This window comes from Gymnogyps californianus, chromosome Z, assembly GCF_018139145.2.
Source record: "Gymnogyps californianus isolate 813 chromosome Z, ASM1813914v2, whole genome shotgun sequence".
In the NCBI taxonomy this organism is placed as follows: Eukaryota; Metazoa; Chordata; class Aves; order Accipitriformes; family Cathartidae; genus Gymnogyps; species Gymnogyps californianus.
In genome coordinates, this window is record NC_059500.1 from 80635133 (window position 1) to 80779311 (window position 144179).

Consider the following 144179-nt stretch of genomic DNA (forward strand, 5'->3'; position numbering starts at 1 on the left):
AGCAATAGGGAGAAGCTTCGTTCCTGCTTATCTGCTGGTGCTGGACACTTTTGTAGGGGCACAATATTGAAGTAGACGCTGTTTCTTTGCTTTCCGTATCTTAACGAAGTCGCTTGGCATATCGAAATCCAAGGAAGGGCTGTCTTCATGATTGCCGTTGTCCATGATGCTTTCTCCTGTGAGCCGTGAGGCTGGCTGGCTGCCGCAGCCCTGCCAGCACTGGTCCAAAATGATGGTTACTGGAGTTGGCGCCTATAGCTGTGCTTTGGGGTATAATAACGCCGGAGAGGTGCTGAGAGATGTACGCTGCCAACTCCTCTCCCATGCAAAAGCATCTCTGATAACAGGACGGGAGAAAACTCAGTGCTCACAAGGCACTGCTGAGGCCACGAGGATTTTGGCGCGGGAGGGGAAGGCAGGTTGGAAGGGGGGTTCGCTGCTTTTCGGAGGGGCTGGGTTGTGACCCTGCCTCAAAGCACATGCACCCACACCTACGTGCATTTGTATACACGTTTCAGGCCGTATCCATACGGAGAATGGAGTGGTTATTAAAACGAAACTTAATTGCATTAACACTCAAAACAAAATTAGGGGTTCGTCCCTGAAGGAGAGAGCTGTTGTGATCCAAGCTCCCCCTGAAATAAAGACCTCAGCACGCCAACTGCAGCGACCAAGCTGAAAACCTTCCGGAGAACCAACATTCACAACCAAAACCCTTTTTTCTATTTTTTTTTTTTAAATCCTTTCTTTTTTTTTTTTTTTTTTTTTGCATACTAGGGGAGCAAAAGAGAGATGCAAAGGAGCAAGGGGAATTAGTCAGGAACATTATATATTGAAAATGCTGATGTGGTGGGAATGATTTCTGGCTCCCCTGAGCATCTGTTTCGCTGGAGCCAAGCGATGCTCTCCAAGTAGAAACAATCATAAATTACTGTCTGAGAGATCGTGGGATTCCCGTGAGCTGAAATTGGGAAACACCAACCTCAGAGGCACCCCAGAGAATTTTTTTTTCACAGCTGGAGAGGGGAGGGAAAGAGGGGAGCCCCACGGGTGCAAGGATGCAGGAGCCCCTCTCTTGCTGTGCCCATGCAGGTGGGAGGGAGTGGAGGGGGACACATGGCGCATATAAGGAAGACACAAGGAAGAAATTCTTTACGATGAGGGTGGTGAAACACTGGCACAGGTTGCCCAGAGAGGTGGTAGATGCCCCATCCCTGGCAACATTCCAGGGCAGGTTGGACGGGGCTCTGAGCAACCTGATCTAGTGGAAGATGTCCCTGCTCATGGCAGGGGGGTTGGACTAGATGACCTTTAAAGGTCCCTTCCAACCCAAACCATTCTATGATTCTATGATTTTATGATATATGATGTATTTGCCACCCAGCGCAAGCGATGGCTTCTTGGGGGATGTGGCGGTCCCAGCCCTGATGTCCATGGGTCAAGGAGTGGTCTATCAATACCATCAATACCTTGCTCCAGCAGCAGCAGATTGAAGCAGCATTGAAAATAATACTAATATTCCTAATAATGTGGACAAGCAAAGCAAGGCTTTGCTGGTGAAATACACTGTAAGCCGGTCTGGTCTGTCCAGGCGTGAGCTGGGGGCAAAGCAGGGGGAGGAACGGGGCGATTGGGACCCTGGCCAGGCAGGGAGGGAATGAGGAGCGCTTCCGAACCGCGCGTTTTCTTAAAGCCTATGCGAAAGTATTACTATTTGCCTAATGAACAAGCACAGTTTTTAAAAAAAAAAAACAACAAAAAAAAAACCTTTTGGTGAAGAAAAGCACCAAACTCCCGTGGTCTCGTGTGAGTGACTGATCCCAAGGTGCGTGCGAATTTACAGCGTCTGGAGTTGCATCTGTGTCAGGTTCCTTTGCGTTTAAATAATTTGTACGAGTAGGTTGCGATAACAGGATGAGTTTAAAAACAGAACGAAACAAACAACAAAAAATCTCTAGGAACAAAACATTGATAGTTTACAGGGTTTTGTGAGTTTAAATGCCTTATATTTAACAATCATAATTTATGACTAACTTGTAGATATTGTGGGTTCTTATTTAATTATTTTTATAGTTGTTTTTTGCATTTTTAATTATAATTTATTTATTTAGAAATTAATACTAATTTTTTTTATTACTCCTATTACCTCATTTTTGCATTGTTTCTGGGAATGGAATGCTTTGCATGCATCGGTACTTTAAAAAAAAAAATTAAACATGGGATGTGGGGGGTAATGCTTATCTTGTCAAAAAAAAAAAAGAGAAAAAAATCAGGGTGTGTGATTACAAACTGTATTACTGTGGTGCTGTTACCTTGGATACATTCCATAAAAATGCAAACCTTTGATTCTGTATGCTGTGACATAGTGGAAAACTGCAATATAGTGACTGTGTTTAGCACATATATATGAATATTATTTGCACTCATAATCAAACTCTGGTGATCCTTTCACTTGTGTCCTCGCGCATTGAAGGTGGTTAACGGCGCTCTGCAAAACCAAAACGTTTTGGTCGATTCTTGCTACCGCCCTGTCACTGACGCCGCTGGTGATGCTACTGCTCTTGCTGCATGTGTTACCCTGCAATAACACCCGGCAGGCCCCTGCTGCAAGGCTGTGCTTGGGCCAACGCATGCATTTAGTGCAAGACTCTGCAAATTGCTTCAAAAGCTGAGGAAGGAAGCCTAGGCGTGGTGGCTCTGTCCAATTTTTGGTGCCTATCGGTGCTCGGTCTGGCTCTTTTCACCCTCTGCGCACGCACCCAGCTGGGCGCTGTGGGGAGGATGAAGGAGGCAATCGATTGAGCCTGAGCTTGGAGGCAACAAAACTGAGGGATTCGTTGCAATTTTTAAGGGTTGACCCGCGGTCTAGCTGAGAGGGGCTGGGATGGACGTGGGAGTGATTTGGCATCCCTTTGTAACGCCTGGCCACAAGCATTTGCTATAACCCAGCTCTGAAACATGCATGGAGCCGAAGCCCTCAGCGCTGATCTTCTTGATCAGTCGGTTTCATCCCCCCTGTTAAGGGGGAAACCTCAACTTGGAGATTTTTAATCCACTGTAGAGCTGAGACCTGCACCGGAGCCCTCCTGTCCCCAAGCAGGGGGTCAGCCCCAGGCTGACGTCCCGCTCCCGCAGCGGTGGCCAAGCGTCCCGCTCCCATCCCCAGCCACGGCCGCGCCGCCCTCGCAACGCACTGCCCTTTCCCAAAAGGCTCCTGAATATCAAGTGCTCGAGCCTCGCAAGAGGGTTAGAGCACCTTTGATAATATTTTAAGCTTTAAGCCATAACCACTCTTGGTCAGCGCGGATGCTCGGCCATGTATGGACAGAAGTGGGGTTCGATGCATGTGCTCAGCCAGTAGCCATCCCTCCCAAAAGGCTTTGGATGCAATTCTCTTTTGGGTTAGAAAGGCACAAAATGACTGTACCTTAATTTTTTTCTCTCTGTCCCTTCAGGGTGCTGCTCTGCTTTGTTGACTTTGCCTTACCCTGGGTTTAAAACCTGTCTGTGTTTTTTTCCTTGCTGCTCTGTAACACTCCTCCCCTGTAGCCTGGAGCTCCGATTTTGAGCTGTGTGGGGACAGGGGCTCAGTTGTTCCCACCCTCAAAGACACTGTAAAAGGGGTAAGTAAAACAAGGAGCGAGCGAACAAAAATCCTCTCCTTTAATGACCCGGGCTGGTGAAAGGATCACCCACATTTTTGTACTCCTACTGCTGTTCTGTTGTGCTGTGCAACATTTTGCTACATAGACTATTTTATAGAAGAAAGCTAGAAAAATATTTATTATTAATATTAAAGCAATAGTGCATTGAAGAAATGAAAAGACATTAGAAATTGTGTAAATGCTTAGATTCACTTTTGGTGGATTTTTTGTACTTTATTTATAACTAATAAAACAAACTGCATTGCTAACTATAAACCTGTGCCACACAGAAGTCACCTGGCAGGGCGATTGCTTGGTCTTTATTTACCCGCTCGTTTCTTGTTTCTTTGGGTCGGAGTCAATTCTTCGTTCACTGCTTATGCCTTTGGACTTTGATGTGCAAATAGATGCTGCTGGGGTATAAAATACTCTGCCCAGCTGGTTTGCAGAGGCTGTTGGTGCTTGAGCTCCGTGGCAGAGGCGAGGTGAGGCTCTCCACGCCGGGCCCACCACCGTACGTGATGTCCTGTGGCACCAATTTTGTGATTAGGTACCAAAATCACTTTCTAGAACCAGGCTGGAAATTGCCTGTTAAAGAGAGATTTCTCCTCTAAACACATCCTGTGATGCTTGTGGGATATCTCTAGCAAGTCCTGCAGAGATACCAACAGGTCCTCCATCCCTCCCGGTGGAGAAGCATCTCCCTCCCTGTGGGTCTCCTGTTTAATAACTGAGGAAAGAGAAACTTATTGGAAGGAAAAAAAAAATCCTCCAAACTAATACAGATATATTTGAGGGTATTTCCAATCCTTTTCTTACCTGTTGGAGAATCAACTGGACCATACACCCAACTTTGCATCCTGCACAGCTCATTTCATAGGTCCTCTTGCACTTTTATTTTTTCCCACAATGAATGGTGCCAGTCTCTGCTCCTACCCACTCTCGATTCGGCTGTTCCTCCTCATGCATTTCATGTAGAAAGGCTGAGGCCAGTCCACAGCTTCACCTATGTGATTAGACTAAATAAACCTTGGAGACAGGCAGATGCTGATTGTAGAGATTTGGTTCCCGTAGCCGAAAGGAATTGCCGGCTCCTCCAGCGTCCAGCAAAGGCTGCATAAGGGATGCACCATACTCAGGCAATACGAAGCTCCCATTATAGGAAGCTTTTACACATCCAGAAAACAGAAAACAGGTTAAAAATGACCTGCTGGTCCAGCTGGGGAAAATCTCAGTTGCTCGCTGAGATCTTGCTGATGTCCTTCGAAAGGGTAACGGTGCTGAGAGAGTTGCTTGAGATGGCAATCGGTTTTGCTTCAAAGCTGCCACAGCAAATACGCCGCTGCGATCTGATAAAAACCCTGCCGAGCACGGTGAGCAGTAACCAGTGGCTGCGCCGGGGAGGGAGAGGGGTTGTGCCCATTAAGGTATAACAGCACGGGCCAAGATACAACGTCTTTATTCACTGCGAGCATCTGCTCTCACAGCAGCTGCCCGGGGTCGGGAAGCTTAGCCCTTATTTATGTTTTGTAGTATCTGAATCCTCAGCTGGCCCCCAGGTTCCAGCTCAGAGCGGTACAACCCCATCAGTAAATATCTTATTTTGCTGTTTTTTTTTAAAATGAGCTTTTTTCTATGTCAAAATGGACCTCTACACATAATGATGGGGCAGGGGAGATTATAAGATAGATACTTCACAGCCCTCAGTTATTCTGCCTTCGTGCACATAAGGTTGGTGTAGGTAGATGGTTCTATCAAAAACGTTTCACAACACTTTCACAGAGATTTCAAATAATTCTCTGCGTCCTGCAGCAAGAGACAACCAGTCCCTTTTAGCATCCAACACTGCAAAGGACTCCTTGATTATATTTGTTTTCACTGGCAGCACCCAAGTGCTTTTGTAAACACAGCACTTCACCGGCCTCCCAAAACGATGGGGACCACAGAGACGATGGGATAGTCTGGTTTTGCAGACTCCCGCTGAGTGCCGCCGTCCTTGTCCTTTGCTCTTGCTTCTCACCTACATTAACAGTTTTGGATGAAGGCATGTGTGTTGAACCCCCACGAATTAAGAAATAAAGAGCAAAAAAAAAGGTAGAGGGTGGCACGGGGAGCAGGAGCTGTGCATCTGCCCAACATACAGCTTTGGGATGCTCTGCCCCAGCAGGCAGGGATTGCCTGAGCCCTGCAAAAGGCACAGCGCTCGGACAAGTTTGGCTTTTCTCCTCCCCAGTTCTCCACTTGGCCAAGAACATGTTGGTTTTAGCAGCTTAATGCAAATCCAGCCCTTGGAAAAACTCCACTCTTGCCTTTATTACTTTTGTAGCATTAGTTGTTGTAGCAACAGAACGACTCCCCAGAGCCAGGGTGGAGCTGAGTTTTGCACAAACAAGGGGCATTTCTGAAGCCTTTAGAAGAAAAAAGCGGAGTTTTTTCATGCTTTGCCAAGGTTGCCTCCCTGGGAGGCAGTGAGGCCGCTGACCCCGTATCAGCAAACTCCCCTTCAGCCCTTTTCAGGGCAGCATTGCCTGGAGGTCAGCACAGCTTTTGTGTTAAACATGCCCGTCCAGGGATGGCGGGTGGTTTTGATGGCAACCCAGGTATCTGCAATCCCGTCTCTCACCTCCGCAGTGATTTGGTGACCCCGAAGATGTTCATTCCTGCTTCAACAGGACCTCGATCCATGGCTGTAGCTACGTGCTACATGTGATTACTCCCAGATGTGAGCAAGATAAGGATTTCTCTTTCCTCCTTGCTCCATGCAGGGATGGTGTGTGGATCAGGAGCTGCCTCACTGCTCCCAAGGGCTGGAAGCACGGAGCAGTACAGGTCCCACGTGCGTCACAGTGAATTTGCTCGGGGGCTGGCAGGAGTTAAACTGCTGCGACGCAGCGATGTTGTAAAACCAGCATCTCTGGCATCTCCGCACCAAGTGGGTGCTGACTGGAGCCAACTGGAAACGCTGGAACTACAGCATTTTAATGGGAAAAACTCCTATTTCACCGCAGCGCACATTTGTCTAAAAATGGGACACATCTATTGACAGGGAGGGTTTTTTCATAGCCCTGGTAGACTGGGGTGGGAGGGAAAGCAGAGAGATCAAAAGCCTGACCCTTTTTTTGTTTCAAAACACCCACTGGGGAACCGCTGCTTTGCAACGACACTGCACAAGCGCAGCAAAAGCAAATGCTCCGGACCCTGCCCGTGGGACCCCCTCACTGTCCGGGGACCCTGAGCCCCATCCCAGCAAGGTTCTAGGGATGCAACACGCCCGCTGAGCCCAGCACCCGACTTCAGCCCTCCTGAGGTCTATTCTGGTCCTCCTGTGAGCTCCCAGCCCCCGGCTCGGTCCTTGCTCAGAGCTTGGTAGCGCCAGTCTGCAGTGAGGAGGGAGAATACAGCCAGTAAAGGCTGCTATTATTATTCCCTTCAGTGAGTAGTTGATCATTGATGAGGTTGATTACTGGGCTCATTTAAGCAACTTGCTCTGCTCTAAAACCATCAGTTACCATAAAGGTTTCTAAAATGAATTAGTCTGAGCTATTATTTGTGAGCTGGCACAGACAGCCCTGAATAAGCTCGAGTCTCTTCAGTGGTGACTGCTGCGGAAAATAAAATGCAGTACTTCCCTAGCGGGGCTTTGGTGGGATGCAGCAGCTTTTAAATATCCAGGAGCAATTGACAGCACCTGCAATACGCCCCTAACTCCTGTCTCAGCATCACCAGCCTTTGCTGGGGCCTCCTTTGCCCATGACCAGGCAGGGATTCAGCAGTGGGCCAGTCCTGCCTTGTGGCCAGGCACATCCAGGTCACATCCAGAAGCATCGTCCCCAACATAGGGACTGACGGGGTGGGTGAGCTCAGCAGGTTTAACCCACTCTTGACCCATTTGATCCCTGTTTGCACAAAGTGCTTGTTTAAAACCAGCTTGTAGGAGGGCGAACGACCTCTCCTAGGACACGGGTGGGCCAGGAGGAAGGTCTTCTTCTCATGGTGGCTCAGACACCCCCCTTTCTCCTCCAAAGGATGTGTCCTGCTGCTTTGCTCCCTGGGGAGGGAGGCAGGGCTCCAGAAGTAATGGTTTGTAAACAGCTTTTCTTCTTGGTGCTTGTAGAGATGCGAGTAGCTGGGAAGAGCTCATCTACAGGAGCACTGGCCCTTATTGTAGCCGGGAAATCTCTTCTCCACCACAGAAAAAATCAAAACAGCAATCCTTATTAAAAGAAAAAAAATTAAAATGAATGGCAGCTGCTCTGAAATGGAGTTGGTATTCAGGCCATATAGGGTAAGATTATCCTCAGACAGCTTTGAATATAGTTAGCACAGCTTTCTTGCAGTGGAATTGATTATCATCTGGTAGGTCTTTTGCTCTGGCTGCTGTAACTGTAGATCTCAGCTCTGGGCAGACCCAGACGAATTCTGTCCAAGAGCTGGGTCTGGCTTGTTGGGGAAAGACCACAGGTGGAAAACACCACCCAGATGCCACCCCTTGAGACCTGACTGGGTGGATAACGGGTCCTTCCTTCCCAACCTCCCTGCAGAAATCCCTGCTGTGCCCACTGCTTTCAATACGGTGCCTTCTGGAGGTGTGCATGTGTGTGTACGGACATGCAGTGTTCGCAGCTGCCAGAAGTGGGAAAAACTGGGATCTCCAAGCTCAGTTTTCTTAAATATATTGGCTCAATTCTCTTATCCTCTTTACTCATCTAAAAGGGGAGCTCATCAGTGGTGGAGGCCAGTGGGCTTTCCCAGCCCTGGCAAGGCAAAGCACTGAAAGCAGAAGATGGCATCTGAGCTGTTAAAGGATAGTTTATGGCTCTGCTAGTTGTGGCTTTTAATCATAAATAAGCGAGAAATGTATTTATTTCATTCACATTTTTATATGCGTCTTAAAAAAAAGCAGTATTACTTTTACAAAATGTTAACCCAGGAAGCACATCTTGCTACTAAAAATCTCTCAATATAAAAGGCAGCATTTTAAAAAGTAAAATGAAATATAAAACAGTATAATGATAAAAATGCGCATGCAGAAGGGACCGAAACCCTTCTGCAGCCCTGCCCTCCTCAGTACCTAGGAAAAAGCTCCCTCCAGATTAACCCATCGCCCCGGTTTTCATCCAGCCACTTCCCGCAGGGAAATATGGTGGTCACGCCAGTTGCCGAGTTGGTGATCTCCACTCGCTCCACCAGCCAGCCCGATGCCAGGCCGCTGTTGTCGTGTTCAATCCGGACTTTTTTTAGCTCCCCCATGTCCAGCGTTTCCAGGTAAAACCTGTTGGTTTTGCCCCGCTCAAAGAGGTTCCTGAACTTCTGCTTCAGCGCCCGCTTTCCCGAGTCCCCGTTCAACCCGAAGATGGTGATGAACACGTTGGCATCGGTCCCCGCGCCCTTTTCAAAGCCTGTGACCACGATGGTCTCGTATTTGACTGGCACCAAGCTCCGGGCTTTGCTGGCAAAGCTCTCGGTGACCTTGGCACACTCAAAGACTTTGTAGTCCCGTCTCTTGTAACGCAGAGGGATTTTCACATTGCACCTGAAAAAGTATCTGCCGAAGGAAAATTGGCAACACGTTAATGGTATGGAAGGCCACTTTATTGGGCAAATGTTATGGACTGAGCATGCTACTAAATTGCCCAATATTAATGCTGTTTCAATACTTTTCTATATATGTGTTAGCACTAGAGTTTCTCTCTAGAAAGACAGCCATGATTGAGCATTGCAACTGCAACTGGGAAGCCCAACAGCTCCCTAGACAGCCACAGGCACCCTGCATATGGGAGGGCTGGTGTGGGGCACTTGTCACCTCTTTTGCCTGTGCAATGGCATGTCCATTTAAAGACCCACCGAGGCAGGACAAGCGATCAGCCCCGCAGCTAACGCAGCCCAGCGCTGCTGAGTATAACTGGTCTGAGAGCAGGGAGATCAGCAGTTATCCTCACTCATGGTATGGTTGGACTAGGAACTAGGAAAAAGGGAATGGGAAGGATGGGAGGAGGAGGTTTAAATCCACCCCCCCTTTCCTCATCTAGATCACTCAGCTCATCCTTAGCAGGCAAAAAAAAAGCATTGAGCACAGAAATGATAGGTACCAGATGCCGAAAGCCCTTGGCTCTGCAGTGCTGCCTCTGGTGATGTGCAGGGAGGACATAGCACATCCATAAATTACCGCGTACCTGGCACCCGGCCAGAGGCTGGAGCACTCGGCTTTTAATGATGTATTTCATTTCCAATGATGCAGATCATTTCCAAATGAGTTTTTCCCCCTCCCTTGCCTTCACCAAACTGCAGCAGGTCCTGCTGGAAGGAGTGTAGCTGGATTGCAGTGCGTGTGTGTAAAATAAACACCTGGAGGAAGGGTTACTGCCATTCCAGCAGTACTGTGTTTCTTAAGCACTTCCAACACTTTTGACATTTTCCGCAGCCAAAGTAAAGCACTCCTTTCTCTGGAAAGAAGCTTTGTAAATGAGAAATTCTGGTGGGAGCAAAATTTTAGGCTCAGGGACAGAAAAACTGCCTGAGAGTGGGGTGGAGGGGTTGCCTGGTGCTGCAGTTTTATTTCCTGGGCTATGTAATATCTCATGGTCTGGAGTTATAATGGAGCATGCCAGTCTTCATGAGGGGCAAGAAGAAAAAAGATGACCTTTCTAGCCCTGAGGTTTGCAAGAAAAAGCTTCTAAATATAGCCCTTTCACATACTAAGATCTACTACTAAAAGGCAAAAGTCCCAGTATAATTCAAAACTATTGCTGCAGCATTCTCATAACTCTTTTAATTTGGTCTTTGGCATGACTGAGTGAGGTTTTTTGGATGCTTGGGACTGGGAATACCTGAAGCGAGAGCTGACTCTCACGGTGCAATCTACTCCAGTTGATCGTTTGCAGATCAAACACCGCAGGGAAGTGCTGCATCTGCAGAGCTGGAGCCCTGCTTCAGTGCAATGGCAGGCTGCAGGCTTTACCGGTATCTCCTGGCTGCCCTCTTTAATTTAAAACAACTTTAAAAAAACTGGGGCTTTATGAGAAGATCTTTGGCCCTTTCAAAACACACTGTTTCAGCAGTTTCAGCATGCTCCCAATGAGTTTAGTGCACAGATCTGATTGCACAGCTGGACTTCAAGGGTTCCAGGTTTTTCCCCACCCGGAGAAAAGAACATGTTTTAGTATGTAATTGACTGAGTTTTCATTCAGCAAATATTATTGTGGCTCTTCTGCTGGCTGATTAATTTGCGAGGAGACACTCTTAGCTTCTAAAAAAACCCAACACTTCAAGGATTTCTTCTTAAACACTCAACTGTCTCAGCTGAGCAAACTCCTTATAGTTAAATTCTTTAGCAGCAATGGAAATATCATGGAGAAGAAAAGAAATCCACAATTAACATTGTGGATATTTTCTCTGAAGAGCAGTTTGTTCTGCAAATGGACATTCTCCTCCAGTTGCTCATAGTCCCTGTGCTATCTGCTCCCTGAGTCATGAACGTCACCCCTTCCAAAGAACGGGGCTCAGACCAAAGCGTGTAGGACCTGACGTGCTCAGGGCTCTTCAGACACGTTCATTTTTCGGCCATGGCAGATTTCAGTCATATTCAAATCAGAGTAGCTGAGCTGCATGACTGCAACCTTTCCAGTGGGCCTTTTGGACTGTACCAGAAGGATCTCTCATCCAAACTGGTCTGAATTGGAGGTTCAGGTTTTGTCTTACTCTCAACTTTTTCCTAGGAGCTCTTTTTACAAGATTTACCTAAAGGCCAGTCTGTGCAGAGCATCCTACAAACCCCTTAAATTTCAGTCAGTCTAAGTATTTTCCACAAGCTGAGACATTAATTTGTCATAGCTGCGAGGTTCACCCAAGCCAACTGGTTTATAAACTTACCTGCACATGCAAATGCCCTCTCCAACAACTCAGAAATTGCACAGGCAAGTCAGGCAGGGACGTTCTGTACCCGACACACCAAACAGCTTGTCCTTCGCTTTCAGAAAGGGATTAAGATTTGGAAAGACTTTCTGCTATTGCTTAAGTCTGAGATGCTTCAGGAGGATGTATGCAGAGCTGCTCAGCCTCCCCGTGCCCTCCTGGAGCAGCTCCTTGCAGATGAGAAGGCACTTACTTGTTGCAAAGCTCCATCTCCGTTATGATAATCTCTTGGACATGCCAGAAGACATCAGCTTTTGCAGACGACTTCTTCCCATCTTTTGGGCAGTGACCAACACAGATGGCTGCAATATCACCGATGTTCTTTGAAGAAAACTGAAATGTGTCTGTTGCTCCCCTACAGGAAACAGGGAGCAGTTTCAGTTAGCGTCTTGAAGGCTGGCAGTGACTTGTCTCATATGGACATTAAGTAATTTGCACATGGCTACGGAAGATGGAAGATAAGCCTTCATTTAAAGTCATTTGATTTAAGCTACAATCATTCAACACAAAGTATAATTTCCATATTTAAATTTAGTATTTTCTCTGATTAGGGGTGACACTTTAAATTGTTGCCACTAGGACTTTCCAGGATAAACTTGAGCTGTTCCACATACAAAATCAATTTGCCTCATTACAGATAAAGCTAAAGAATGACTAATTTCCCCTCCAGTACTTATTCATTCATCCTTGACAGATACTGTATCTGTTACACATCTACCCACCATAGCTGTTTTAAATTTGCTAGTTCAGCCACCCTTCCTGAAGCTCAGCTTGAAAACAGTTTACAGGAACAACAGGTCTCTCTCAAACCCTTGGCTGGCTCCCTGTCATGTTCCCTGCGTACCTGTTAGGTTTATCTCCTTGGAATGATCCTTACTCCAACCTGCCTCCAGGTATGGACTGTGACTAACGCTTTGGAGAGTGGTGTCTTTAACTCCACTGCAGACACCATCAGCTTAAGGTCAGGAGGAAGCTCCTCCCAATCTTTCATGTTTCACATGAAATCTCAGCCATTCATACCAGAGTCCACATCAGCTGTGGACTCATTTACAGAGCGGCAAGAAAAACCTTTCCTCCCTGCAAAGCAACAGAACATCAGCAGTGTCCGTGGCTTTGAAGAGGTTCCTGTCTCCTAAGGGCATGCTGTGTCCTTAAACAAAGTAGAAAAGCCATCTCACATCTGGAGCACTTTGATCCCACATGGGAGAAGGAATCTGCCCCACGTTGCATAGATGCGCCTCCAGCTCGTCTGCGCACGAGGCTGATATTCGGCTTTCCTCACGCAACAGTGATCTTTCAGCCTTACCCCGCCAGATTCATCTGGAAAGTCAAATCTGAGCAGCTCTGACAACATTTAGCCTCCAACTATTTTTACTTTCTCTCTGATTCCCACTGCCAGTGAGATGCTGTAAAAGGAACTAAAAACACCTCCAGCTTCCTTCTGCTCCTCCCAGCTCAAAAATACACAGCCTCCCCGGGGGCTTGCCAGAAGCCCGTTTGTATGCACTAATACAAAAGGACACACACACACACACACACACGCATCATCTACATTTCCTGTTACCAAATGCCTTTTTCTTATCATTTTTAAACCTGCTCTGTGTCTGCCCATCACAAACTAATTTTACATCTTCCTTTTACTCCAGGTGAGAAGCCATTAGGCTTTTTGGGAGGGGGATGAGAAACAGCATGGCACAAACGCAACTCTGTAAACCTTCCTGGAGAGGAGGTGGCATTTGTGGAAGACACAGAGCTGGCGGGGAGTTCCTCTAGCCCACCATCCTGTCCCACTACCTTTCAAATCTCCTTTTCTTGGAGGAGTTTTCCATAAGGAATTCTTTCGAGCGGCCCAGCTTTCCTTCTAAGATGATCCAGATGTTTTCCTTTGTTTCTGCATCCTCTCTGTCGCTTGTTACTGTGACAATCTCATAGGCTTTAAAGCATAATTAACACACACGTTAAACAGAAGAGGAAGAGCAGATGGCCAGAAAGATCTCTTCATTTGGCTGTCTCTTTGCTTAAAAACTCTCTTCCTAATATTTATCACAGCACACAAGAAAGCATTTGCAAAATAAGGATGGAACCACACTGAAATCTGTGGGACTTTTGACTTCTACGTGCTTTGGATTTCATGCAGGGATAGAGTACATGAAAAACGTGAGTACTGCTCGATCAGCTAGCAAGAGTAGATGGAGCTGCTCTTGAACAAGCTGTGTCCAGCTCCCTGCTGTGCTAAGCACTCGCTTTTTAATACAGCCCAAATCCTACAGTTTTTGTGCCACCGGTCCTAACAGGGACAAGTGAGGGCATCCATGTACCCAACAGGATGTGCTCAGATGCTGTGTTGGCATGTAGTGTACCCAAAAGGGCAATCACAAGGCTGATTTTTTGCAGGGGCACAGTGAAATCACACTGAAGTAATGTGATTATTGACTCTCCAGGACTCTCCTGAAGAAGAGCACTGCGGTGCAGGAGTTCTTGAGATGCACTTTGCATATCATCAGTACGATTAAATTACTCTCGCTCGCTCACTCACTCACCACATTACACCAGTGTAATTACCTTGGACTTGGTGGAATTACCCAGAGCAGACCCAGGGCTATGGGGTGTTAAGCTCAGCTGTCGTGTTCAGCTGGGATACTTGAGCTAGTAGCCCAGAACATGTTAAGGAAGAAGCTGGAGCAATGTTACTTACAAAGCTTTGAGGACTGAACTTATTTTCCACCTCAAAGACTCAAGCGCATTATTTCTAATGAGACCATAACCATGTGTCCTTATGGCTTACTGCTGGATTGAACTGCTGCAGGTGGACCCCTCTTAGGTTTCAACCCAGAACAAGATCTTTTTCTTCCTCATAAATCCTGATTTGTTTCTTTCTTATCACAGCATTGCACTTTTGAACTAAAGAGTACCTTAAATAATCCAGCCCTTAAAGCCTGCAAATACAAACGCCTATTTTATGGGAATGTTTAGTGGAGCAGCTTGCAGGAGATGTGGTCCTATGGCCTCTGAGGTCCCTCAGCAAATGCCACAAGTCAACTCTAAACTTACCAGTCCGTTCCTTCAGTTCCAGGATGTCATTATTGGCACAAGCCAGTTCCCTTATGAGCTGCCCATCGTCTTCACCTTTAGCCAGCCAACGATCGCACTGGAAGCGAAATGTCTTGTCCATGGCGGAGTCCTTCACGTCAATATATTCCAAGTGCCAACCTGGTGCGATTCCTAGTAAAACAGCAAAATAAGAAAGATTTGGATATTTTCACATAGCTTGGGTGAGGAGGTGAGATACCTCTCCTTAGTAGCACCCTGCTGGTGCTAGAAATGATTGGTATTTGCTTCAGATAATGTCACCAGTGAACATGATGTTGTTCTGATACCAAAAGCGATGTCAACTTGCTCAAGACCATAATCCGATCTCCCTTCTAGAGTCAGGCCATGCTTTTGAGGGAGTTGCTGGCTTTTGATCAGATATAAGGGTGTTGGAGCATGGTCCTGGGTAAGCTAGATTTCAGGCTCTCTGGGCAAGGGACCATCGCTTGTCCGTGCCCAGCACTTTGCACGAGCCAGGGCTTCTGCAATACCAGTAGCAGCAGCAGTGAGCAGGGAGAGCCGGGGCTGGCATGCCCCCTGTCAACATACCAACACAGGAATCGTCCCAGGAAGAAGTACTGTGCCTTAGGGACAACAAACCCTTACAAAGCCCCAGGGGAATCAGGGCCCTGCAGAACCGTTTGCCAGAGCCAGAAGCATGAAATCTCCTGGAAATCAGAGGATTTGGGGGCAAAAGTTAATGGAGCAGCTTCTGTCACAGAAACCGCTGCTGATTCTTCCTTTCATTTTAAGGGAAACATGAAGCCTTAAAGCCAAAAGAAAGATAGGAGTTCATCTTCCACCTAACCCCCACCCCTCCACCACACATGCCTGTAGCTATTAAAAAAGACATAGCAGTGTGTGCATGGTTTGTGGTGGTCCCTTCACGTTTTGGGAGTGCTAGTTGGCCGCAAGCTGTAGGGTTGAGTGTCTTTCTCTACGGCCTCTATTACCCCCAAACCCTTCATACTTGGATTTGAAGGTCAGAAGGTAAATTACAACTTGCTCCTTTGACCCTGCCAGCTAGCACATGCAAGGAAATTACCCACGCTCTCCTGACTTTGCCAAGCAACCAGGGTGAATTCACTAATGCCGTGACTGGACATGAACATAGGACAGACTAAAGTGATGGATGATCTAGCAGGGACCATCAAATCACCTAACTTTTGCCTTGGGGCCTTCTGAGGAGTCATAGCTCCGTTTTAGCTTTCTACTTCTTTTTTTTTCTTTTTCCCCCAGTGGAAAAGCAACTTGAAAATGAAGAAAAGGGCATTTGGGAACATTTTCCTTATTTCTTTGTTGAAATAGAAGAAGCCCTTGTTGAGCTTGGGGGGACGGGAGGTTCTGACAGTTCTACTTACAAGTCCTGTTATTAGTCAGACAAAGAAAGGTTATGTTCATGACGAGAGATCTCTGGTGACTTATTATTTACATCCCAGAGACATTAAACAACTCTTGCTCTTCCAAGAACTCACTGCCATGTGCCTGCTTCCTTAGTTTGCAAATATTAATCTTCTTTAGCCCTGAAAAGAAAAGGATGGCACCATTTTGAGTTATGTCAACTAGCCACCCTGCTCCTGTGGACTGCAATCCCTCCACACCATGTGTTGGCAGTTCTCTACCAGCCTCACAGCCATTCCTGTTTTGTACTTCAGCTTCCTGAACCTTCTTCAAGCTGGAAAATTGTGCGCTACAAAGCACAGGCCTTGACCAAAGACACCACTTGCCCCTTAAATTTCAGGGGCACAGAACTGCAGAATCATTGTGGCTGGAAGGGACTTCTGCAGAACATCTAGTCCAATCCCCTGCTTAGATAAGCTCAGCTAAAACAGGTTGCTCAGGGCTGTGTCCAGTCAGATTTTGAATATCTCCAAGGATGGAGACTCCACAACCTCTCTGGGCAACCTGTGCCAGTGTTTGATTACCCATGCAGAGAAAAAAGCTTTTTTCTTATGTTTAAATGGAATTTCCTGTGTTTCAGTTTGTGCCCATTGCCTCTTGTCCTGTCACCGGGCACTGGTGAGAAGAGTCTGGCTCCATCTTCTTTACTCCCCCCATCAGATACTTGTACACATGGATAAAATCCCCCTGAGCCTTGTCTTCTCCAAGTTGAACAGTCCCAGCTCTCTCAGCCTCTCCTCATGCAACAGATGCTCTAATTCCTGAATCATCTTTGTGGCCCTTCACTGGACTCTCTCCAGTACGTCCTTGTCTCTCTTGAACTGGGAGGACAGTGCCATGTGCCAATGACAAGACCCGTGCAAATACCACGGGTGCAGCACCCAGGCAGGGGAGTTGGATGCACCACCCAAACACGCAGGCTCCAGCAGCAGGACAAAGGTACTAAGCAGGGCTTTGGGGGTGAGCTGGCAGGCAGTACCCTCGCCGATCCCCATCAGTTTACTGCCTCCTGGCCAGATCTTATCAAGTTCCCCAGGGCTCCCACCTCGCTCTAACTGGAGCAACTTGCTCTTTGGGACTGTTGTTTGGAAATTTATTCTAAACATGTTGGCAGTGTCAGCCGTTAATCTTTTTAGCAGGCTCATTTCCATTTAAGTTCAATGAACATCTCTGCAGCATATTCAGGAGGCTCCTCTGCTTCCATCAAAACTTTAGTTAAAACAGTACAAGATGAAAGAAAGAAAACTCCCCATCCTTCTCCAGTGAGAGAGATCAATGACTGCAGATCGGGATAGAATAAATTGGTGATCTTAGTCCCGCGGCCAGCAGTGAACAGCATGATTGGGACAGGATCAGTGCTAAGCAGTGGTATCAGAAAAGAGGCTGAATGAGATGCATGTACCCTCCTCCCTCTTCCCCAGCCTGGTCCCAGCAGCCGCTCACGAGGAGAGCTGCCACAAAAATGTGCTCTTTTATCACAGGGAGAGATGGGCCAGAGCTGACTTTCCAGCACATGTTGGAGTTGAGGGCAAAGCAAGCACAAAGTGCAGCTTTTCCTGGTGTTCCCTGTAAAAGATGCATTTATCAGCTCTGGGCTATTTAAAGAGCAAGCTCTGGACTCTGTCAGGGGATCGACACTGAAAAGCAAATACCAACAGGGTGTCCCTTACAGCACAAGGGTACCTCAAATCAAGGAGCTGGCTGGTCACTCTTAGAAAAATGGTGCTACTGCCCCAAAGCATCCTCCTGTCTGCTTTAAAGAAAAAATATTTCTCTTCCCTCTCACTAGAATTGGTCTTTCCTTTTTCCTGTTTTCCTTCCTGATGGTTAGCAACTTAAATTAGATTAGGAGACCTGGAAGCTGTAGAATTATCCTATATTGCTTTTCATTTCTCAAGAGAAATTATAGGATCATAGAATGGTTTGGGCTGGAAGGGACCTTAAAGATCATCTAGTTCCAACACCCCTGCCATGGGCAGGGACACCTTCCACTAGACCAGGTTGCTCAAAGCCCCATCCAGCCTGGCCTTGAACACTGCCAGGGAAGGGGCATCCACAACTTCTCTGGGCAACTGTGCCAGTGCCTCACCACCCTCACAGTAAAGAATTTCTTCCTAATATCCAGTCTAAATCTACCCTCTTCCAGTTTAAAACCATTACCCCTTGTCCTATCACTACAAGCCCTTGTAAAAAGTCCCTCTCCAGCTTTCTTATAGGCCCCCTTTAGGTACTGGAAGGCCGCTATAAGGTTTCCCCGGAGCCTTCTCTTCTCCAGACTTAACAACCTCAACTGTCTCAGCCTGTCTTCATAGGAGGGGTGCTCCAGCCCTCTGATCATCTTCATGGCCCTCCTCTGGACTTGCTCCAGCAGGTCCATGTCCTTCTTACACTGAGGGCCCCAGAGCTGAACACAGTACTCCAGGTGGGGTCTCATGAGAGCGGAGTAGAGGGGGAGAATCATCTCCCTCGACCTGCTGGCCACGCTTCTTTTGATGCAGCCCAGGATGAGATTGGCTTTCTGGGCTGCGAGTGCACATTGCTGGCTCATGTCCAGCTTTTCATCCACCAGTACCTCCTTCTCCGCAGGGCTGCTCTCAATCCACTCATCACCCAGCCTGTATTTGTGCTTGGGGTTGCCCCGACCCATGTGCAGGACCCTGCACTTGGCCTTGTTGAAACTTCATGAGGTTCACAAGAGCCCACCTCTCAAGCCTGTCGAGGTCCCTCTGGATGGCATCCCTTCCCTCCAGCGTGTCGACCGCACCACACAGCTTGGTGTCGTTGGCAAACTTGGTGAGGGTGCACTCAATCCCACTGTCCGTGTCACCAACAAAGATGTTAAACAGCGCCGGTCCCAACACCAGCCCCTGAGGAATGCCACTCGTCACTGCTCTCCACTTGCACATCTTGCTGTTGACCACAACTCTGAGTGCGACCATCCAGCATATATATATATATATATTCACCCCAGGTGAATACTATACTGGCTATGTCCAGAGCAGCACATCTTCCCACCCTGTCTATGTCCCCTGGTACCAGGAGTGGTGTCACACAAAGTGACACTTCACTGCCACAGCATTAAACCCCATTTAAAAGCTGATATGGAAATGGAAGGATTGGTTCAGGGCTGAAGAAACTATTCTGCTTTACCAGACAAGGTATTGTTTTTCTCTTGTTTCAGACTGTGAAAAGATACATTTAATTTCCTTTTGCATTGATCTGGAAAAAAATGCAAAGTCCAGCAATGCACAGAGTCTAAATGTGAGACTTTCCCTCTGCTGAGCTGGCTCTCTGTGCTGGGGAGCACATCAGTGGAAGGAGAAGAAACTGTGTTTGCAGAACCACTTTTCAGGTCACGAAATCCTGGTTTCAGGATATTTCCCTGTTTACACCTTCTGTTCCTGTGTGGCTTTTGCAGAGCAATGGGCTCAGAGACATTACAGCACCTAAGAAACAACAGGAAAGGAAACTATATCCCTACAGACGTAACCCCAGAGGCATCAAACCATCAGCACAAGCTGGTTTATGGAGTGGGCATCAATGAAAGAGTGAGGAAGAGGAGCCAGAAAAGTGGTGTGGACGTAGCAGGGTGGAAGGAGTTTCCTAGGTCCTGTCCACTGCTCACACAGCCTGGCCACGCAGGAGAAACTGGAGGATCTCTGCAGCGATGGCTCATCAGCCTTTTCCCTGGACACTGTTGGGTGGTGGATCCTGATCCACCGTGACAGCCACAGCTGCTCCATCACTCAACTTTTGGCGCTTGCAGAAGAGCCGGAGCAGATCTGTTTGCATCCTGTTGGCACCTCGACCAACAGTACCAGGAGAACAAGGGCTCAGGAACAAATCAAGTGCAGGAACGCCTTGGAGAGCATCGTGGGCTTTTCTGCAGTGACCCCAGTACAAACCAGGACCACTACATTTGTCTCCATTACCGCTTTGGGGCAGAAGGGAAGAAATAGCACATATCTGAGCAGTTCCTGCTTGATTATGCAGGTCTCGGTCTTTAAAATAGTTTGGCCACCACTGTGCCTTTGTGGAAGATCCCCTATCACCATAACTAGTGTTCAATGTTTGTAACAAAAAATACTTCACTCCAGGCCTGTTTTGCTCCCATCAAAATCCCCAGAAGCAATCCTGCCCTAATAAAACCCGTGGCTGTGCCACGTAGGCTCCTTAATGGTCCGCAGCTGGAAGTGACATTTTCAATAGCGTGCAAAACATTTCAAATGTAATTAGAGGAGGAGAAGAGCTTTGGGGAAAACAGAATCACTTTGCTTGCTTGACTCTGGCAGTTGTATAATTTAGTGTCATGTAAGGAAACGTATTCTCTTCCCCAAGTATCCTTATCCAAAAAAGCAGTTACTTGTCCCATTTATCCTCCTTTCCAAAAGGGCCCAAGCTGACAACTGGGTGATGCTGAGCAAGGGCCCTCTGTGTACGTCTGCAAGGTCTTCACAGGACCATCTTGCCTTTTTCCCAGGCGATGCTGAAAGTCTGCGCTTTCCTGAGGCTGGACGGACAGGTTGGATCGAAAGCTCCTTGTCATGCATTTCTGCAGTGATTAGTGCAATCAAGTCTGACTTTAGAAGTGGTAGATGTAACACAGACAATGACGTTACCGCTTCATTTAACTAAAACTCTGAGTTGCAGCACCAGAAGTTTCCTTTGCTCCTCTTGGGAACAGCCACCACTTGCCCCAGCCTATATTCACCCTGAAAGCATGAAGCTATTCTGACACAGGCAGAAACATGGGAGGATGGGAGAAAAAGAGTGAGAATGAACCGAGTCTGGTGGGTTCACCACTCACCAGGCACCTGGTCCCTGACCTTGCTTTAGTGAATATTAACTATTCCTTGCAAAGCGAGAGCTGGTGAGATCAAATCTGTGCCGGCAGAACCACATCCAGGCTTGGATACACACATGTCCATGGAAGTTAAACTGTGTCCACTCTTTGCAGCCATGTTCATCGACTTTCCTCTCTATCCCTTGTCTATCTGTGGCAGATCTTCTTTGGTTTGGTTTTGAAAGCAGTTGATGCCCGATCAATGATAATAGTTGTCATTACTGGTGCTTATGTTCCCATAGGAGTACAAGAAAAATCCTGCTTGGGACATTGACTGCTCAGGGGCCAGTGAAGAATTGCTGCTGCCCAGCCATTCACAACCATCAGCCAGCGCTGCTCAGCTCCCTAACTGCATTTTTTTTTTTCCTTTTCACATTTTCTGAAACATAAAGTAATGACCATTGCAAAGACAGTTCATCAGCCTCGTGTCCTCTGATATTATTTATCCCCTGCCTGGTTAGATGACCATCCATTCCTAAACCCCACCGCATGAGACATCACCCAGAAAGTGGTGGGAGTTTTGATAGCAGCATCAGATCGCTAGAAATGGTGTGTTAATTGTGAGGTGTTAAAATCATAGCATCTAGCTTTGCATCAATACATCTGAAAACACTTTAAGAAGGTGAATAATTTTTATCCCTAATTTACATAATTGAAAATGAAGTATGGGGATGTGATTTACGCAAGGTCATTCAGCAAGCCAGTGGCAGAATAAAAATAGATCCATTTTGTATCTCTCTCCTTTAGGATCATGTTAGTTCACACCACAACATTTCTCATCAGAGCAGACAGGCAATGCAAAACCTCTCACAACCTTTGACAAAGCAAAAGCTTAACACTTGGAACAGTTTTAGAAAATAGGTCCCCTGCCCCCCCTCCTCTGTTATCTACTCAACTTGTTCAGTCCAGGATTTGACTCAGGTCAAAACCACCCATAAATTACTCTCAGACAAAAAACCCCCCACATCTTACAGATAAACTACTCCTGTGCAAAAACACTTAACAGCTCAGAGTGAAGATATAACAGTTTCTCAGATGATATTCTTGCAATTGAAGCATATTTTGTGTTTTATTGAGACATACTTGATGCAAAAGCATTTAACAAGGGTGCAGGATAATTTGTCCCCAAGAGGAGCGAAGGAGGCTTGTTGAAAAGAGAAGCTTTTACAGAATTGATAATTCTACAGCTATATCTGGCCTTGTGGGCTCTTTCCACTCTATAGTGAAGGGTTCTGCAGTTACAGGAGATTGGGAAGAAACGAATGACTGTGCAAGGTCAACACTGAAGTCTTCGCCTTCTCTCCAAGTCTGCTGTTTTGTTTGCTTACCTCTTTTTTTTTTCCTACTTTCTGTCAACTCTAGACTGTGAGATCTTTGCAGTGTCTTCTACTTGCACTGTAATGCCTGTAGCACATCTTTGTGATAGGACTGTTGAGTGTAAGGAAAAAACCTACCATTGAAGAGAGAGGAAGGTGCATGGCATGTGAGGAGGGCTCTGCGGGTCGGTGCTGGGGTCTCCTGAGGGTCTGAAGACAGATTTGGGCAATCTGAAGGACTAAGCAGCTACGGCACGGTTGCTGGCATGCTACACAGGTCTGCAGCTTGCATGACCGTTTGTGCCTTGTCTAAGGTGTTGACTTCAATCCATTCAGAAAGATGCAGGAGTTGATGTTGTCTTCCTCTGTACTGAGCCATCAACAAAACAGGGGGGATGATAGACTCTCCTCTCCTTGGGCAGTTTTACACATCTATTTCTCTTCCTCTCGCGTTTTATTTACAGCAGAAACTATGCAACAAATCTGCCCCACGGATCAACAGTTTATGAGGCAACAGTCAAGTGCTAAAAGGGCTTAGAAAAGCCCTTCTCAAGTCTGATAGCTGAGCAAATCCTTCCAAAGGGCTAAAAAGGCAGATCTTTAGGTTTCTTTTAATAATTTATGGCCTACAAGTGCCAAAAAGGCTTGGAATCCTGTCCGTGAATTGCAGAAACATATCTCTGGAACAGCTGTGTGCTGCGAGTTCAAGGCCTAGGCAATTCAAGATCTGATCCAAGATACTGCTCCTTAAAAAGCTAGTTCCTTCAGAGAAAGAAAAGGAAAAACAAGGGTATGCTTATGTTTTTGAATTGGGTCCAGGTCAAGAAAGGGGAATAAGATACTTTCTCCATTGGAAGAGCCACCCAAAAGGAGTCACTGGGGCAGTTAGGCTGTTTAAAACTCAATTAGACAAGGTCATAGCAGTTGGTGTAATGGAGAGAAGGGCCCTGTTAAGGCAAAGAAGTTGTTGGGCTGCACAACCTTGTTATTTACTTCTGTCTTTGCTCCTATAATAAAACAGAGAAGTCTGGTTTATCCATAATTAGACTCTTCCTGGCTCCCCTTGGCTGATGGCAACTGAGATAATCAAGACTCTGAAATTAATGACTTTAGAAAAACTGCTTATCATCTGGGTTCAAATCTACTCAGGCAGATGAGGGAGCTAAATCCAGATTTCCTGTATCTCCTTGTTGCAAGGACAAAAAGGCAACCAAAAAAAAAAGGGGGGAAAAAAAAAGCTTTTTCTAGGTAAATAATTCCATTACTGAGATACTGAGAAACTTTAAGCCATTCTTCCAGAATGGTGATTTAGTACTTAAACCAGAGAAAAAAATTGAGGCCTATATTTAGAAAGCCAGCATTTCTACAGACCTACAGATACTGATCTTGCATAAATGTAGAAGTAAATGAACTGAGATATGAGAAAATACATAGTGCCTATCTGAGATCAGGAGATGGGGAGTCTGGAAACGATTAAATTTGCTCAGGGAGTCTAAATATATGAGGTCGAACATCAGTATCTCAAAGTAAACAGGGGCAAGATAAAAAGCCATGAAGGAAAACTTAAAACTAAATTTCATTCACAGCAATTCATTGTTACCAGATTCTCGCTGGTGAGCTCTAAACATCTAAAAAATCAGGAACAAGTTCCTTGAAATTGCAGTTGTGAAGTCTCTAAACTGCCTGTTTTCAAATGAGCGCCGACTTCCTCCCTAATCAATTTTACTGAAGTCAGAGGAATTAGATGGGGGCTGCATTCCTCCTTTATAACTCATACAGAGATGCCACTCAGCAGTTTTTGTGGGGAAAATGGCATTTAAAAGGATTGAAGTGGGACCATAAAACTCATATGCTTTTCCAGAGGAGGCAAACACAGTGTTTGCGATTTAAAGACGTTCTGACAGTCTTTGCCATTGCAATTACTGTCTCTTCAACTCTGAACACCCCACTGCAGTCAAATTTCAGTGAAAGGATAAACAAAAGTGGGATGTGAACTGGGAGCAAAGCCACTGCAGCAAAACTTCGCTGATGGGGACAGATGCTGAGCTGGACTTCATGGCAAAGTAACCACCTTGGGCAAGCCATTTAAATGTATTTTATCCTGAAATGGGCAGGTTGGTTGACTTCTTGCTGGGACCAGGTGATGTCTGAAGGAAAAAGAAGCCTTGTGATGGTTAGTAGTTCCCTTAACTAGCCCATAGGTGCTGAAGGCACCTAGTGTGACTCAAAACAGGCTGATGCTGTCATTGAGGCTGATGGATTATTAAGAAAATTAGGAAAAGAACATCAACCATGTTCCAAGTATTCAGCATGTGAGGAGCAGTGGGGTAGGCCAGTGTGAGGCTGAGTCTTCCACAGACCATTGGCAGAGAACTGTTTAGTCCAAAAAAGAAATAAAACTAAGGAAAGAATGATCAACATCTGACGCCTCAAAGTAATGGTAAATACAAGCACATTTTTATTTAATACCCAAAGTCCCCCAGCATCTGACAAAAAACATACACGACCCTCGACTCCTGACCCCACTAGTCCTTTCCAAAAAATAGAGCCAGGAATTTCTAACCAGTGGCACAGCCAATTTATATAAATTATATGGAGAGAGCAGGCATATATGCAAAGGATAGCTATAGCCTGGGATCCCAGCAGTAATAAATACTCTACCCACCCAACAAACTGTCATGCTGCATTGTGTGAAGTTTTAGATAGGACATGCCTTTCACATGACTAATGCAAGAACAATGAAGACAACATATGTTATGATTTAAACTACAGTTGTCTTTCTTTCTGGAGGGAAAAACAAGTACATTTTTGCTGAACAAAACCTGAGCATGTTGTTTGTCCAAGGCTTAACCCTGCAGTCAGTTAGATCTGGTAAAAGCCCTATTAACTATTATTTATAAATGGAAGCCAGTGATATGAGGGAAATAAGGAAAGAGAATATGAGGTTGCAATATGTGTTTATATCCCTAAATATGAAGTATTTTTTCAGGTTCTGAACACATGGTTTACTATTTTAGCTGACTTGTGGTGGCTATCTGGGTACATGCTCTTAGCCCACAGCAAATTTAAACTAATTGAGCGTATTTACTGCTTAGCCTAAGGCTAAACTCGGTTACTTCCCTTTGCCACTAACCAAGATAGCAATTACCATAGCTCAGCTGCAATGTGGTGACTCCCCAACCTGTATCAACAACATCATCAGTGGCACGGAGAAGGTGAACCGTGATCACTTATGGAGGAAGGAAAAGGCAGTAAAACCTCCTAAATTAACAGGATTCGCTTGTATTGCAGCAGAGAACAGACCCATGGGACTTGTCGCCATGCGATGCCATGGGTGCTAAATGTCTCCTGGAGAGTCTGGACAAGCACTTGAATGAGAAAATTCACTGAAAGTTACTTAATGGACAAAAATTATATCCATTTCAGGAGACACCCTGAGCTACACACAGTAAGATGTAGAGGATTGGGGAAGGATTACACATGCTCGCTCAGTTCCTCCTCTTTCTCAGGCACCCAATGATGCTGCTGTTGGAAACAGCTGCTGGGCTCGACAGACCCTCGGTCTGACCCAGTTCTCATCTTCCTACATCCCAGCCTGTTCGCGTGCCTGAGCCCTAAGGATCAGCTCTGATCTGGTGGGTGTATTTTATTCTGTTAGCACGACCAGTCACCAGGGAGCCACAATGCCTCTTGAGGAAAATGTTCTTTTTGTAGACATTTTAGCTGGTAATATATCTGAAAACAAATCTGCAAGTCCATGTTGATCTCTTGCTGCTCTCAGAAGGACATCCAAACCACCCTTGCAGCTGCAGAGATGCCTGTTTGCTGAGCTAAAACTCTAGTGGGTATTTTGATAGCACTGTCTATATAACATGATATTACAGAGGTTAATCAACTAAATTGTCCTGTGTTGTGGGAGTGATAAATACAAGCCCAAAGACTGCAGTGGCTGGGAATAAACAATCACGTTAGGTAGATGGTTGTATTTCCCGTATTTCACAACAGACAGAGGCTACAATAAGATTTCTTTTCTTTTTTTTTTTAAATAAAAATGAGGAGGCAAACTTCCAGTGGGACAGTCTGATCCAGAGGTACCGTCTTTTATTCATATTGCACGAGATGCAGCCTTCCCATCTGCCACAAACTGGAGAAGTCAAGAAGATGATGGCCACAACGTGTCCATACTGACACATAACCCCAGCCCAGCCATAAACCAGCTGCCTCAGTACAACCAGGTAACGACGGGGTAGTCCTGCTGCCATTCCTCCCGGGACTTCGATAAATACTACTGCCCAAACCGCCTTGTTAATACTGACCCGGGTGGGTCTATGGGAGCCACCAAGCTTCACCTTTGGGCTGCAGCAAGGGCCTGCCATTAGCGAGCAAGTCATTGTTAATGCAAGATCGTCTCTTTTAGATGAAGATGGGATGGGATGAGATGTCATCACAGCAGTGTGAGTGATGCATTTGTTACAAGATCCTGCTTGGTACCTGAATAACAACACAAATGACTATGACAGTGGTACTGAGTGCTGCTCTGCTGTTTGTGAATCCAGTTAGGGTGTCCAGCAGCAGGGAAATGTCAGAATCTCTCTCGGCAGGGCACTGCACACTCATCGGCTGATGTAGTGATTTTAATAAAGACAGACAGAGATCTTTATTTCTATCTTCTAAAGCTCACTACGTTATGCCAGGCTGCATTACTCCATGTGTCGGTGTCAGGCTGATAGCGTTAAATTGCTAGGAAAGTGCCATACTGGCCTGTGAAAAAGGTATTGCATTAATAGAGTCAGTGTGTTGGGATAACAGGCCGGATGGCTTTGCTTTGGAGGAGCTATCACTACCTGTGCTGCAGCAGTGGCTATAAGCTCAGACTGAAGCTGGGGACCCATTAGAGCAGATACTACACCAGCATGCAGGGAGATGGTCTCCTGCATGAAGGGGGTTTGTCTAGACAGGCAAGCTGGGACACAGGATCCAGGTAAAATCCTGGAGATCACGCAGCCTGCAGCAGAGCTGGGAACAGTGCCCTCAGCCTGCCCCACGTCCACAGAGGAAGATGTGTTTCCTCGAGTGAAAACGTTATCCTGACCTCTCCCACCCCGCCAAGTCACCTCCCTGACCTTTGTTGTCGTGCCAGATCCGCACTTTGCAGAGATCTCCCAGGCTCAGCATGTCCGAGAAGTTGAATTCGTCCATCTGGTTCCTCTCAAACTTGTTAGACTTGTTGGACTCCTTCAGAGCCAGGGTCCCGCTGTCCCCATTCTCCCCAAAGAGGATCAAGGACACGTTGGCATCAGTGCCTGCTCCTGGAAGGAGAGAGCAAGGCACATATTGTCACGAGCTAGCCTGCCATGTAGGGCTGACACCCAGCCCCCAATTGCATGGAAATGGAGGCAACAAATGCGGCTGGAAGAGGCTGCAGTGATGCTCAGGTTTCTCTGGGCACAGCCACTGAGTTTCAGTGAACTTGTGCAGGATCCTGCAAGGAGGACACCCCACGGTAGCTGACAAGCCAGCCCTTCCAGCCCGTCCCCCAAACACAGCTGGAATGCTTCGCCCTTGCATTCAAGGTACGGTGACCGTGATGATAGCTGTACTAACAGGAAGCAGGAGCATCTGCTCCTAATGGGGCACTGCGCATTGTGTCACTTTGCAGAGGATGTCAGTGTCGTGACTCCCATTTTTCCAAGGTGGCTTGGGAAGCAAAAAGTGACTTACCCAGCAACATCCAGCAATCTATGAAAGAGCATTAAAGAACATATTTTAACTTTTCTAGCTAAAAAGTATTAGTACACGTTGTCCTGGGCTTCCCACTGGGCCACAGTCCCTTTTCCACACTCTGGTCTCCTTCTGCAGTCCCACAACCTCCTCCAAGCTGTCCTGTGGCACCCAGGACACTTCAGCTGGGGTCTGTCTCGTACTGCTCTCCCTGTGTTGTATGGCACAGGGATTTGAAAGTAAAGTGCAGATCATCAACCAAACCACTATGGCATCTTGTGGCCCACTTTCCCCTCCCATAGGTCTTCCTTCTATATTCCTGTTTCTCAAAATATTGTGAATGTTGCATTTAACGGTAAAAGTCCCAGTTTCTCATACAACAGTTTGCCCCACCAACTCCCGTCTCTTCTTATGTATATGTTAGGAAAAGAATGATTTTTAAGATGGTCTTTATTACCTGATACTGAATTTCATATGCCCATTACTCTCCATATTTTGCTGCAGAAAACAGCCATGCTGTCACTTTTCCTGACTTTTGGGGAGTTCAAGGCCAAACCATCACCTGCAGTGACCTTACGAACATTTTAGCTGAAAGTGTTACAACATTTTTACCTGGCGCTATTTATAATTTGACCAAAACTATTGCTTTTTATTTTTGATGCCATAATAAAAAAGCAGATTCATAAAAAGAAATTTGGTTCCACATGGGCAGACATTCATTGCTGTGTCAGAACCAAAGCCCTTAAATTTTGGAAAATGAAAATGAGATCATCAAACTCAAATCTGTCTTACAAAGAAACTCAGCGTCTGCTGCCCACGGTTAGATAGCCCAGCTTTGAAAACTCTAACCGCCTGCCAAGCCATTTCTTACACAAGAGTATCGTAAACCCACTTTGGGCCACACGGACAGTATTTCCCACAGCTCCATTCACAATATAATGCGGAGACAAAGTTGGGGGGACTGAAAACTTTTTGAGAAAGCTACCACTTCTTTGGGATAATTAATTGAATACAGAAATCAGGAATAAATCACAACTGTTATAGAAGGACTGAAAAAAATACTAAAAGAAAAAAAAGAGGAGAAAAAGAGTCATACAGAGAAAAGGCAAAGCAACATTTGGTGTCCACGTGAAAAATTGCCTATGTTAAATTGGGGCTAATTTTCAGCAGTTCCCTGGGAAGGACTTAAGAAGGAAGAGAAAGCATCAGGGATTCAGGCAGTTCATCTGGCAGTACCTTTTATGACCCTAAAGCTTGCTGAGGTGAGGAACAAAGCAAACTGAAGTCCATTTCCTTACAAGGAGCAGGCTCCCAATTAATGCAAGGTCTCAAAAAGCACGGAACCAACTGTTTCTTAGCAAAACCTTCCCCGCAGGAAGGAGCTTATGAAGGCCTCATGCCGTGACATTTCCCTCACAAGCAATTAGCAGGAGATGGGAAAGAAAAGAACAGAAATTGCTGAATCAATGTACATTTCACCTATTTGGGTCTCTGATTTTTTTGTTGTTGTTGTTAATTCCAGGAAACTGTCAGGCACATTTAGGAACTGTAACAAATTTGACAAATGAAGAGGTGAAGGTACTGTAGTTGCACAAGCCTTAACTGGCAATGAGTGCAATAGCTCATGGGTCGATACTGCGGTCTGCAGCACTCAACTTCATCATCAACACCCTAAACAATGACAGAGTGCATCCTCAGCAGATTTCTGGATAACATTAAATTTGGGAGAGTGACTGACATGCTGAATGGCAGAATTCCAACCTAGATGGACCTCGACAAACTTGGGAACTGGGCAAGCAGAAATCCCATGAAGTTCAGCAAGAAGAAATGCGAAGTTCTGCGTCTGGGGTGGAATAAACCCTGCATGTGTACATGCTGGGGAGTTGAAGAAGATCCAGAGGTTATAGCAGTAACATTGATATTCAGGCTGAATCTGAGCTAAGAGCAAGTTCTCAGTGTTCAATGCAAACTATGTATTTGGCTACATCAGGAGGAGTATGGCCAGCAGCTGAAGGGAAGCTCTTGTCGCCTTTGCTCAGCACTGAGGAGCCCATACTTAGACCATGGTGCCAGTTTGAGTCCTTGGGTCATGTCAAGACACTGAGGAGGGCTCAGCAGATGGTTGCCAAGATGGAGAGGAGCTGGGGCACACAACTGTGAGGAGAGGCCAAGGGAGATGAGCTGGGGCAGGTGAACAAGGGCCCCTTGACCACGTGGATGGACAGTGATAACAATGACAGGATCATGTGCTGTGGAGATGTCAGACCATACCCCAAGGAGCCGCAGCCACAAATTGCTGAGGAGGTTCGGGTTGGGCATCAGGGAAAAAAAAATATTTCTTAGGAAAATGGTACAGGTCTGGATCAGGTGCCTGGGGAGGTGGTGGCATCACCATCCCTGGCGGTGTCCAAGACTCGGCTGGGCAGAGTGTTAGCTGATTTGACCTAGGGCTGGCAATAGTGCTTTGAGCAGGAAGATGGATGAAATAACCTCCAGAGGCCCCTTGCAACAAAAGTGTCTATGATTTTATGATTCTTATTGAGCAGCTGCATCATTTTTAAACAAACTAGACTTGAGTCACAGCCTTCTGAGGCCAAAGAATGTCATTCTTTTGACTTAACAGAGACTTGGATAAGGCACTAGGAACTGACACCAACTGTCCTAAATTATGTAATTTGTAGGCTGTAACTGAGCTGACAACACACTAATTAATCTTATAACAGCAGAGATAAAAAACTCCTGCTTCGTTAATGCTTGGAAAATGAGAAAGCAGTATTTATTCTTTCTCCATCTTTATTGCATTACCATGTATATGATGCCTGCACATAGAATACAGAAAGTCTGTGTAAATCAAAGTTAACAGGCGAGGACATTTTTGTGCCACAGAAAAAGCCATCAGGTGGTCCAGCTTTATTGCAGCTGTGTCTGGGGGTCATACCGTGGAGAAAATGAGATTGTGAGTTACTTCTCCCATAAGATCAAAAGTAAATAAAGATCTTGGTTTTAACCAAAGATTATCCATCTGACTTGGGATGTGTCTGCCGTAACAACCTCGTCTCCCCTTATCTGTGTGTACTCTGAGAGCTGCCATCTGAGATACTTCTGGTGGCCTCTGGATTAGACCTTTGAAAGAGAGATTTGACCTTTGAAAGAGAGATTTGACCTTTGAAAGAGAGGAGTCTTTCCCTGATGCAGCCTCTGTATGTTACATGATCATCCAAGTTGAATGACTTCTGGAAAGCCAAACTGTAACTTTTTTTCTTTGAGGAAAAAGTAAAACAGGACTGTTGTTAAATATGTGTGTATGGTGGGGAGGAAATGACTGCTGCTTTCTAGTTCACTGCAGGACAGTTTTTGTGGGATTCATTTTCCCTAACTTTAGCCATCTAGCCTAACTTAATTGTGCTGGCTCTGTCTGAATCTGATGAAGGCAGAGTGACAGAGACCCTCCAGAGGATGATCCAGACCACTGATTAAAACTCCTCTCCCAGATGAATTGACCAGAGGCAGTCTAGACTAGAAGGTGTTAAAACCACAAGTATAATTTTTTTGAAAGTACAAATAGGTGAGATGAATCCTACCCTACATTTTCTTTTTTTGTTTGTTTCAATGCCTCTGGTGCACTGGAAAGTTGAAAGCTATTGCAGAGAAAAACTTTATACCTAGAAATAAACATGTCTGATGCTATTCACTGTGGAGAATTGCTGTCCCTAGACAATGTCAGTGTGGCAGGAGATGATATAACATGTTTAAACTAACCATCAAGGATAAAACGTCTTTTTTCCTGAATTGGTCTGACCAGGAATAATTGTGGAATACATAATGATCAAGGGGGGAGATGGTTCATGACTTGTACCCTCTTTAGATAAGCTGGATAAAGTTCAGCATTATGTCAGTGTGCTGTGTGATTTAATCGTAAACAGACTCTCTGAAACCTCTCTGTAATCTGCTCTTTCCTACTGGTTGTCGCCGTTCATAATGAAATAAAATGTTTCATCATTAATACCCGTCATCCTTCATTCAATGGGAAGGGCAGATCTGTCTGCTGTTGCTGTCATCTTCTATTCACCTCTCATTTCTATTTCCATCACCTTTGTGAGTTAGGGCTGGATTTCACAAAAAGGTCACAGAAAGACCTACCATTATACTAGATGGATTGCCAGATACATAAACAAATCTTCCTCTCTCTCTTTTGTTTTTTGTATTTCACTACATGCTTTTCCAGACAAGCAGCAGGCAGAACAGATAGATAAAAAAGGATGAGATGGCATGAAGACACTCTGCCAGGGGAATTTTGATATTCTCAGACCAAACCTCACAAGCTGCATAAATTATCCCTGGTAAATCCAGGGGGGGGAAAAAAAAGAAAAAAAAGAAAAAAAAGAAAGAGAGGTAGACGTCAGGAGGTAATTATGTGCACTGGTGTGGCAGAATCCCCTTTGAGGGTCAACCTTTCAAACAAGGTGTCTGCAAGATAATGTCTAGCTTGCCCCATTTTGGCACGAGGCAGCTTGTATGTGGTTGCAGCTTTCATTCAGCAGCCTGACAGAAGTTCTCATGAAAAGAGGCAGTGATCCCAGGAAATGACATAGAAAACCCATTTCTTGGCTCTTGAAGCTCTGCAGCTTTCTTTATACTCTGTTCCACCTCTTCTATCTGGTGTGCATTTAGGGATGGTTTTTCACGGCCTGAGATAAATGGTCTCGAAACACTTTGAAAAAGAGGGTGAATTATTGCTGTCTTCTTTGGGTAAAGCAGATAGTGCTGACTGAAAACGTGGAGCCCACCAGCTTTGACCGTAGCCTCTTTTTGCATGCTACATGGGCAGACCTGACCTGACCAAAAAGAAAAAGGGGGCTCCTGACCATTGCCACATGGTCTGGCAATAACTTCTGTTAAGGTGTCTTCAGAGGAGTAGCGAGCAGTCAAATCTAGGCCTTGTGTCTAAATATTTTATGCCCAGAGCTCAGATGAGGATGAATCCCACAGAATAACACTGTCATGATGAACAGCCAGCCAAAATGGTGGTGTTCCAGCACAGTAGGGCTAAATTATGCTTTTTTAAACATAATTTCAAATTAAGCAGGAGATGTTTTCCATTGCTAAAAATCAAACTTCATACCAGAAAAGTCATAAAATATCCACCATGGACGTACCTCCAACGTCACTGGTTTTAACCTGAAGAGTGTATGTCGTGTCCTCCATCATCTGCTCATCATTTATGACAGCTGGCATCTCACAAACAAGACTTCCCTTGGCATTTTTCAGCTTTGACAGCCATTCACCATAGGTAAACATGGCCACTTCTTGATTAGTCAGATTCTTCAGGATGATCTGTGAAGAGCCAAAATAAGGGAAAAAACTTCAGCTAAACTTCAGCTACTGTTTGAATGAGGGCAAAGATTAAACTTACAAAGTGCACAGTGTGGTAGGACATGGGTAGAGCTTGGTCATAGCTTCAAAACCTGTAATGAGCTCTTCTGGGATAAACAGAGCTCTCTCCTACGGACAGTATTTGCTGTGGTAACTTGTCCTGAGAAATGGTCTTCATAGTATTGGACCTTTTCACGCATGGGGTGAAGCATAGGAAGAAATCTGCTCCTCCGATGTAAGTTATGGACAAAGGTGATCTCTAAGAGAGTCACACCTTTCCTGGAAGCTAATATGGAATTCACTCCAAAGAAGAAGTAAAGAGAGATATTAAAAACCTCACTACCTCTCCGTGAAGTACACAGTATCTTTCTTTTGCCTGCCTTCTCTGTGCAAACACACAGCAATCATTGTAGAGATATGCAAACCAACCCCAAACAAGTTAAAGCAATGCATAAGATAAAATTAGGCCAGCAAAACTTAATGTTTCACACACTTCTCCCTCTGGGAAAAGGTGACAGAACAAACAGTATGCAACAGATATTAGTCACACTGTCTAATGTGTCACGGGAAGGAGCTCAGATGCTGTGGTGATAAGAACAGAATAGGAACCTATTTAGAACAAGCCAGTGAGCTGCTCCAACAAACGCCTAATAAAATACCCACCTTTATGTGTCGTGTTCAATGTGGGCTCAGTGGAGCATCAGTCCACTGGGAGAAAGGCATTACACTTGCCTACAGCAAAAACCTAGCGGTAAATTCTCACTAAATTGGGGGAGTTGGAAAGAAGGAAGGAGACAGGGCTGCAAATTACCATTTGTGTTACCATCTAACAGAAACAGAGACCATACCTGAGCGTAGCAGTGCATCAGCAAACTGTCTTGCAAGGCCTATCTCTGCAAAGACCATGGAAACATGAGCCCAGACGCATCAGAGAAGGGTGACATGATGTTAGGAAGAAATGAATCATGGAGTCGTGGAAAACGTTAAGTTAAAAGGTACACCTGGTGGTGTCTAGTCCCACCTCCTGCTCCAAGCATGACTAACTGCAAGGCCATGTCCAACTGAGTTTTGAAAATCTTCAAGGGCAGAGATTCCCCCAGCACTCTGCGTGCCATGCCAGGGCTGCACCAACTCTCACTGGGAAGATGCTTTTCCCTTATATCTGATCAGGATTTTCCTTGTTGCAACTTGTGTCCATTGCCTCATGCCTTTTCACTGTTCACCTCTGAGAAGAGACTGGATCGACAGTCTCTGTAACCTCCCTTTAAGCAGCAAAAGGCTGCAATTAGATTCCCCCTCAGCCTTTCCTGCTCAAGGCTTAAAAACTCCATTTACCTCAGCCTTTCCTAGTATGCCATATGCTTCAGCCCCTTGACTATCTTAGTGACCTTCCGCTGCACTCTCATATATCAGCCTAAGAAACTTGTAAAACTTATCTCGAGATAAAATGTGCTCAAATTCTGTCCTCAAACTGCATGTGTCCCAGTCCATGGCCTTCTGTTGACCCCAACCAAGCTTTGCTTTAGCAGTTCAAAAGAAGAACATTGCTTCAGGTTATAAAAAACAATTTTAAGGAGGGCAGTAGCTACACCGAAGCTGAAGCAGTAGCCGTGCTATTTGTGCATTGTACAGTTCCGTGGGTAGGACACTCATCTGGGGTTTTCTCTCTGCCTGATGCTAAACAGGGATCTGTAACACAGCACCTTCATCCCAGAGGTACAGGACATTGTGGGCTGTCCCACTTTTCTAAAAAGCTGCTTATTCACAGCCAGAGACACTATTGCTTTGTGGTCAAAAAACTGCTCTATGAGTCAAGAGGTGGTGGATCAAATCCTTGCTTTGAACCAAGCAGAAATCAGATCTCCACCATCCCAGCTGGTGCCCTCTCTGCTGGGGCACAGACCAGAAGGAAGTCTCCTCTCTCAAAGATGTGTGAACGATGTCTACATTCTCTTAGGAGTCAAGGAACTTTTCTTTGGCTAAAATCTGCAAATTTGAATTGTGAATAATCTCAGGTTGACTGAAAATGCCTTTTTTTTCCCCTTGGTGCATACACTCTTTGCTGGAAAAGGTTCAGCCAGCTCTACCTCTGCCCTGCTCAGGAATGGCAGCGACACTGTCAGTAGCAAAATGTCCTGTGCAAAGCTTGCAGGAAAATGTCAGGAAAGCAGCGGGGGGTAGAAGCAGATTAGAGTTGCTGGCTGGAGTGCACTCGCAGACAGAGAGATCAGACCTCTCACAAATAACCAGCCCATGCCCAACGCTCCAGATGCTGTCTGGGAAAAAACTGTCTGGCTACTAAAACTGCCGGAGAAAAATGCCCTCTCTTTCCATCCCCAGCCCCTTACCCAGGATGAGTGATTTCATCCGTATGCAGCTTCATGTGAGCAGTTAGCGCAGATGGAGAGAGCAGCCTCTGCCATCTCGTTCTGGGATGCTGCTCCAGAGAGGAGCAGACAGGAGAAAGAGATTCATTTTACGAGCTTCGTTTGCTCAGGGGAGATCACAGCAAGTGACATGGAGGCAGCAGGAAACCTGTGGCAGGCTGATTGCTCAGTCACAACGTGGCTACATTGCCTACCTTACCTAGCACGAACCGCCTAAACGCCGGGCATCCAGCCCACGCTCATCCTGTCCGCCCTCCCTACGGTCAGCGGTTGGAGCTGGGTATCGCCAGGGAAGTAAGGCATCCCACCCAAGCTGGGGGCAGGTAATCAGCCTTTCAAGGCATCTCTCCCTCTCTCAGACCTACCTCTCTGCTGACTACAGAGGAGGCCTAAATAGTTTGGTGAAAGAGGCGAAAGCTGAACGTAGCTTTTTCAATAACTAAAACGGCACAAAATGAATCCCATCCTACAAGGAGATGTTTGTGGGTGTTGCACACTCACAGGATGATGCAGGATTTTGATTTGGATCCTGAGGGTCAAGAAAGTCATCTCAGGGAGCTGAGCTGAGGCTATTTTTAGTTTCTGTCTGTTCCTCTCAGAAAAATTAGCTACCGCTTGGCAATGAGACTGCTACTTTACATTGCATCTAAACTATTTTTCAGGATACTTAGAACTTGCTGTGCACACCCTGCATGCTTTTAAGCTCAAACTTTATCACTAATTAGGCATGGATTTTAACTGAGCTGTAGAACACCTATAAACAATGAAAAGAAAACAGGAGCAGTGTGTATGAATAAAATGTCGATAATTTACTTCGTAGCTGAGCAAATATCGTAGCTGACAGGAACTTTAAACCAGCAACTTGAAATTAATTGTGCGCTATATGCTGTAACAGAAAGGTTTGCCATGTCCAATCATTTGATTTACCTCTACCCAGCCTTCTCCCAACTGCAGCGTAAAACATGCTCTGCAGGGACTCACACCCCACTAACACCAAAATATGTAGGTCCTGGAATTCATCTTTAAAGACTCAACCACAGGTTTTTACGGTTCTGTTGCATGTCATTAGTCTTCACTTAAAAACAGGGTCCTCTGACTGCAAAACAAAAAGACTTTGCTCTGTCACAAAGAATAACTGTCAGCTTCAGCTGTATAATGAATTGTCTCAAATTCTCTTAATCTCCTTTATATAAAGGAAAAAGTACTGAATAAAGACCGAGTCCCACATTCAGGATTATTTGTGACGTTTGAATACAATGCAATTAGTGCTTCATTAAGGCAGCTTCTTATCTGCCTGGCTTTGACAGCGCAAAGTAACATTAAAATTCTGAGGGAAGCAACTCTGCAGAATTCAACAGTCTCACAATTCCTGTTATTTCACTCAGCCAGCTTTCATCCCTTCTTATTTCTAGCTTTTCAACTTCGTATCTAAGACACTGGGCAGCAGGTGAAATCATCATGTGGACTGAGGAACCGGCTATCCCAGGAGGAGGTTTGCAAAGCATGCATTTAGATAAGTTTCCTAATTAGAAGTCAGAAATTGTTTACGATGAGGGTGGTGAAACACTGGCACAGGTTGCCCAGAGAGGTGGTAGATGCCCCATCCCTGGCAACATTCCAGATCAGGTTGGACGGGGCTCTGAGCAACCTGATCTAGTGGAAGATGTCCCTGCTCATGGCAGGGGGGTTGGACTAGATGACCTTTAAAGGTCCCTTCCAACCCAAACCATTCTGTGATTCTATGATTCTATTCTCTGATTTTTCAGAAACACAGAGCAGTGTCATGGTAGCCTAATGTAGAAGAACGTGAGATTCAGCATTAGGTCAGAGGAAAATATCCAAACTCTATGCCTCTCCCAGCAGTGGTGAGATCAGAAAGTGTTGCTCAGCTTTGGAGAGTTTTTGGTATGTCTTTCTGTGCATAGCAATAATCAGTAACATCATTGATTCTGGCCCAACACGTCACTAATCAAATTTTGTTCCCTCTAGAGAATTAGGTATCAGCATTTAAAACTTATTGCCACTTTTGGTGCAGTTTGAATCTTTGGCACCGAGTTCATTACTTCGCTGAGATTCTGAATGAAATTTCAATGTATTTTATCTAGACAGGAAAAAAAAAAAAATGACTACTTCCTTGCTTGTAAATTAAATCTTTTGGCTGTGTACATCATCATTGATAATTCATGCATTTTAATTGGTATTTATGCATTTCTATTTCTGGTAAACTAAAAGCAGTATAAATTATGACCAGCAACAGTTTACAAAAAGACCAAAGAGAATTAAAAAGATCATTTATTGTTATTTTAATAGAACAAGAAAACTGAGAATATCCTGTAGATAAATGGAGCAACAAATGGTTAATTATGGGGTTGATGGCTTAATCTAGCTTCTCATTTCACTGTGCTAGTTAGCACTAACTGTGAACCATCTGTCTGAGAGTTTAGCACTACCCCCACAAGTATTTCATTATGCAGTTTTAATATGCACTTTTGACAGAAATGGAAACGGGCTCCGATCAGTTTTCATGTCACACCAGGCTACATAAGTTTTCAAGACTGGAATACAAATCAGAGAACACAAATCCTTCCTCCCCTCTTCCAGAGCACTCCTGTCCTCACCCTCTGCCTGGCAATGCAAATGCTATGTTTACCTTTGCAGGGAAGGTGGGAAAGCAAACTAATAAATAAAGTTCTCTACATATTACTGGAGTCAGAATATCCTCCATGCTCTGTTTCTCTAAGAAAAATAGAAACTACGGGTACAATTTTCAAAAGCTTCTAAAATCCTGGTCTCAAAGAGTTGCACGTGTGGTTTGCCTGTTGCTTCTGTAGAGCTATAAGAGGGCTATAAGCCCATCGGATCCAAATGAGAGTTCTTTTTGCCCATTTTCCTGGGAAAGCCTTGCTTTGGGTGGGACAGTCCAGCAGGCTGGCTGACTGGACAGAGCTGGCAACAGGAAGGTGGGAAGGTGCTACCTGCCACTAAAGATGCTGCCGTCCCTTGCCTTTGAGCTATTGCTAATTCATGACTGCAAGATCTGGAATGTCTCTGGATGAATAAGCTTTATTTGATTTCATTTTATATGAGTATGATTTATAAAACTCAGGGGAAGGTACCAGAGAACTGGCAAAGGGGGTTTGACCAAGATGACTGAATCAAATCAGAGAGCAGATTAAGTTATTCCTCAGGCACAGAGAGAAAAATTGTGTGTCTGTGGCATCTATTTGGAAGATATATGCTGGAGGTCTAATGCTGTGGAGGTCTAACGGCACAAAAGTTGCTGACAAAAAAGTTGGAAGTGGCAATGCTCAAGTAAAGAAGGTACTGCACGACAGAAATGCTTTTTAGCCCATGCTAATGGAGGTGAAGAGCAGTTCATCACTTCACTGGAAACTGGTGGCTACCTAGGACCAGTGTTTAGAAACACATTATTTAGGAGAAAAAGAAGGACAGCTTCCGATTAGTCGAAAAGGATAAAGGACCCAATAAAAAATCATGCACTATTCTTTCTGACCATGGGTTAAGCTATTGGGTCTTAATCTATTCTCATAAAAAAGTCAAGATACGGAAATCCAGCAGGATATCTACTCCAGAAAAAACACGCTAAATAAACATGGCAGAGATGTGTTTCTCCCTTAATGACATCTGATGGTGTGGAATCAGCACATCACTCCATCTCTATCTTAGAAATATAATTATAGGGACCCATAACAAGCAAACTACTTTTAACTGCCCAAATATAAGCGATCTTTACAAGGAGCTGGTGGTTTGGTAGAGAAGATAAAGGCAAGCACTGCACTTTTTTGCAAGATAGAACACTAGGGAAAAATGCAATCAACAGAAGTGGCTGGAGCCATTTTGCGTGCTCTATTCAAAATGTAAGAAGAAAATGACACCTTACTTGTATGAACAAGAAAAGGAAGAAATCTGCCTGTGTGCTAGAGGGGGAAGGGAAGGAGAGAGAGGGGATGCTTCACCTGAAAGGATGGATTATTTGGAAATGTCCCACCCAGCCCAGGCCCACGCTAGCTGTCCCTGCCTGGCAGAGGGGGATCCACTCTCCCACAGGGTCAGAGCAGGGCAGGGGTCTGCAAGAGCTAGGGTACATCCCGGGGACCAGAAAATATTGCAGGTGCCCTGGGTGGCAAGCCAAGGCTTTTTTTGCAGGGAGGGAGAGGGAGATCTAACAGCAGAGACTGTGGTAAAGCTTTACAGCACAGCTTTTGTCTTTGCTCTCTTCTTTTTTGACTCAATTCCTGCAGGAAAAAACCATGAGAAACCACATGGAAAAAAGTAGGAAATGAATGAAAGTGAGTCACTTGCTGCCTTTCTCCTCTTTCGCAAGGGCTGAGAGGCTTCAACACAAGCAGGTTGCAGGGACACGCGATGTGAAGTGCAGTCAGTCTCACCTCTGTGCCCGGCAGGATCATGAAGCGGATCCTCCTGGAAACTATGCTAGGGCACATGGAAAATAAGGAGGTGATTGGTGACAGCCAACAAGGCTTCACTAAGGGCAAAATGTGCCTGACAGATTTGGCAGCCTTCTACGACAGGGTTACAGCATTGGTGGATATGGGAAGAGCAACTGATGTCATCCACCTGGACTTGTGCAAAGCATTTGACACTGTCCTGCACGACATCCTTGTCTCTAAATTGGAGAGACATGGATTTGACGGATGGACTACTCAGTGGATAAGGAATCGGCTGGATGGTCACACTCAAAGAATTGCGGTCAACGGCTCGACATCCAAGTGGAGAGCAGTGACAAGTGGCATTCCTCAGGGGCTGGTGTTGGGACCGGCGCTGTTTAACATCTTTGTCGGCGAGATGGACAGTGGGATTGAGTGCACCCTCACCAAGTTTGCCAACGACACCAAGCTGTGTGGTGCGGTCGACATGCTGGAGGGAAGGGATGCCATCCAGAGGGACCTTGACAGGCTTGAGAGGTGGGCCCTTGTGAACCTCATGAAGTTCAACAAGGCCAAGTGCAAGGTCCTGCACATGGGTCGGGGCAATCCCAAGCACAAATACAGGCTGGGTGATGAGTGGATTGAGAGCAGCCCTGCTGAGAAGGACTTGGGGGTATTAGTGGATGAAAAACTGAATATGAGCCAGAAATGTGCGCTCACAGCCCAGAAAGCCAATCGCATCCTAGGCTGCATCAAAAGAAGCGTGGCCAGCAGGTTGAGGGAGCTGATTCTGCCCCTCTACTCCGCTCTGGTGAGACCCCACCTGGAGTACTGCATCCAGCTCTGGGCCCCTCAGTGTAAGAAGGACATGGACCTGTTGGAGCGGGTCCAGAGGAGGGCCACGAAGATGATCAGAGGGCTGGAGCACCTCCCCTATGAGGACAGGCTGAGAGAGTTGAGGTTGTTTAGCCTGGAGAAGAGAAGGCTCTGGGAAGACCTTATAACAGCCTTGGAGTTCCTAAAGGGGGCCTACAAGAAAGGTGGGGAGGGACTCTTTATCAGGGAGTGTAGTGATAGAACGAGGGGTAACTGTTTTAAACTGAAGAGGGTAGATTTACATTGGATATAAGGAAGAAATTCTTTACTGTGAGGGTGGTGAGGCACTGGCACGGTTGCCCAGAGAAGTTGTGGATGTCCCCTCCCTGGCAGCGTTCAAGGCCAGGCTGGATGGGGCTTTGAGCAAGCTGGTCTAGTGGAAGGTGTCCCTGCCCATGGCAGGGGGGTTGGAACTAGATGGTCTTTAAGGTCCCCTCCAGCCCAAACCATTCTATGATTCTATGATTACCCTTTCCAGGAACCAGTGCGGGCGAGTCCCCTTCCCGTCCGTCCGGATCCTCATCTTCCTGAGGGGTGCGATATCGGCGATCTCCATAATGAAACTGTCCTCTTGGCCTCGCTCAAACCTGGAGGGATTGAAAGACCAAAGAGGTTTCCCGCTGCTTTACAGCATCGTTGCGTCTGAATCCCCTGTCCATGCTGCAACTCACATCTTGCCAACAGCCTCAAATTAAAAGTTTATGAGTGCACTTTATTGGACTTGAACTTTCCTGTCCTGCAATCACCAGCTACTGTGTTTTTGGCAAGACATCTCAGCGCAGGTTTGACACGGATTCCTCCTCCCCTGGAAAATCAAGCCCATACGAGGCACCTGGAGTCGTTCCAGGCAGCCTGTAGCATACATTATCACTCTGTTTGTAACCAGAACAATAGCGACTCACAGTCAGGTTCCTGCACATCGCCTTTCTCCTGGCATCTGCCCACGTGCCTGCCCTTAGCCCATCCCAACTAGAAGGCAAAGCAATTTTGCTTAATCTTCTTTTGCTAAGATGCAGCACGTAACTTTGCATTTGCCGCGGTGATAGACAGTTGCTGCAGCTCAGCTAAATAAGGCGACTGGATTGCAAGTCGGAGCCCAACGCCTAAGTTTAGTAAGCACAGGCAAATTGTGTTAGAAAGGAGCCAAAACTGACCATCCCACACTCCCCTCCGGAATTTGGAGAATTTGGTTTTGCAGACTAGCTCTGTCTTTGGTAAGAACGCGGGTGGGTTTGTGTGAAAAATCTTACCCTGTGCTTGGCTGCTGTATATAGGCACAAGGATGTGTAGGAACTGCTCATCCATAGCAATCAGCAGAAAGCAGGAAAAAGGGAAAAACAGCTAACATGCTTCTTGAAGAAGATATTACACTGGCTAGGACCGCAGCTATCTCACCTCCCTCTTAGCATCAATGATGCTAGGAAGAAAGCCTTGCTCTAGTGAAAGTGCTGCCTCAGGCTCAATATTACTCTGTTAGAGCAAGTGTATCTTCTAGGTTTGCCCCCAAAATACTCTGGCAGACCTGCTGTGGGCTTGGAGATGGAAATTCAACGTTTGCTAGGTAGAAGGGCAGCCAAATCCAGGGGGTCTACCAAGCACCACCATGACCACTCTGCTGTTGAGGTTCCTCCTTCGTGCAAACTTCTCCTTGTGAGATACCTGAGTCCGCTGAGAGGTTTGGAGAGAGCTCTGCAAACTGTGGGCACTACTATAATATAGACAATCCACAACGACAATATCTCATTCCTGGCAATGCACTCAGCCTCCTATAGCTATGCAGTGTCAGGATATGGAGAAAAAACCATTTCTTTACCAACCTCTGCTCAGATTACACCCTGCAGCATGAATGTGATTATCCTCACACCATTATCTGAGCCTGCATAGCTGCAGGTGTTAGCAATAGGGATTGGCTCGAGCCTCTCAGTTTTCATCCAGGCGTTGCTTTCCCTGCACTCCCAGAGGCATTTGGATAGGGGGGTTTGGTCCCAGTCCATGTCTAGTTATTAAGGGTTATGTTTGCTCTTTGAAAAACTCCCCTCTCTTGTTTTTTGTCTTTCTGTGGTACCGGATACTAAGACAGCCTGTCTCACTGTGAGAAAGAGAACGTGCTTTTGTGCCTGCACTGGATTGATTTCCACACCTATTTAAGAAAAAGGTGTGACCCTTCCAGCCTGAATTATCCCATGATCCTATGATCAGTTTTCATTACAATCACTATTACCTGCAAAGCTTCAAAGAAGTCTCTCACTCTGATCCTTTCCAGGCTGAGCGACTCTAAGCTAAACAGTTTGTTAGCAAACTAAACCATTATTTATCTTCAGTAAATGCCTGTTTACAATTTGTAAGGCTGATATTCACCTGCTGCTTCCAAAAGGTCATTGTACTAGAGGGACGCAATTGCTAAAGTGACAAACTGGGTGACCCAAGAGATCTTTTCTATCCCTAATTTATATGGACATGAACATAAGCCTGAAAAAAATTGAAAAAGGAACAAGTATCCAGACAAGCTGACTGCCACTATTCCTTTTCCAGGACACCAAAGCATTTATCTGAGGGATTTCATTAAGCTTTCCTACCCATGCCTGTACTTATAAATATTTCTATTGCCCAGAGATCTTGGCAATAACAGTAATGTAGCTAAAATTGCCTTAAATCTGCGGCAGGTTAGACAAACAGTTCTTCGTAATGCACTAAGCTGCTGTGAGTGAATTGGCGCTGGATGGCCCCAATAAAGATGGAGCGCCTTTTACCATTTGGTTGCAGCAGCTCTCACCCGTTCCTCGCTGCTGGCACAAAGGCTGGCGAGATTTCCACGTGAAACAAGAGCCGGGGAAGCCTAACAACACATCCAGCTGTGTTGTTAACAGCTGGATGAAGACTGGTGGGAGTGGTGTGGAAACAGGCAGTATGTGTATTTGGGGACGTCCATGTCCTCTGCAGAGGGTGCTAACAAGATGATGAGAGCTCTGTACCATTGGAGGTGTGATACGGAGCGCCTCCAGCTAGCAGAGGTGTGCCAGTCCATCCTCAAAGAATAGCACAGCATCCTGGGGATATTAACATATTAATAGCTGTGCTTTACATGTCCTTCTTCTTTATACAGCCCCAATGAGTTTTCAACGCCGTTTGCAGATATTCTACTGGCAGAAGACAACCCACGCAACTAATAACATACAAACTGTGTGGCTCTCCTTTATTGCTTTTTCATATCCTTATATCAGAGATTATCCATCCCACCCATGTAGACAAATGTGATGTTTTTTTATAGGCCACATAGTTTAGGGATATCACTTGCCTGGCCAGGTGGAACAAAACTGCAATCCCTCTCTCGAAGAGCTGGAGATGTCTTGGTCCCTTTTAGAGATTTTTGGTTGATGTACCCTGACGTGAAGTCTGCTTTACTTTTAAGTATAAACAGTCGTGGTCCATTTTCCCACCTACTAGAATTGAATGTCAGGCTTAAAATAGTGGAAGACAGATGAGTGTGGGATTGCCTGAGGTCTCAGAAGGGCGATGTCACCGATAGCCAGACACGCTGGTAACCCAGGTGCATTGCCCCACACGTTGGATGTCTCTCTGCGATGGGGAGCAGGGCGAAGAGCTACGGTTTTCTGCGTGACTCAGCCATGTTTCTCATGGAGATTTTAGTCAGCAGCACCTCTGCTACATTTTTTTCAGAGTAAACAAGGCTCGTGCTTGTAACTAACTAAACACAAGAAGGTTTCAAGCTTAGCTGAACACGCTTGCCCAGACACTCGCTCTGCTATGACAGCTGCAAGTAAAACATCCCCTGAGCAAACGCCTCTATGCAGGGAGCCTTATCTTCAATTATCCAGCCCACACATGATACGCAAAGCTGTGGCGGAGGAACTGCATCGCCAGGAGGCTGGAGGAAGAGTCCAGCATCATCACCTCAGCAAGCTGAGCTCGAACTGTGTGGCCAAATGCTCCAGCCCTCCTGACGCTCTGTAGATGCTTTGCTGAGTAAGATCAGAGGTAGTCAATTAATTAAATTTAAGCCTGATGAAGCCCGTCTCTAAAAGATGGTTAGTGCCATGTTCATTCTTGAGCATGCCAAAACTTTCTGTACCGAGGGAGGTGCCAGAAAGGAAGAGGAAAGCGTTAGGAAATGGATCGGTGGCACGTGGGGTTTTTTGGCTTACAGAAGTGCTGGCGTCAGACTAGGGTTACAGTGTTTGTTAGCTGTTTCTGCTGAAGAAAACATGAGATGTCACCTTTTTAGTAAAATCAGAGAACGCAGTGCAGCACTCCGCGCAGCTCACAGCCTGTTTCCGTCTCTCTGCACCGTAAGGACACATCTGGGCAGACAGATGTCATTGCGTGTCCCTTTCGTGCCAGCTGCAGACAAGCCAGCTCCAGTTCCAAAACCACGCGGTTACATTAGCACGGCACAGAGCCCGAGCTAAGAAGCCCACTTCTCAGCAGGGCCCTCAGCTTACCAGCTCAGGCCCTGGCATCCCTCACGCGGCTTCTGGACCAAGCTGGCTGATGTCTGGCCAGCTCAGCAAACGGGAGGAGCGGACAGAAGAGAGTCAGCACCTTCCCGTCACAGGCACTTCCCAAGGCAGGTATGTGCATGCTGGTTTGTCTTTCATTATGCAGTTACTCATGCATTCCCATCAAATAATGTTCAAATTAAATTACTTATTTTTCCACAAAAGATGCGTTTTGCAGAGATTGCACCTGTGGTTTCATGCAATGTCCACAGTTCCTCTTGGAGCTGATGCAGGACTTCACAATTCATATTTTTGTTCGCAGTGCTTATCCCTAAAGCCACTGAGGAACAGATTAAACAAAACTTCTACAAATGACAAAGGATGCTTTCCCTGGCTACACAGTGCTCACCTTTCCTCTGTTTTGCTAAATACATTACAATAACACCTAGAAGGGGCTCGGTTCTGAATCTATGAAGTCAATGGGAGTTTATCCTTGTGTTTCAGTGGGAACATGATCAAAGCCCCAAGTGCTTCTTGACTTGACACTAGAATCTGTTATTACTCCACTTCTAACCAATAAAAATGACAAAGTTACTGTACCTGTCTCCATTTTTGTCCAGCTGCATCTCCTCGGTGTTCCCATTGGATCCAAAGACAGTCATGAAAATCCTGGCGTCGGTGCCGCCACTTTCGATGTCTCCAGTCACAACCGTGACTTCGTAGAGGATCTGGTGAGGATTTGAAATAATCAGAAAGTCTCATTCGAACAGCTGTCTTTAACCCATGCAAAAGCCTGGGCAAAATGCTAGAGAGGCTTTGCAGGAGATCTGCTTCTTTGCCAGAAATGGTTACAACATGGCTTCTTGGGTGATCTCCACACCATGGTTCTCAGAGGCAAGGTTAGAGATTGCAACTTGCTACAGGACCTTCCTCTTTGCATCATCTATGACTTTTTCTGCAGATTTTCTCAGCCTAGATAGACTCAGAGAGAGACACATTCATTTTGACAACCATATGCCTGGGGAGCGATGAAGACCTGGTAAACTGCTTCTCCACGGGAGTCACAACCCTCACATCAGTTGGTGGGTCTCCAACCTTCTGCTACTGCCGTCTCCTCCCGGCCACCTCCCAGCACTCCAGACTCCGTCCTGCACCAAACTTTCGCCATTTTTAAAAAACAGCTCCCAAAGGCACAATTATTTCTTTCCCTTGACCGCAAAATGTTTCTGCCAAGTGTTCGGTGTTCATCTGGGCAACATTCAGTCCAACATCACTTATAGTTTTGAAGTCTATACATCGAAACCCTCTCTACAGCAGAAAACTGCAGCTACCCTGTTTCCCAGTGGGACGCACACTGCTGCATCGAACGCAGAGTGTTCCCAGATCTCATACATTAAAGGTATGCCAATTTGTGAAAAGATGTTTTGCATCATTTTCACCTTATTAGCCTAACTTTGTTCTTTTCTCCTGACATGTGAATAATAAGATTCAGAATAAAATATTTCAAAAGCATTCAAGTCCCAGTGGCTGTCAGTGGCATTAAGACTTTTGGGCCACTTTTAGATGCTTTCAAGGTCGTACCTATGGTAACAAGACCTTTGGATTTCCAACAAGAGGTGGAAGAATATCAAGAAACAGCCCCAACAAAACATATTTCAAATAGTGCACTGCTAGGCAAGTTTTATTGGCCTGAATTGTGATTGCCACATAAATAAACAGTGCAAAGGAATAATGTAATGGAAAAATTGTTTTTCATGTTTGTTCAATCCTGAGTAACCTGTCCATCACATATTCATCCACACACATTTTAAAACATAGCAAAGCATCATATTTGCAATAGGTAGGAGAAGAAAAACTCTTTTACCAATGCATTAAACGTTTTTAATGACTGTGGTGGACATATTGACTCGTTTCTCTATGTATGGGAAGGCAAATACTGAATTTAAAGCACAAAGAGGGAATATCAAGCCAAGAAGAAAATTAAATTGAAATGGGTACATATGGCTGTGCAAGAGTCAAGCAAAAGCAAAACAAAAAAGCATTAACTTTCCCAAAGACATTAAAAGTATTAGTTGTCTTTGAACTCTAAAAAAAAAAATTAAACTCAGTTTCTAACTACAGCTATTTACGAGGGAACAGTCCCAAATTCCCTCAACTAGGAGACTGATCAGAAAGTCAAATGTGCACTTCTGATTTCATGTCTCAAGCATCTCCCCTGATTTCCTTCAAACCTTTCAGCAAGTTTCTGGCCCAACATCACAGAAAAAAATTTAGTTAGATGTGTCTATTTTTGGCATGCTTATGAAAATAAATATTCAGGATTGGGCTTTTAAAGGAAGACTGAACATAAGTCTTCATTAACATCCACTTCAATCTACAAGCAAGCCATCAGCTCACTGATAGGAGCTTGGAAACCTTATCCAGGAGGTTAAACAACTGATGGGAAGTTTTTAAGAAATTAGGTTTTAACCTTGGTATTCAGTCTGTTTTCAGGGAGGTTTTTTTCCCTCTTAGGACAATTCTACCACTGAAACCTCTGTTGAGTTGTTGAATCCTTCACAGATGCTAAAGATGTTATTACATTTTTATGTGTCTGGGGAACAAGAAAGATTTCAGGAGAATACCTTTAGCTTGGGAATCAAGAGCAGTATGAAGAAAAATAATGTACTATGAAAGTGTAACCTCACTGTAAATAGAAACACATCTACAGAGATTTTAAATTGCCATACAGGTATTAAACACAGTATTATTGTCCCATTCATCCAGACTGTTATTTCTGTTATAAATCTTACATCCAAAATCAGCATAGCTCAGCTTTCCAATTTGTACTTGGTTGAAATATGGCATAGCACACATTACTTCAAATTTCATATATGTGGATGAAAAAACTATATCGTTTTTTTCATTGCTTATTCAACTTTAATCAGTTATTCATTTCAAAGATCAAGTTTATAAATGTCTCCATGTTTCAACAACTTTCAATTATTATTAGTTTCTAACTGAATTCAGTTTCCCTATCCTGTATTAGAAAAGCTGATATGTAGCCAAACTATGCAGAGAATAAAATATCTCCACTACTCTAATTTGATGAGTTAGAAGTATCTCCTCAAACAAAACGCGATGGAGTTAGATTGCACCAAGGTGTTCACCTTGCAGCTGCTCCCACTCTATGGGTACCAGGTGATGCAGTGGGTGCTCCAGGTGTGGTGACAAAATGAGGACATGCTGCTGAACTGTGTCCTACCTGCTCTGCCCTACCATGTCCTTCTGCCTATGCCATGGCTGCATTCAGCCAGCATTATTAAACAGTGCTCTAAGTGTTAATGACGCTAAACCATTCCTAAAGATTTTGCTAAAGAAATAACAACGAAACTCTCTGCAAATAAAAGGCTTAAACCACACACAGAAGTCAAAGTATGAGAACTGCTGATGCACAACCTATATCAGCACAAGTCCATGCAACAGCTAAAGATACAAGATGAGCCTAGAGCCTACCTTGAGGCCAATGTTAACACAGTCCGCATCCAGGATGTTGAGGATTCGTGAGGTGAGTCCATCGCCTTTGTCTCTGGCCAGCCAGCACTTACAGACAAAGTTATACATGACACCTTTGGTGGGCACGATGATGGTGAGCTCTTCCACCAGCCAGCAGCTCTCAGGGGTAGCGCCATCATGCCCCACCTGTGAGAGTCAGTGAGAAAACACCTCCTTGTTAACGGGGAATTCTTCGGAGAAGAGACCCTGATCGGGTGTTTTAACCAGTGATGAAAGACTAAGAGTGTTGACTACATACACCGTCACACAAACCAGTTCCACAGTGGAATGGAGGGAGCGGTGAAATACTTCGTGCCATTGCTGCCCAACAGGCAAGATATCAGTGTACATGGCAGCTGATGTGGGCAAGGAAGCTCAGGTCATCGGCTGCTGAGCATGACAGAAGGCAGGACACTGCCAGTCCCAAAAGTAAGCAAGGTAGACTGGACTGACCTACATGAAAACATGTCCAGTCTCTTACTACTCTACTTCTGCTCCATTGACCTCTATCTGCTAGTTTCCTGATCTCTGCAGACCCATTTCTCCATCTTTCCAACCCATTCCACTGCTGTTGCGACACTTAGAAGTGACTATCCAAAGCTTCATAGCCAAGATGAAAGATACAGCTAGGCAAGCACCGATGTGTATTATTCAAGCACTCCTTCCCTCACAAATCCACGTCTCAGTCAACTATATGCATCCGGCTGTTTATCTGCTTCCCATCTCCTTAAACTGCAAAAGCTCCATGCTTGTATAGGAGCCAACAGATGGAGCTTACATCTGTATCTGGTTAATTTTCAAGGACCACCTCCTCCAAGCTCAAGAATGGTCCATCCTGGAGAGCAGGAAGTCACACTAGAGTGGCAGGAAGCCTGCATGGATGAACAAGAGGCTCCTGACAAAACTTAAATGGAAAAAGGAAGAATACTAGAGGTGGCAGCAGGGACATGGGGCCTGGAGAAATACAGATACACTGCCCAAGTGTGCAGGGATGAGGTTAGGAAAGCCAAAGCCCACCTGGAGTTGAATCTGGCAAGGGCCATAAAGAGCAACAAGCAATGTTCCTACAGGTATGTCAGCAGCAAAAGGATGCTGATGGTGCAAACTTCTCCAGGAAACTACATGTGTTCCTCTTAAAGAACGTGGGCAATTCATGCTGGGGCAGACTTATAAGCATAATTATATATCCCAGCTGATGTACAAAACTCAGTCAGCCAGTCATTCCAATGAACTATTTGTACATAAAATGTTGAATAAAAGAGCTACCTGTAGTTCATTATTTTCAGAGCAAGTGTTGTTTGTGTTGTTACTAGGAAAATGAGGTCCTTAGTTCTCGCTGTTTTTGTTTTTAAATTATTAGGGTAGTTAGGGTTGCTCAGAAAATAATTTTTAATAACAGGTTCACCTAGGGTGATATATCTGTGGTATCTTTTTTTTTCCCAAAAAACAAGTGATCTTTTTTATCTGTCTCAGTCATCACTGCTATTAGGAGTATTATTACTATACTAATGTCTGTGCAGCTGCAGAAAATTAGAGTTAACCACTGGGGAAATTCAAGTCTACAATGGATGCATTAATTCTCAGATTCTTGGGGTGTGAGGTGAATAGGAATATAACACTTGCTTTCCCATTCCCTCTCTGCCAGCTTGGCTGCCCTTCTCCAAACCCAAAGTCTCTCTGAGACTCTGCACACAGCCTCTCGAGACCTGTTGCAGGATGGCATGGACGAGGCGGCGGGGAAAGTTCAGGGCAATGGCTCTGCAGTGAAGCTGGGACAGAGCAGCTGGAGGAAAATTCACAGTAAGCTCGTTAAAGTCTGCTGCTCTGTTGGGTTCGTTACAGCCACCTCCTGAAGCATCATTCCAAGACATTGCTAGGCACCAGATTTTCCCAGCAACCTTTAACTCCTTTGGTATCAATGACTGGCCAGAAGAAAGCATCCTGCACAACCAGCTGCCTTGGAGAACCTGCACGCAAGCAGATTTCCAAGGGCTCCAAGAACAATGTTGTAAAGTCTGGGATAAACTCATCCAGTGCTGAGTCTTCCTTAGGGCTGGTCTTTTAGAGCAGAGCACTGGGATTTGTCTTTCAATTCCAAGCAAATCTTTAGATAGAACATGTTTGGGCTGAGATGTTTGAACTAAGTTAGAATCACAGAATTTCAAAGACAGCTAGGTCCTTGGGCTGTTTGAAAATCTTTGTAACTCATTCCCACTGTCCTTGAGGGACTGTTGAGTACTTCACATCACAAGACTAAGATGCACAATTTGCACTGAGCAGCTCACAATCACATTGAAACCAAATGCAACAACAGGGGAAAGTGGGAGAGAATTTGAGTAGCAGATAGAAGGAAAAGATGCCAAAAAAAAAGGGATTTCTTGCTTATTCTGGAAGGTGCAGAGAATCTTAGAGAGACCTGAAGGGTCTTCCAGGATCAGGTCCATAGTCAATGAGGGACTGAACTTGCAACACTTTACACTCCATCACACTTTACTTTGTGCTTGTGATGGTGAAAGGCTCTGAATCAGAAGTGGTTTAGAAATGCAGACCAATGCAGGACTCTTCTGAACATACCTGTGTCTCTCTGCAGCAACAGCAGTCTAGGAACAGAGATACTTTCATTCATTAGGAGAAGAAATATTAAAACTTGTTTTAAGAACACAGTATAACGTGCCTATACCAAATAACTTGTATTATTTATTTTCATGTCAGTGTGTCTATTAAAGTACACCAGTAGTAAATATTGTACCTGTAGGCTTACAAGACAGGTATAAATGGGCCCCTTTCAAATTACTTCATGTTCCACTGTTTCTGCTTTCACTGGAGTATATTTGCAGCAGGAGAATAATACCAAACTAGAAGTGGCATCATGCTGCAAATCTTACGATCCTACTAAATCCTGCAGTCTGCTGCCTGGGTTACACAGAGGGCTTCTAGAAACTTTATCCCCATGCTATGCTATTTTCACATGGTAACTCATACTCAGAACTTCTTGCCTTCTTCCAGAAGCAGCCAAATGCCAAATCTGAGAACGAATTGTTCCTCATTTTTCCCAAGTAGATAACTAGCAATTTTCTGCAATGTCCCTGAACACTGCAATTTTCTACAAGGAAAATATGGACTGATTCCATGGCAACCACAGCAGACGGGCACATCGATGTCATCGCTAGGACACGGATCAACAAGAAGAGACCTTCCAAGCAGAGGGCACTGCATGAAGGAAGGCAGAAGGCCAGGAGCAGATGGCTCCTCCAGCCACGAGCTGGGGGGCTACAAGCTAAGAGAGAAAAATGAGCAAGAGGTGAGGCAGCAGACTGGTGACATCACTGAGGGTAGGGGTGAAAGGCTGCGGAAGAACACCACCCAGCTTGAAAGCTATATGTTATTTCTTTTTCTAACTCTCTGCATTTCATTTGCAACCTTTTCTCTTCTTTCCCATTCGTAATCCTTTCCAAATTATTTCTTTTCCTTGCTTCTGACTATTTCCAAGTGTCTGCTCCTTTTTTCTCCTATTCTCTTCCCTTCCTCACTCTACTCTCTGTTTCTTTTCCAGCATCTCTTTCTATTTATTTCTTCAGCCTGCTCTTTCTGTCTCTCTGACACTGAGGGGTTATACTGGCTTTTTCCTCCCTCTCTGTCCCAGACCATGGCTGTTTCCATCTCCACACAGTCTGGAAAAGAAGGATTTATGTACTTGCTTCATTTTCAAAGTTTGACCTAGAGATGGCTAGATAGAAAGTGCCACTAGTACTCGTAATAACCAGGCACTTGGAGTGCATTAAGAAAATGGCTTGATAATAAACTCAAATCTAGTATGGAGACTTCTCAAGGTGTCAGAATCCATTGCTTGAATGAAAGCTAAAGGGATTGCTTCAGTCTATCAGCTGCTACAACAGGACGTACAACTGCAAAGATTTTTTAATTAGTTAGGATTTCTCTCTCTCTATTTTTTTCACTCGTCTCCCTCCAAATACACAAGCATGCGCATCAACAGGTAGGTTTACTGCAACACAGGGCATAGGGTAAAAATAAAATTAAATAGGCTCTTGAAGTCCTCAGATGCTGTGGGTTTCAGCACTCGGGGGGCTGGAGCAGGCTTTCAGGAGATGGAACTGCCATATGAAACAAGAATGATGTACACAAACGCTCTGGAAGATTCATGTGAAGTTTAAGCTCAATGATGGAAAGTCTATGCAAATTCTGTCTCCCTGAGCCATAGCAGGAAAAAATGGCTCCTGTACCGAAATCTATTTGTGCACGTTACTTATGAACGATGATTAATTTTCTTCTCTAAGCCTGGGTCCTCCAAGCTGTGAAAACAATTTTCATGTTTAGCTAGAAAATTATACAAGATGTGTTTCTCACTGCAGGCACAATTTATGAAACCCAACTGGAAGTAGTGTAAAAATCAACTAGGAAAAAGACTGATGGAGGACTGCATCCTGGGAACCTTCACTGCATCTGTCAATAACGGGGCTTGACTAAGAAAAAACAGTGCCAGAGATGGGACAAAACTGGGACATGTTACAACTTCCTTACAATTCAAAATTATCTTCTGCCTCCCAAGGATCTTGGTTTTGTGAGATGTAAAGCGTACTTATTTTCAGGTTCAGACACATGTGAAATCTCATTAGCACATCCCTGTTTACATTCCTTTTAGACCCAAGTGCCTTTCCTTCACTGCTAGGAATAGCAGGAACATGTGCTTTCTTTGGCCACGTATTTCATATGCCTCCAGTACTCACACTGCATTCACAAAGTACCTCCACTTTTTTGATCTCCCCAACATCTAGGCCCCAAACAGAGAATTTCTCTACGGAGCCATCTGCAAACTCGTCTTTTCCTTCTGGGAGATCCAGCCACAGCCTCTTCGTCTGCACTTTCAGAGGACCCATGACGATGATGTACACTCGGCTGTCGGTGCTGGAGTCATATTCTGTGCCCGTCGTGATGGTGATGTGGTACGGGATCACTGCAACAAACAGAGGTTTAATCATCAGAAAACCCCCACACATACGCACTAACATGAGACTTCAGAAAACCAGGGACTCATCCCGTCAGAGGGAGCAGTTGTGTACGCTAAATAGATTCACATCCCATTGAACTCCTTCGGAGAAGGGCTAACACCATGCTGCGTTGGGCTACAAATGTGCATGGGAGGCTACTTTCCCATACACACTTGGGACTGAATTCTGCAAGGGTTAATTTCCCCAGACAACCCTACCGGCTGCAAGGAGGTTGTAAGTTCAGATTTCTCCCTAATAGATGACAGAACAGCAAAGGGCTTGAATCCTTATTTACACCAAGAGACCTTCCTGAAGATGAGACTGAGCACCTAAATCTTAAATAGGCTGTTAGACCAAAGCGATCTTACGCTCACCGTTCAATAAAGGCAAATAAATCTACGCTGACTCCAAGGCAAACCATCACTGACCGAATGTCCCAGTACAACTGCAAATGTTCTCCTTTGTGCTTCATTGAAGGATTGCTGTGATCTATGGGGCAGCTCAGGGTTTCAGCATCCCTTTGCAAATCCAGGCAAACTGTGAATAATCCTTGTATTAAAGGTAGGTCGTCAATAATTTTATGCATTGCATAGTAATATTGATTAGGAAAGAAAAACCTTCAGGCCAAGGCTTGGGACTTAGCAGGTTTTTCTGTGGTTTTCAGAAATTTCAGTTCAGCTGTTAAAAGAGAGGAAGTGCCAGACTGCTTTTCAAGTGCTTTCCAAAAGCTCATTTGGGTAAGCCGAGCGGGCGGTGCAGAATTGAATGCTGAATACTCGTTTGATTCCTCAGAACATTTGTGCAGGGCTGTTCAAACCGTTCTGACAAGACTCGGAGCTCTGCAACTTGCCTTGTCACAGACTCGAAACTCAGCCTGGCTTTATCATCGCTTTTTCGATTTAAAAAAAAGGTTTATATACCTTGACAAAAAACTTGGTTGGCTTTCAAATCACCCAGGATTGACATCTAATTTTGCATTAGGATGATTAGCAACATTTTTGGGGTGGGGTTGTACTAGAAACTCACATCAAGCTCAGAATATATGAGCAATATCAGGGAAGGCATGAAGTCATGCTGACCACATCTGTTCTTGCCTCTGGACAGAGCAGAACCCAAAGAGATTCATTCAGCCCCAGTTTGAGGATTTTGTGTACCAACACAAAATGAACTGATGATTAGGCAAGACTTATTCTCCTCTTTATGGTATCATTTACATTTCAGTGTGCACATCAGCATAATGATATGCAATGCATTCTTCACAAAATAACCATTGGAGCTGCTAGTATTCGCAGGAGAAAGGGTTTAGCTGTAGGCAAGACAGATTTTATAAGAATATTTTGAGTGGTCATGTTTAGAACAGCTCCAGACTCCTCTTTCAAATAAAGTATATTTTGAATAGGGACAAAATTTTCTTTTATACAGTTTTTATCCTGTTCTCCTGTGACAGACTAAGTTCGCAGAACTACCAGCATTTCCAACTGATGTTGCATTCTCAAGCCAAAGTGCTTAAAACACCCACATAAAAAATGAGAACTATGAGAAATTGTTATCATTTCCCACTTTAAATAATGGATACAGAGACATAGAGTAGCTTGCTACCAGACAGCAGGAAACACTGTTTGCTGTTCTTTCCTTTAAAAACTAGAAAAGTGATCCTTTAATTTGTTTATCTTCCCTCTCCATTGTCTCCCTCTTTCTCTGGGACTCCATAGTTCTACTTCTTCAAACATGGGAGAATGCAAAACCTGAGGTATGTGGCCACAGCAGGACACCACAGGTGCTCCAGCCCATCTCCCTTTGCCCCCTGCTTCCCTGAGTCCCCTGCTCAGAGTTCAGGCTGTTCGAGGGCACGTGTCCCCCTCACAGGGGGTTGGGTGTCATTAGGGATGTAGACCACATCATCTCCAGCACTGCCTTCCAGCATGGAGCGGAGTTCTCAGTTCAGACCCAAGAAGGTTCTTAGTCAACAGAACCTTTCTGTGTACTCCATCTTCACATCACCTCCTGCCCCTCAAAGGTGTTCACCATCTTGAGCACGAGAGAGTAAGAACTGGGCTGCTCAAATTGTCTCTCCCTTTCCCAGGCAATTCCCAACACCGCTTCCCCTAATCAACTAATTAACAGCTGGCTTTTTATCCACCTCAGGAGGTGGCTGTCTGGCTCACACAGTCCATCTTATCTGACATTCCTTCAAGATGCAGTTTCATTAATGAGGCCATGTCACTGCAACAAAGATAATGGTGATGACAAGCTCCAGGACTCAGAGAAGAAAGACCACCCTGGCACAATGGGGATGATGAGAACTATCTCAGCTCTGCTGGAGAGGGGTTCTCATGGGAGATGCTGATGTTTTACCCATTATTTGTGAAACTACATGGAATGCCAACATGGCAGCTGTTATCCATTGTCTCACCACAGAAGTAATATCAGAAGGAACATGGGAATCACTTATTTTTCGTTTGAGCACAATATGAGATTACAAAAGAAGGGTTGCCCCAAGACACACGGGTTGCAGACCAGGTTAAGCAATGTGCAGCATTATGTCTTCTTCACATCTTAAAGGCGTGGGACGTGAAACCCAAGTATCACATCACAACAAGCTACTGGGCATCAGCTGAGCTGCAGTAACCATTTGCGTGAGTTTCCTTGGACCATGTCAGCGAAAGCTATCTTAAACTCCTAAGCCAAATTACATCATTTTACACCTGGCTTACCATGGAAGTTTAAGATAAGTTTAATTATTTTGCCCTTGCTGTGGACTAAGAGCACACATACAGGCAGTAACTGTGACTCAGCTGCTGCCCAGTTACTTGTTACAACACAGTATCTTAACCACACATCTAAAATCTTAATCTAAAGCTAAAAGACACCATGTAGGATGACAACAAACTGTAGGTGCAATGTAGATGATAAGTCACAGAGGAACACAGAGGTGGTTGATCAAAATGTCTATAAATACAGAGAAAAAAGCCTGTGTGGTAATGAAGTTATAAGGAAATATCGATGGACTGGGGAAGTTTTCCACAAAGGTTAATTTCAGCTGATGGACACTGATCTTCCAGGCTTCCTTCACAGCCAGGACAGAAACAAAACCTGTGCAACTTTCCCACTTCCTATCGGAGGCAGCCGAGCAAGACTAGCCTCCCTGCACGAAAGCTGGACTTTGCAGACACAGTCCAGCATATTTCACTTTTTATAAGATGCAATCCAGAAACAGATTTTTCTTTTATATTCAGCTTTGCCTTGTCTCAGGAACCAGATCCTAAAGAGAAAACTCTACACTAGAGCCACCAACTGTTTCCATCAGTTATTTGAGCAGAAAACTCAGTCCAGATTTCATGGACTCCCTGTCTTTCAGCAACAGTGCTTGCAGACCCTCCTCCTCTGCCCAGTTATAAGACAGACCACCTTCTAGAAAAGAACAAACTCACCTGAGCAGTCTCAGTCAAAGCTTGTTTTCTGAGAGCCAAGAGACTTACCTGTGCTCTTGCTCAGCTCCCCATATCCCACTCCCCTCCCAACCCAACAGCTGCTGTGATGCAGCTACTTGTTGGAAGGAAAAAAACCTGAAGGGTTCTAACATAAATCACATTTAAATTCATATTAAACAAACATCCTCGGTGATGAGGCACTACTAGCCTGATGATGAAAAGGGGAGATGGCTTAAATGTGGCAAATAAGGTCTCAAGAAATTCAAAGCCGCCTTTGTAATTCAGATCTAATATGCTACATGAAATATCATTTCGAGTAGGTCAAAGAGATATAGGAGGAAAAAAAAAACTGATATCAGCTAAAGAGCTATTTTAAGGAATCATGTGGAAAAGAGCCTCTGACAGACCAAAGGAGGCTCTTTTGGTGATAACATGTCTGACTTGCCTACTGTCCCTCTCACTGCAAAGAGCTTTGGATCCTTTGAAGGACACTTCAGGCAAAATTATACAAAACTTACATAAATTCTTCCCTTAACTCTATCAGGCCCCGCTGTTCAGAGGGTAGTGTCACTTCTCCCCACCTCTGAAGTGCTGTCTGCAATGAAGTTGGTGGTGGAGGAGGAGGAAGAAGAGGGAGTATGATTCTTCAGGTCAGTGGGTTTCTTTCTGAAGAGGACCTATGGATGTTGTTCGCTAGCTCCTTTTCCACATTTGCTGGTGTGGATGGATTCATCTAACTTTAGGAATCTAAGGGACATGATTTGTTATTGCAGTTGTCCATAGAGGTCCCCTGTGCATTTTACCTCACCGTGACAGAAAACAGCATACCCTTGAATATCCACCCACCTAACGATATTGTCACGTTGTCCAAAGCATTGCACTGTTTGGAGAACTTACATCTGCTGATGTCCTGGTTTTGGCTGCAATAAAGTTAATTTTCTTCCTGGTAGCTGGTACAGTGCTGTGTTTTCGATTTAGGATGAGAATAATGTTGATAACACACGGATGTTTTAGTTGTTGCTAAGCAGTATTTATACTAAAAGTCAAGCACTTTTCAGCTTCTCATACTGCCCTGCCAGTGGAGGCTGGGAGTGCACAAGAAGCTGGGAGGGGACACAGCCAGGACAGCTGACCCAAACAAGCCAAAGGGATATTCCATACCATATGACATCATGCCTAGTATACAGACTGGGGAAGTTGGTCGGGGGACCGTGCAGCTCGGGGACTGGCTGAGCACTGGTCAGCGGGTGGGGAGCAATTGTATTGTGCATCATTTGGTTTGTATATTCTATTAATATTATTATTGTTGTTGTTGTTATTATTATTATTTTCCCTTCCTTTTCTGTCCTATTAAACTGTCTTTATCTCAACCCACAAGTTTTACTTTTTTTTCGATTCTCTCCCCCATCCCACAGCAGGGAGGAGTGAGCGAGCGGCTGCGTGGTGCTTAGTTGCCGGCTGGGGTTAAACCACGACAGCTGGCAATGGAGAAGTTAATTCTAACAAGCTACAGCATCACAGATTTCCACGGGAGAGAAAGAGGAGGGTTGGAAACACTGAACTTGCTGTGAACTTCATGGCTTATTCCACTGTTAGGGTCGGAGAGCTATAGGAAAAGCAACACACACAGAAACACAAGCACTGATCCAGCCTTTCCCCAAGCAGTCACAACACAAGGTGAAGAGAAGCAATTAGCTGTTCTGCCTCTCCTTGCTCTTCACCAGGACGAACGCGGCCTCTCAAGCACCGAAAGACAAGAACACATGCATACATGCAATCAAACATGGTGCTCACTCACATGATCCTTCTTCTGCTGCCTTGACCAAGCTGGATTTTTTCGTCTCCTTCAGGTTTGCATTGCTATCCTGACTCGACAGGCTGAGAGACGAGTCTTCCAGGCTGTTTCGCTCGCCGTCATAGCTCTAGTTGGAAGGCATGTATGGGAGGGTAATGAGGTTGAGTGCTCAAGTGTTGTCAGCTGTTCCCACGTGCCTCCAAGAACAACATGAGAAGAAATCCCTGTAGTTCCCCAGGTAGCTTTTTGCTCAGTGTAGCTCAAATAAACGTGACTTGTAATTTACTGCAGGTCATTAATTTACTTCCTTGGTAACCTTGACAGGCCATTTTGGATGCATGTTGTAATAAAAGAAAATACAATGGACCTAATGGAATTTAATGGTGTGTTGTGACTTTTCTCTGCTACCTGTGTGAGCAACAGCCACAGACAATTCAGATGGATGGAGCAGGGCCAGATTTGCTTACCAGGGCACACACTGTGGTGTCAGACTGATTGACCTGGTACAGGTCAAAGAGCGTAAGATACTGCAAAGCTGAATGATACAAAACATCTATTGTATTTGAGGAGTTAGCGCAGATGCATTCAGTGTCGTTGTCCAATAAATGTGAAGCTCTTACCACATAGTTACGTAATTAAACAAAAAAAAAAGTGATTAGCTTTTCCTTATTATGAATTAATATGAGCAACAGGGTAAGTGTGACCACAAGAATTCATAGCATTGTCTGCTGCAATTTTGTGAGGGAGCATATGGCAATACTCATCCATGGTGTAACTCTTCTTACATCCATTCTGTTGTATTCAGGATGAGTCTCGCCCAATTTCATTGATGGTAATTTTAGTGGTAACTGTCAATTAAAATGTCACTGTATTTTGCAAAGTGTACTCCTTATATACAATGGACTTACAATCAGCTGCTTTATTGTGCCTCACTGTATAGAAGAAAGAGAGGTCTATTAATCTTGTTTGCTAATTTTAATTAGCATAGGTACCTCAAATTCCAATTAGCTATATTAGCCTGATAAAGCAACAGAGAATGTGCAAGTAGAAAGGGCATGTCACTAAAAACCATTCGGTGTTTTGAGCGGTAGCAGAGAAACTAGATTTTTTTATGTTTGGCATTGGTGCAAGCAGTTGCTGAAAAGATAAATCCATCCAGTCCAATGAGGACGAAGTCAAAGGACCCAATATTTTGGCTTGAGGACTTTGAAAAGCGGGACCCATAACTAACCTACTTAGTGGGCACAGCAAGGAGAGCAGCAGGGAAATATACTCTATTGTGCATCAGCAAGGTACTTGGACTCTCAGCTGAAGAGTTTCACTTAGACTCCTAGATTTTCCTGTTGAAATTGCGAATTATAGAGCTAGTGATACTGGGCTGAGGGTGGCCATACTTTCAGCACCGGTCTGAAAACCACAAATTCATTTTGAACAAGTCAAAAAATAATAAGTCCCTAATGATCTGTCTTGGACTTCAACGAGATATTCAATCATTTTATATTTATTAGTAGCAGCGGGTTGGGATCACAGCTTTGAGCCATAACCGTACCTGTTCATAAAGCGTACGCTCTATCTTTTTGTCCTCTTTCTTTTTGGAGAGCCAGCGCTCACATAGGAAAATGAACGACTCCTCTGTGGTCTCATCTAGGATCTCTACTTTTTCCAGGAACCAGTCAGGACTGAACATGCTATTGTCATGACGAATCTTGATCTTGTACAAAATGCCAAGGTCCACAGCCTGTATAGTAAACGTATCCTCCTGCAGAGTGTTCAATAGGAGTTGCTTCTGTTAACATGTTCTCAACAGATCATCTACCGGACAAAAGCAAACGGAGACTACAGAGCACACTACGTGTTTAAATTCCGTCTCACATGACTGTTTGGTTATGTCCTGGTTTTGGCTGGGACAGAGTTAACTCTCTTCTTAGTAGCTGGTACAGTGCTGTGTTTTGGATTTAGTGAGAGAATGATGTTGATAACACACCGATGTTTTAGTTGTTGCTAAGTAGCGCTTATCTTAAGCCAAGGATTTTCCAGTTTCCCATGCTCTGCCAGCAAGCAGGTGTGCAAGGAGCTGGGAGGGAGCATAGCCGGGGCAGCTGACCTGAACTAGCCAAAGGGGTATTCCATACCATGGAACGTCATGCCCAGTGGTTAGCTCAGTTGGTTAGAGCGTGGTGCTAATAATGCAAAAAGGTCGTGGGTTCGATCCCCAAATTTCCAGTATATAAACTGGGGGGGAGCTGGCTGGGAGGCATGGATCGCGGCTCTGGCATCGGTCAGCGGGTGGTGAGCAATTGCATTGTGCATCACTGGTTTTTTTTTCTTTCCCCCCACCTTCCTTTTTTTGTTATATTCCTTTTCGTTACTATTATTATTATTATATTTCATTACTACTATTGTTAGTAATATATTTTACTTTAGTTATTAAACTGTTCTTATCTCAACCCACGAGTTTTACTTTTTTTTTCCTCTTTCCTCCTCCTCACCCCACTGGGAGGGGGAAGGGGGAAGCGGCTGCGTGGTGCTTAGTCGCTGACTGGGGTTAAACCACGACAGGTTAAAAGCTTTGCAGCAGTCTATAGAGGCGTATCGGTATGCTAAAACTGTTCTGCAGGGAAGCATTTTGAAGCCTGCTTCTGCTATGAGGGGAGCTGCACAAAATGTCACTTTTACAATCAATTAGAATATTGAATTCCTGGAATTTCACATCCTGATTTTTAAGTCTAAGTATACTTCCCTTTCTAATCCAGTTAGATTTGTATGGACAATCCGGATAAGACAATCTTTGCCGTCATTATATCTGCATATCTCCATATGAGGCTGTGAATATGACTCATGGACTGACCACAGAGTACCGCTTTTGGAGTTATTTTATCAAACACAGCCGCAGTTTAGGTCCCATCAATTTATCATGCTCTGCGGTGAATTACAATATATACTATGCATGTGCGAATCCGTTGCACAGAGGCTATGGGAATGAGAGACCTCAGGTTTTGTGTGCTCTCAAAGCTGCAGCTAACAATTCAAGCCAGTTTATATGGACCAAGCTCATAATTTGCCTATCAGTGACTTCACAGAAACATCTACCCATTTGCTGCAGTGCCTGCCAGTTGTAATACCCAGCTGACAATCCATACAAAGCATTTTAAGAGGTAATGAACATGGTAAATGGAATCAATCGATTCATCCCTCATAGGAAAACTCAGCCTATAAAGACAGTCATGGACTTGTTAGGTTAAAGACTGCGAAATAGAAAGTGTTATTAACCCGTTGCATTTGTACCTGCCCTCTTTCAAACTTGTTGAAGTTTGTTTCAGATTTGCTGAGTTTTCTCTCTCCTGTGTCCCCCAGATCTCCATAGATATTTAGGAAAACATTAGCATCTGTCCCAGCACCATAGATATCTCCAGTGAACACACTGATCTTGTACGTGTGAACTGCAGAAAGAAATAGAGACGTGATTTCTGGCCAGGTGAATTATCAAGGTCTATCTTAGATACTGAATTTACCTAAGAAAATGGTCCCTGAACTTTCTGCTCATCACTCAGCTCTTGGAGGTTTAAGATCCCACATGCTTTATCCTTCAAGGCTTCTGGTAATGATCCGAAGACTGGGGAATCACGGGGCTGAAATTTGCTGACTTTCCTTTTCTCCATCTAATCAATGCCTGTGTATTGCTTTGATCACATAGTTCACAGTTAAAAATGCAAAGAATCATGATGGTTATTACTGGATGCGAAGTCAATAGAGGTGAGGGAACTCAGCACCTTTTCATACCGAGGCTCAAGGGACCTACATCTGAGAACAAGTGGTTCAGTGTTGTGAATTATTAATACTCCATCTTCCATAAACAAACTCCAGGGATTCAGATGTGCAATTACTACCAGAGTTAATGGCACGTATCTCTATAAATTCCCCAAACAGAAAGAGAACAGGTTTCTGGGTCCTTTTGCTGAGACACTATTTAATTAAGGAAGTGTTGGAGCTGTGTTGTTTAAGTACCCTTTCTCTTTAGCTTGCTCCATGATGATCCAATAAAACCTCATCAAATCTTTAGTAATGTGCTTTACTAAGCCTGTTAAACATTCCTATTTTTATTTTGCTGCTGTTTTCCCAATTACACAGGGAAAACAAACAGTTACCGAAAGCATCCTCTCCAGGAAAACAATTAGGAACTGTACAAGTCTCTGATTACCCTGGTGGCATACAAGCCCTAGAGAATGCCTCCTTGCAAATCCCAGGGCAATGCAAATGAGGAAGAGGCACAAAGTCTTAGTTAGGATTCTTCTTTGTACATTAACAGCAGCAAAGAAAATATCTATATTGTCTTTTCTTCTGTACCTAGCTTTCCCAGTAAAACAGGGCCTATTCTGCTTCATAGTTCATGAAAGATTTCCATCGATTTAAGATGGATCTTAGATCTAAGATCCATCTAAGAAATGGATCATGACCGTTCATCAGGCTAGGTGCAATGCCAGGTTTTCTGGTTTGCCTCTTCACATTATGTCCTACAGAATTACAGCTTCGTATTTGCGAGACAACTGCTACGTTAGTAATGAAGGAAGCAATGCATATAGTCTAACTAGTCAGTTCATCCCTCTTTGGTTTTTGCTTGCCAGTTCTGGAGACCTTCAGGACTGAAATGCAGTCTACTGTATAAAAGATGATCCTCAGAATACCACAAGCTGATTTTCCATTACTGTCATTTACACTGCGTCAGTGTCCAAGATGTATGTGGACTCATAGAGATGCAGAAGATATCATTCCTCTCCCAGATATTTTATATCTAAAGCAGAAGTTCTCAAACTTAGCCCTAGCTCCTAGCCAAAAGAAACCTTCAGTTATCCAAAAAAACCAATTCCATAGATTGTAAAACTTGTTTTAAGGCTTTGCCTTTAGAAGGAAAAAACGAGTCACCTAGGTTAGTTAACACATGGTAGCTAATGCAAGGTAAAGCAACAGAAGTTAGTAAGTTAAAGAAAATGCCATGCAGGCATCTAGCAGTCATGCCACTTACTAATTGATATTAAAACTGTCTTTGCCTCCGCAGGAAAAAATATCTCTCATGAGCTATCACGTAGTTCCTAAACAGGGGAAAAAGTACATCTGTCTCTTCTAAGGGCACAGTGCAAAGGCTCCAGCCTTCCTTACAGCAAGACACCTGTCCTGGTTTCAGCTAGGACAGAGTTAATTTTCTTCCTAGTAGCTGGTATAGTGCTGTGTTTTGGATTTAGTAGGAAAATAACGTTGATAACACACTGATGTTTTCAGTTGTTGCTAAGTAGTGTTTGTACTAAGTCAAGGATTTTTCAGCTTCTCATGCCCAGCCAGCAAGAAGGCTGGAGGGGCACAAGAAGCTGGGAGGGGACACAGCCAGGACAGCTGACCCAAACTGGCCAAAGGGATATTCCATACCATATGACATCATGCCCAGTATATAAACTGGGGGAGCTGGCTGGGAGGGGGAATCGCGGCTCGGGAGCTAACTGGGCATCGGTCAACGAGTGGTGAGCAATTGCATTGTGCACCACTTGCTTTGTATAGTTTAATCCTTTTAGTATTACTATTGTCATATTATTATTATCATTATCATTGTTTTTCATTCCTTTCTGTCCTATTAAACTGTCTTTACCTCAACTCACGAGGTTTTTTTCCTGATTCTCTCCCCCATCCCAGGGGTGGGGGGGCAGTGAGCGAGCGGCTGCGTGGTGCTTAGCTGCCGGCTGGGGTTAAACCACGACAACACCTCTTCCCTTGGCGATGGAAAACACTTACAGTCCATATAAACTCCACCCTGACAATGGTGTACTGTAAATGCAAATCAGACTCTGAGAGAAAAGAAACAGAGAGAGGAATAATTTTCTCTGTTGAATCATCTTGTTGCTAGATGCGAGAACCAAGAATGCAGATGGCAGCTGAATTCGGTTTGCTCTGCTCAGGATCTAGGAAGGTTCATGACTTCTCTCAAGGGCAGAAGGAGCATGGGGTGGGAAAAGGAAGTTCTAGAGGAAAAAGAGTTAGGAACAGCTGGGCATACAGAGAAGCAATGAATTTAGGATGAAACTTCGGTTCTTGTCCAGTTGCTTCAGCTACCAGGAGAACCAAACACTGAATGTGAACACTTTATTCTCCTCCCCACAGGCACTTTAAAGAGGTGAGGGTGGCTGCCTAGAGCCAAATTTTTAAAGGGTGTCCATATGTACCTGAAGAGCCGTAGGAAAAACAGCTTTGGGAGGAAAGAGGAGCATGAATCAGACTGGTAGGGTAGGAAAGGAAGGGGCAGAGTGCACAGGACAGGTGAAGTTGGGCAAACAAGTAAAGATGTTTGCAGACTCTGGAAGACAGGATGGAAGAATTTTGTTAGGCAGCAGAGGAGACGTGCAAACTATGCCTGCGTGAAAGGGTGTCTGTGACAGGTTTATAAATGCCCTATAGGAAAATAATGGTATTATTGCACAGAAGTACTTCAGGTATAAGAGAGGCCAGAGAACAGGAAGGGAAAGAATTGTGAACAGTTGTACCAGCATTGCATTTGCCTGAACCACACATCCACAAGCTTTGTTACAAAAAATCAGATGAACAGGTCCCTGCCTACTCCTAGGATGGTATTACCTTCTAGTGGGTCTTCAACTTCTTCCTCTATCTGCTTAAGTGTCCCATCCTTCATGAGTTTTTCAGTAAAAATATCAGATGGTACCAGTTCTCTGACAATCTCGCCGTCGTCTTCAGACTTTGCAAGCCATCTTTCACATGGAAATGTGACAGTTTCCGAGCCCTGAAGTAAACATGACAGAGATAATCTCTTCAAAACAACGTGAACACATGTTAGCATTTCCCCTTTGAAAATACTCTGACATGCAGACAAGGGTTTTCAACTCATGTATGTATGCATGTGTATGTAGATGTAGACCTGAAATAGCATATAGGAGTATATTTCCTCCAGAAAGAGGACATCTAAGGACTCTGAGAAGAAGCACTGAACATGTAGCAGAGAACAGTATTCCCAATGGCTGCGTGAGACTGGCTGTATGATCCAGTAGAACTCTGCCCTTCCCAGTTTTCAGTCTTGCAAATTCCTAATCAGGACTGCACCATTCCCGCTGAAGCCGTGTTTTACTGAGACTCTGCAATCCCTCTTCAATCCTTATTCAGGCAGCATTCTCTTTGAAGTCAGTAGGGGTTTTTTTCTGAGTCAATACTTCAAGATTTTGCCCTATAATTCTGTGACTCAAGCTGGTTTCCAGGCAATTCCCATGCATGCATTAAGAGGAGAAAAATAGTGATTTAATTTTTGATCTTTTGTTTTGACTTCACTTTGGTGGAAACAAATATGATTTCTATCATCAAACAAACAAAAACAATAGAACATGTGTTTTCCACTTGGTAAACAAAATCAATCCCAGACTACTCATTAAGAACAGACTCCCGTAAGGCCTCCAAGATGGCAAGATGCAGGCGGCTTTCAGTGTGCTGGGCACCCCAGGCTATGTCTCCATAAAGAAAGGGGCATGAGCCATCATGCAAGCTGCAGAGCCCACAAGTCTGAACAGAAAAAAAAAAAGTTAGTTTCAATCTCACAGTAACTAAATAAAGGAAGAAAAAAATGGCCCTTTCCTTACTGACAACTTCATCATTTCTCTTCTAAGCAGCACAGGGACTTTCTGCTGTTTCCAGTACTCTGTGTGCCATCATTTTCATGTGTAACATACATATGAATACTGTCCACCTTAATTACTCTCATGTAATTATTTATCAAACCAATACAGGGTCCTTTCTTCACTATTTTTACTATTTAAATACTAAAATATTAATATGTAGTAAAAGAAGGGAACAGCTCTCACTGTAGCAATATCGAATATTGTTATCACTGTGTACTACTGCATTTTACTGCCTTGAGCTGCCAGATCCTGCCCTCCCTGACACAGTCACTGGCGAGGAATAGGTTGTGCACCTAAGATCAGAGGCGCACCCCAGTCACTGCTAACCTGGAACGAACAGGTCATCGTACCACCACGCACAGATCCCAGACAAGTGGATCTGCAGGAGCTGAACCCCTCCGAGGCACTTGTGTGATCGAGTGTCCTGAGTCTGCAGCAGAATCATCCTTTTAACCCACACAGCCCAAATCTTCTGCTGTCATTAAAACACCATTTCTCCTCCTCTCTGCTGTTCCCTGCAGTGCTGCTGTTTAACCCCAGACTTGGAAAGTTTAACTCCATAAGGCGGTTTGGAGCATGATTTGTACAAAATGGTGTCAGACGAAACTGGCAGCACTTTGGATGATTTCAGGTATTTTACTTTCAAGTGTTATTTGTGCTGTACAAGCGAAATACAGCACCTAATGACTGGCCACACCACTACTTCTGCCTCCTCTTTTCTGCACTGGCTGTCTGACCACATAACCTGTATTATCTCACTGTATGCTGAGCCGACGAACAGTGCTTATCTCCCCACCTACAGTCTGAGAAGAGAGGGTTTTCCAGAACGATGCTTCAGTGCTGAAACTCTCTGCTCCCAGTAGAGATCCCACTTCAGTCATGCCTCTCACCGAAGCTTTTAACTGCTCCTAAACATTCATAATGTTGGCTGTACGTGCCATTGATATGAACACTGTTTATTTGGTAATAGGATGTCTAGGGACTTGAGTGCCTGCACAGTGAGGCGTAATGTGCAGTTACTGCAAGAGTTAATTGTATCATTATTGTTAATCACCATGTCATTGCCACAGTTTTTATTGGAGTTTCCTTGTTAGTGATTGCATTAATATTTAAGTGACGTAAAGTGCACTGTTTTATGTTACCCACGGTAAAATGCTCTTGTAGCTCCAAACAGAATTTGTTTCACTAGAGTCTGAGTCTGGCCCTAAGCTAGAAGCAGGGTATGACAGTGTGCTAAAAGTCAGTGCTTTGCCCTTCTCCAAGTTGTAACAAATGAAATATAATTATCAGATATAATTGGCATGCCAAGACAGAGCTTTATTGGCATGCAACAATCCTAGTTTCCTACCCAAGTGCTTTCAATTTAATCTGAAAAGTTACTGACCTCATTTTTCTTTTGCAGTATTACAGATACATCTAGACACATCTTAGCAGTCTAATCAGGTAGCACAGCTTTTAGAAGCGTTGGCAGCATATTGCTATCCTGTGGCAGGTCATAATATCCTGCGGCTGATCAGCGGCATCATGCAGTGCTCTGCTTTCTTCTTTTTTCCCATGCCATAATCAAAAGATCAGCAGAATTGTAAATCTCCCCATTTTTAAGTTGTTCATGGTTTTCCTCCCTTCCTCCGCCTTCCCAGGTTTCTCACCGTCTGTCCTTCAAAGCTGCTGTAATGACTGCAGAGCCGCGCAGCCCCGAGACCCTTTCTGGGGTAATGGAAGAGCATCCAACATGGAGCTCTCAGGAGCTTCCCGAAGTGCTCAGTTAATGATAGGTGTAGAAAGAGACAGCCCAGGAATCTCTTTTCCCTTGGTTTCCGTACCTTTGCGCATCCCCCTCTTCATCTTCCCTAGCCTATGACCAATAACAATATCTCCAAAAACAACGTCATCTTGTTCATTAACCTCATGAAGCTGTACAAGGCAAGGGTTAGTCAATACACAGATAGAGGGTCTGATAATAACAGACTGGCAAAAAGGTGATCACGAGAAACAATCAAAGGGTATTGGCTTGTGAAGAAGCTTGTACAGCAGGATACAGCCTTGAGCATGATGAGGAAGGTTCAAGGCAGACCTTTGAGTTGATCGTGAGGCAAAGAGTGTGAAACATATCCTGGAAATTTTGAAGGAGGAAGCAAGATGAGAAGTAGGTTCACCATGACTGTGACACCAAGCCGTGTTTACACCAACATTTGATATTAGAAGCCACTTCAGGATGGGGCAGACCTGAGCATTGAGGTGGAGGTGAAAGCTGACATCCCTTCGGAATAAGGGGAGAAAGGACAAGACAGAGGAGAGAGCCTAGGTCTTCCCAAACACAGCTACTGCTCCAATTTTGAACTGATCCTGAAGAGGTGATTTGCTTCTGAACTTCCCTGCAGCCGAATTCATTCCTGTTCCTACAGCCAGCATCTGAAAGGAGGGCTGAGGAACAATTTCTTATGTGGACAAGATCAAGACGACCAATCTGGCTGCACAGCCTTAATCCTGTTGACATGAGCAACCAAAAGTCCTAGCATCTAACTTGATGTTTTTTATATGAGTGATTCAGGGACTTGCACAGACAGGCATTTTGGTTGTTTAATTGTACTGGCTCCCTGCATTTATTCTTCCAGAATTAAGGGACTGATGAAATTATTTCTTGTCCATGTTTAGCAACAATACTTTTTATTTTAAAATGGTACACCCACTTCCCACTTCCTTCCCTGTGATTGTTCAAAACTAAACTACACATGAAAATATGAAGCTTTGGCCTCTCGTGTCACCCAAAACCACCATTACCTAAGTTAGCTTTGGGCACTCTGGGATGTCCAGCGACAGCGATGCAGTGCAGCACAGGGACATCTGCTCAGCCCTGTAATTCTTTAGCTGTACTTGCACAGCAAAGGGGACAAACTCAGGAATCTCCCCTCTCAGTCCAGCAAGCAAGTCATGATAGCTTTGCTTCCAAACCCAGCAGGCAGATCACTCCTTCACACAAAAGATAAAGAGTAGTGAAGACCTCCAAAAGGTTGAGGAGCAATATCACTGCTTTGCTCCCATCCACTGCCAGGAGGAAATAACTCTATTCTAGTCAAAAGGTGCAATGAGAACAGCATTTTTTAAAAAAGCAATGATAGCAGAGTCTTATAATCAACATTTGAAGAATAAAACATGATAATACATGTTTGTGGTCCCCAGATCCCCAAGCTCTAGCAAGTTCATTAGTGTGCATTGTTCTTTAGGGAGTCATTTTTCACTGTTAATCACGCTTTGTACACAGAAGACGCGCTTTGGGAAATGGAAGCGGCTGCTAATGGAAACATATCGCAGAGTGCTGGGATTCGCAGCCTACCTTTCCGTTTGGCAACAGTCTCCGAATCGCCACATGGTCCAAATGCCACCCGGAGTTCAGGCCTCCACCCTTGTGCCCTATGCGAATCTTTTCAATAATGTCACCAACATCCTCCAGCTACAGAAGAAAGAAAAAAAAAAAGAGAAAGAAAAACAGGTGACTTTTGAGTCACTATTTCTTTAGCTTATTTCCTATTTTTCCAGTCTGTATGAAGTCCCAGGGGAACAAATATTAGCGTTGATGCCAATTATGCCCTAACTTGCATTTTAGCTAAAGGGTTTCCCTGAACTTCTGTTCCAAAAATGGAGAGAATCTTGCTCTACACAAATTACCCAGTGTATAAGATAGGTTTGGTTGCACAGCAGCAATCCTGCATCTCAGGCTTCTCTGTATGAGTGGGAATGAAGGTAATTTTTTACAAATTGCAATGCTGCTGCATCTTAAATTGTTCTTTTTATATCCCTTTCCTTTTTAAACACCTATGTACACTCTTATAACACTGGAAGAATAGCTTTGAGGTCCAAGTACAATATTAACAACCTGGCATTTTATATTACCTCTCTCCTCTTCTGCCGCAGAATCCCAATGCCATTCTGAGGAAGTCAACAGGATCACTATCTTATGAAGTGGCTACTGTTTTTTTATGCCTCAGCTTATTTCTTGAGTAATTTGTTACTAGTTCATTACTTTTAAGTCACCTCCCTTCCAAAGACTTGAACAGGAAAAATGATATTTGCTCCTAAGTAATAGCTTTTGGTTATTTCAGTACAAGCTTTTGTACAGTTGGCCTTTAAAAAAACAAGGCTGACTGCAAACCTCCTTTGCACGCAGGAGAAGCACACTGAGCTGTCTTTCTGTCCATAAGGACTTGGAGACTTTTTTTCTTGGAAACATGAGAAAACTGAACATCTCAGTTTGCACCGCTGGAGACTACTCCCTTCTTCTCTTCCCAGCTGACAGAATTGCCCCATACTGAAGCAAAGACATCCGTAATTTTAGGAGACTCCTCAACTCAGTAAGCCTGACTGCACTACTCAAGGAGTTCTCACTCCGAACAAACTGGGTTTGACTTCACCAGCCCTGCCCTGACTTTAGACAGCATAAGCATCATTGCAAAATAATTAAATGATCCAAACTCATTTCTAAAACTCATGCGTGCACACAAGCATACACTAGGGGAAAATTATTTTCTCTTCCTTTGTCCTGTCCAAATACTCATCTTTCAATGAGATTTTTAATCAATACATAGCAATAAAGTGGTTCTTGACCAGTAAAGATCCATGTTAAAGAAGAAGTCGTCTTTACCCTGCTGTAGGCATCTCCAGCATATCATCGCTTGGGAGCATAGCTGAGACCAGTCTCTAATCTTTTTTACCCCTTTTGCAAAATACAAAGTGGTAGAGGCAGTTAAAAACACTAAAACAAACAGGCAATTCTCAGTTTGTGTTTGCTGAGATCCCCAAATTGTTTTTAAGGTCTGTTGAACTCCAAATGATGGCTCCACACAAGTAGGTGAAAGAAGAATATATTTTGCTTCATCCCCATCTCCTGCAGCAAGAGGGATTGGTGAAGAGAGAATGAAGCTTGGGGACAGGTTAATATGATGTTATAAATCTGGAGAACAAACTGCATTTTCACTCGCTTCATCTAAGAAAAGTACTGATGTTTCAGATTCTACCAAACCTAAAATAAATCTTATAGAATAAAGAAGTAACAATAACACTCAGTTTAAGATTTATACCTATGGATTAATGCAAACTCTCTTATGAAAAACCGTGTGGAAACTCCACCAAAATAAGTCTTATTCTTTGTTTTTAAGGAATCACACTGGGGATTTATTTTATGATTCATGCCATATAACAACAATGTGGGCTGGAAGCATTTTAACTTGTTAAAAAGTTTAGTTTAAGATCCCCCTTCAATTCCAAAACCAAACCAAATTCAAAAGACAGAGAGGTTGTAAGGTCCTCTATGAAGTCAGTGTTGGTGTTGCAGCCAGGGAGGGAAGGTAAGGGCATGAAGCAGTACCAAAAACATAGGCCAGAGCAGGACTGCCTATATTTTTGCCTCTCACAAATTCTCAGCAATAAGAATATATTATGAATAGGAATTGCTGAATACTGTAGATGAAAATGAGCTCACTCATCGATGTGCACTGGTTTACTATTTGCATACAGTTGTGCAAACACTTCAGGAAATACTTGGTAAGATCTTTCAAAAAGTTAGCCTCGGGTATTCAAAAATCACGGCGTCTGCAGCAAAGTAATGGTCTCTCTGTCCATACAGAGAAAGAGAGCATGATGCTTAGGTTGCCACGGAGTTCGAATAAATGAACAGATCATCTACCCCAAATGAAGTGCTACGTAAGTAGCGAGCACCATGGACCAGCCCCTTCAACATGATCTGCTGAAATAGGAACATGAAATGATGCAAAGGGACCTTAAACACAAGACAACTAGTTGCAGTGATACTGCAAGCATTTGGTTCCTGTTACCTTTCAAAGTATTGCAAACTGCAAGAGAAAGCAAATATGCACGTAAATAAGAGTGATAAGGAGAGGTACCCATATTAGATCCAGCATGCATGGAGGCAGATACCCTCTCTTTACCAAGTATGGTCTAGGAAATGGAAGCTGTAAAGACCTTCCAAAGTGGCTCTCAACTTTACCTGGAAGGGCAAGCCTCCATATCCATGTATTGGTACATCTCAGCTCCATGATAAAATTGCACCAGCCTTTGTAAGGCTTAACGTGGCATTAGGCCACAGGGACACTGCATGTTGATACCTTTGAGTTGCTACTAACTGGAGGTCAGTGAGAAAAGATTTGATCCAGTACACAGTAAGTCTGTTGCAGAACAGAGTTTTGAACCCACATTCTTCAAGTAAAAGAGATGAATAACTTTTCCTAAAAGAAGGAAAGTTCCCACTTCATTTTCTCTTCTTAATCCCCTTAGGGCAATGTAAGATGAGAGCGAGCATCTTTGATCTTACCTCCACGATGAACTGATTCACCGAGTTCCTTTCAAAATACATCCTTTGCTCTCTCTTGTTGAGGCACAGGGATTTCTGCTGAGTGCAGATCCCATCGCTTCCATAGAGAACAATGAAGACATCTGCATCCGTGCCAGCTCCAAAGATATCGCTGGTGTAGACCGTGATCTCGTAAGGAACAACTGATTTAGGAAATGGTGGAAAATTAAAACAAACCAACACAAGTTAGTAAGCAGCATACCAATGCTCCTAAGAAAATTCTAATGAAACAAAATCTGGATTAGAAAACTCAACAGTTAAAGAGAACAGGGTAGGAATCACACACTTGTGGTCATTTAGTTATCAAGCTGGTCAGTACTATGAGAATCCAGAGAAATTTCCTTTAGCTCTATAAGACCAATTGACCTTGATGCACGTTCATTTACTGAGATTTTGGGCTTAATCACATGACCAGAAAGCACAGAGTAGATTTATAGCTTTATAGATTTATAATCTAAAGTTATAGAAACAGGATTGACTTCAACAGCTTGAGTCTTAAAGCAAAACATGAATTCACAAATTTTTGAGCAACTAGGCAGATGGATGAAGTTAAGCCAACTGGAGGCAGTACATAAATATTCAAGATAGTCTTATTGATAAAAGATCTCCTATTATTTTCGTTACTAAACAAGTGACAAAAATCAATCATAAGGAAAAGAAATAAAACCCTCTGCTGTCCACTCTGATCTAGTTTTCTCTTAGTACCACCTTCTCCGTAACACCAAGGCAAACAGGTTAAATTACTACCAGATCAATGGTGAACGCAGAACAGTAAGGATTAAGCCCCTAAATACTTCCTTATTCTGTTCCCTTGGTTTCTCCAGAATGTCCCATGACCCCAAAATCTGATGCCTCCTTTTGTTCTTTTCTATCTTCACAGCTTCTCAGTCCTGAGTCCTGCTGGAGCATGACTCAAACTTGCTCAGGAGTAAGGATGACCCAGGAATAAGACTGGGGCTCTATTCCTGGCTCGGCTACAGATTTGCTGAATATCCTCAGTTTCCAAGGTGGGATGGTGTTTAGCTCACAGAGTAAGAAACCGATGTTCAGATGTCTGCACACCAAATAGGTGTGTACATCTCCAGATGTAATCACTAAAGTCAATGCAGTTTGAAGAGTCAGACAAGCAAATGCAAGCATCTTCCTCGGGGTTAGCTGAATCGTTCTCCAAATCCACCCTCTGTGAATGACCAAACATGTATTGATGATAAAGGGAATTCAGACACTCCACTGTCATGAGGGCATGTAAATTCAGGTGTGCCACCTGGCAAACTGGATCCTGTCCCTATCTCCTTTAAATCCTTTCTGAAATCTACAGATTAAAAACACCAGGTAAGGCTTGGGCGCCACTGATTAGCTGCAGGGACTTCTCCTACCGCAAGCAGACACAATCCCTGTAGTCCACGCCACTACCCATAAGCACAGCCTTCGACACCCAGCGCTATCACCAGGATCCGCTCCTGGCCATCCCTCTCCCATACACCACCCACCCAGCTTCCACTGTTTCCCATCCCTCACTACAATCTTCTCAGCTGCTTGTTACCTGCATCCTCCTACGCTGCAGTGACTTCAGTCGTCTTTGCTATTTACACTACAGCACTTTATGCTATATTTCAGATTCAGCATCTCAGTTAGGGTAGAGAGGTCTCTGGCACCATATCTGTTACTGTTGGAGTAACTCTGATTATGCGTATCAGAGACTAATCATTCATTAAAAACCCAGGCTCTCTAAATATGGCTCTCAGGAGAACAGAGATGAAGAAGTTTTCTTCTACAGAGAGTCAGCCTCGAGGTACTTAATATTCTTTCTGCCCAACCCAACGAAATCTGCTTTGCTGTGCTGCAAGTAAACTGGAATAGTTTCTCCAGTATGTAAGAGGGGGAAAAAAAAAATCCTGGAGACCAAAAATCACATGCTACGCATTATGAATTAAAAATAGTCTTCTCTGCTGAAGTCCGCGGCGCTTGCTCTTGTTGCTTGAATATTAACGTCAGCTTAGAACTGAATCAGCAAAGCGGCACCGTAACAAGGTCACTAGCAGCACAACTTTCAGCTGTCAGAGGCCCATTTCATTTACATGGCACTTTTAAAGTTGTATCCCCACAGGGATGATTTTAATTGGACTGCCGATGACATGTTTTCATCGTTTGTTCGGCGTGAAACAATTCTGGCACGAGTCATCATAAAACAAATCAAACGGTTTAAGTTACCTCTGGCAAACTGAAACCCCCACGTCAATAGTTAGGAAACCAGAATGCAGTAAATAGCACAGTGGGAATGGTTTAAACGGTGAAACAGCCTAAGCTGACACTGAGCCTGGTGCAAGCTTTCTGCCCGAGAGGCCCGACTATTTTCAAAGGCTGAATGTGGACTGCTGACAAAAATCAGATTTACACGAACTATGTACTCAAAGGCATGATATGCCAGAAACTCTTACATCATTGTAATATACAGGGACATTAATAAATTATATAGTCAACATCTGCATCAAAATACATATTGACTGGAATAACATGGAAAAACCTGATGAGAAGCACGTACAAGGTCTCTGGGTTATATTCACTCCTATGAACGTATTCACTGTATCTATCTACCAATTTATTTTTTCAGACACAAAGACTATTATGTCTTCCAGTTGACTGGCAAAAGTGAGGAAGGGAGCAAAGAGTATTCCTTCTTCTGCTCCAGACAGTTTAGGTAAAGAAAGTAAGACATGAGAAATAAAAAATAGCTTGGTCAAAGCATGGGAGAGGCACAAAGAGATGATGTTGGCAGATCCTCAGAGAAGAAAGACGATTTCAGCTTACAGACTGCAGGATAGGAGGATCTGGATGTTGGAGGGACAGCCAGACAATGTGAAGGAGACCTTCAACATGAACCACAGTGTTGACAGCAAAAAAGAAGGAGCCAAAGCAGCTGATAGTCTTCTGCGTGATTATTCTCACAACTACTTATGAAGAAGGAAACTGAGGCAGAAAAAGAGAGATTGGGCAGCTCTAACTTTTGATGTCTAAATAAGGAACTGCAGGAGGGAAGGCTTTTGATACCGTCAATGCATACAATGAGGGATGCAATGAGACAGGGAGACAGCTTTGGTGTGAACAACTTGTCACTTGTTCAGAGTGACCTAGGAAGCACCTGGCAGGGCATGGGGTGGAAATCAATTCTCAGGTTCCAGACCTCGTACCTCATCTTTGTGGCATCCAACCTAATGAAGGGAAAAGGCAGTTTTGATAGTCCCCTGAAGGTGGGCCAGGAAATGTTTGTCAACAACTTGAAATGAAGGAGATCAGGGAGGGACAAGTCAAATATAGTTCCAGGGCTGTGAATTCCCTGCACACAGTCAAGGATGCACATGTGAAAAGGGAAAGAGAGGGCTACAAAATAAGTCAAATGATATTTCCAGTCATTTATTTCAAGAAAGCCATGTTATCTGATTCTTGGTATTCTGGAGACAGGAGAAGAAGTTGCCTGAATAGAAGAGTTTGAGGTGCCTTAGCAGACTTGAAAATTATAAGCTTAGTACTCAGAAGGAGCTCCCAAAAGACACTTGGTTTACCCCAAACATTAATTTAGAGGGGAGTGAAGTGAAGAGTAAGGAAAAATTGGAGAACACTAAAAGAGGCAGACTGGTGCAACACTATCAGAAAAGCATCACACTGAAGAAACTCTGGAAGAAGGTCTTTCAGCAAGGGAGCGGTGTGCAATGCCAAAGGCACTGGGGGAACCAAGGCTTGGAAGCAAGACCAAAGTGTCTGCTTTGACAACAGAAACAGCAATATTAGAATGCAGCAAGATCAAAGGGAAACTGGAGACAAGGAAGACAGCTTGGAATGGGTTGAGGACTTGGAGATGAGAGGGCAAGAGGGAGCAAAAAGACAATCATACACAGCCACATGAATTCTAATGACTCTCCGATTTAGCAAATACAGGAAATGTTAGTCTAGAGCACCCAGAGGAACCTTCCTGTAGTAATTGGAAAAGTTGGCGTGTGATGTATTTATAAATTTTTCAAAGCCAATTCAAGGGAGAGGCCAAGCCTATAAAACTGCATGAGCTAGTGAGATTTTATCTTCTGTAATGATGGGTGTATCCTGGGGAAATGGCATTCTGCTCACATGGGATATACTCTGTTGTCTGAAGTTCTGCAGGGAAGATAATTCTCTCAATGGCTCCATCATCCTCCGATTTATCCAGCCAACGGCCACAAGGGAACTTGAGGCACTGTCCCAGTGATGGGGCATCAATCTCCACCCATTCCAGAAACCAGCCAGTTGAATTACCTGTGGTTGGAGAGATAACAGTGAATAATCCACAAAGCCTTTGCAGACAACAGCAAATGAATCATTGCATTTCAGACCTCTGAGAAATAAATCTTCCTCTCTTTTGCCAATAGAAAAATAGAATAGATAGCATAAAGATCATTGCAAGTGATTGTCCAGGTTTGAGCTAATGTGCTTTACATTTCTATATGTGTCAGGTTAAAGATGTGCACGTGGAAGTGCTAGTTACTCCATCACTTACTTAGATTAATTTGCCTTTGTAATAAGGCAGAGGCGTTAATCAACAAACATGTCCCTTGGTGCCCCATGGGGAAGGAATCCATGTGTCCTTCCACTGCTTCCCTTGTTTGTAGTAGAGACACAGCCATGTCTAAAAAGCAGCCAAGACTTGATGATCAAAACAACAAAAATATTGATAAAGAAATGAGACAAGTCTATAGGTCCCATGTGTGACAAGAAAAAATACGAGGTTTGGTGATGTATGAGAAATCTCTCTAAAGATGTGGCTGCAAAACTAAAGAGCCTCTTGCAGAGAGAGAGGTTGCAAAGCTACCTGCAAGTTGCCACCACTGTAGTCTTATTGCCACTGCCATGGGAATGGTATTAGCAGCACAGATAGTAGCAGCGACAGCCAAAGTGACAGCAAGGGTCTGTCACCAAAAGGTAAATTACGTTTGGGGTCTCGGAGGCAGGTTATTTTATACAGCAATGTGCCTAATGCACTAGAAATACTACCTTACAAAGCAGATTATCTTACCTTTATTGTCGTGGCCTATCTTGATTTTTTTCAGGTCTCCAATATCCACGGACTCCACTGTAAACTCATCTACCTTCCCACGCTCAAATTTGTTCTTGTTAATCTTTGAGGCCTTTAGGCTGACTATCCCTGTTGTGGTGATGCAAAAGGACATTGTTCAGCATGTGAAAGAAATCCTCTGGGAATGTCAACAGTGGAACGAGGGAAGCGGCTAGAACGTAAAAAATGGCTTTTCATCTCAAGATCTGAGCTTTGTCCCTCCCTCTGAACCCAAACACATATCGACACCCAACATATACAGAATTCCTTTCTTGAGTGATCCTCTGGCAGTGCCACAGGGACAATGCTGTTGTGTTGCGTTCGCAGCTAAAGAAATTGGTCCTACCCATCAGTTCCCTGTCACTCACAGGCAACCAAGTCACTGCACACACAGCTCGGCTGCTTCCAAGAGGATTTGCTCATCAGCTGATTAAATACTTCTGGGCCACTCAAAGAGGCAGAAGAGAGCTGGATTTCAGGAGCGTGCTGATTCATTGCTGAGGAAAGCAAATCGTTCACCACATTCGCTACTCAGTAATGTAGTCCCAGTCAACTGTGCTGTTTCTATAATTGAAACTAAAGCCTTTGGATCGGCAGCTGGTGCAAATCAGCATCGCAAAGTTCGACAGTGATGTACAGCAGCTGGTGGTACGCTCCCAGTTATCACGATGTATGCAGAGACATCGAGAACATGAAGTTGTACTAAAAAGGAGTGAGGAATGGGTATCGAGGAAACAAAAGGAAACCAGGACCTGTCTTTTCAGGTCTCCAGCAGTGAGGTGCTATCCTGTTCCATCACGTGAAGCCATACCTGTATCATCTTTACTTCCATAGAGAGTGATGAAGACGTTGGCATCTGTCCCAGCATTCTTCTTGTCCCCGGTTTTCACTTTCACAGTGTATGTTGTTGATTTAGCTGTCAGATAAAAGATCTTAATTTAAGAATGTGAAGTCTAAGCAGGAATTAACTCTACTTTTCATTGCACATGTGTGTTTGGTTTGGGTTTTTATTTTGACCGATTACAGCCATGTTGTAATCTCTAATTCCTGTTGTGTGCTGTGGCAGCTCCTGGGGTGAGCTGGGCTATCTGGTTGCAGAGTCTTCTCCTGCTCCAGTCATTCAGTACATTGTTTGCATATCTACAGATAAGAAATGTGCTCAAGCCTTCCCATTTGCTTCCTGGGAATCCATAAGGCTCTTCAAATCTGCTTCTGCCTATAAAGCTATTTCATTAAAAAAAAAACCCACAACACCCCCCCCCCTTTATTCTAATAGCACCAAATAATATATGTGCATATAACACATACCAGAAAGTATGTGCACGTTGACATATACAGTTCATATTCATGAACACACCCTTCACAATAACATCGTCAGGGAGGTTTCTATCACACCATCATCTAGCAAGTGCAGTAAACTCATAAAAATTGTTGAAAGGTCTAATATAGTCTTCACTGCGCTGCAAAAACCTACTCAAGGTTTCCAAACCAGCACCTTTCTTCCATAGTTAGACACATGTTTCCAAGATGCTGCTCAGCCAGAAGGTCCTCGTGAACCAAAGGGCTATCCAATTTGTGGAAATTTGTTGGCTATACAATTTGTGGAAATCATTCCTGTATTCAAAAGCATCTGAGGGGGCAGTTTAACACCTTTCACTTGCAGTGAAGCCAACGGAAGTGCTGGGCACTCAGCACCTTTCAGCTTCAGACCCAGGAGTGGGTCATTGCTCTGTGGTTACCGTGCAAAACTATGTACAAGAGAGACAAAGTTACTTCGGAGGACAATGGACACAAGCAGCAAGATGGAAAGTGAGACAGATTTAGGTCCCTTCCCTTTCTCTGGTCATGTTTGCTCTCTGCTCGGCTTCATGTTGAAATGTTTAACCATTCCATTCCATGATGTGAAATGGCTGGGATTTATGCTTTAGATATTAGCAACAAACGTGCATTTCAGTTGAGAGATGATGACTGAACATGTTATCCATGTTCCTAGCTTTCTCAATTTGGGTCCAATCTTGCAAGATGATTAAATCACCTAAAAATGAGGAGTGTCCACTCCTTGCTGGCTGACATGCACTTCACGCTTCATTCACACCTGAAAACTTCATGGCTGGGGCAGAATTACTCACAGCCCACTGAATGCTAACTGCTAATGCCCTCAGCAGTGCTAATAACTCCTTTTCAACCCCACACTGGAAGAAATACAAGGCTAACATAAACCTTTCTGTTCCAGGCCCAGCGTTGCAAGAGACTGGCCATCATTTTCCGAATCTTTCTTTACAAACGCTTCATCCACTGGGACCAGCTCCCTGACAATCTGACCGTCATCTTCCTCAACTGCTAACCACCGCTGGCATGGAAAATAATACCTACAAGAATGACAGCAGCACCCAGCACTTACACAGGACTTCATAGGCTTTAATAACATAAACAAGCACAGATCAGAGGCTACTTAAAAAACCAAGATTACTCAAAGCTGAACGATACATCTGTTTTCATCCTTGAGCTCTGGTATTGCTTGTGGGAACTAAATCCATAAATAGGTTAGTGAGCACTTACTGAAAAGTGCTGTTTCTGAGCTGTCAGCCCACATGACTGATTTCTTTTAGTTTTCACTCCCAGAAAGAGTTAAATAACTCGAGGGAACCTCCAGTCTCCCAGGCATTTTACGTTTATGAAGAGTGGACCCATCTTGAGGTCCTTGTGAGCAGTCCCACCCACCCACCAGAGCATTGTGCAACTTTTAAGCGTGTGACTTCGAGCATGTTCCAGCTCAAAGGCAAGCCCGTATTTCAGGTTTCTAACAGCCTAGGCTTTGCTCATCCAGCGGTCTGTGAAAATCATGGGAGTTTGCTTAGATCAGGACTTGCTTTTGGCCCAGATCTTTGCATTAGGTGCAAAAGACAAACCAAATGTGAGGTCAGGGACTTCCACAGCGGAGCCTTGAAAGGAAACACAAGTGCAGGCTTTGCAAGGGGACCTCTTCAGGAGGGAGAGTCCCTCCCAGGAGAAACAGAGAAAAGCTGAGGTTTCCTTCCAAACACTGCTGGTTCCCAAACTGCAGAGATGCTGGGACAGCAAAACCCCACACAGAGGCACCCCAGAATGGCCCCGCACTCAGTATAAGCGCACAGTCATCACAAGGCTCCCAAAGGATGCCTGCTCCCTGTGAGTTGGTGAGGAGCTACGACGATGCCCTTCTGCATCTCCTCTGCCTTCCCACGGTTCTGCAGGCTCCTGAGAACGTGCCCCCTTTTCTGACTGTATGAAAAGGGTGCGACAGGCTGCTCACGTGGTGCTCTCCTTGGGGTCAACAATCTCTACCCTCTCCAGGAACCAGCTTGGGCTAGCACCAGAGTTATCGTGGCGGATCCGCAGCTTCTTCAGCTCACCCAGGTCGATGGCTTTGATGGTGAACACATCCACCTGCACAGGAGGCAAGAGGCAAATGACAGTGTTTCCCAGAAAGGGGGAAAGAAAGGCAGTAAATGGCCAAGGGTAATCTTTTTTTCCCATTAAAACAGAAGGTGTTTGTAAGTCCCCCTTGTATTCTTTGGGTGGATGTACTAAAATAACTACAGAGCTGTGAGCTCTCCCATTAACACTCATGCTTGGCTCCTACAGGGCAGTAACAGCCATGGGGCTGCACAACCCTTCACTCTTTTCTTTACCTCATCCCCATTTCAGCTTCCTCTAGGTTTAACTCATCTCCCCTAAATCTCATTCCTTTCAGGCTTAGTATTTTCCCCCAGATTGAATCTGGAACTGGACACAAACGTATTGGCTCCACAGAAACTCTCCTGTGCACCTCCACGTGCTTTATTTCAAACCACAGAATTTCTTCCTTTTGTCATTTACTACAACCAAGAGGTTCATTTATTAGCTGTATTAGTGTGACAGGATGGTCTTTGTTATCATAATACTTTAAACATCTTAATGTGATTAACTTGTTGGTAGACTTGGGGTTTCTACTCCCAAGAGCAGAGAACGTTACATTTGCAGCTTGGAGCTCTTCCCACTGAACGAAGAACCATGTGCAGGTTGCAGTTTCACCGGTGCCAAGCTCATAAATCACAGCTAACAGCTTATTTAACAACCTTAGGCTCTTTTTTGTGATTGCAAGTTTTTCACAGCTGCTTATTGTTTCCGTAATTTTTCGTTATTCAGAATTATTCCTTGAACAATTCCTGGCTATAATAGTAGCTTGTTAATTGTTCATAAACATTTTTATGGCAAATATTCAATCTACAAGAGATGTTGTTTAATCGGATTGGATTATAAGGTAATTATAGCACACCGTGTAATATTGCTTTTATTCCCTGACTGGTTGAGTAGAAGATTTAGAATCATATTTGCAATCTAAATACTGACATACTTGAGCTGCCTCACAAATACTCCGTAATATTAATTTAAAGTTTGTGGTTGTCAAGTATTCCTGACAGGAAACGTTATTACCAGAATGCTTACAGGAAGCAGATGCAAAAGGTGGCTCCAATGTAGAATTGGTGTTCAGCTTATTATTCAATGAATTTACCCTGGAAAATGTTTTGAGGCATTTTACTTTAAATAATATATTGAAGAAATAAAACACATCTGAACTTTAAGCTGAAAGAAGGCGGCAAGCCTTGCAGAGAAGAGACTGTAACGAATGGCCAGCATGATAACTGAGAGAGCTCTGCCAGCCTTCTGCTCGCTTGAGGGAGTTGAGTTCATGCATTACCTGGCCCTTTTCAAACTTGTTGAGGTTATTCGACCTTTTCAGCTGGCGCTCACCCGTGTCTCCTCTTCCTACACCATAGATGCTCAAGAAGACATTAGCATCCGTCCCAGCCCCCCACACATTCCCAGTGAGAACATGGACTTCGTATGTATTCTCTGCAAGTAAAATTGCAAAGGCAGATCAGGAGAAGCCCAGAAATAGCCATATTTCATCAGATCTGTGGCTCACCATGAAAGTATGTAGCCCAAAAGTGCCGGCGCAATCAGCTCCAAGAAAGATTTTGTCTGGAGTTTGTTTGCATCTATCTTAAAACATGAGCAGCTCCATCTTTCTCCAGCCCTTGTCATTAACCGTATAAATAGTTACAGCTTGCTAAACTCCCAGCCATAGTTGCAACTTGTGGGACTCATGACCCAAGTGCCCCAGACAAGCCTTGGAGAATCCCATAGAAGTCCTTTAGGATACTCCCGTTTCAGGCTGTCTCCTCCATCCTCTGCCTTGGTTTAACCACAGTCCTCTTCCTCCCCAGAGCTGATCAGCCAAACCACAGTGTAAGCTACACTGCAGGCCTGGGGCAATGGGATGGCTGGGGGGCCATAAAGGGTCCTGCAAACACCACAGTGTGGTTATCGTCCTTCATGCAACTGCTGTATCCACACACACACGCACATTCCCTCTGATATTTACCCTCCAGGGCAGATTCTCCATCAGGCACCAGCTCCACCACAAGCTCCTTATCTCCTTCATCTTTAGCCAACCAGCGGTGTGCCACAAACGTATAGACTTCCATTACTTCTTCCACCTTGGTCTCCTCTTCTTCCTCCTCATCAGACTTCTTCTTTTTCTTCTTCTTCTTTTTGTCAGATTCCTTCATCTTCCTGGCAAGCCGCTTCAGCGTGACGCTTTCCAGGAACCAGCCATCCCCAATGCCTTTCCCATCATGGCCTATCCGAATCTTATAAATCTTGCCAACATCTGCAGCCTCTCTCTGCCACCAAGGGAAAGTCAGCACCCAGGAGGATATAAGACATTTTAACTTCATAAAGTGTGTTCTTAAAAATGAGGAGACTCGCCTCTATCACCCAAAACATCTAAGCAAGGATAAGATCAATTTTTTATGCAAGTTTACCTTTACTTTTTCCTTCCTGTTTTATTCTTTCATACTCTCCATCGCCAAATCTCATCTGAACAGACTGAGCTGAAGACATTCAGAGCAACCATGGCGAGGATAGGGGCTGAATCTATATTTACTGGGCTCCCTACTTCTCCATTGCTCTCCTCACCAGTATTGTCTCTATGTTGGCATTAAAGATGAATATGCCAAAATATCATTCTAGTTTTTCACAGATTCTCAGTGCCTGAGGTCTTTTTTTAAATGAATAATAAGATACATTTAATACTTAGCACAAGCCATGAACCAAGCAAGAAGCAATAACGGTACAGCGAAAAGGCAGTAAACTTGGACTCATATAACCTGATCTCTGACATGGACCATGGGCTTGGACTGCCCTTCTCCTTCCTTCTCATCTGGAAAATTAGAAAAGTATTTTCTCACTTCGCTCGTGGGCAGAGAGGATACAATCATTAGTGATTACAATGCATCAGTGGCAGAAGACTGTATCAGTAAGAAGATTTCCATCTCTCTAGACAATACAGCAGACACAAAACCTTTTTGGTTTAGATTATTTGTCCGGATTACTACTTAATGAAGTTGGAGAGAAGGTTTTACTCCACGCAGTCCTTCAACAACCAATGACTTGTTTTTGATGATTGCTTATGCTGTTAGGCAGTGTTTATGTTATAAAACTTGCAAACGTTTGCTTCAGGCTGAAATCTGGCAACTTGGCATATAAGGTTTCAGTCTAGAAGCATTTTTTTCTATAGTACATTAAAACAAAATCAATTGCGTACAAGATGCTTATCAGAAAACTAAAATTGATCCAGCTGTCCTGGCATAAAGGATGTGTCTTTCCTTACACTGCTTTACCCTTAGATTTGCTATAATAATCCTGCATGCCCTATCTGTAACTGATGGCATTTCCTATTAGCATGTAGCTCACAGAACCTTATTCTTGCCCATATCTTTCTGTAAAAATTTCTATCATGAAAGAGATAGAGGATCTGTCTATTAATGCTTCAGAGCTTCTGCCTTGTGTTCTTACAAGAAAAATCGCAGAAAATGGGCAGAACTTTCAAGTCCAGCAATAAACATCTGAGGCAGGATATAAGCATGGCTATGTAACCAGAACACTGTACATATGGCTTTATTATAAATCTGATATTGGCTAATAGCTTTTGCTCATAAATTTTGGAAAGCTTATTTCCTTTAAAATGAGAGAAACCTAACCTTAAAATTATAGAGTCTTTAAAAAGCAAGCATTTATAAGGTGCTAGTCATCTTAAATCCTAAAGAACTCATTAAAAATGGATAAACATCACTAACTCCATTCTATAAAGTAAGAAACTAAGGCAGAAGGAGGTGAACTGATCTCAAAAATACACATTACAAAACTGTGGTAAAGCTGTGGATAAAGGCACCTCCGTTGGGCCAGTGAAAATGGGAAGGATACCCCAGTCTTGACGATTCAGGGGAGCTTCCATGACTAGCTCCAAGCAAGTGCTTAACTGTGATGAGATGGATCCCGCCTCTGTGGGACAGCAAATTCACAAGGAGACCTAGGCACCACCATGCTGAGCCTTGTGCCGTGAGCACGTACGGCAGATGTGCCTTAAATCCTGCTTCCATCTGGACTCTGTGCTTTACTGTCCAGATGTTGGTGTCTCCTGAGGTTACTTCAATACAGAAGGATGTGGCTCTGACATGTCCTGACAGCACATCCTGGCCTTGCTCTAACCCCACATCAGGGCAAGACCTAAGACCATTCCTTTCCCCTAGACCTTGATTTCTCTGGACAGAAAACCCAAGCAAGCAAGCCAGAAAAGGACGGCGGTCCAAAGAAGCCAGGCCCCACTCAGGAGAGGATGCCCAACCACACTGCGGTGCGCACCCGCTGCTCAGCCTTGTCAGCCCAGGACCTCTTGCTGGGATTAACCAGGTCCTGGCTCACACACCTGAGTTACATCTGAGGCTTTTCACCCCTGCAAATACTCTGCTTACTGTTGGGTTGCTCAGAAAGAGGTGTGGACTCTGCAGTATAAACCTTAGATGCTGGCCGGACTGATAGCTGGAGGAGTATGCCGTACACCTCGAGGGCCGTGACTGCGCAGTGCTCGCTGGACCAGTGCTACAGGCAGTAAAACCCATGGGGCACTCACACATTCACAGAAATTACAGCAGCAAACCTCTGCAGGGTTGGGCTGACAACATGTACCTGTGGTTAATGGCATGTGTGACCACAGGCAAAGCCAGGATTCCTTATATTCTGTATGGGGTTTCTTTTTCCCCGACTAGATGAAGGAAAGGGACAATAACATGTGGTCAGGTCCAAAATAGAAGTTTAAGGTCTTTTGAGATCTGCTTTTGAAAGTAAAGGTAAACAAACGCTGCTATTAGACCATATTCTTCCGTGACACCTTTGCTACCAGTCCCTCAGAAGAGGAAAGTCACTCCACGAAACACAAAACTTCCCAAAAGAAACACAAAACCTCTCAAAGATATTGATAGAGGACAGCAGATACCAACAGACCTGGCAATTTTGTTAAAAAGTCAATTGTTTTGTATGATTGGGCCAATTATTCTGTTCATGTCTCAGTTTTGGCTGGTCATTTCTTTCCCCTCATAGAAGTGGCAACGGCTGCCTTCATCATACCTTGAAGATATCTGTGGCTCCCCGTTCAAAGTTGTTCGATCTGTTTTCTAAGGTGATCAATTCAGTTTTGCCAGTCTCGCCGTAAATCTGCATGAAGACTTTGGCATTGGTGCCTGCGGCCCGCACGTCTCCAGTAACTACAGACACCTCGTAGTTTATCACTAGTCCAAAAATAAAGCAATTAAATCAGCAGAGAAGCTCAGATAACAACATTCCCGAGGGCTCAGGTTCAAAATTAAATTACCTTGTCTTAACAAATGACCATGTAGCCGACCATTTGCTCTTGTCCAAACCAAACGTGAGATAACACAACTCTTCACTGAGGACTAACCTAATAGTTTTCCTTTTACAAGTATTAAGCCGGTGTCAGAGGGGTGCAAAATAGAGCTTTAAAAGGGAGTTTTGTTTCAGTATTAACTATAGAGTGGTTAAATGATCTCCTTAATATAGTACAAGGGAGGGAGTTACACAGAGCAGAGATAAAACACAGCATCCTTTCTCAGGATCCCAAGGCGAATTTTAACCACAGCCTTAAAAGAAAATGAATCTACTGATAAAAGTCAAATAGGCAGTAGGGATTTGGTCCTTATTTATCAAACAGCTTCTCTCTTGCAGGCAATGGGGTAATACAGGCAGGACAGGATGTGTGCTGGTGCAGGACTGGGGCAGCGAGGCAGGTAAATGTGAAAAAAGCAGAACCCACTGATATTGGATTGAAGAAGCACAGCGCCTTGTGCTGTCTTACACTGCCCAGGACGTAAATTTTTCATACAATCTCAGGAAAGGGAGATGCAAAACTCTGTAATGTTTTTCCAACTGTTTAGAAAACAAGACAAAAGCAGAATAATTTACTTTCCTCACCAACGTGAGCTCTTTGGGACAGGGACTTTTTGGGTTTGGTATCTAACCTGGTCCTTAAAAATGCTCATAATACAAATTTATTCCTAGCTATAAAAAAGCACACATTTCTCAATGTGTTTTATCTCACATTTCTCAATAGGCACAATCTCACTTGGGTAGACCTCCACCTCCACCCTGCCATCAGCCTCATCTTTGTCGAGCCATCGGTTGCAGGGGAACATGTACTGCCTTCCCTGGACTGGAACGGTGATCTGGACACTGGCCAGGAACCAGCCAGACCGGAGACCCACGTTATCGTGTCCGATCAGTATTCGGTTGATCTTCAAAAAAGCACACAAAAACCAAGAGGGCAGAAAAAACACCAACACAACAGAATTTACTTAATATATAAAAATCTCCTTCCCCTGGCACCCTGTTCTTCCACCGTGTTCATGTAAATAATTTATATATGTATTTAACTATAAACTTAAAACAGTATTCACATGCCAACATGTATGCTAGACTGCCAATGTAACAGTCTATACAAAAAGTATTTCTTAATATCCAATGTAAACATCAGAGATTCTTACATCACATTCAATCCGGAGTGTTATATTGATTCTGAACTCAGACACTTGCACGAAGTACAGAGCCACCTGCAATTAATTCTTACCTTCCCAATATCCATTGTATCTAGAGTAAACTCATCCACTCGACCACGTTCAAAATAATTGCTTAGATCATTATCAGAGACTAAGAGAGGCTCTTTGCTGGAGTCTGCTTTTTCACCGTAGAGTTTGATGAAAACTTTGGAGTCTGAGCTGGCACCGGGGATATCTCCCGTCTTCACGCTGATGTGATAACTGACATCTAAAGTCAGATGAATGTACAAAACACAGACACGTGAGTGGCATTTCCAGGGTTCAGCCAGGCAATTGGCTCCAAACAGATAGAGGGGAAGAGGGCTCCAGCGACAGACACAGAAAGGACTTTGCTCCTCCATTCATGCATCCAGCATCTTAGGGCTACACTGGATAAGCTGTCACACCTTGGAGTTGTTCACCAAAACATAACAGATGCAACAGTTACACTAACAAGCAGAAAATATTCTGTACTCCTTCCTCTCACTGTTAGATGATTAGCAAGCCATAAAAATGAGCTTAGGCAAGTGAGGTGATTTCACTTTTTTTATACTTACAATTTAATTCAATAGCTTTGACTTTTTTCCTAAAACAAAACAAAAAGCATCTCAACCTGAGCTCTGTAAGCGCTGTTTTCTAAAGAAAATTGTAGTATTGGAGCCCTGGTTCTCCAGAAAAGGACAATGTAATCTTTTTGGTGATTTTCTTCTGGGAACGCAAAGTTATTCGACAGAATTTACTCTGCTAAAGCAGTGGCAATTCAAGATCCTTCAGAGAAAGCTATACAAGAAAGCAATTCTTAAACAAATCACAACATTAAAAATCAAAATTTCTTTCTACATATATAATGTTGCAATTATTCTCTTCTATGCAAATTAATCCCATTCATAAACTAGGATTTAAGGGTCAGAGGCATTTCCCCCCCGAGTGACCTACTGCAGCTTCTTGCATAAGAATGGCAAAAAAAGCCCAGTAGATTTACTGTGAACTGACATGAATTATTAAGTAGAATAAAGCAAGTAAATACATGCATACACAGCTCATACCCAGACCTTCTTTTTTCCAAGCTAAACTCACTTTTTAGCATCGGTGACTCTCCAGCGGGCACTAATTCTCGGACAATCTGACCATCATCCTCATTTTTGTCAAGCCATCTGGTTTACAAACAGAAGTAAGTTATCTTTGAATAATTAGGACCTATTAGACCTTTCAAAATCTAGGCTGGCTCCACACATAGTAAAAATCCACACCAGAGTCAAAAAGGTATTTTTACAGGGCTCTGTATCTCTGTTAACTTTGCAGGAGCTTGGCCAGACCCTACGGCAGTCACACTTTAAACCTCCTTTTTTCCACGAAGAGAGATCATGAGAGCCCTGCTCACAGTAGATAAGCATCTGGTGTGATGTCCATCTGTCTGGAAAGCACAAACTCCATAGCCACAAGTTATTCCTGTAAATGGGCAGTCTCAGTCTCTTGAAAGCATTGACCTTCAAGTGACCAGAAATACTTGCAGCCTTTATTACTATCTGCCTTGATTACAACCTTTATAGCATCGAAGTTACTAAAACCCTCTTTTCTTTAGTGTTTGCTTAGTTTATCATCGCTTTTCCCTTCTTTACAGATAAGTATATAACCCTTTTTTCTCCACCAGGAAGGGGAGGAATTTTGTTGTTCCCATTTTCAGGGCTGGGTATGTGGAGGCAGCTGGCACCAGCAAAAGGAAGGATTTCCTTTGTTTTTCAACATTAATCCAAAGATCCAACTAGACTAATTAAGAAAAGCCGGGTACAAAGCAAAATGCAGCATGATCTCAAGGGAAAAAAAAAATCTGAAAGGAAAATGGAGGGGAACCAATTGCTAATCTGGTAATCTTCACAGCTGCTCCTTCAGCCTCAGGGATGAAGGAATTACAGCCCCAACCCCATCATAAGCCATACAGCAACTGTTGTACAACGACAGCAAGGGGCCTGGCAGAGCTTTCTCACTTTCCACTTCAAACCCAGACTGCTGCAGCACTCAGGACGTTCCCGTAAGCGTCTGCTTAGGGTCAGGTTTCCCACAGAGGGACATTGGGGCCATTTCTGTCCCCAAACATCGCGTCGTGAGGGCAGGCGCAGTTCCCAGAAAGCCCGTTTTTCCCAGGTACAGAGCTATCTGCAGCAACATCTTTTGCAGTTAAAAATACTGCTTAAAACCAGCGGGGGTGAACGAAGGACAAGTGAGCAAGCTCTGGCAGGTCGTGCACGGTATTTAAATTGCTATAATAATTCCCAGAACCAGAAAGAGAAAAACAAATCCCCAGAAACTGTTTCTTTTTGAAGGCAGCCACGCAGCTATGTGAGTGACACCAGACCACAGAAGACCTGCTTCTGCACAAACACGTGCAGCGCAGATGTACTGCAAGCTTCCCGCCACGTCGCCGTGCCACGCGCGTTCTCCTTGGCTGACCCTCACACCAAAAAGGAGGGGAGCTCACTTCCCATTGAAGTTTCCACCTTTGCTTTTGCTGATGAGCCAGCACACCTGGAAACCAGCAAACGACCCTCGTAACAGGGATTTGGGGACATGAACAAATGCCCACTGAGGGCTGGATCAAACTATGGTGTCTCGCTGGTAATAAGGCAGCACAGCTTATTGTCATGACCAGTTGGACTCGCCACGGTGACCAAGAAGTAACCAGATATTTTGGAAGACCGAGGATGATAGGTCTCTGTTTCATCCATCTGAAGGAATGTTATCTTTTTAGTCTCCTCCTCTCCCTTCCCACCCACAGGAAAACAATAAGCACAAAGAAACCATGCAAAAAAACAGCACCAGGAAAGAAATCCAAACATGAGCTAGAGCCGGCCGGTCCTGGAAGCACTAGCAGCAAAGTCCTCGTGCAAAATTGGTGCATGCATCCCCACCACACAGACACACGTCTCCACTCCCAGCTCCCCCCTAAGCTTTGGCAGGTTGTCGGGTATGCAATCTACCCCGTATTCTTCCCTTTCACTCTGTGAAGCAGGTGGCCATGTGCAGGTGGCTTGAAAAGGGGTAAACGCTAAGGGGGTCAGCATGAAGGTGATGATCGTGAACACGTGATGATCACACGAACACCAAGTGAGGGCATCAGATGCGGTGTTGTGCCTCAAGTGGAGGCTGAGAGGTGTAGTGGGGATAGAGGAGCAGAAAAATCTGTGGGGAAGACTATGAAATGGATGTCAAGGAATGAGCAAGGGTAGAGAGCAAGGAGGGCAGAAGAGGAGCATGCTAAGACATCACGTCTTAAGAAAGGAAGCTTTTATTGATATTTTTGGGTTGGGGATTTTTTTTACCTGTTAGAACTGGTCCTTAATACCTTTGTATCATGTAGTTCTTGATGCTGGCTCGCGATTCACATCCTTGGACAGGTATCCAATGGCTAGGGGATCAAATCATCCCAAAAGTCAAGGTGCTTCTGCGTACATGGATGTTAACTAGGAGGACCCACGAAATTGGAGCCTGAACTCCACCACCCCAGGACCACTGAATTCAGCACGGCCTTCAGGAAAGCAGAAGCTCACAAGGTAGACACACTTCTGCTCCCCTGCTGCTGGTTTTTGTGTCCTGCAAGCTGCTGTTTCTGTTGCCAGTGTACATGCTGTTGTTTTCTGGCACCTTCGCCATTGCTGATGTTTTAGGGAAATGTGGGATGAATCTGGGTGAACTGCTTCTGCGCCAAGGTGACAGGATGAAAATACATCCCACAAGGAACAGATCTCTGTGTGCAGCATGGCAAATGCTAACTGCCTCGGCAGCGAGGACAGATGAGAAAAATGAATCAGAAAAGGGAGAACACACCCCTAGATAAAGAAATTCCCTCTACCAACGTTGGTAGCTACTGATGGCAAGAGAAGGAGTATGTCTTGGACTGGAGGAGGAAGAGGGAGGTTTATCAGCAGAAGCGGCTTAAGGCTCCTTACTTTGTTTCGGCCAAGAGAATAGCCAGCAGTGGCAGAAGCACTGTTTTCTCAAGAAGACAACTTTAGAGGCAGAGGAAGTATTTGGATGAGCAATGCCACTGTGTTCCTTCCCTTCAGCACATATGCTGCAATATCCTAATTTTACTTCAATGTAATTCCAATAGCGTATCGCTGAGCAGCAAGTTGCAACCAGGGGTTTATAGTCTTACACCGAACACAAATGGATTGACACATTATAAACACATCAGGCTGCAGAAAATAGAATTTTTCAGTATAGTGCCATCGTATTCCTAGGCAAGGGTGTAGTCGTGTCCTGTATCACATACTCGGTCCTAAAGAGATATTGTATGTCCAATAATCCAAAGCGGACACAAATATGACATGAAAGCCACTTCAGAGAGAATTTCTAGAGGATCAGAGAGTCAGAGAAGCACTGGAAAAAAATGTGGTATGACATCATGTATAGTGTTTGAAATACAGCAGATGATAGCCTGTGTGCAATTAGAATGATTAGCACATCCATTAGATTCAGAGACACATATGTATTTGTGTGTGGCTTTAAATATAACCTATGTATATAAACTTGTGTAAAATAGATAGACATTTCAGTCTATTTTTAGGTAACAAAAGGAGGTTTCTCTGGATCCTTTGTATGATGAACACTTCGGGCATTTGATTGAATACATGTTCTTTCACAGGAGTCTCCTAGTGCATCATCCCATTCATGGTCTGTCTGTTGTTCTTCAGAGAATTAATGATGTTCCCTTATGCTTGTGCTGCAGAAAAATTAGGATGGTGCAGTCCATATGCTTAGAAAAAAAATGTAATGAAGTATCATTGAAGATTTCAGTGGAGCTGTAATGATTTATAGCATATAAAATTCTATCCTATCACGAACTCACGACTTTGCCTGATTGAAAATTCATTTCTGTCTGGGATATAAATATTATAAAAAATAGGCTATTTTAGAGACTGTCAGCTAGTCCATTCCTGGACTTCCACAGAGCCTTGAGGAGAAAATGAAATCTGAAGAACTCAGTTCTGAGCTTCAGAAAGGTTTGGCTCCAGTTCTGGGGCGAAAGGTGAATGCCTTCATTTTGAACTTTCTAGCAGTATTCATAATCACAATACCTAAACCACATCAAGTATCATAAGGTATAAATTGTTCAGTTGTGCCACTGAATGATTCAGTGTTCAGTCCCTAAAAGCATGGATATTATAATGTCATGTGGTCATAAGGGAGGAATAACACTGCAATGCATCCGAGTGATGTACTAGTGATTCTGCAAATAACCCTTGGAGAAGTTACTTACATTTACTTCTTGCAAGCACAGATCAAATGACCGCTTTAAAAATCACTGACTCTAAGAAGAGATACAAGCCATTCCCTTTACAGTTAACTGCTTTAAGAGTTGAAAGCACAGGCCTGGGAGTCATTATTTCTCGATGCTCTTCCTGAATCTGACACAAACTCACAATTAATCCACTTAGCTTCTCTTTATCTCTGCTGGCTCCCTTGTACAGCAAAGACAGTTCTTCTCATAGAGCTCTTGTGACTATTAGGTACTAGATGTTCCTATAGAGTCATAAAAAAGCTTTCAAATTAAAAGACAAAACATAGCCATGTATATGAATATGTAAATAACAAGAACAGAGACTTCAACAAGTTGTATGCAATGAAGATCTGTAAGGATATCCTACAGACATTAGTTACAGTGGAAGCTGGTTAGCCAGCTCTTTGCTGTAATATCTGCTCTCCACGTGCTGGTACAGCCTGGTTTTTACAGAGGTAAGAAGCCTGTGAAGCTTTCTGCATGGGTGAGATGTGTTTCCGCTGGAAGGCATTTTGTCCTCTAGCTGTCTCACAGTAGCAGCTAAGCAGCAGAAAGTCAATGGAGTAGCTTTCAGTAAGGACACCGCAGCAGAAGTTGTTTTCTCCAGACCATGCAATTGTGCTGTGTAGAAGAGTGGAAGTTAATCACGTCTTGGAGATGAAGGCAATGAGAACATCAGCATGTCTACTGGCTGGCCACAGACTGGTCAAGCAGAAACAGAAGCTTCCCTGGTGTCCCCTGGATGGAGTCTTTAACTAACCTCGCCTGCATTGGCTCACTAAAAGAAGGCCGCTCTTCTTGGCCAAGTCTTCTTCAACATCTTGGCTCTGAAGAAACAGGTGAAGCAGGCCTCTCTGAGCAGCTGCCAGAGCAGCGAGGACATAAGCTGTCCTTGGCCTACAGGACTGGAGGGGAACATCCAAACGCTGCAGGTCATGGAGATGTTTATCCCTCACATGGAGGATGCAGTGGGTGAGCACCTTCGCCCTCAGATATCTCCAGACTCCATGACGACACCCGTATACTGCGATGATGCCCCAGTCTCTCAAGAGACACAGGCACCAAAGATAGTGAAAGGGATCAGCTGTCCCTGTGTTTGGAGGTGATCAGTCATGTTACCTTCTCAATCTGAGAGGAAGAGATAATGCTGGCACAAGGACAGCAAATAAAGCCGCATGAACAACATTGATATCACTTGGAAAAAGAGACATTAAGAAAGGTAAGAAGAGTGGAATTCCATCACTTGTGACTTGAAGCCTGAATGCACCCCATGAATATTTTGGGGATAAGGTCTTGGGTTTTCTTTCTGCCTCCTTTTTCAGTCCCTGGCCTGAGGGGAATGCCCTGTGGACTCGGAAGCTTCTGACCCACAGGTGTAAAGCTAAGGGGAAGGGGGCCATCACTCCAAGTTGAGGGAAGACATCCAGTTAAACAGCCAAGTAAGTAAACTATTCAAAAGGAAATCTTTAAAATGAGCCAGCTGCACAGTGCAGTTAGACACAGAAATATCTCCGAGGAGTTTGAGCAAAACAGCTCTCCACGTGGACACTTCATGTCCAAGTAAAAACCTGTCTAGCTCGCTTGCTTAACTCAGTAAAACATATGGTTGTTAAATATGTATCAAAAGGCAGCAATGACAACATGGTGGTTTGTTCTTTGAAAAGGGAGAGACTGGCTTGCTTTTCACAACCAAGATGACATTGCATCTGCTACTCCGTGCTGTCTCCCCGGTGAGTTTGCTCTCTGATGTGACGTGGCTTTAGCAATGCAGGGAGGCTGGGGCTGGCTCCTGTTTTGTATTTGGCTGACTCTCCTCATTATAGTGGAGTTCTTCTTGATTTGCAGTGACAAGAGACAAGTAACGAGCTTAGCGGTTTTACCTTTGTTTGCAATTTAAAAATAATTGTGTTTCTGTTTTACAATTCCACTTGTCCCCCAGGAGATGACTTTTTAGAACAGGTACTTGATGTTGTTAAGTGGAGCTCAATGAACTTCCATCCTGCAGGGTGGACATCCTGAGAGGGCAAGTGGGACTTTACAGGACACTGAACTATCACTGAAGTTAGTCTCTTATGTTTTCACCCAGTTCTCTCTAGTTTGTGCTGCAACGTTGAGGCAGACCCTAGTTAGTGCCAGGACAGATGGTGCATCTCCTTCCCCATGGGTGGCCTCAGTACAGCACATTTGGCCACTTCGTTGTCTAGGAAAGAGAAGAATACATTTATAACTCACCCACAGGGGTAAGTTACAGCCCTCTGCTCTACCGCTATCTCTGTCTGCATGATATGCATTTCCCTTCATGCAAGGAGCTCTCAAGACGGCAGCATAACAATTTTGCATTCTCCCAACACAAAAATAGCATCCCATTGCTCCTGGAAAGATGGGATGTGCATGTGAGGGACCAGAACCTCGTCCCACACATGCAATAAAGCTAGCAGAATGCAGCAGATTGCAGAGCGTGTTTCTGCAGCAGGCAATTGCAGTGACACTGGATGTGGTACTGGAAGGTTGCATTTTACCTTTTGGAAATTCTCTGTATTACTGAGCTAATTGCTGAGAAGTTCACAACTCAGATACTGGTGTTCGTTTGGTAAGGGGAGTTAACTGTATCTTAAACCTCCCAATCCACACTCTTTGTTTTCAGGCTTAGCAAAAATAAATGAATGAATAAATAAAAAGGATTAAGCTGTGCTCAGAAAATTCCAGTCTTAGAACAACAGCTAGGCTCTTCAAAGTCTGGCAAATGCATAGATGGAGGCATAATTTGCAAGCATTGTTTCCAGTACCTGTAGCAGGGGAATTCCACAGCCTCACTTTCTGGCTGTCCTTCTTCCCTCACTATCACTTTGGCAAGGTACCAGCCACTGCTTCCTCCTTTGCCATCGTGCCCTATCCTCACCCTCCTCACCTGCTTCAGCGTTACTGCTTCAATGAAGAATTCATCAGCCTTTGAGAAGAAGAAAGAAGGTAAGGCAATATTTCTCCTTAAAAACAAACAAACCAAATTTATTATTGCAATCAAACCAACATCATCAGCATGCTGCAAGATAATTCTTCACAAGATGAAGGAGAAAGTACGAATTAATTTAGCAAAGAATGAAAGCTTGAATATTTGTGCTAGATGTATAACATTAGATTTACAAATATATGATCTGCCAGCATTTTAAATCTCCCATGTCATTGTATGCCCTCCACAACTGTAAAAAAGAAAATTAATTTGATTATTAAGAAGTTCATATAGAGAGGCAGGAAATCCAAGTTCAAACCCCTGCTCAGGTATCAGCTCTCTGGGAAATCCAGGGCAGGTCACTTTAGACCAAATCCACAGAGGTATTTAGAGGTACAGTTCAAAGACATTACCTCATGTTAAATTCAGACGACATGGACTACTGAGCACAATTTAGCCCCAGCCATTTCCTGGCATGCAAGCATCAGGCATAGCTGCACGGGGGTATTTCCAGCTGCCCCATGAGTTGTGTTCAGAGGTTGGTGTGAACCTAACCCAGCAGCTAAATACCCTTAATACCCCACAAGACATGAATTTTATGTCTTTTTTTTTTTTTTTTCTCTCTCCTGGAAAAAGGCTCACATCACCAACCTACTGATTAGCCCAAGTGATGGCCCCTTAAGACCGGAGCTCTGTTACCCAAGAGCATAGTGAGAGCAGCAGTTCCCGATGGCTGAAGGAAGAGAGATGTATTAAAAGAGCGAGTTATTCCTCTGGGAATCAGGCCAGACAAGTATCTATGGTACATGTACAGACGCACACACGTGTACGGTAAACACTGTGTGTAAACACACAGCATATCTGAAGCATATCGCCCAACAGACAGACACGACCGCTGTGGCCATCTGGCTGAGATGCCTAGCTAGGTAAGAGAAAGCTAACCAAACACTGTGATTCGTTCGTTCTTCATCTCCCAAAAGCCCGTGAAGCACATACGGTGGTAGCATATATCCAGCTAGCTCCTGGAAAGCGTGGTGGCAAGGCAATATTTATTTAAATATTTAAATTTATTAAAACAATCATAATTTTTCCATCATTCAGGACGCCAAACTGACCTTTAAAATAAAGACAACTAAACATACTACCACTGTTTTAAGCGTTAATGATAGGCTTACATACGTGAACAAGTGTTACTTACATACTCAAAACTGCTGAACTGGGGATTTAAGGTATCAAAACCTCACTGAGTCAGTCTAAGTCAATGAAGTCTAATTCATTAGGCCTGATGTTCATCTTACCTATTAATGGCTGATATAAATTAATGAGTAAGTAACTAACTGGAACCACAGCAGGGCATACACCTAATTTAGAGGCATCTTTAAATTTTACCTTCTATACAGGCTGTTAGTTTGCATTTGCAAACAAACTTTTCAAGTTAAATTGGTAATCAAAGTACTATTGGTTTAAGTGGCTGTAAATTAGAGACCACACTGACTTAGCTACATTTCTTTTTAACAGGGTATCTGAGTTAATCAGTATAGATATACTCATTCAGTCTCTTGAATATACAAGCTCTAAGTTTGTCAAGATCAATCCTTAAACACCTTCCAATTCATTCACCAGCTTTCAGCTCCTCATGCCAGGAGAGCAGTTTTCCATTAACAGGTTCCAGTTTGGTTTATATCATCTGGGTACTATTAATCACATGAATTGATTTCCAAAATTATTTTTCCTTTTTTTTTCCCCTTCATGCAATTTACCCTATAACCCATTTTTGGGAGTAAAAATACAATAGTCATCATCTGTGTTTGAAATATTTGTATCTTCTGTGAACGAAGCATCTTTCTTTGGAACTCCATTGAAACAGTCTTCAAACCACCACCAAAACATGACTCATTTTACTACCATTTTGACAAAACTAGACTTCACCAAATGACAAAATGTTGTCCTTTACAGCTTGGACCTACCTTTTAAAAATAAAAAATCTATAATCTAAGTGCATAGGCAAAAATATGATGTTTGCAATGTCCATGTCTGCAAACCTTTATATCATTTAGAAGCAGAACAAACTTTCACACTGTGTAAATGCCTCATGTTTCCACAGACAGGTCTTACAGGCACAAGAAAACCTTGATGAAAGTTCTTTTAAAGTCTAAAAAACTCAGTGATTTCAGTGAAGAATTGGAAATTCTGGACCCTCAAATGCAAATCCAACGTGTTAATGCGTATTTCAGAAGCCTAAATTCAAAGGTCAATTTTGAAAATGTGACCTCCTTTCATCCTCATTTTCTTTCCATTCCAAATCTTCGATCAAATAATGACACAAAAGCTGGGAAATCTGCAGAGTTCTGTGATCAGATTCTCAAAATCTCCTCCAGGAGATACTGATTACATTTTACCAGTCTAAGTTGGACCCTAGAGATCCAAAATGTGCCTCATAATTGAATATATATTAAGTAGGTTGACCCCATAGATCAGATCGGCACACTATTTGCTTGTTAATGCTGCAAGGGCTTTAACTACAGTTTGACCTCTTCATTATCTCCAGCTTTCCAGGGACCAAGCTCAGTCCTCGGTTCAGGCCATTTCTACCCCTCCTCCATTCAGGACACGGGCATACAAAACCATGTTGAAAACCAGACTGAAAATGAGAAACAAAAATTGAGTGCAGCATGGTTGAGGGGAGACTGGAAGAAATACAAAGGAAACACATTAGGCTTTCAGTTCTGATTTTCACATTAAAAAAGATGCTTTTTCTTCCTTTGCCCTGGGATCCAAATTTTTGCTGTATAAGATGGAGGGGGAAAGACTCCTTCTTGTTCTTGGAAGATGGACAGATTTCCTGGAAGCCTTCCCCAATCTGAAGATGCAATTTCAACAGTCAGTACTTAGCTGGGGAGCAAACCAGGAGACTCTTTTAATGAACATACCGATGTCAAGCAAGGGCACACTGTCTCTGACCTAAATCTCCCTCCGACTGCAATCTGTTATGATGCTCTGTGGACATAATTTATTTCCCCCTACTGCCCTAGCCCAAACTGCCAAGGAAATCAGCCAAGTTTACAAATACACATCACAAAAAAAAAAAAAAAAAATCTACAAACCGTCACACACTTTAAAACCTGTCTTAAGGAGCTGCTGTGTGAACTTACATTGCCTTTTTCAAATTTATTGACAGTGTTGATGCAGTTGTAGAGAACGCGCTCTCCTGTGTCTCCCTGGTTGCCGATGAGGCAGACAAAGACGTTGGCATCTGTTCCGCTCCCACTTACCGTCCCAGTGCAAACTGTCACCCGGTATTTTATCACTGTGGAGACATAAATTAATAAAGCAATTTCAGCAACACAATTAATTGCCATTTAAATTTACTGCATTTTCCACAGACTTGCAATTAAAGTGTTCATACTTCCAGTTGGTACTTCTGCTGATGTATTGACTTTTACTCTTCCATGTTATCATTAGGAAAAGAAAAAAAGCCAAAACAGGAAGGCCTGAAATGTTAAGAAAACCCGTAAAACCCCTCCAAAGAAGGACACAAAAATGCTGTCCCCTTCAGGCAAAACCTCATGGATTGGAGTGTATAGCTTCCTCAGGGCCCCAGCCCTCCTACCTCCCCTCCTGCCTTCCCAACAGTGTCCTGGTGATGGGGGACCTTGTAACAACGTGTTTGGGGAAAACATCATTTTCAGCATCCAGGGGCATGGCAGGCAGATGAGAAGATTTAAAAAGGGCCGAGCTCTCAGGGACCTGAGGAATGGGCTCTTCATGTTGGCTTTATGGGTCAGGACAAGCGCAGTTGGCCCCATCTCCTTGGGACCCTCATAGTGCAGGAGGTTAGATTGTGTCTTGCCTCCTTGTCACCTTCGAGGTCTTTATTTTGGATTTTGCTGGACGGATTTTGAGCTGCCGCCTTCCTCCCCCCAGCCTGCCCTCACCTCTGCCCTCCCATCCCATTGGGTGAAGGATTTCCAGAAGAAATTTCACAATGAAGAACCAGCCCACAGACCAACCTTCAAGAGAGAACTTTTTCTCCGGGATCGGGAAAGGACAAGAAGCAATGCTCCCACCCTCCCTATGAAACCTGCCTGCAAGCCTAACACGTAGGTGTTGCGTCTCGCCTCTGTTCAGCACAACTGCTCCTCACGGGAAAGTGCCCGCATTTGAACTCAAGCAGCCCTCTCCACAGTTGATTAAAAATACATTTCGAAACCAGGTTTATTTACATTTTAATAACATCTGCAATTACAATTACTCTTCCTCTTCTGAGGAACTGCTCAGCTGCATGCAGATCACTGAGTTCATCGGAAATTTCAGAAAACAGGGGACTCGTGGTCTAGAGAGTGTGGAGCCCCACTGGGTGCTTTGGTGGAAATAAGAGAAATCCCAATGGCCACCTTAAGATATTCTGCTCTCCAAAATTCTCCCTCCAAGTACATTTAGTTTTTGTGACACCAGGTCAAGACAAAAGTGACCACTTCAGGAAGCCAACGCAAAGTTCTGCAGCTTTCCTGAATTAAATCTCCAGTTCAAGCATAGTTAACCCAATAAATAGTTCAGATTGCTCACGCGTACTGAAAGGTGCCTGTGCTCTTGGACAAGTGTTCTGTGCAACTTCCTATACATTTGTACCTATAGCTGCATAAATGTGCACATAATTAAATAAAACTTTAAAGCCCAAAAATGATTGTTAAATTTTAGATTGCATTTCAGCTAAGCTTGCTTTCCATGAACATCCCTTCAAACCTGGCATTTCACATTTTAAGAGAGACTTTTGAAAAAAAAAAAAATATAGCTCTGGAAACAATTGTGCTGTGGCCAGATCTCTCCCATCTCACACCACAGAGAAATCTGCTCAGAATAAGAGCCTGGGATTTCTGAGGCTTCATGCAGCTAATGATGCACACAGAAAATACTGCAGAGAGAAAGTGCCAGAAAGGGAAGCTAATTGAATTGCATCGGTCTGCCTGTGCATCCCTTTTACACAAAGAGGGTTTCTTTCTATTTAGGTCCTAAGCGAGCCCCTGCACGGAGCCTGTGGCTCTCACCTGGCATGACTTCAGTCACTAGAGATCCCTCTGCAGGGAGCTCCCGCACGATCTCATTGTCGTCTTCATTTATATCTAGCCAGCGGCCGCAGTTGAATGAGTATTTTTCTTTTGTCAGCGTTTTCAGCAGAGTTACCTTCATTAAACCAAAACACTGTGTGAGTTCAGAGTCTTAAAGACAAAAAAGCAACGAGCTCCTGACAGGTTTTTGCCTGGGAAGCAAGAGGAGGTAGCAGCAGAGAAATAACACACATTAATAACGAGACCGTCATTCCGACTCGTGCACCACAGTGATGCATGGAGCAAAGTCTGTCATAGCTGATGGCTTTTCGTTCCTCCTTTCTCCAGTCGCTCCATGGTGTTGTGAAAGTTTTGAGGGATACTGCGGCTCTTAGTAATTGCTCGTCATATGCCACTGTATACATTCACAGAGCAAACCGTGGATGGCACTTGCACTGCTGGTTCTCGCAGCTCAAAATCAGTGCACAGCACATTGAGAAAACACCCAGAAAATGGCAGCAAGCATGATCAAAGATCTGCAGGAGCTTCCAAAGGAGTAACGAGCAAATAAGGTGGGGCTCTGCAGATGGCTGGCGAAGTGGGTGAAGGGAGGGTATGATGAAGGTCTACAAAATTACAGGTGGCATGGAGAAGGCAGAGGGGGGTCAACTATTCACTCTTCTGCTACAGGAAATACAGGGCATCAAATGATGCTTGTGGAGCGAAGTTCAAAGCAAACAAAAGGACACAATCAACCTGTGAAGCCCTTGCCAAAAGCTATTATGGTTGCTAAAAGTTTAAATGTTCAAGGGGAGACTGGAACCTTTGAACAAATAAATGGAAAAAAAACCCTACAAAATGCTTTGTATTTAGTAGATCTGTTCAGGAAGTAAGTCTCCAACTGGAAACAGTCGGAAATGGGAAGAATGTTAGGGAGAAGTATCATAAAGGCTTGTCCTTTTCTTATTGTTCTCTAATCGTGCACTTATGTGACACAGGAGAGAGGATGTTGGGCTAGATGGACTTTTGGCCTGACCAGTATGGCTGTTCTTGCGTTCCTGTAATAGAAAATGGAAGCCCGACCTGACGTGAAGCAAGCCTGGCATGAAATGTGTGAGGACTGGAACAAAGCATCATTAAGGCTTCATCTAAGTTCCTAGATGCTGAAATGGATGCACAAGTGACGGGATTCATGTGCCATGAGCCTGATGCATCCGGAACACATCAAACTGGCTGTATAAGGGCAAATTGATTTCATGCATCTTCACTAGGTTTGCTTAGACGGTTTGGCCTAAAGTGAATCCTAGACACACTGTCAGATCCCTCTTGTCCTCCCTGAACACGACTTCTGTGCAGGAAAAGAGGATACCCCAGGGAAATGTATAGCTATGGAAGGTCTAAGCATTCTTGCTCATCACCTGTGAACAAACTAACAGAGATGATTGCAGTGGCCCAAAGTCTGACCAGCACTTTCTTTTTGATAAAGACCACAGCCAGACACCTTCTCCCACCATATGGTGAACACAGCAGCACTTGATGCCCTTTCCCCACTGGAGAGGTGTTTGGCTGCGTATGCTTTCGCAGCTCCCTGGCAATGCAGGAGAGCAGGATCTGTCAAAGCACATTAGAGGCACACATGAAAAATATCTAAGCGGTAAATTGTGATTTATCATCACAGTTATTTATGGCTGCAGAGCAAAGTGTGTGTTTTGTTAAGCGCAGAGAACATCTTCCAAGCTCTGCAGAAGGAGTATGGCTGAAGCTTAGAGATGAACCTCCGGCCTTGCAGGCCCAGGCGAGGGCTGACAGCATGGTAATTATTGCTGGTAGAACAAAGGACATGTGACTGAAGATCAAGCAGATGACCCTTTTTATTTCCCAAACAGCACAGTGCTGCTCTCTTCTGCACAGTCTCCATGGGCTCCTCCAGTCTGCAAGTGTCCACCTCCTGCAATGGGGCTGCAAGCACTTCAGGGCAGGTTATGCTCCACTGTACAATAGGTCTCTGTCATAATCAGGTTTTCATTATGACCAGCCTAAACAGGCTACAGAAGAAGTGGGTTTGCCTCTCTGTACAGTAATGATGTCTAAGAGTAGGAAGCTTTCTGAAGAGCAAGGGAAAAAAAACCTGGCAGCAGTGAGGGGGGACTACAGTGGTCTGATGCTGGAAGGATGGGGAAACGTGGTTTTTACCATCAATCCAGGCTGTTGGGAGCTGCCTTTTCCCTTTGCTCTCATTTCCTATACATAGCTGGGCTGAACTGAGAGGGGCGGGAAGGAGAAGGAATTTCCTCCAAAAAACATGCAAAGAATCCTTCTCTCCCCACATATTTTTGCAAACGCTGCGATGTGCTCTCTTCACATCCCATTTTCAAGTAGGATTTCCACTTCCACCCCTCAGCCAGCACCGTCTGTAAAGGGAGGCACCTCTGACCACTGCACATCAAACTCAGCTGCCAGCTGGGGAACGCAGTGACCCAGGACTGGCAGTGCAGACCTCCGTGACTAATCTGGCTTTTCAGGTCTACCTTCCCTTGCTGTCCCCTCACCTTATTCAGATGCCAGCCAGCAAAGGGATTTCTTTTCTCGTGCCATATCCGAAGCTTATAAAATGTGCCCAGATCAGGGAGCTCGATCTATAGAGGCAAAAAAAAAGGTGCATTATCCATTTCTGTAAGTCAGCAAAGCATGCACACAAAGGATACCTCTGAACATCTTTTAAGAGCCAAATCAGAGAGAAGTAAAAAACTAAAGTGAAAAAAAAATTATATTCTTTAAAAGTCAGAAACCCTACGCCGCAAAGGTAGCTTGATGCCTCTCTTTTCAGGAGAGGAGAACATATAAGTTGAATTCATACACTTTTGATCATGAGAGCTCCTTGAAACCACTCCTCGCAGTAAGAACTAAGGCCAGTTCTCAAGCTCCAACTCTTTCTCAAACAGGGTTTGCAAAGCACAGCCACGCTTCCTCCAGAAGGCATCTATGGCTGCTGGTGCAAAGCGGGTAAATGTTTTGGCTGCAGCCATGCATTAAAATCCTCTGTTTCTCAATTTTTCTCTGACCAGTCCCCAGTTAACTTTTAAACATAATTGTTCCTAAACACAAGAAGACCCTCCCCAGCCTCCAAACTCAACATGCTGTTGAGCTCAGCCCCAAACATTCACGGAGGCTCACGTCCAAGGAGGCTGAAGACCAGATCACCGAGGAGAGGAAACACCACTGCTAATTCTCCTGTAAAGAGCTAATGACCACTTAGGCACTGGGGGAAGAACAGATAAACTATTAATTTAGAGAGACATGGTCTAAATGGGTGGAGCAGTCTATAATATGAGTGGGGCTGTGCCTGAGGGGGAGACTATCTGCTTCAGGAGCCACAGAGGAGATGTGGTACTTAGTACCACTATGACTTGAAGCCATCACCACCTGAGCACCCAGGAACACCAGCCTAAGCCCTGTTTGGAGACGACAAGCCATATCCATAGGTGGGGAAATCATTTGCATCACCACCAAACTGAATGACTTCACCTCCACTTTGGAAGGATCTACTGAGGTAAAGATCTCATGCTGATGATTTTCTGTGCAGGGCTGAAGCTAATGCGCTGGAAAACAATACCGAGCCAAATTTACCACTTGCACTAGATTCATACCATGAACTTGTCAGTCTGTCCAGTTTCAAAGTTGTCTGAATTGTTGTCCAGCTTCATCTCATCTGACTTCCCCTTGTCTCCATAAATCTGGAAGAAGATGGTGGCATCTGTCCCTGCATTCTTAATGTCACTTGTCCAGATCCACAGAGACCAGGGGTTTTCTACAAAGAAAGATTCAAGGCATTTCATTTAAAAAGTAATTTTTAAAGGTGTCGTGGTTAGAAAAAAAATAATTCTTATTCTTTCCCCTGGGTGGCAGAGAGGGCAGGATGGTATGAAAGAAGACCAGGACATTTTATCCTTTTCTGCACAAACATAATCAGCTGCTACATGACATACAGGAATGAGATTGCCTGGAAATATAATTCTCTGTTTTCATTTAAAATAAAATGAGAAAAACCATAAATCACCACTTTCCAGGTGAACCATATCCTTCTATGTCATACATTACTAACAGGGCAATCCAAGGATGTGCTCCATCTCTGTAGTTTCAGTACACTTCTCCAACACCTACAACTAGCTTCGAAGACCATTTTAAAGCCAGTGACATACTGTCAGCTTTCTTTTCGTCAATGAGAAAGAGTCTCCAGTTACTTGTGTACGGTGCAATGCAGTTCCAGGCAGCTCCTAAAACTTGCTCCACGTGATCTGTGTCTGGAACAAGGAGGAGTATGGATACAGCCACGTATCACTTCATCCCGAGCTAATGAGCCTTCCTGAGATTGGACCAATTACCCCAGATATGCCTTTTGCAGGACAGGCTGGCTTGGAGCCCATTCAGGTATCTCTAGCCAGGCTGCATCATGTGGGGCAAACATGCTCAGAGCAACGCAAAGATATTTGTCAAAAGTTTTTCAGTTATTTAAATGCCTAAATCCCACTCGGCTTCAGTTAGCACTTGTGTTACTCTAAGTGACGTGCCCAAAGATCATGGCGAAGCTACAAAATTTTTCTCTCTTAAGTCTTCCCCCAACATTTTAACTGTAAGAACAGTCCACCTGCAGCAACTTCACATTGGTTTTCATACCAGAGGATGGTTGCATATATGAAGGTGACATTATTTCCTCTAAAGAGCCTCTCATCCGCATTCTTTATTGATAATAATGTGTTTCACTTCTGCAGGACTTGCAGCACCTACAGGAGAGGGAACAGGCTTCTTTCCTGACTCAGACATCAGCTGAATTATTAACAAATCCTAATGAAAGAATTGCTAACCCTTTCGGTATGCCCGAGCCCACATGAGCACGGCTTGACCTTCAGAGCCCAGAATGGAATATAAAAATATGATGACATGCATATAAATTAGATTTTTACTGACCTGCTCAGCATTTGACTGTAACGAAGAGGCAACAGCTACTCAAAAAAATGAGGGGGAAGAGGGAACTCTCTTTTAGAAAAAGTTTTGCCCCTATTTTAATAATATGCAAAATGTTCATGGCCACTCCTTTCTGAAAAGCACCAGCAAGTTTTATCTGAGCAGAAATGAAGCTAAGGCAAGTTTGCGTATGGCATGTGACATAGCAGCCTGCTCTCCCTGGGGAAAAGAGCAAGAGCAATTCAGACACCAGAGACTTCTCCCATCTGTCTGGTCTGGCCTCCCTGACCTCTCGCTGAAGGAAAGGAGGAGTGATGCATGCAGGGAGGAGGAAAAGGGAACTTGTACCAGGAGTAAATGCTGATAGAGGGCTGCCAGGGAGAAACCACACAGGGAGAAACATGAGTGAGCTAGGTCTGCAGCTGCGGGAGGAGACCAGGCATTTCCCCAAATACCCATCATCATCCTCCCAGGGCTCGCTGGACACATTCCCCTGTTCCCTATCCCTTCACATCAAGGGATCCAGGCAGTTTGGAAATTCTCGGAGCCAGAGCAAATATTCCTCAGGGCACAAACACCAGGGAGGCTAGACCTGACACAACAGTTTCCAGGATAACGTTCAAGATAAGGGTGGGGAAAAATAAAAAAAGACTGAGAATAAATACAAGCTACATGTCGAGCTGCAATCCGCTGGGGGAACAGCTTGCAAACGCTGCACGGGGAGCCATTTCACCATGGATACCCAAAACGGGGTTGAACCAAGCTTTGATCAGCTCTACAGAAAGGGACAGTCCTGTATGCACGGGGAGATAGGCGAGATGACATAATAGGTCTTTTCTAACTCCAAGTCTTACGCTTCTATAATCTGGCAGCTAAAGGTCACAGATTTCTCAAGGCTAATGCTCTCTGTCTATCTTCTGCACTGCGGCAGCAGGGGAATTAGCCTGTCAATAACAATCAGAGCTGATAATAGAGGGTTAAAGGTTGCAGATGCTTTAGTTAAATGGACCGAGTCAGAGGCGCAATGTGCTTATAACACTGACTAACATTTAGATAAAGCTTATTTAAATGAACTGCTGTTTAAGCAGGAGCCCACCCGAAGCACCGGGATTAAACTCTATCTATTATCCTAATTAAAACATTCTGCTTACACATACGCACTGGCGCAGGCGAGACAGCAGCGATCCGCTTTGCTCGGTGCAAAACCAGCCAGCGAGGCTGGGCGCCGGAGCCGCGTGTGGATGGATGAACATGCCGATACGCTGCCCTGCACAGCGCGGAGCAGCACCTCCCAGCAAACGTGTGCCATTGCCTCCCTCTAGAGAGGAGGCTTCAAATGCAGGGCTCGTGTGCCTCGGGAGGCACGTTTGGCAGCTGGACCGGACTAAGAGCTGTTTTTTCTCTAAGGCCAAGAGTAAAAAAGTTGAAGTTAGTGGGAAGAGTTTGGTTTTTCTTCCTGTTTTCCACCAGGTTTGTCTTTTTATTATATTTAGGTTTTGTTTCCATCTGGAACAGGAAAGCTTTGCTTCTGTAGTGATTAGAAACGTAGCCTGGCTTGTCTGCAAAGGTGAGATGGCGGCTGAGGCAGCCCTAAGCCCGGTAAATCTAGGAAGGCTGCCAGGTCCAATTCCTTCCCTTAAGACAATGAGTGCAATTCTTCAAAATAGTTTAAAAGTTTCTTTTTAAACTCCCCAAACCAGGATGTTCAAAGCTGAAACTCATGCAGTACTCAATTCACTTGAGCCTCTACTTGACCATGGGTCTACCCATGTCACGTTGCATGGGTGACACTCAGGGTGCCGTTGTGCGGCGTGGGTCACAGGAGGCTCCTGGGCGCTTGTACCTACTTTTCAGTCTTCTCTGGCGCAGGGAGACCATTTCGTAGAGCTCCCGCTCTATGAGACCATCTCCTTCGTCTTCATCCAGCCATTTCCCACACGGGAAGGTTTGCTCAATACCAGTGAATGGGCAGTAAACCACCACCTAGGAAAAGAGACTGGGAAGGTGAGTTTGAATATTCTGTTACTGGCAGCCCACAGGACCTTGATACTGAAAACTTAGGTAACTGAAGCAAAGACAGAGCTGGAGATCTTGGTCCTGCTCTCAAAATCAGGTTTTCTGGACCAACATGAACTGGACTGGTTGCAAGATTCCCAATTTGGAGTATAGCTAGGACCCGTTTGCCCTGTTATTCCCACTTTTCCAGAAGTACATCAAAATGTGTCAACCAAGAAGAGGTAAAACATCACGAGGGGAAGGGAATGGGAACAGGCAGTGTGGCTGCAGGAGCCGGCGTCGTGTCAGTGTGCAGCACATGCCCTGCACCACACCAGTGCACAGTAGGGTTTTGCAGGAAACACAAGACACAAAAAACCTTCAAACACACCCTAAGCTGATTTTGCTTTCCAGGAAAACTGCATTTCCTCCCAGCTTCAGGGTAGGCAGCTGCCTCCCTCTCCTCCCTCCCATTAGCTCCTGCTGATCTTGTACACGATCTCACGTCACATATTGCTCCACTACCTCCCAGTAACAGCTGTGGTCAGCCACTTTTTTTTCTGAGCTCCAAAGCAGCATCTAAGAACTTCAGGAAAGTCTGAGGATAGATGATAGCTTTGAAATGCTCAGCACAATCCAAGACTGCATTTCTGTCCGGCCCCTTGGGTGAACATGTGAAGGTGCTTTTGGCGCTGAGCAAACAATAATCTCTATCTTTGTGACTGCAAAGGGGCAATCAACCCAATTAGCGAGTGATTGACTTATGCATCTGATGTGCCTTTGAGGCAATCAGCAACTACCATGCATTATGTATACTATTGACTTGTTAAACCGGGGATATTGTCATCCAAATAAAACCAGATTTTTAAATTTCTTTTTTTAAACCGTATTTGGCTGTTGGGGTCAGGTTATGAGTAGGAAACAGTCTGACAGCTGCCTACAGACAAACAGCTTAGTCTCACCTTCTCACAAAACCAGCCAGAACTGACGCCACAATTATCGTGCCCAATGGTGACTCTGCTGAGAGGGCTGAGAAGAGCAGCTATCTCCACGTTAAAGAGATCTGTCCTGGCACGCTCAAATTCACCTCCTTCCAAGAAAATCTTCCCACTGTTCTTTAAGCCTTTGGAGCCGTGGAGGATTACGTGGATCTTGGAGTTCGTGCCAGCTCCTCTGATATCTCCTGTCACTACAGCAACGTTGTACACAATACCTGAAGGAATCAGGAATTCGGTTAGGAAGAAAAGAAGGGAGGAAAAAAGGTTGAGGGTAATAATTTTGATTGGATTTACATTGGGCTCTACTGGTTTCCCATTGGTCTTTTTAGCTTTTGACTTACACACAGTGCAATGCTTCATTTGTTTTTGTCCCACACATACCTCTGAGAAACACACAGCTACCTTCAGACTGTCCAAGAGAAACAAGTTTGTGGTGACAAACTCCCTGTTGCATGGCCCAATGGAAAAAAGTATGGTTTTTTTATCATCCTGTGGTGATGATTAAATGAAGAAAGGCAAAAAAATTGAATTGGCAACTAAGTCGCTTGATTTTGAGAGGTACCAAGCACCAAACATGTCAGAGGATGCTGAGAGGATGGAGAGGTGTTGCTTTAAGCAGTGGTAGCAAGATCTGTAGCATCACAAAACTCTGGAAACTTGGGGTCAGCAGCCTATAATGCTGCTGAAGCCAGCAGGACCTTCATTGTCACTGTGAGAGCCTAAAGATCTCAGCAAAACAAGGCTTGGGAAAGGTATTAGCCCAGCTGGAAGAAAGAAAAATATTTCTGAAAAGAAGTCTATATGCATAAAAATTTGCTTGTTTTTTTCTAGCTCTAACTGTTGGTCTAAGAAAGATAACGTTTCTTCCTACAAGCCTTACTTCTCAGAAGGCTCATTGATAGGCATAGCTTAGACCTGTGTCATGGCATCAAATAAAGAGACACCTCTGTAACTATAACAGTGTTTTAGGGAGCATGTATAAAACAGTTGGAGCCCAAGCTAAGTTCTTCCTTTGCTTACATCACCCAGAAATTTCAATAGGGACTTCGGACAAAGTAGAAACGTCAGAACTGACTCTCTTCTAAACAATCCTCTCTTTGAAGTTTATGTTAAAAATTGTATTCAAGCATGTTTTACTGTGCATATATCTTCAACAAAACTCATGAGAGTGGGGAAAAAAATGCACAGTCATGAATGGTAAAAAATAAGGGAAGCTTTTAGTAAATGAATTGCATTTTTTTCAGATTTCTTTCCCATCTTCCCCTAATTATTCCCAACATGCATCCTGCAGTCAAGGCTCTGCACCCAGACCACTTCCCTCATGCACACGTGGGGGGAATATGAGGACTGCAGATGTTGAAGACCATGCAATGAAGCAAAGAACAGCTGTTACGTGCATAGTCAAAGTGTTTACCTTTACGCTAATGAATACATACAGGCAGAACACTATCCAAATAATCTTCTGCCTCGTGGTAAGTTCTTTTATTGACTTTACATCCAGATTTCTTTTAACAGAGATATAACTTTTGGTGTCTTTGCTCTAACCAAGTTGGATAATAGAAAAGCCAGTTTTAGGGCTCAGCACTGCCTTTCTTGTTTTGTAAAAGGATGTGGAGTTCCCCAGCCGAGAACCTGAAGTACAATATGCATTACTGTGTGGCACATTGGTGACTGGAAACAGCAATCCACTTTCTGAAAGGTGGTGAGCGACTTGCTGAAGTACAAGCTGGATCTTTCATCCTCTGCCCATCAACCCCTCATCTGGGTGCATCAGGTGACAAATCAGCATGTAGGTCCTGCACAGCTTCACCAGTGAGATATGGAGGTGGGAAATGCGATGGTGGTTCAGGGACCCTCGCACAAAACAGCCTGTCACCGGCAGATGGTCCACTGCAGGTCTCCCTAAGCGTAAGGCATTCAATCTTCTAAAGAAAACATGGCTAGTAGCATTAATTAGGCCTTTGTATCTTCATATTTCCCACCATGGATGCACCCCATGACTTTACCTGTGGCTTCAGTGCCCCCAACAAGAATGTCCCTCTGGATTTTTCCATCATCTTCATCTAAAGCAAACCAACGTCCAACTGGGAACTGGTACACACATTTATTGCCAATGTCTTCAATGATCACCTAAGAGAAAAGAAAGAGCACTTTGCAAAATAACGTGGAGAAAGCAAAGGTGTTACACAAGGGTGTGACAGAAGAGCAGAAGCTTAATGTACACACTCTCACCTGATATTTAATATATTCAATACTCAAGCAGATCCCTCTCTGCTCCCTAATTAGTACTGATAGAATTTCAGACAATCAGCGAGTAAAAAACCAGGCTTTTTTCTTTTCTTTTTTTATCCAGTGAACTCAATCTGCATCTCTCGCAGTGTACGAGACCAGATGTCTCTGCTAGCAAGACCAGCTGGCTGGCCTGTCTTCCTTCTCTCCAGAGCCCGTTTGCTGGCTACTCTTCTCCATCAGCTGAACGGCAGCTCTTTGTTCTGCTTTGGGAACAGGCTGTCTTCTTTCTCGCTCAGTTTTAGAGCCTTGTTATAAAATAATACCAAGGAATTTCAGGACAAATCAAGACCATCAGATCAGCTTGTGTGACCTAGTAATATCGTGTTATCCCACTCAGTTACTCCAGGATGGAACTGTGGCAAAGACAGCCATGAAACCCTGTGGTAGGAATGGTTTCTGATTTGGAAGGATTTGGCTTTTGGACCTATCTAGATACATATTTTACTGAAACAAGCCGGGGAACAATCTTCCCCTTTAATACTAGATTAAGCCAATGTTACCCACTTGGAGTTTCTCGCACCTCCTGCTGAGGCATTTCTTACCATTATCTTCTGGGTTCCTGAAGCTTGCCATAGAGTTACTGCAGTATATTAAATAAGCAGTGAAGAGTACTGAAGATTTTCAGGCAGAAAAGAAGAAATCAAAGTCTCTACTCACCTGCATGGCTTAATGTCTCAGAGGAAAAAAAAAATCACTATTAGGGATAGAAAGCCCTTGCCACTTTTCTTTGCCTTCTCCGCAAGCAGGGAGAATCTGAATTTCGTCCTTTCTGATAGATTTGTGAAACCATTCTTTGGGAACCAGAGCTTCCCCTCCTGTCACTCATCCCACACTGTGCTGTTGCCTGTAGCATTACCGAGTCTCGTTGTACCTCCGTAGACACAGACAGCAGTGTCTGCCAGGGCTGGGATTGTCAGCACGAGAGAGCAGTGCTGTGCTGGAGTTGGAGACTAAAATATATGCAGTTCAGGAGAAATATCAACACTCAGATTCCCCTTTACCAGCTGATCCTCTTTGGGTTCCTGTTAATATGTTTATTCACATATTTAGAGGTGGAAAACCAGCTCTGAATATAAGCCACACTGAAAACACAAGAAACATGAGAAGAACTTCTAATGATGCTTAGCAGGTTCATCCAGGAGTGACAACGCTAGAATCCCCAAGTATTGGAGCAAATTACAGAAAAACATCTATCAACATTAGACAATAACTGGGCTGTTTTAGCTCCTTCCTCCAAGACTCCAGTTGAATTTGCAAGGCAAAAGTTGCCTTTTACTTAATCACAAACAACTTGGCGGTTCCTGTGGCAGAACATAGGATTAGTGTGTTGGCTGCAACCAGTCACTACATCAGGCTTCGGGACTTAAGCAACCTAACCAACCTCAAAAATCATGTCACGCAGACTTCATCTGTAATGTAAGAATGAGGTTCCTTTTCTGAGGGTTTTTTCCCCCTATTTTTTACAGGGAGCACACCACCTCTGTTTTTCATCTTCTGCACTTTTCCTGGACAGCCAACATAATAACTTTTAGTGCAGTGTATGGTGACGGTGGAAAAGCATGTGCTAATATTTGCATTTGTAATACATCAAACCGCCCAGTTATCTAGGATTTACAAATTTGGGGTCAGATCTTCAGTGGATTAAAGCCAGCTGTGTTAAACTATGCCAGCAGAGGAAAGAAAATGAGATTAGAGGAAAAAGTCATAGATTTCTCGTTTTAAAATATTCCTTCAACCATTTCACTAAAAGCTGCAATACCTTCACGCCTTAGAGCAGGAGATTAAAATGAGGAGGAAAGTGGAAGAAAGGGATCTTTGTGGCAAGTATATCTCTTTTGCTGTGCCAATGATAAATCACTTAAATTTGGCCAAGCTATAAGTCTTTGCAAATTTCCAGTGTGAACAGACTCAACAGATATTTCTTAGACTCTGGTATCTTTACCATCTTGGTAATGAGTTAAGTTAAGGCAACAGAGTGAGAGGGGACTTGGAGGCTCCAGCTTGGAGAATTCCCCCTCATCTGTCAAAGAAACTGCAGTGACTGAGACAGGAGAAATATTATTAGAGCAGCCAAATTCAAGTCTCAACAACTGGATTTTCTCACTGCCACAAAGTCGCCCGAGATGCTCGACAATTTATCCTAACCCAGAGTGTCCCTCATTTTCTGACTACCCAGTTTGAATCTGCTGCGCCTGATTCAGATGCACCACACTGGCGTGCACCAGGCTGCTGCCAGCGCTTCATCAGCCCCCCTTTGCTCTGCTGAAAAAGCAAATGCTGGAGAGGATACTTCTGGAAAGGTGAAAACTTGATTTGTGCCTTTCTCAGTAACCAGGAACCTGTATTGCCAGCAAACATCCCCGCATTTCTTGGCATCAGACCACCGAGAGGGTAAGTGAGACATTTTGATCCCACAACATGCTTATGTTAAATGTCTCAGGAGTAACTAACCTTTGCGAGGAACCAGCCAGCAGAACCACCCTTGTTGTTATGCCCTATATTAATTTTCCTTAACCTTCCCAAATTCGGAGCATCGAGCGTGAATTTGTCCTCTGCTCCCTTTTCAAAGTTGTCTTTGTCATTGTCCAGTTTCCTCACACCTGAGAAAAAATAGAGAAACACCAAGGAGGAAAGGGTTACTGGCACATGCATGTTTGTAAGTGAAGAAATATTTAGGAATGTCACCACTGACTGAATCAAATATTCTCCAGGTCCCAGCTCTCTGCAACCAGGATTCAAGGTAAAGGCAGAGGACTTTATATTCTAATAAAAAAAGGTACCTTTTCTTGAGTACACAAAAGACCAGGATTTTCATTCTAATGTCACAGTTACTTACAGCTCTCAGAGTGTTCAGAAATATATATCCAGATGGCTCTTGCATCTTTTTTTCATACCACCACATTTCCCTTTTATTTTTAATGTCTTTAAGAATCTCCAAACTGTTTAAAAAACGCTTTGGTCACAAGCTGCAGATTTTGACATTTCAGGACACAGGATTCTTTGCTGCATCGCACAAGAAGGATTTATTTTCAAATTAGGACCCGACCAGGGCTATTGGCTTTTCCTGATCTCACAGGAGCTTGCCTTTATGAAAGGTATTAAAGCATTGACCCTGGTTGCAACCAACGCTGTTCCTGTCCAAGCAATGCTGCGAGTGGGATTGGCAACCCGCCCAAGGCACCAGTGCAGGGAAAGGTGTCAGAGGGCGATTCATCCCACTCACCTTAGAAGGGGATGAATCATTTTCTAGGGGTGTTATTTCTCTGTGTAGATATGACCGAGTGCCTGGACAAGCAGCTTAGATTTAGACTCCCACTTTCAGATGTCTCCAGTGAGATCAGATGAATCCCTTTGCAAAAGTCTGGAGAATTAATCAAGGATGAGACCTGTCCACTAGGTTTCATAATCTGTTCAAGGACACTCGGCAGACATCACATCATTATTTCTTGAATTTGACAGGACAGGTGCAGTATAGAAGAGAGAGAATATTTGCTCTCTGGGTCTCCAGGAATTTCCACCCACTCTTCTCCATGGCGTGACCCAGAGAGTTTGGTCTGGGCACATATTTTATTATTATTCAGTTTAAAATATTTTTTAAAAATTAAATTCAAGTTCCTAGGCCACTGTTGTAGTACAATCTACATTAAAAAAAAATAATTACCACCATTAATTACCACCATTAATTTAAAGCCAGCTAATATAAACCTTGGTTAGATTATCTTTCTACATGGCCAAGCAGGCTCAGCCACAACCCTTGCCACACTGAAAGGACAGCATTGTCCGTCCAGGGACACTGAAAGATGGGATGTGCAGCTCCCACTGCACGCACTGTAAAGTACACATTGGTGTTGGATCCCTCAGCAGACTAGCACTTACTGCACTGGTTTATGCTGGTGGTTTATGCTGCATTTTCACAGGGTTTGGGTTTTTTGGTGGTGGGTAGCTTCAGTCATGCTCACAGCCCAGCCATGACTGCTGCTCTGCATGCACAGCTTCCAGAAGCTGTGGATGTAAGAAACCCCAGAGCTAACAACACCATTTGTTGTGCCTTTTACTCAGCCAAATTATTCTGCATTTGCCAGATTGCTGCTGCGTGTTGTTCAGATCGCAGGCCTGCAGAGCAGGAAGAAATATTTTAGGAAATGATTTGCATTTGAATACCTGTGTCTCCTTTCTCACCGAAGATATTAATGAAGACATCCGCATCTGTTCCGCTGCCGCTAACTTCACCAGTAAAAACTCGGACTACGTATTTGTTGACTGCAAGGAGAAAGGCAGAAATCCCAATACATTAATAACTCAATGGTTTGATACAAAACATAACAGTACAAACCAATTCAGGCTGTGCTGATGCTATCTTGAAAGCATGTCTGAACCATGGCTCCTGGTACACTGACCCTCTCCACCGTAAGAGGAATAAAATCCATAGGCAGAGCTCTGACACTGCATATTCACTGCCCAGGGCAAAAGGAACACATCACTCAGTTCCTGGCCTTGACATTGAAAGTTGAAACAGATGAGAAGAAGATACAAATTTTGATGTTGATACATGGCCATTACACGAACTCGGACCTACACACCAGCCTTGCTTTTTCAAAACATCAGTGAGTTACAGAGCCAGCCATCTGCCCAAACTCAGACCTGACCCCTCTGGTCCGAATGCTATGCTAGAGCTATTTTTGCAGCTTAGCTTATATTAAGCCTGGCTGGTGACACCAAGTATTTTGAGGAAAGGTTAGTCACACCGCACGAGCACAAAAATTCAAAGGTGATCACCCTGCTGCCCAGTTAAAAAAAAAAAAAAAATCCAGTCCTTTCCATTTAATGGAGAAACAGGAGTAAAGCCCAGGAGCTGTGACACTGTGAAGCTACATCATGTGTGGCACCAAGCAATGCAAAAATCACATGGGTGAGCCACACCACGAATGTTTCACACGTGTCATGTCAGTGAGTTTGAGAAGCAAGTTCTTCAGAGGGATCAGAATGGGATTAACTTGGCTCCAAAGGACAGCAAGGGCGAGCTCCGCGTCTTCTGAAACCAATGAGAAAACTCCCATGGGCTTCAGTGTGACTATATTTGGGGCAAACATGAGCAACTTTCAAAATCTACCACCAAAGTCTACCTGACTACCTTGTTCCTCCAAGCAAACTCAGCTATGACAGACATCTAGTGCCGTATCCTCTGTGCAGAACCAGTGCTGGAGACAGACACCAAGACGCAAAACAAAACTCATGAAGATTAACACAAAATCTACTGCTGAACAGTACATGCCGTCATATATGCCCTCAACAAAGTATCTGTTATACCCTGTATTACTGAGCCCTGGCTAGCTGATACTGAGAGCTCTGTGCTACGTCACCTCTTTATTTCTGAGTCCTGGCCATGCTGCTTCTGCAAAAGGGACTAATGCACAGGCCACCTCACACATACCTCCCTTGCAAAAACAAATCTTTTTGCACCGTGATCCATGGTAAGCAACTTTTTCCCTTTGGCAGGTGCAAGGTTAGGGGAGAAGCTTGCCTGGGCTTCCTAGCCAACACCAGAAATGAATTCCTTCAGGAGCTACAGACCATCACAAACCCTGGGTTCCCACTCGCAGAGCAGGCCACCTGCCTCCTCCACCATAATCAGTGTATATTAAAAATTATTCTAAAAGGCAGCAGACACTTGCATGCACATGCTCCCGCTGAGGCCGAGGATGTGAGAGCAAGCATATGAGAAGCGGTTGTTGGAGCATCCCCTGAATTATAAAGATGCGCTCAGCTCCCGGGGTGAGGAGTACAAGGGCAGAGCCTAAACAGAAGGGAAAATCACCTGTCACGGTTTAATGAATGTGCTCTGAAAAGGCTAAAAATCGAGCTGACATTCTTGGCGCCCCATCACAAAACATGTCATTACAAATAAAATAATAACGATAAAAGCGCAATAAATACTAAATAACAAGAAAGAGGAGGACAGAGCCAGGCTCAGACAAGGGAGAAAATGCCTTACTGTTTCTTTTTAACTCTTTTGCTTCAGTGCATAGAGCTCCAACAACCTGCTAGAGATATGCCAACACCAAAGGATTTAATTTGCTTTAGCCAAGGATGGAGACGGTGCAATTTACAGCGCCCATTTGGCCACCAAGCTGCTCTAACTAAAAGTGACCCATTGTCCATTGGGACCCTTAATCACAGACCACATTTTTCAAGAAGCTTTGCTCCTTGCACCTCCTCTAGAATATTTGTTCTGATGTCAGTGATTAATTTTCCACTCCACTTTTCAGGGGCCAGAAGAACCCAACAGGATAAAAGGATCCACAAAAAGACAAGCATCAGCGGGTGAACTTAGATTACCCTCGTAGGATCAGGCTTTATATGTCTGAAGTATAGACCAGATGGATGCCTGAACACATGCAGAGCACCAAGGAGGACATGTAGAGAACAAGTCCACGAAGAGCAATCAGCAGCAGTGACCAAAACCAGGGCAGGAAGGGCACCTTGTACAGCTTCTGCAGAAATACGTCTGGTCAGCAAGAAAAACGCTGGTAAAATTATTTGCCAGATCCAACACCTTGAAAAGTTTCTCAGCATGGCTGTATTTCAAATCTAAGGTTTATAATGATATCATTTGACAACCTGCTCAGAACAGCAAGTGATCCCAAGGGCTCTATACGCGCGTAACGTTGCTGTCAGAGTGTCAGCACGGGGACCCCTGGGGCAGGGCTGATTCCTGAGCCCAGAGATGGGCAATGCATCGGGTTATCATTTTGGGTTGGGGGCAATCACAGGGCACTGTGCTGCAAGAGTTTTATGTTGTCCCCTAAAATATAAGCAAGGCTGGGGGGCCTGGCATGTGCTGGGGTGCCTCTTCTCCTTGCTCCTTGCAGATGTGTTTCCATAGGCAAAGCTACTCCAAGAGCATTAGTGGTCCTTGGCTTAGGTCATAGCACACCCCTGCTTCACGGACCACAGGATCATGCCTAGTGTGTGCTCACTACATTTTCCCCTTAATTTTTTTCATATGTTCCCAACTCTGAAACTGTGCACTCAAGCCAGTCCCCGTACCGGCCCCACTCAGCTCTGTGTGCCGGACAATTTTAGTTCCTTCATCTTCAGGAAGCAAACAGGATCAATCCTGAGCCATGCTGAATTTTTGCCAGCGCTCTCTCCCTCTCTAAGCAATTCAACACTCAGCTGCAGCAGAGAGAGTAGCTCTTCATTCTGCTCAGGGGTCCTTCTCTGCTTCATACATCAGCACATCTTACAGAATCACATGGTGGATGTGCAAATTTAAACAGAAAGGGATGCTACATCTCAAAAAGACAGTGAGGATTCAGCTGCTAGAAGCATGCAGGAAAAGGCTCTCATTGCAGCCAGGCAGAGATCTGGCTGAAGTCAAGCACTCTTCATTTTAAGCACGGGTGGATGTTGTTCCCTATTCTGTAAGCCCTTAATCATGCATTATTTAAAACAGTAACATCATCTTTTCAAAAATACCCACTTGGCTTTTTTTAACCTCAATACATGGCTCTGAGTTCATCTGCAAAACAGAGATCAAGATGTTGCCTGGATATATTTTTTTCTGAATGCTTCTCCTAGCACCGGGAACATGCAAAATGCTAATGTATGGCTGGTAAAAGCTGTGACTCCATCTAGCAGTGCAGGCTTGCTGCAGCACAGGCACAGAGAGGGGAGCTTTCCTAGAAGCGAAATTAGCAGCTTCAGAGGCACGAACTGCAAGATGCCAAGAGCAGCACAGCTAACAAGAATTCAATAGCAAAAGCAGTAACTATTTTCTGCTGTCTTTCCTCTTCCCATTGCAACACACAAGTGCAAATGGCCTGTGTGGTTACAGCACCTTCCTTTTCTTTACAGTTGGGTGCCTGCTCCCCCTGACATCTCTCATCCAACACACTGACACACACAAAGCTGTCCTAAGAAGGCATTTGGAGACATTGCCACTAAGCCATGTCTGGGAAGCGGTGGGGTGGTGCTAACTGATTTGACCCCACTGCATTAATTTAGCAGAGGTGTGACAGTCAAGCAGCTTGTCTGTTGCTAATCAACTCAGCCACAGCTTTCAACAACTAAGAGGAAAGATTAATATTGCACCATGGGCTATAGTCAGGCCCTTTCCACCGAGAGCCAAGGGGTTTATTTTGGTGAAGGGCTGTGATGCTACTGGCACTCCCGACACTGCTCCTGGGGGAGGAAGGGCATGGGGCTGCAGCCCTCCTACCCCCCAGTATACCCCATCTAGGCTGGCCCCACTGCCATCTCCATCCCGAGGAGCCAGGGTTCAGCACTAGCCCAACACATCGCCCAGGATCTTTTTATCCAGCCCCAGCACCCCCGGGGTGTTCTCGTGCAACCTCTCTCCTGCCTCCAACCACGGAAAATGCGTGGACACATCCCAGCCAAATCCTTCCACCTGCAAGCTGCAGCTGACTGCTCAGCCATGTGATATGCATCTGTTAATGCCGTTTATTTAGCAATACGATGTCGTGGTCACCTGAAACGCCATAGGATGGAATTGCCTAGAGAAATCTTGTAGCTAATATTATTTGGGGCATTAGATAGGGCGTTTACGCGCAAGCTGCTGAGTTTGTAGCAGCAGAAGCACCAGATTTAGGCAGGGAAACAGTGTCAACTGTGCTTCATTACCTAGAGTTATCACCTCCTGCGGGACACGGTGAATTACCTGCTAGACATCCCTGCCTACCTCTGTTGTGCATGACCTGCTGTGGAGCAGGGCAGCAGCCCAGCATCCAACAACTAAGAAAAGTCACAGCCTTCAGAAGCCAAACAGGCTGGGTTAAAAGTAGGGAGCTAAGTCGTAGGCAGCGATGGATTCTTCTCGTAAGGCAACTTTTAGCAATTATCCTTCTGTTTTCGCAGTGCTCCCAAGGGTGGCAATGTTTAAGATCCATCCTGTACTGCTCAGCACTGAGCAGGCAGATTTCAGAAGAGAGAGGGGGGGAATGGGTAGGGGAGAGGCAACGCTACTGTCTCCGAATTGCTGCTGGCAAAGAAATACATTTGTGGTTAGCATGAAAAGTGAAAAGAATTGTTGCTAGAGGGAGAGGCAGGGGGCTGGATCTGCAGGCGAGGCGCAGTTTCAACCTGAGTCTGCCGCAGCCTTTTTGCACGCCCTCAGGAAGGTGGTTCAACGTCCATATGCCTCGGTTCCTCACTGTCAGACTGAGTCAGTCAATCCAGCCCACCAGAAATTGTCTGACAAAATCCCTTCTTGACAGAAGGCACTGACTTGTCAAAACGGAAGCTCCTTTATACCTCTTCTGACAGCAGATTCCTCAGCGACAGCTAGACTTCTTGGTCAGAGCAATCTTAAGAGGTCAGACAGCCTATGTTTAGGGCATGAAGCTGGGATCTGGCATCCCAACACGCTTGATTCAGAGCAAGCATTTGAATTTAGTTCTTGTCTGTCCTGGGAAAAAGCCCATCCTACCAGGCTAACACCACCTCTTCCTAGATTCAGCTTCTCCCGACCTTCTGGTGGACATGACTTGCTGCGTTTTCGTACACGGCACTATCTCTGGAGTCTCTGCAAACACTGCAGAGAAGAAAACTCACCCAGCTCTAATCATTACACCTCTGTCTACTGCAGTAGCAGGGACCATAGAGATAACTACGCAGAGCAAGACATAATAAGAACCTAAAGCAACCCCTATAAAAGCAGAGGAGCCCTGCTCAGTTCACCAGGAGCTAGCTCTGTCTCAAAAGCGTGGCCTGTTCTTGCACAAAGTAACTGCACACAGTTAAGGCAGAATTGTTTTTCCCCATCCAGGAAAGGGTTGAATTCAAAGGGTTGGTTTAGAGCTTGAAAATAATTAATCTCTGTCAAGAGTAATTGACAACTATCTTTCTTAATGAGCTGCACCTTCAGAGGCGGTGAACAGCTCCTTAAACCAAGGGTTCAAACTGGAAATGCAGATTACAAGCACACCTGGAGTGCAGGGGATGCTGACGAAGAAAGAGCTTCGCGTTGCTTTTGGCCATGAGCACCTCTGCCAAAACACGGTGTTAGCCGGGGAGGAATGCTGAAGAACCTTTGCACGGCTTTGGGGTGCACGTCGTCAGAGGCGAGGCCAAGGATGCAAGGCTGCCGTGACCTCAGATCAGCATTTCGTTTCTCTCAGAAGAGCTCTCTAAAAGTGTGTTCTTAAGACAGAGATATTATTGCTGCCACCCAAGGAGGCATAACACATGGGAAAAGGAAACTATTATGTATGCTCTGCTGAATATTGCACTATCCTCCACCGCTGTCTCGTGCCCCTCCTATAATGCACTCAGCCTCTTGGTCTCCCCATCCAGCCCAGAGACTGCGAGATTCAGCCCCATTTTGTGTGGCTCTTAGGTGAAATCAAAGTATGCATCAAAACAGTTAATGTATTAGGATTCAGCCTGGATCATCCCTCTGCAAAGCCTGTGAGAGGCAATCTACCACATGCAGGAGTCTTTGCTTGTAGGATATGCTAAACTGATGTTCCTACTGCGACTTCAAAGTGATGATGACATTTTGAAGTGAGCTTTAAACGACCTTGCTCAAGAGACAATAGCGGTTTAGCTGCAGAGGCATGGAGCTTAGCACGGGGCAACCCACCTTGTGACAGTGGCGCAGAAATCCTTGTTCATCTAATTCTCCAAGATTTCTCATTATTTTTCATTAGTTCAGCCCCAGAGTGGGAGCCCATTAAAAAAAAAAAAAAAAAAGCAGGCATTTCACAAAAGAAATATCTGCTTCCTGCTTTCCCCAGATCTGCTATTATCAAAATTGAGGAAATCACTGAAAATAACCTCTTGGGTTAAAAATTTTTGCTCTGAATGAAGAGTGAAATAGTTTTACAGTATTGTTTAAAATCATATTATTGTCACTGTACTTCAGTCTTGTTTTGTATAAATAAGATATTTAAATAGTTATTTTATTTCAAAACTGATAGTTGAATTAATTACAATAGCTAAACATAATTGGTCAAAATTATCCCCCGTCTTCACAAACATGCTGCACTATCTGTTTTGTATTGGATACATATAGATCTATATACCAGCCACACATAGAGATGTCTCATGCCTGTCCAAAATTTTTTTCTCTTGAAACACGAGGTCCTTTATATGAATTACAAATCTCTATTTCCGTCCCATTTCTGAGCTCTGTGCATCTTGTCTTCCTTGTGGTTTACAACTCACCAGTGTTTCTTTTTATTTCTACATTTCAGTTTCTCATTGCCCTTACCCATCTTCAGAGACAAAACAACAGGCAAAAAATACATCACAAGTAAAATGTCCATAGCTGCCTCTTTTTAGACATGGTGATATAAGATGGGCAAAAGTTGCAGGGAGAGTAAAATCCTTATTAGACCAACTGAAGTATTTTTGGAGGGGAAAAAAGACATTTTTGGGTAATCAGTGTGCCAGATAGCATGACAGTTTTTTCCCAGTGTTATCAACTGGGTGGTAAAAGATACTACTCCCTCTACAAACCTTGTTTATTGATATCTCAGCATGCAGCAAGGCCTCATCCTTAATACAGGCGGTATTCACCATTATTCAAAAGTAAACGACTCGGATTTTTTTCATAAATATATTTAGCTGCATTTTCCTGTGCTGATTATACACTTCTAGTTCTCAATGTAAATAAAGATGAGTTTTGATGAGTAGGTAACGCCTATTAATATTTCATTCCCCCCCTGCTTCTACATCCTCAGAAATAATCTTTTTAGTTTTTCTGATCATGAAAGATTCCAAAACGTGACAACTCGTTTTGAATCACGACCCAGGGGAAACAGGAGAGGGACCAGTACCACTCTCCAGACCTGACACTTTATAAAATGAGGTTGCAAAGCCCACAGGGCATCATCGACTGGTGCCTCGCATCCAAAACGCTGCTCCTTATCAGAGTTTCTAGTGCCAGTACTTTATTGAGAAATATTGGCCACAGCTTCAGTTCAGATCCAGTCCAGCCTTAGGGACAAGTGTATCCCGTTGGGACAGGAAGGATTTAGCTGCTGACTCAAAGTCAAGCATGTGCATCAATACCTGCTGCCCCAAGTGCTTCCTCAAGCCACAGCCAGGTCAGTGCCTCATAAGTCTCCTACTCAGCCAACATTAAAACTCTGGACAATGAACTGTGAAGTCTTAACACAAGCCTCCTCCGCAGAGGAAAGAAATAACACAGCTCACATCCCAGCTCAAATATTTGAGTTTTAGGCCCTAGTGGATCTAAAAACCTCAGAGAATATCTAGAGCATGTTAACTTTATGTGTGCTTGCACAGGTGCTCTCAAAAGCACACCACGCAGAGAAGTCCACTACAGGCTCCTTCTTCATGTGCATAGACTGCCTTCATAATGCCTGCACGGACTGTCTTTCCTGCCTTCGAAGGAAACTGTTCTGTGGCTCTCTCTGCCTGCGGTCTTCTCCTCTGACCCACCATGAACACAAACTGTCCAAGTCTCCTTGGGTGATCTCATTAACTCTGCCCAGACAAGGACAGACCAACGATTCAAGGAAACTTGTGAAAGACTAATGGATCGGGGCTGACCTGCAACTTGATCGGCTGAACTTCTCTCATTTGTAATTATAATAAATATTGTTCTCATTTTTTAAAGGCGAGACTACCCTCTGCCTGCTCAAGCACACGGGCACGTTTCACCGCTCATCTGCCTTTACAGGAATCCCGTTCTCAGTTGCTCAGTGTGACCTTACAGCCATTACCCCTTAGGACTTATCCATGCAAACTCTCAGATGCACCATATATCCACCCTAAATCAGGGCAGAATTGACACAACCACCGACCTTCCAGTTCAAAGCGGGTTCTTGTCTCAGCAAGGCAGAAAATTCATGTCTGCCTGCAAAAGACTGTGCAGACTTAGCCCTAGATACAGCACAGCTACACCTGATCTGGTCTTGCGATCCATTTTTGACATAATATTAATAATAACAAAAAAACAATAGGTGACCAGTGCCCAGCACTTCTTTTAAGTATGGAAAAAATAAATGGAATGCAACTGTGTTGGACATTCCCATCCTCAAGGTCTGGGTGTGCCACGCGCTGTGACTGCCCTGCTCCTCTGTACTGTGCTGTGTAACGCAGCCCTTGTAAGCACATTCATTATTAATAGACCAAATAAGACCAAACTTTACCCAGAAAAAGAGGAGAATGGAGGAGTTTTACAGTTTGAGGTCACACACACGGTTCTGTCCTACTGCGAATATGCAGCCTTGAAACAGTTTGACATGAGCTGCTGTTCCATGCACATTTATAGCCCATCGTGTCCGATCTTAAAAAATTTCAGAGTGCTGGTGGCCAAAGAGCCAGCTGGAAATCAGTCCTTGGCTCTGAACCTCATTTGCAACAGGCAGGTTGGCAAGACTTGACCAAAATTTGACAGGTTAGCATAAATTCCAGTCGCACGGACGACTGAATGAATTTTCAGGTATCTGTGCTCTTGAACATGGCTTTAAGGACCAAGTGAGTAAAGGCCCCCTTTGCAAATGAATATTGCTGCTTCCTCTCAGTTAAAGAGTGAGTATAGAGAATTGTTTTGATTAGGGAGAGGTTTCAAGGGTAATCAAGAACAGCCAATATGCGTTGGTGGTACCTAACTGCAACTTTTTCCCTCGTTCTGAGGAAAACTGGAGGTCACACTGCGGAGAGTCTAGACTAACCTCAACCAGCTAAATAGTGATAACAACCTGTTTTTACTCCAGAGAGAAGATGGTCCATGGATAATTAACATATCATCTAACCCGACCAAACCTCAGCTTCTTTTATGAATTAGCACAAAATGTAGCCTTGCAAAAATATTCCAGTATTATCCAGTATTACATCTTATGACACTCTTCAACCCACCTTAAGACCAAATCTCAGGACTCCCTGCTTTACAGCTGGGTGATAAAAGCTGTACCCATCACACGCAGGGATGGAGAAAGACACGGCCCTGGTGTCCCACCTGCAGTGGGTGCAGAACAGCTCTGGGGCTGCAGACCACCAAGGAAAGACAAGGGAAGTCCAGCCAAATGAGAGTCACCATGGGGTGGGAGACATAAGGGTCTGTCCACAGAGTGGCTCGAGTGATTCACGACCAGTCTGCAGATATCAAACAACGTTCTGGGAAGTGGCTCCCGAATTTCTTTTGCTTTTGCATCTCCATTGGGTTAGTAGTTCTTATTAGTGCAGCTACAAGCTGTTATGAATGCTCTCCTCCCCCGCCGCTTTGGTATGACATCAGACACCCTCCGAGTGATCCAAAACTCACAACGCTCAAAGGAAAACCAGCACCTGACTTCAGTTTTGAGCCGGTCCCTTGCATAAAGGCTCAGCCACAGTCATACAATCCTAAGGCTTCATAAGCCCAAGCGAAGCAGCATAAGGCTGAACAATAGCCCTTCCTTGTAATTAATACCTGTAATGTAAATTAATCCAGGCTGCCAATAGCAGCTGCTGGGTAAATAAGAATCTGTGGCACTATCGCTGTCAAAGGGCCATGGGCATACGATGCTGTGGATGTGAATACAGGGAACAGAGGATCATTCAAGCAGGAACACTTAAAATGTAACCTGTTCTCCTTGAGAAATGTGTGGCATTCAACAGGGAACCTGACAGAGGCCATTTTATCCAGATAAGTAAAGGCAATCACTCAGGCGTCTGCAGTCACTAAGTATTCCTGCCATCCTCGGTAACTCTATTTGGATCATGAAAAGAACTCTACTTTTGTTTTGTGTGTGTGTGTGTCCAATTTTTCAATTATATGTTGACTATTTTTTGGAACATACTCTTTTCTGCATTTTTTTAAAAAAGCCTCTGTTTTTTTCCTTTAAATTAACATCTTCAAAGCTCACAGCCCTGCAGAGATTCTCTGGTTGGCCTGTGCTCCTCACTAAGAAAGAGGCTGAGTCTCCACATAGCTTGGTAGGTTTTGGTCCAAGCACCAACAATCCCCTTCAAATATGCTTCAAATGCCTCTACAGAGCTTCAACAAAGCAAATATATGACAAAAAATAATTTAATTTTTCTCCAGTCCACCTCCCACACATATAACAGAGAAGATGCACATCCCAGCAGTGACCTCCAGTTCAAGACAGGAAGGTAAATCCTCATGACAAAGATGAGAAAGCTCTCCAGGTGAAGATCAAAAGCTGAAGATGTTGCAGGAGAGGGAACATGGAGGAAACTTGTTGGGTTACCTCCAAAAACATACCAGGCTGTGGCAGCAAATGGAGCATGAAAGCAAAGCACGAGACTAAGGTCTGTAACAACAGTGCCTGGGTGGTTTATACAGAACTAAATTAAAAAGGGGAACAGCGATTGAAGAGACATGACCAAAAAGGAGAAGAGTATGGTACTGAACACTGCTAATGGGAACACAGACTTAAGCGGGAGTAACTAATCTTTCTATACAGGCACATAAAATCACCAAACCACATAATTATTCATTTGTCTAGTAGCCTAGAAAATATTAATACTCAAAGAGTAAACACCACTGTTTAATCCATTTGAAAGAAAAAAAAAGACAACCAAATTTAGGGCAAATGACTTGTATGTACAGAGAAAATCATATCACAATCTCATTTCAGACCTTTATGGATCGAGAGGGAGCCAAATGAATTCAGATAAATTTACATTTGCAGTTGACAATTCACCTCAGCCGCCTGGGAATGTTTATCTTTCATTAATTATGGTTCAAGGGGAACTGCAACCTGAGATAGCTGAGCTAACCCTCTCCTCTTACAGATTCAGACCTGTCGCCTGGAAGGCATCCAACCCTTCACCCGTGCCTCTGGCCTCAGCCCAGCTCCCCGCATTTATATGGACAGCCACAGAGCATCCAGCCTGCGCCACTCAAAAGTGGGCTTTTCTATCTGATAAAGGCGATGAGAACAGATGCATTTCTGACAAATGCCTGGTTAAATCTCTTCTTTCATACTCTTAAGGCAGGAGACAATCTTACTCATATTTGTCCTGGACCAAGCACATAGTGAGCAGTTGATCTATAACCCAAAACCACTTCTCCAGAAGAGCAAGCACTCAGGACTAGCTTTTCGGCTGGTGAAATGCAAAGTTGCTCCAGGAATTTCATTGGAGCTGCACTGATTTTTGCCAGCTGAGGGTTTAGCCCACAAATCTTTTCCTGTTGAGAAACAGGTGTTGAACAGGATAGAGGAAATCACATGCATTCCTTTGAATCAGCTCTCCTAGGCAGGAGCAATAATAAATTCAGATAAACTCTTGTGTCATTTAAAGATCTATTAAGATTGAATGGTTGACTTGCTCCTCGAGGGAACCTCTCGTTAATTGTGTATTGCTTTGACTCATCCACTACCTTCTCCAGACCCCTCCTGCCCCTCGAGTGTCCTTAACTCTTCCATTTCACAAACTGAACGGATAAAAGAGCAGCAAAGGACTTTGGCACACACAGCCCCAGCAGTAACTGGGTGGGGTTTTGGCAGAGCATCTCCAGACATTATCTCATTCCCCTGTGGCAGCCACCCTGGAGAGGTCTGCATTTATGAAATGCTCCCACATACATTTCTTGTCAACGGGTATTTTTTGTGCAGTCTAACTCACATGCAGTATCCTTTAATACTTACATCTTCAACATACTGAAACTGGTTTAGGAGTTGTATCTAATAGCGCAAAATTATTTAAGAGTTCAGGGACAAACAGTGACATGATGTTTCACTGTTAACTTCAAACATGATCTCAATAAAAATAACAATACTTTGCCCTTCCAGAGCATCTATCAATGCTCAAAGCACTGTATTAAGGCTGGCAATAAACTGTTTTTACCAAAAAAATGCTCCTAAGTGTTGATGTCAACAACATTAGTGCAAGAAATCTACTACTTATTCTCAAAAAAGATGTGATACTAGCAAAAACACAAGTTTCCCCTCTGTTGCACCAACCTATACCTCTCCTTTCCCTAAGACCTGTGGCTAGTGGCGGGTATACTTCACTTTCCATGCCCAAAATTAAGCTCCCAGAAAGGAGCAGTGCATTGGTGAGGTCATCAGGAAAACACAACTCGGTTTCCTCATTAGCACTTGCAGATAAACTGCTGACATACCACCTGAGGCTGGTTTGCTGGCTCCACTTTCACATCTCGATCATCTTCCCACTCACGTTACATGCACTATACATCACCGCATGGCCTACACGCTGATATCAATTTGGGAGTACATGTCTGGTTTGCAAGCTGTCCTGGCTTCGTTTCAACATCATTAGCTTAAAACCACTCTGAAAAATAGGCACCAGTTCAATATGGATATCATACACATACAGTAAACCAGCGTAGAATTACAGCAAGAGGGTTGGCTTGCTTATGGAAATTTTCTGCAGGTCATCACCAGAGCCTGGAAACACTTAACTTTATACACAGGACTGCAACCATGCTGCCTCTTCTGATAGCACACAACGATACCAGCTACATCTTCTGGGGTAGGATGCCTCTCATCTACATGTAGCCATTTAATCTAATTTAAAGTAGTCATCACGGATCCTTCAGTACTCAACCAACAAGCAGAGCTTCTCCAAATAGTGATTTATCCCACCCTAAGATGTCAAGTCTAACATTGGAAGAAGGAATTCTTCCAATTCTGGAGGCATCTTGCATCTTCCTATTGCTCTCTCCACTGACTACAAGGAAAACTCAAATTAGCTTAGACTACACAATTACTTTTTATATGGCTGAAGTCATCTGAAAGCAACCCTGTCCTTTCTGACGAGGCACCAGAAAGCTGAGCTTTTTGGAAAACCCTTACTTTTGGGCACATCCATGGGATTCAGGCTGCCGATGAGGTCTCTGACGTACAGTCCGTCCCCGTCCTCCTTGCTCAGCCAGTTGTTGCAGGGGAAGTAAAAACGGAGGTGAGGTCTGTTCATGTCAGTCACGATCACACGGTCGAGGAACCAGCCCGCGTTCAGCCCGGTGTTATCGTGCTCAATCCTAGAGGAAGAACAACCCTGGATTCGACATTTTGATTAAGACTGGCCACTAACACCGTAATTTTGTGGAATATTTTCTGTTAGGCAAGGCTAGAGCAACTATGCACAAAATGCCTGTTTATACCTGGCTATCCAAAGTGTTTCATAGGACTTATGGGCTTTCACGGGGTATTTTGAAAATAACAACCTTCCATATATATTTGTGGGCAGATATCATAGGTGCATATGTGGGCTATTATCTGCAAGGGGATGCACACAAACATACACACACCTGCATGTTCACTCAACATATGCATTCATTCACCTTACACTGCATATCTAAAACATAAGTGACTCTCCTCCCACTCTTGTATCCCTCCTGCTCTCTTCTCTTCTTACTTTGTTTTATCTACCTCTTCCCATTTTCCCAGCTTTCTCTGTACTACTTAATAATTTTTAATTTTATATAGGTCAGTCAGATGGTGGTTAAACATAATAATTATCATTTACATTACACTCATTTAGCAAAAGAGGATAGCGAATCCCATTTACCTCCATCGGGACATAAAAATAGTCCTAAACGTTTTCTTCTGTGATTGCATATGACAGAAATACAATTCTTGGTGGGGAGCATGGATAGTTATAAGCAATACCGTAGGTGATTTCACGCTTCAGTTCAAATCTTAAGCAGTAAACAAGCTTTTACCACCCCTTAACTTCACCTTGATAGGAGCACGTTAACAAATAATGAATAAAACATGGCAACGCTAAAACCTCTACAGCCTGCCATTCAATTAGCACCTCGTGGAGCAGGTACCGTGGTAGTAACATTGTGCGGGTACCTTATTTTCTTTATTTGTCCGACGTTGTTGGTTTTCACTCGGAAAACGTCTGTTTTGCTCCTCTCAAAGGCCGTGCTGCTTCTGTAATACACATGCACCAAAAGCTATGGTAAGAAAATAACAACCTTGTCAGCAAGCATACCTCGTGGCCTGACAGAGTGCTAGTGTTTAAGGATGAAGAAATGTCATTTCTAGCACTGGAAAGACCTACTTTTCAATGCCCTCTTTCCTGTGACAAGTTTCGGGTAGCTCTAAGTACCGACATTTAACAGACTTTTTCCCTTCTCGAGCTCTAAGAGTCCTTCCAGAAGCTGAGATGGAAGCTTTGGGGGAAATGCAATGCTGGCCCAAGCAGATGCAAACCTTGGATCACATTCCATATCTCCTCCAAGAATAAAACATGAAAAAGGTTTTTCAAAATCCTCAACTAAATTGCCTGTAGAGGTAAGAGCTGGGGGAGCCTGTAAGACTTTCCCATCATCAGTGGCTCTGAAAGCCACTACTTTCAGAGGTGTCTGAAAATAATCTTTGATGAAAATATTTCAAGGCAGCGCCAATGAAGCAAAAATTACATGAAGAACTCCAACTCTTTGGTAACACATCATCTGTGGTTCCTCAATTCTGCTAGCCCACCCATCAGTTGCTAAAACATAGAGGTAACAGCAAAACACACGGGGATGTTTTCAGCTGCTCCCCTCCAGGGTGGCTGGAAAGTGCTCATTTGGAGTAGCTGAGTCAGAGCTTTGTCTCACCCGTATCAACCAGCCCTTGTCGGCCAACCAACATGGAAGACCCTGGTGAATCTGGACCCCTGCACATCCATCTCAGTTGCTTTACAGGGCCTCAATATGCTTTTCAGCTCTGTTTCCCACTCCCAGATGTGTCCTCTCCTGCCACCCTAACCTCCGGGCATCAAGCAGACCCGCTTTTAGTGATGGAGCGAAGGGGGTCCGTAGCCCAGCGAGTTCCCTGCAGAGCCGCAGACCTGCCCAGAGCTCAGCCAGAGATAAAAGCATCCAACCGCATCAAAGGTTTTTTCCCACGCCCATCTTCCCACATTTTTTTAACGACCACTGAAACTTCCTTTGCAGCTTTCTCCTTCGTTTTGTATCTCATTCAAAGCAAGACGACTGCAGGACAGGGACTAGTTTGATTTTTTTTGGGAAGCGTGAAGTCTGCAGTTTGTATTTCACAGGTGCAAGTGGAAGGCAATATAAAGTATATTGCCCCAGGTCAGGGGATGTAAAATTTAATTCCCAGTTCTGCCTCTAGCCTGCTGTGTGATCTTTGGCAAGCACCTCCATCCTTTTTGAGCTCATATTTTCCACAAAAACGCTATGAATAACCTCAAAGCAAAACCCATCCTTGCTCTGAAGACACAGCCTCTCCCACCTGCCCTCCCTGATGGGCCCCCATTTCACCCGGGCCGCTAAACATTGCTACAGATGATTAAACACAGCAAAATCCAAAAGTCATATTAAAATGAACAAGAAACCACAGCATTTCAGCAGCATAAAGCCACAGTGACAAGCAGCTTGTACTCAGAAAGTTAATGAATACTAATAATCCAAGCACGGGGGCTCGGTTTTGCTCGGCTCTCTTCCCCACGTCACTGAAGGATCTGCATGCGCCTTTGTTTAAAGGTTATTTTGTGTGTTCTGCAAGTGCATGCGTGGCTCTCCTCCTCCTCCATTCTGCTATTTCAGATACTGCGCCAGGAGCATCGCCGCTACATGAAAAGGCTAAAACGGTTAACCTTGCCGCGAAGACAAGAGACAATTAAATCCAGCCCAGCCTCCCCCAACCTGGCTGTCAGAGAGAAAACAGTCAGCGAGTGCGAGGCAATTAGTTTGTCAGGCTTGAGCGAGCATCATAATGACAGCGGCTTCTCCCCGCATCGGCTCCGGAGATCGATGCAGTGCTGCAGACCGCTATGGAGATGGCACAAAAGTATTAAGTGAGACTAATTAGCCTAAAGCTTTCAACGCACCGGTGGCCGGCGGCTGCTGGTTTACGGTAGTCCCGCCACTGTGCTGGGCTGTTTCGGTCGCTGGGGTGGTGGGAGAGCGGTGGGGAGGAAACCCGGTGTTGGAGGAACACCAAGCGGGCATCTGAAAACGCCCATCGAGTAGATGCTTCATGCATCTTGAAAGAGCTTGGAGAAGCACTGGGAAACATGACTGTTGTCCAGGAGTCAAACTCCTGGGAAGTCTTGCTGTCGAAAGGTAGGAAGAATTTAACAAGCCCCTTCCCTTGAGATGGTTATGCAGCATCAACAGCACAGAAAAGGGGAATGTTTTAATGAAAAATCCAATCCTTCCTTCTAGCATTTTTCTAGCATTGTCAATTAAGTGGGAAGAGAGAGAGTGATGGAATATCCCATGGTGAACGGCTATACTGAAGTTCATCCAAAAAAAAAAAAAAAAAGAGAGAGAGAAAGAGAAATTACAGCTGGGCTGTGTCAGAGTTTGGTCCAGCTTGGGGCTGGGGTAAGAAATTCATAGCCTGATTGCGATAAGGAACTCGTTACACCGAACAATGCAGCACGCTGGCTTGCACAGCTCCAATGACAAATAAAGCAGGGAAAAATCTGACTTGGAAATTGCAGCACTAAATTTCTAATGTTCAGGCTTGGCTGGATTCAGACCCAGGGACTGGGCATGGCTCGCCGTAAGCAAACACTTAAAGATCAACAGAATTTCACTTGGAGCCCTATCATTCAGCTGGGATATCAAGCTAGGGCAACTTCAGAAATAGGTTTCAATCAGGTTTTTTATTTCACATAGTTAATTGGCTTTAGCAGCTCTATTTTTTATAGTCTGTTGTAGTGTTTTACCCAATTGCTTTGTAAGAGACATCCAAGGAACTTCACCAAAGATTAGTATATGAAATTCTCAAATATTTGTTGTATCTGAAGCTGTTTTCAGATTCATTTCGTTGAACGATTGCCTGCAGGTTGCGCTGCTCATGGTACTGCAAATGTACAACGATTCAGAGCACCATGTCCCCTGGCTGGGTAAGTTACCTTGCTAAAAAGCACCACAAGAACTGGTGCATATTTGAGCAGAGTATTTATAAATCCCTACATGCATCTCTTCTGCAGGCCATTGGCACAGACAACAGAGCCAGTGCCATGAGAGTTTGGCTACTACTTGGTACGTTGACAAGAAGAAACTATTAATGATGCATGTTAAATGCAAAAGTACATAAAATAAACATTTGCACTAGTAAATCACCTTTTTTTTTTTTAAATAAAGGGGAATTAACAAAACATAATCCCACCACCTAAATGAAAGTCACATTTGAAATTGAAATTTTTAATATTTGTAGAAAATAGTCTTTACTTCTGATTAGCTAACAGCACCCTTTCCAGAGCTTAGCTCTTAGGAACAGAGGGAAAACCTGGGTACTGCTCACAGCAGAGGCATAAAAATAGTAAGCACAACCTTTAGCAGTGATGGAGTAACCTGAACGAATTTAGCTTTGAATCACTGCATTAACGATCATTTAAATTGCCTTTCTATTAGGTGTTTTATCTGACAATGCTTTGTACACACAGGACCGCCTGCAAAAGCACCGTGGTTGAAGGGCTGCACAGAAGCACCAAGTGTTACCGTGGATGTCAGTTCGAGCAAAATTTTAAAGATGCTCCATTAAATCATCAGAAAGAGTCTGTTCTTAGTGGCATCTCCCTGCAACCCTGCCTGCAGGTCTGCCTGCTCCTGCCACTGATGTTTAGCAGCAGCGGGAGGGAGCTGGGTACTGGGGACGATTTCAGAAGGTCGCACAGCAAAAACCATCCTACAGCCTGTCACTCTCTAGGGAAAAACAAATGCCTTTTGGTTTACCTGCTATCTCATGGGAGGCGAGTTTCGCATGGACTAGGGGTGGGCAGCGTAGTTTTAACATATATGGGTGACAGGGATGAGCACTGGTCTATCCCTGTTGTTTTCGCGGCTTGAAAGTACAGACAGATTTGCTCATCCTCAGATTATCCAATATACATTATAGGCTGGGTGTATCTGTGTTATCAGGCCTCTGGCTAAGACGGCAGCTTGCCACAAGATGCAAAAAGATATTGGAAAAATGCTTACAATGTGTTTGCCCCATTCATCTGTTTCTCCCTACACATCCACTATCAATCACTCCTGGAGAGAGGACGCTGGCCTGGATGGACTTACGGACAGCCTAACTGCAAAAAACCCACATGTTCAAACCATATTTACTCTTAACGCAGAGCCTCAATAGCAACATCGTTAACCTCCTTCTTGGAGCAAGGAATACTCCAGGGAGTTTGGTCTGCAAATATTTTGCCAAGACTGTTGTCATGAAGCTGACAACATCAGGCAGCAAGCAGCTGGAAATACCGCATAAGGCAGCATACATCCAAAAATACTCCAGATGGAAAAGAAACCAGCTGAAAAGCACAGCGACTGCAAACGTCTCTGTAAAAAAGGACATTATTTTCTTTTTCTACCACTAACCTGACCAGCAGAAGGAATCCTGCTTAAACAAGCACAGAAGAATTAGTGAAAAAATGGTCCCACTTGAAAGGATTTAATTGAATGAAATAAATTGCTCAGGGGTGTAGCAGCGTGAGGACAGCCAGGAGCCAAACACCAGCCCAAAACCGTGAGAGCCCGTGTCTGAACTTACCCTGAAACTTTACGAAGTGCCGTAGGGCACACTGAAACAGCCCCGGCCCTATTAGCTTCCCCGCTACTTAAGCATTCCCAGTACAGATTTCAATAGCCTTAATGGCGCACATTGCATATGTGCTTCTTCACTCTGTACTGCATGAAGCAGCAGTATCTTAATACCAGTTTTTCATCTTTGGTGGCACGATTTACATAAAGAAAATAAAACAGTGGTATTTAATTTAGATAATCTTAGTGCTTTATGTCTTTGTTATCTGCAGTTTGGTTGTTATTTTCTGGAGAAACTGTATACAAAGCAGATAGTGCCATCGATAACGGTGCAAAGGTTGCTCAGCATTTCCCAATATTAAATTACATTTTGAATTGCGTCTACTTTGTCAAATTTGGGGGCAAATTTTACTTTGCTGAAAATTTCTATCCCATTGCCGTGGAGAAATATTCTTGAAAATTTTCATGAGAATGAGCTCAGACATTTTTAAGACTGAGATTAATGAGTTGGGGGTAGGGGCAGGATTTTGAGCAAGGCAGAAAGGTTGAGTTTGTTCCAGGAAGGCACCTTATACTCATCCCATGGGAAAACTGGCCAGGTTTTACAGTCTGAAAAATGCTGCTGGCGCTTATCAGCAGGGACCTGGTCTAGCAGCTAAATTCCCTTAAAAGTCTGCCTGTTTGGAGCAAAGTCCTGTTTCTCCCTCTAAGGCTTGACCTTCCTCGTAGTTGGTACCGCCAGCTGCTACCTGTGTAGCTGCAGGTGGATGATAATTTATACATACACCAATTCTACTGGCTCTTATCTTTGAGTTGTTCAACACCGCTGCCTAAGTACCCTCTCAGGTGGTTTTGTTCCTGAAATGCCAGACACAGGCTAGCCAATAAGCCTGAGCAAGAGAGACAAGAAATTTCCCACTTTGTTTCTTTTTCAGAAGTGAATGTAGACTCTAAAGGGTGCTGTCACTTAACGCTACCCAAGAACATTAAGCCTTCAGAGCGCGGTGTAAGTGCTGCGGATTTGTACAGGCATAAATCAGAGTTAAGATACATAAACAGCTTTAAAATGGGAAACATCCTGTGTCATTAAAGGAGAAGCATTGCAACTCATCTCTGAAGAAGTGCTTCAGCAGCAGTGCAAGAAGCCTTCCTCCATGGCACTTGGGGTTTGTTTTCTTCCTAGCCTGAACAGCCCCTTCTGTACCAACTTTCTAACACTTCCTAACTTATTATATTAACTATTCAGAGTAAATAAACTTGCTTCCCTGTATTTGTTTATTTATTCCAGAGCAGTTAAACGACAAAATCAGATTTTCTGCAACTCGGTATGGCTTAGCTGTAGTAGAGCTACAAACATTAACATCCTCTAAAGACCATCATGCGCATCCTCTGCAATCCATACGTATTTGCTGGCACTAGGAGCAGGCAAAGCTCTGTATAGTGACTCAAGACCACGAAGAAGGGACTGCCAATTAAAGGTATTCAGCACAGGAAATAAAAAAAAATAAAATCCACTGCACTGTCCTCAAATTCCGTAAGAAGCCAGCTGTCACTTACCAATTATTTTATCTTTCTTTCAGATTGCCGTAGCTGCTGAATCTCTTCTATCTCTTTTTTTTTTTAAGGAAAAATCTCCCCATGTATATTTATTACAGTTGTCACAAGCAGGACCAGGTAAGCCTGACACTGAAAAGCGGATTTGTTTATACTAACAACAAATAAATAAATTTGCTCCTAAATACTGTGAATGAGCTGGCAGCGGCGTTCCTGACTGAGTTTTGCAGTTGGTCCTCAGCCCCAGCATGGTGGAAAGCACTCGAGGAACGAGAAATAAAACACTATGGAGATTCAGCACTGTTCGTTTGGCGTTGGACCATGGAGAAGCAGCTTGTGCCTGTAGGAACTGTCTCGGCGACTGCCAAAATGCCACCACGCCATGCCTTGGTGTCCACCCATGTGCCCGTGATGGAGCCCGTGGAAAGAAACTTATTTGCGGTAATGCTTTTAGCTTCTGGCTGAGCTGTAGCTGGTGCAGGATGGCAGGTGGGGATCTGGAGAGTTGTGTGAGCTGCGTTTTGAAGCAGGATTTTGCCAAGAGCGGCTGGGGCCAAGGAGCACTTTGCAAGCACCCATCCACGACCTCCGGCACCGGTGGGGAGGTGTTGCCGTCCCCCCAAACTGGCAGACAGCAACTGCAAAGGAGGATTCATTCCAGTCCCTCTCAGACCCAAATGCTACTTGGCTACACCTCCTTGCCTAAATAAGTGCATCTTTTGGGTCAGAATTTGGGTGCTGCCACTTCCAGAACTGATGTTCCTCCTGACAAGTCATGCTGAAGATTTGTGTCTGTTTTTCACAGTTACCTTATTGCTGGCCAATGTTGAAAACACGTGATATTTCATCAGCTTGCCATGTCTTCCCTTTACCGCGCACGACAAAAAGATCTGAAATGTCATGAATTTCACTACCAGCACACAATCATCACAAAAGAAATACGAAAAACCTATTCTAACCAGAAGCTGAAATGGTAGTACCATCTTTAGGCAATGCATGATATTTTAGCTTTCTGTCATACACGGGGAAATGTAAACACCTATAAAATGTCATGCATTTGCAGTCATAAGTGAACTCGTGTAAACATTTAGTTGAAAGATGCATGAGATTCCATCCTTTTGCCATATTCACAAAGCTACGTAATAAATTTGGGGGCAAACTGACTACTTCATGGTTTGCTTCATATTTAGGAGACAAGACTATCAATTAAGCAGCTATGCAGACACTCCTACACTCGGACTAGCTTTTTTCTCGCTGTTCCTCGATGAAGGACTGTAACATGCCAGACTTTGCTTAGAGATGCAGAAATTTCGCTGATGTTTGGGAAACCCCCAGTGGAAAGCTGTAGTTGCAGTTCTAGCGGTCACCTCCTACGGGACCAGTTTTAAGAGCCCTGAACTGCAGAAGGTTGGCTTCCCGTGCCTTTCATCCTTGCTTACCAACACCTCAGCCATCTGCTCTCTGCAGCAACAGGGACCAAGCCCAAAATGCCAACCCAGGTCTGAAAAAGCTCAGATTGCTGCTGCTACAACCTAAAATCATCCCTGCGTGTCTCTTCTTTCTTTCTTCCACAAAAAAAGTGGTGAGTCCAGGAGGAACGAGCAGGCATTAACCAGAGCGCCAGCAAAGATGACTTGTACAACCAGTAGCTTGTTTAAGGCTACAGCTCATTAAGAAATCTATTATGAGGATCTCTTGACTTCTTCTCTAAAGGGCATACAGGTTTTTGGGGGTTCTTTTTTGAAGGTAATATTTGGATTCTTTCCATAGCCACATGCAGAAGAGCACTTTCACAATGAAATGGCTCTTTATGTAAATGCTGACCACAAGAAAACTCCCTGGAAAGCAGACGCTGTCTCGATGGCTTTGCCAAATACTACGAGGCAGGTTTGGGTGCTAAAAGCTATTCCCCCAGCAGAGATGCTGCTGCTCCCAGCTCTGCTACTGACCTGCTATGGGACCATGTCATCTTTTACCTCCTTGCCTCAGTTTCCTTCTCTGTTAAATCAAGAGAAATGGTATTCCACTTCATAAGTTCATTGGGATGTCTGGATGAAAATCACAGAACAGAGACAAAGCATTTTGTATAGATATATAATATACAATCAGCAAGTTCTCCCTGGTGTTTCTAGGGATGCTGGGATAATAAAACTCCTTTGCCCAGCTCTGGTTTCTGAATTTCAAATATGGCAAACAGGGCTGAAATTTCATGTATTTTCTTTACCATTCCCATATCATTTTCTTTACAGACTCTCATGTTTGAGTTGCTTCACTGGGAAGAGAAGCTCTTTTGAGGGTAAAATTTAAAATAGCTGCAGGTACCTCTTGTCGGTGCTGTAGAAATGGAGAAAATGTGAAGTTACCGTGTGACATTAGCACAGGATTAACAATTCTGAAGCACATTTTCAAGAAAACCAAAACAATAAGAACACTGAAAAACAGAGACACACAGCCTCTCCTAGACCCCGTGGAGAAGGGATTTCTGCTTTATCCTCGTGCAATTGTCTGGCTAAGGGGAAATTAGTACATGCAGAGCTGGGGCTTTGTTAAAAGTCACCTTGCTTTCACGGGAGCTGAGCACCTGCTGGCCCTGATGCTCGCTTTTTTTAAAAAAAAAGCTATTGAGAGAGTCAAAAGTCTCATACTAGGTTCTTAAATCATAAAATATGGTTTCCACTAAGTTCAATGTAGTGATAAGGACTGAGAAGTTGCGTTGCATCCAGAGGGTGGCATTGACCTCAGCTGGAGAAAAACAGAACAGTGCCACCACAGTGACGTGCAACCACAGCGGTGGGCAACCAAGCATACAGCAGATAGGATGGAAACAGTCTAAATCAGGAAGCAGCTTAAATTCTTCCATTTCTGCTTGCCTCAGTTTTCCTATGGCTGGGTGTGGGCGGTTACCCATCAACAACGTTCCTTCAAACCCACTGAGTTACTCTTCAGAAACATTCAAGGACACTTCTCGCTGTACCTGACTTAGCATGGAGACCTCAGTGGGATTTAGGCATGCAAACATGGCCCATCATGCCCACTCCAACAAGCGATGAATATTCTCAGCTCCTAAATTGGGAGCTCCTAATTTAAGCTTTAAGAAAAGCAAGTATCCCCACACCTTGCAAGTGTGAGCCTTATATAATATGGATCTGAACACACGTTTCCACCTACAGATAGGAATGCAGGTTTGCAAGGGATTTGGTAAGAAATATGCAATGGCAAAAATTCAGATTTCCCTGGTGATCTCAAAATACCTTTTAGATTTATTCCCTCCGCATCCTTCAGCGCAATATTATGTTTCATCAAAATGCAATAAGTTACTGAAGAACAGACCTCAGAGATACAGATTTCCTTCCAGATACTCACTTGCTTGTGAGATGAGTCTTGGGAGTAATCCCAAGCTCTCCAAAGAGAGTAACAAAGACGTTGGCGTCGGTTCCTGCTCCCCGGACATCTCCTGTCACTGTCACCACCTCATAAACTGTGGAAGGAGAAAAGAAAGATCAGGAAAACAGGGGAAATCCCTCACTCTATACGTTATAAATCCAAGTCATCCCTAAACCTGAGCTGAAATACAGTCCCCAGAGACAGATCTCTGCACCCACCACCGAAACAAACCCGTCTCTTGGACAGGGCATAGTCACAGCTAAGGATCAACGCAACTGGTGAAAATCATCACATCAAACTAAAACTGCTGGAGGCACTTTACATGGGCAGAGAGGGATTGAGCTAGGAGAGATTTTGCTGAAAATAAAACACTTCTCTGTGCACACATCACCTCCCCTACTGTAATGCATGTGCATGTATTACATATAACAGATGAATTTATGTGAATTGTTAGAGTAAAGCTGTTGAGCCATTTTTCATTTATGCACATGTCAATGCAATGCATGCTTTCCTGTTTGCTCTGATAATATATTTGTATGAAGCTGAGAAATCACTGCAGCCAGGAAGTTTGCATTTCAGTTGTTCTGGAGACTTTACCAAAGACCAAATCGTAAATCACGATGAGAATAAGGTAGGAAAATGCTTAAATTAGAGTCTCAAAGCTCTATCAATTTATCTTTCCAAGTAGTAGATTAAGTGGTGACTTTATTACCACACATCGATATCTTCTTGGGAGACACACAAGTTAAAAATGGCCTTTTACTCAAGTGGAGAAAGGCATGACAAGATCCAATGGCCAGAAGGTAAAGCTAGATAGATTCAAATTACAGTCAGACACACATTTCTTAAGCAGGATGATGAGTGAAGTTAGAACAAGACTTAAGGCTTGAAAACAGGTTACCTTTCTGAAGGACATGTCTTAGTTGGCTCGGTACAGAAGGAATTGGAAGAAATTATAAAACTTTGCCTGTGGCCAGACCAAGCATCTTGATGGCCCTTTTCAGCTTTAGACCACATGATGGTCATTAGCTAATAATGATATTTCAGGCTCAGACCTGTCAAGCTGGAGGAAAGGCTAAACTTTCATCATTTCATCTTGCACAGCCTGACTGCTAAGTATGTGATTTCTCAGAAAAATGTCCTTCTTCATGGATGCATCAGAACTGTTATGCATTTTGTTAGTGCCCATCTTTTCCTCACTACATCACATTTATATTCACAAGAGACAAAAACCGTATTAGGACTCTACTCTGAGCATCAAAAGTTTTTCCCCACTAAGACTCTTCCCTCAAAGCATCACGGAGAAGAAATTAAATCACCATTTTAACTGAAAAGCATGGAGACAGAGTGCTAGAGCAAAACCCAGGCCACTCATGTAAAACTGATTAGAAACTGCTCCTCATTTCCAACGGCTTCATTGCACTGAGACAGAAAAAAATACCATAATATTTTCCTAACCTCACCTTTCCAAGAATGTAAATAGGACAGAAAGGGAACATTATTATAATAAGTACAGTTAGTTATGATCTGTGCTTGGCTAAATTTTAAGAATCCCTTGGCTTGGCATGTTTCATTTATGGGCTCAAAGGAAGAGGAGATTTCTATATGAGATCCACAGCTTGCATATGAGTAATATGTATGAACAATGTTTTCATTTCACCTTCCTCCCGTTAGCATTCACACATGCCAACGGGAGATGTTTGGCATAGCGCGGAGAGACAGACAACGTTCTTGCATTAGCCATTAACAGGAGGAAGACTCGTAATCCACCCTGCCCCTGTGATTCACCACTGATCGCTTCATGGTTTTCAGCGCTGTATCGACTCTGCTTTGGAAACAGTGAGCTTATGTCGTTAAGTTATAATATTGCCGTGCTCGTTTATAGCAGCTTTTTTCTGTCTGGCCATCTCAGAGCGTATTGCAACTTATCTGTACCATGGAAGTACCTATCACTGTCAGAGCATCGTATAGGCATTGCCAAAGTGATAGCTACAGCTGAGCATCCCTCTGCAAGCTTTCATTTGGGAAAAGGGCCTTTAAGGCATCGTCCCCCCTCTCCCCACAGAGGCTCAGCAAAACTTGGCCCTGTTCCTGTTTTCAGGGGGTGAGGTCAAGTTGTGCCCAGCTTCTTGCCGGCGGGCAGGTGGCTGAAGGCATTTCCCCTGTGCAAAGGGAGGAAAAAAAGTCATCACAACACTCTGTAAGTTCCCAGAGACCTTTCAAAAGCTCAGGCAGGTTTTCTAATGAGGTTTCCTTTACTGCTAGAGAAGTGCTAGGACTTGTAAGTTATATGTGGCAGTGGCCTGGTTTCAGCTAGGACAGAGTTAATTTTCTTCCTAGTAGCTGGGATAGTGCTGTGTTTTGGATTTAGTAGGAAAATAATGTTGACAACACACTGATGTTTTTAGTTGTTGCTAAGTAGTGTTTATACTCAGTCAAGGATTTTTCAGCTTCTCGTGCCCAGCCAGCAAGAAGGCTGGAGGGGCACAAGAAGCTGGGAGAGGACACCGCCAGGACAGCTGACCCAAACTGGCCAAAGGGATATTCCATACCATCTGACATCATGCCCAGTATATAAACTGGGGGGAGTTGGCCGGGAGGGGTGGATCGCTATTTGGGAACTAACCGGGCATTGGTCGGTGAGTGGTGAGTAACTACATTGTGCATCACTTGTTTTGTATAGTTTAATTCTTTTAGTATTATTATTGTCATATTACTATTATTATCATTATTTTTACTTCCTTTCTGTCCTATTAAACTGTCTTTATCTCAACTCACAAGGTTTTTTTCCTGATTCTCTCCCCCATCCCAGGGGTGGGGGGGGAGTGAGTGAGCGGCTGCGTGGTGCTTCGTTGCTGGCTGGGGTTAAACCATGACAGGCAGGCAGAGTCTGTCATGTTACATCTGCCCATGTTACATCAAGTGAAACCCATTCCTGAACTGGTATGCTGCACCTCTACGGGTATTGACGTCACCTCATCTATACAGCTAGCCTTAATTTCCTTACAGAAGATGTGAGTCAGACAGATCTACTTCCACTTTCCAACTCCTAAAAAATGAGATGATGGGATACAAGGAAATTAAGTGTCTAAGACAACACCATCAACAAGCCACAATATTCCCCCCTTAAAAACGAAAACTCTTCTCTAATTCCCACAATGGGAGTCTCACAGTTGCAAGAAAACACAAGCCATAACTATGTACAAATTTGCACTTTAGGTTCACAACCCCAAATTCAACCTCCATGCACCACAGCGAGCAGGCAGCACATGGACGAGCAGTTTTTACCGGGACAGATGTGCTGAGCCCTGCCCGAGTAGCACACGTTATTACTGAGCATACGCTGTGGTTAGCAGCATTTTAATTAACTTTGCACAGAGGGACAAAAGGAGGGGCTGGGTTGGGGACACCAGTATGTCACCGCATTTGACAAGTGCCACGGTGCACCCCTGGAAGAGGAAAGGAGCCCTGCCGCCCCTTCTCCAGCACTGCAGCTGTGCAGCCAGCTGTGCAAGTAAATGATGTCGCAGCTTTCCAGTGATGTCATGGACACAGGGGCCATGACTTCCTTTGCAGGAAGAAAATAAAAGTTTAATACTAATATTGATGCTAGCTCTTTCTGGAAAAGGCACCTGGAGACAAACGCAGCTTATTTAGTCACCTCCTTCAAAGGCATGAAAGTTCAGCGGTCTGGATCCAGGATTGTTTCCTTTCTTTGCATTTCTTATATTTTTGATCAACCACTGACAGCTGATGGGTGTCATCTTTGTTGGGAGCATCTCTGCAGCTTGAGGATCCAGCAGGCAGAAAAGGCTACAGTGCTGGCAGGGGACGGGGGGGGCAGCATTTTGTACCCCAAGCCCCTTTGCTGGGGACAGCGCCCATGATATAAGACAACAAGAACTGTAGACTAGTGACATTTGTTAACCACCCCAGGAGTTTGCTCCTGAATAATTGGATATTCTGCCTCTGAGAGAACATGTCCAGCCTTAGCAAATCCCAAACATCAACATCTTGTACTTTATGATTTGGGACAATAAA

At 44.2% G+C, this 144179-nt stretch overlaps 1 protein-coding gene across 1 annotated transcript; it reads right to left on the bottom strand.

The window, feature by feature from the left end:
* Positions 1–8708: 8708 nt before the first annotated feature.
* Positions 8709–88317, bottom strand: LOXHD1 (lipoxygenase homology PLAT domains 1). Its single transcript, XM_050913348.1, has 25 exons — positions 88303–88317; positions 87778–87970; positions 86790–86950; positions 83707–84007; positions 83020–83174; positions 81592–81725; positions 80520–80668; positions 79111–79215; positions 78261–78389; positions 73181–73362; positions 70190–70306; positions 65810–65972; positions 62480–62634; positions 60744–60953; positions 59198–59321; positions 53726–53934; positions 48924–49109; positions 46029–46156; positions 41441–41558; positions 33083–33260; positions 27329–27514; positions 14607–14777; positions 13350–13488; positions 11749–11910; positions 8709–9189 (listed from the first exon to the last, which is right to left on the bottom strand). The coding sequence occupies exons 1-25, from the start codon at positions 88315–88317 to the stop codon at positions 8709–8711; spliced, it is 4251 nt and encodes a 1416-aa protein (XP_050769305.1).
* Between the last annotated feature and the right edge of the window lie 55862 nt (positions 88318–144179).

What these genes read in the sequence shown, in the direction of transcription:
- LOXHD1 (XM_050913348.1), bottom strand. An exon ending in GGAACTGAAGGAACGGACTG is followed by an intron (nt 13,489 to 14,606) that starts GTAAGTTTAGAG and finishes TATGCTTTAAAG; the next exon opens with CCTATGAGATTGTCACAGTA. An exon ending in GAGATGGAGCTTTGCAACAA is followed by an intron (nt 9,190 to 11,748) that starts GTAAGTGCCTTC and finishes TTCCTTCGGCAG; the next exon opens with ATACTTTTTCAGGTGCAATG.